The 113,020-nt window shown below is 38.1% G+C and overlaps 2 protein-coding genes across 2 annotated transcripts; both read right to left on the bottom strand.

Annotated features, from left to right (window-relative positions):
* Positions 1–12,877: 12,877 nt before the first annotated feature.
* KIAA0408 (KIAA0408 ortholog) lies at positions 12,878–41,275 on the bottom strand. Its single transcript, XM_004422301.3, has 6 exons — positions 29,415–41,275; positions 23,800–24,040; positions 19,442–19,804; positions 19,276–19,355; positions 16,153–17,485; positions 12,878–13,802 (listed from the first exon to the last, which is right to left on the bottom strand). The coding sequence occupies exons 1-6, from the start codon at positions 29,561–29,563 to the stop codon at positions 13,629–13,631; spliced, it is 2,340 nt and encodes a 779-aa protein (XP_004422358.3). The 5' UTR covers positions 29,564–41,275; the 3' UTR covers positions 12,878–13,628.
* A 124-nt stretch (positions 41,276–41,399) lies between these two features.
* Positions 41,400–84,897, bottom strand: MTCL3 (MTCL family member 3). The gene is made up of 7 exons (XM_014781208.2): positions 84,210–84,897; positions 81,126–82,327; positions 80,434–80,658; positions 78,455–78,613; positions 50,385–50,456; positions 43,406–44,581; positions 41,400–41,754 (listed from the first exon to the last, which is right to left on the bottom strand). The coding sequence occupies exons 2-7, from the start codon at positions 82,230–82,232 to the stop codon at positions 41,644–41,646; spliced, it is 2,850 nt and encodes a 949-aa protein (XP_014636694.1). The 5' UTR covers positions 82,233–82,327; positions 84,210–84,897; the 3' UTR covers positions 41,400–41,643.
* Positions 84,898–113,020: the final 28,123 nt, after the last annotated feature.

The raw sequence follows: 113,020 nt of genomic DNA on the forward strand, positions 1-113,020 counted from the left end.
TTCTACCAAACACTTAAAGAAAAATTAACATCAATCCTTCACAAACTTTTCAAAAAATAGAAGGGGGGAGGGAGAACACTTCACATCTCATTCTACGAGGCCAATATTAACCTCATACCAAAGCAATACAAAGACATCACAAAAAACTACAGACCAATATCCACTATGAATATAGATGCAAAAATTCTCAATGACAAAATACTAGCAAACTGAAACCAGCAACATATAAAAAGGATTGTACACCATGACCAAGTAGGACATATTACTGGAATTCAAGGTTGGTTTAACATATGAAATCAATCAATATAATACACCATATCAATAGAATAAAAGACAAAAATCACATGATTACCTCAATAGATGCAGAAAAAGCAAAACCTAACCCCCTTTCATGGTAAAAAACACTCAAAAAGGAATAAAAGGAAAATTTTTTCAAATTGATAAAGGAGATCTATGAGAAACCTACATCTAACATAATACTTAATGGTGAAAGACTGAATGCTTTTTCTCTAAGATTAGGAATAAGATAAGGACGTCCACTCCTGCCACTTCTATTCAACATTTTACTGGATGTTCTATCCATGTCAAGTAGTAAAGAAAAAGAAATAAAAGACATCCATATTAAAAAGGAGAAAATATGACTATGTCTATTTGCAGATGCTTTGATCTTGTATGTAGAAAAACCTAAGGAACCCTACACACAAAAATATTAGAACTAACAAATGAATTCAGCAAGACTGCAGATACAAGATTAATATACAAAAATAAAATGTACTTCTATACACTAGTAATGAACAATCTGAAAATAAAAAGAAAATAATTCCATGTACAATAGCATCAAAAAGAATAAAATACATAGAACTAATTTTAATTAAAGAAGTGTAAGACTTGTACACCAGAAACTATAAGACACTATCAAAAGAAATTATAGAAGATCTAAATAAATGAAAGAATATCATGTTTATGGATCAGAAAACAGTATTGTTAAGATGACAATAGTCTCAAATTGATCTACAGATTTAATAAAATCCCTGGCAAAAACCCAGCTGTGTTCTTCTTTTGCAGAAATTGATAAGCTGATACTAAAACTCATATGGAAATGTAAGGGGCCCAGAAACTTACTATAATGCTATAGCGATCAAAAGAGTTTGGTACTGGCATAAAGATAGACATACAGATCTGTGGAATAGAGTTGAGAGTCCAGAAATAAACCATCATTATATATATATGTATATCAATTAATTTTATCAGTGATGCTGGAGAAATTTTATATCCACATACAAAATAATGTAGTTAGACCCCTAACTCACACCATATACAAAAATTAACTAAAAATGGATCATAAACCTAAATGTAATAGCTAAAACAACAACATGCTTATAAGAAAATATAGAGGTAAATCTTTATGACCTTGCATTAGGCAATAGCTTTTTAGATATGATACCAAAAGTATAAATGACAAAAGAAAAAAATAGATAAATTGGACTTCATCAAAATTAAGAACTTTTTTACTTCGAAGGACACCATTAAGAAAATAAAAAGACAACACACAGAATAAGAGAAAATATTTGCAAATTATATATCTGATAAAGAACTTGTATCCCCTATATGTAAAGAATTCTTACAAGTCAACAATAAAAGACAACACAATTAAAAATTGAGAAAGTACTTGAACAGACGGCTCTCCAATGAAGACACACAAATAGCCAATAAACACATGAAGAGATGTTCAACATCAGTAGTCATTAGGGACACGCACATCAAAACCACAATGAGATACCACTTCACACCCAGTAGGATGGCTAAAATAAAAAAATCTGACAATAACAAGTGCTGACAAGGATGTGAAGAAATTGGAACCTTCATAAATTGCTAGTAAGATTGTAAAATGATGAAGCCACTTTGGGAAAATATTTGGCAGCTCCCCAAAATGTTAAACATAGACTTACCATATGACCCAGAAATTCCACTCCTAGATATATATTCAAGAGAAATGAAGCATATATTCTCACAAAAACTTGTATCCAAATGTTCTTAGCAGCATTATTCATAATAGTTCCAAAATGGTAACAACCCAAAAGCCTATCAACTAACCAATGGAAAAAAATGTGGTATATCCATACAATGGAATATTATTTGGCAATAAAAAGAAGTGAAGTACTGATACATGCTACAATGTGAGTGAACCTTGAAAACATTACGCTAAATAAAAGAAGCCCATTATAAAAAGCCATATATTATATGGTTCCATTTATATGAAATCTCCAGAATAGCCAAATTCATAAAGACAGAAAGTAGATTAGTAATTGCCAGGGGCTTGTAGGAGGACGGGATGGAGAGTAACTGCTATTAGCATAGGATTTCTTTTTGGGTTGTTGAAAAGGTTCTAAAATTAGGTAGTGATGATGGTTGTATAACTTTGTTAATAAACTAAGAAACACTGAATTGTACACTTTAAAATGATGAATTTTATGGTATATGAACTACATCTCAATAAAGCTGTTATAAAAAAGAAATAATTTGGAGATACTTTTTGTTCTGGCCAAGATGAAACAGCCCAATTCTTCCCAGGTCCTCCTTCCTTAAAAACCCTGGACATAACACAATAAACAAAGTCAGAAGACTCTGAAAGCTGGGATAAAGATGGAAGAGTGACCAGTTACCCCAGGATGTGAGGCACGACACAGGATTGAGTTCTCTGTTCTTTTTTTTTTTTTTTTTGCCTTCCATATATCCCAGACAGGGCACTGGGGAAGCTTTCAACCTGGACCACCAACAGGCACAGACAAAAATAATTCCAAGAGAAGCCTATTTGCCCTGATCAAAGGACCAGTAAAAGGTAGCATAACAGAACAAAAAGCTTTTTGACATTTACTGTACTCCAGAAAAATGCCAATATACTACAATACACTCTCCACCTCACTCACTGCACACACTTCATGGATTTTTGTTTGTTTGTTTGTTTGTTTTTTGGTGAGGAAGATTGTCCCTGAGCTAATATCTGTGCCAATCTTCTTCTATTTTGTATGTGGGGTGCTGCCACAGCATGGCCTGATTGAGCGGTGTGTGGGTCTGTGCCAGGATCCAAACCACAGAACCCAGGGCCGCCAAAGAAGCACGCAAACCTAACCACTACGCACCACCGGGCCAGCCTCCACACACTCCGTGGTTTTGGCAAAGATGAGTGGGGAGCCAATTCTACCTCCCACTCAGATGAGGCATGCAGCAATAGTCTGATATTCCTGTTAATGGGGTTCTGCTCAGAGCTAGTTCCACACCAACCTGGCATCAATGAAGTAGAATGAGGAGGTGCAAGATGGGCTAGTCTTTACTTGCATACCCACCCACCCTGCTGTCATCAGAGCCCAGCGGGGAGCTGAGCCTCCACCCTTGCCTGGCATCAAGGTGGGCCAAGGTGGGCCAAGGTGGTATGAGGTGGGCTGGGTGGTACTCTGGTTTCCTCCACTCTGTTGCATCAGGGGAATGTAAATTAAAACCACAATGAGATATCACTACACACCTATTAAAACTTCTAATATAAAAAATAATAATAACAAATATTGGTGAGGATGTGGAGAAACTGGATTTCTCATACATTGCTGTTGGGAATGTAAAATGGTACATCCACCCTAGAAAATAGTCTTCCAGATTTTACAAAACTAAATCTGCACTCACCATATGACCCAGCAATTATACTCTTCTGGGGCATTTACTACAGAGAAACGAAAACTTACATTCACACAAAAACCTGTATACGAATGTTCAGAGCAGTTTACATAGTAAAATGCTAAAAACTACTCAAATATCTTTAAGTGGATGGATGGTTGAACAAGCACTAGTATCCATACAATGGAATACTACTTGGCAATAAAAAGTAATGAACTAATGATACATGTAACAAACTGGATGGACCCCAGGGACATTATGTTTAGTGAAAAAAGTTAATTTCACAATGTTACATATCATTCATATAACATTCTCAAAATGATAAAACTAAAGAAATGAAGAATAGGTTAGTGGCTGCCAGGGCATAGGGACCAATGTAGTGGGGGAGGGGCATGCAAATACAAAGAGGTAGCCCGGCTGGGTTCTTTTACGATGATAGAACAAATCTGTATTTTGATTGCGGTGGTGATTATACAACTTTATATGTGGAAAAAAGTGCACAGAACTGCACACACAAACACACATATGGATGCAGGTTTTAAAACAGTAATGCGCCAAGGTCAATTTCCTGGCTATGACTTTATACTACAGCTTTATAAGATGTCATCATCAGGGGAGGCTGGGTAAAGGGTGCCTGGGCCTCTTTGTTCTGTTTTTCCAACTTCCCATGAGTCTGCTATTTCAAAATAAAGAAATGTGTTTGGTACATGCCAACTCAATGAAAATAAGAAAATCTGGTTTTCTTTGTTGGTGAATATTTTGTGGCTTTATGTAGGCTCAGAAAGCATAACATCTTTTGTGCAATTGTTGATTGGAAACTTTGGTGCTTCTGTGCTTGGGGAATTAAGTGGTGTCAACACTGGAGTCCCAGGAAAATTGATCTGAACACGATACTAGGAAAAGAACAGTGTGCTAAGGTTGCTCATGGCACTGGCTGCTGGAGTGGAAAGGCTGAAAAGTGTGATTTCATCATGTATCCCCACAGACCTGCATGGCTAGTCTTTTGAGAAATTATTTTGTTACTGCAGGAATCAGTGTTTTGTTTTTAAAATTTAGATTACACCCCACCAAAGTCATTGATTCAAAAATAGAGTTTAAGAATTTCTAACAATTACTCTCATTTTTATATTTCGTTTATAAGTGCTTGATTCCTTTTAGGTCTACTTCCTGCCAATCTGTACTATGTGTGATGTTACTATTTTTTTTTGAATTATACATTTAAAGTGTAATAATTTAAAAATTATATTTATAATAGGAAATGCATTAGGTGATTTAATATAGGAAGTTTGGATCAGAAGCTGGATATTGGGTAAAATAGAAAAGATGATTTAAAATTTTTAGTACATCCAGAAACCAGCGAAGGTGGGAGAGATGAGGCCTTACCAATGAAATTGATGGTATAAAAGATTATAGACTATTCTCTTTACTACTGAATTGGTCCCAGGTAGCTGCCATCTAAAGATAGTAGAATGTACTTAGAGGCATATTTAAAATATGAGCTATAATATTGTGGAACTGCCAAACATCTACTTCTTTATATCTTTCAGTGGTTAAAATCCTGAGAATAATTGCATAAAACATCATTGTTCTTGTGGGTAACATTAAAAATGAACTGTTCAAACAACCAGAAAATGTTGCACCAACAAAGGAAAAAAAATATTGGCTAGGAATGAAAAGCACAATTAAAAAGAGAAAATTGCTTGAGGATTAATTTAAAGAAAAAAAAAACTTGATAAAACTCCATGCTATAGTTATGGTCAAACCTGTTGGGGCTTAAAAAGAAACTGGCAAGGTGAAAAAGATACTCTTATTGAATGATGCTCCATAGTTCTAACGCTCCAGAAGGATATCCTAGAATGACTAGTTGAGAGCTGAATGCTAAGCTTACTCTTTATTTTAAATTGGAAAGCATGGACACTAATAATTTAGCAATTTAATTAGATACTGATCTTTGTTCATTAATTTTATAAGGATAATTTATAGTAAACTATTCAGTAACAATAATATTTTAAATATATATGAGATTTATTTTTAATGAATGGAAAAGCACATATTGATGGGTGCATGCAGGGAAATGAATCTATGATGCTGACATTGGCGGGAAAGTTCATCCTTTTGTATCCTGTATGGATCAGCAGCTCTGAAGCAGCCCATCAATATCTCCTCTCAAAGAGTTTGTCTCTTGTTTTCTTTGTGTATTAATGGGCTGGAAAGAAATGCTGAGTTTTGTTGAAAATTAGTAGACATAGTTATTTAGATACTTATCTTTACAGACAAATTTGTAAAGAAATGCGAAATGAGTGAAAACTTGCTCTTTGACATATATATGTGTTGGCTTAGGTAGAGAAAAACACTGATCAGATTTGCAATTAGTGGAATTCATCGTTTTTAAATGGATATTTAAAGACATAGTATAACAATTATTAACACATGGTTAAAAAGATGAATCATTGCGTTGCCTAACGGTAAACAATAGTTCTCAAAGTTGACATATTCAGCAAAAATATTTTAAGGGTGAATTCTTTGTGAAAGTGAAATTGTGTAAGTTTTCACCTGGTGTGATAAGATTGCAGCAGAATTAACGTGTGAGAGTTGTGAAGAGTTGACTTTATCGAGAAGGAAATTTTGGAAACTTTAATTCAATTACATGTGCTAAAATTTAGCCCATATAATCTGTTATTTTTTTTCCTTCAAAAAGGCCCTTCAACTATTTTTCCCCTGAAACAATAAAAGAGACAGCCTTATAATATTTCATATGACATAAGTCATTTGACTTTTCAGTTAAAAGACGCTTAATAAAATGTCCACCAGCAATTCTCTCAACATTCCAGTGTACTATCTCTTTGGTAGTGTTCTCATCATCTTGCCTTATATTTATAAAGTTTGCAAAAACAGTCAAAAAACTATTTCAGTTTGCATGCACATTTTTAAGTGAGTTCACGGTTTCAAAATATGGTGTCACTCTGACAAGAGAAATTACTATACAATGTAAATTCAGGTTGGCTCAATTTTATGAAATAAGTAAATTCACTCCAGCTGTGATTAAGTAAGGCCGAAGAGAGGAAAATTTGTTTTGTTTTTCCTGATAGCAAGTGATTAAAACATTTAAAATTTTTGTTAATTTAGTCAACAAATATTTATTGAGCCTACTATCTGCCGGCACTTTTCTAAGTTCTTGGAACAATCCCCGAACAAAGCAGACAAAATCTCTTTTGTTTTAAAAATTGTAAAAATGTTCCAGTTACAACTCCCCTAACTTGAAGAATTGTAGACACTATCATTGGCATTTGGATAGCGATTTCTTTTCTCTATTAGAGAACTTTCTGGAAACATTCAGGAAACACTAGTCTACATGCTCTCTTACTTCTCTAAATATCTAAGTAGTTAATTTGAGAGTCAGAAGGCTGCTTGAGTTAGTGTGCAAAAAGTGAGCTGATGGAATTGGATGACCTTGAGGGATATCTGTGGGGCACAGATCAGTCTGGGGGAACCTCCTGCTTCCACGACAGAATGGAATAGTCTTGTTGCCAGAAATTTAATGTTCTCAGACCCTGGCCTTTTCTGCTGGACAGCAGTGGATCAGCACTGGATATTCTTGCTCTTGAGGTACCTTTTCCTGGGCTCCATGCAGTCCATCTCGTTTCCATTCAAACAGAGATCAGAGCAGTCCATTAAGTTTCCCCTTTTTTAGTTATAATCACGTTTCATTTCTTTTTCTTTGAGACTATAGTCTATTCTCGGATGCAATCTGGGTGTTCCCTATGCTCACTCACTTCATATATACAGACAATTTTGTGTAATTTTCTAAATTCTTCTAAAAATGGTCTTACCCTTTGATTATGTACCTATCTTTAAACTTTTATTGCAGAAAAATATCACTTTCAATTTCCGGGGTATCTAATTTTGCTGTATGGTCTATTAAATGAAGGTATAGATGGCTTATTTTCTCAGCTTATCTAGATAAAAATTTTAGATTGTGGTGATAGAATCACAAGAAAATAACAATAAAGAGAAGGTGAAGAGAAGAGAGTTTTGGTCCACACTTCATCATCTTTACCTCTGATGGCCTCCTATCAATTTTAGTCTGTACAATATCCTAGATGAGAGCTCAAGCTGCACTGACCCTCCATTTATCTCAGCTTCATGATGGTTACACTCCTCGTTGCCTTCAAATGGGTGCTTCACTTGCTACCCAAGTCTTCTTGGCTCCCAACTTCAGTAAAGATCTGGTGTGTTGGTGAAGACCTCTCCATTCCTATTTCCAATGAAAACTTCCCTCCCTACCTCTAGCTTCATCTCTTAACTTTCCTACATGCTGATTCCCAGGACTGGGCTTCTTGATCCAGTATCTCGCTTTTGCCAATATCCTTTCCTGGACACTTCATTCCTCTCCTGGCCCTGGACTCGGTGTCGAGTGTCTGCTGTATTATGAAGAATCTCCTCGAGGATGACCACCTGCCTGACTCCTGAGCATGGTCCACCCTGGAGTCCTTGATGTTGTGTTTTTCCCAGGTTCTTGAACCGTCAGGGAAAGCCTAGTGCTTGCTTTTGCTGAGTTGGATACGTCATGAATTCTTTTAGCTTTAGGTCACTGGGCTACACCACCACCAGCTTCCTTTTTAACAAAGTGACGTGTCTGATTTCAACTCCCCTCTCCTTGCCTGGGATTTCCAAGGAAGAATCTTTATTCCCAGTGCTTCATCTCCTGAGTTTTAACGTATACAGACTATTGTCCCCCTTCACTCCTACATGTAACCCTCTTTTAAAAATATTGTTGGGGCCGGCCCAGTGGCACAAGCGGTTAAGTGCGCGCTCCACTGTGGCAGCCCGGGGTTCACCGGTTCGGATCCCGGGCGCGCACAGAAGCACCGCTTCTCAGGCCATGCTGTGGCGGTGTCCCATATAAAGTGGAGGAAGATGTGCACGGATGTTAGCCCAGGGCCAGTCTTCCTGAGCAAAAAGAGGAGGATTGGCAGATGTTAGCTCAGGGCCGATCTTCCTCACACAAAAAAAATGTTGTTAATGGTTCTCTGGCTTTTATTGCTAATTAACTATTTCATTCCAGATATCATTAACTCAGAGAATATTTTACTGAGTTAATTTTAACACAAAATTTCTTGCAAAGATTGACATGAAAATATATATAATTTAGGTTATGTAATTTGGCATTATTTTGAAGCCAAATAGCATTATCTAGGAAAAAATCTGCAGATCCCAAATACCTGGATTAAATTTAATGATTTTTATAAAATTGCATGAGTAAATAATTTAATTGGAGAATAAAGCCTCAAAAAGAAATTGGTGGGACACAATTAAGGTTGGATTGAGATTATACATTGAAAATAACTACATGCTTCAAGCAAGATGCTCTCATTTACTCTGGAGCACATTTAAGTCATATAGCACGAAAATTTTCTGTGATTCTTTAAGACTGAGGAGGTCAGGATTTAGTTGATGCTATAGATAAGGATTGCTTTGGCTGCTTATTGAAATACTTATTGGTTTTACCTTCAACATTTTGGCCTACATACAAAATTTATATAATATCAGAGTATAGGCATTAAAAATGAAAAATATTTTGATAAAGTGAACCTTCTTCATGATTTCTTGAATATGATCTCTTGAAACCATTGAAACCATATAAATTATGAATGATGACTTTCAGTTAAGGTCATTGAAAGACAAAATTAAGAGAAACTGTCAATGTCAGCAAAATAAACAACTTCATCATCATGCATAAAACACAACTGTTTGCTCTTTGCCTTTCTCTTCCTCTTCTTTGAGAAAAAAGCCTAACTAGGAGTCGGCAGAGCTACCTATTTCTTTCTAAATATTATCTGGGGAAACATTTATTCTATTATTTTGGCTGTTTAATTTTTTCTTCTGTAATTAGACATCACAACGGCTGCCTTGAAGTTTCGTTTTAAGAAGCAAACAAATCAAGGAGTATGAACCTGCTTTGCAAACCACCAAATCACAGACGCTGTATACATGGGTATACAGCAAGGCAGGACACTGGTGTTGGAACCTGGCTTAGTTCCCATCCCTGTAACCTTGGCAGCCATGCTGACCGCTCCGAGTTTCAGGTTTCTCACTTCTAACTGAGACTGTTCTCCGTGACTTATAAGGTCCTTCCTATTCTAGACTCTTTCCTCACTTCTAGATTCCATACTAGCTTTATATAAGCAGAACTTTTTTCAGAATTTGCCAATCTTACCTGTTGATTCATAAGATCACTGCAATATGTATCAGATTTTAAGCCTTATCATTTTTTCCCTAGTGAAATAAAAATTATTTCTTATGATAAGAAAAATTCCTACTGTAAAAAATGTGTAGATTCTTGCCTGAAAGGTCATCCTCCCAATCTTTCTTTTGTTTTGATTTTTACTTTATGAAGCCCATTTTTTGAAGGGGCATATTTTATGGGGTATGATAAAATAAATAAGTCATAGTTGCGAAGTCAGATAAAGCTACTTGCTACTTAGGAAGAAACGTGCAGAATTTGAAGCAAAATAGTACTATAATAGAAATCTGAATCTACCTAAAAATAATTTAATGAATTTTATCATGTAAAGGCAAATTTCAGAGGAGTATGCCTTTTTCAAACAAAATATAATCAGACTCCATAAGCAATTAAATAGGCACAGAGTGGATGTCAGTGTATAAGAAATTATAATGGGTTGTGCATGTGCAGGAATTCAGGCAGGCTTTGCTTTTAGATTCTACTACATAGAGATATTTTAGGGGAAGCTAGTACTTGAACTGTGTACATATTTAAATTTAGACTTTATAAAATTCTCAGCTTAATGGAGATCACTGTAGATAAGGAGGAAAATCAAAATGTTCTCAACGTATATAGATGCCACAGTAGGTGTTTCCACACCTATTTTATTTGATAGCCTCCAGTGGCTGAAGGAAATTTCAATACCAAGTGTTGTTTGTCAGCAAATGTGCCTAAAATAATTTTAAAAATCTTTGTAGGGAAGCAGATTCTCTTTTTGAGGTCCAGGTGTTTTCTCAGGATGACATGGAGTCTGGCTAAATCCTCCATGGAGAAGTAAATTGTGTTTGGTGCATGATAATATCTGGTCATCTTCATGGTCTATGTAAAAACAAATGAAAGTTGTGGATAATTCTTTATAAGGTGAATTATGCAAAAATTATTTATATTTTTATATTTGGCTTTGAACATAAGGCAATATAGAAAACTCATGCAAGGTTGTGCATGTGCGCACACACACACACACACACACACACAGAAACTCAAGTGCTCTTCTCTGCCTCACTCTTCTTCCTTTCTGAGATCAACCCATATCAGTAACCTTCTCTTTAAAGATTTTTCCCCCAAAAGTATGCTAGGGAAAACTTCTATTAACACACGTGCTTCTAATGAAATATTTCTGAAATATTTACAAATCCCTTATGTCCAGCAATGATAGCATAAGTATGTTGTTGGGAAGAAAATGCCCATCCAAAGTAGAAAAACTACAGGTTACAAATCACAATACATCAGAAAATATTTTTCAAGGATAATTTCCATTTACCTGATAGGTTGTTTTCACAAAAAAAAACTATAAAATATTTTAAGAGACAAAGCAGGACATTCAAATAATCTGTTTTAGTTTCTTCATCCTTACTATCAAGGAGTTGGACCAGATGCTTTTTTTTTCAGCTTTAATATTCTATGATTTTAGTCAACATAAAATGTTAAAATTGTGTCCCACTGTTTCATTCAAATGGTAATAGAAAAGGTGGCTTAAAATTGTGAAGCCTGACAATAGAACCCTTTTAATTTACAGACAACAAAGGCAAGTTCCAGGGAAGTAGCGTGACTACCCAACCGTACCCATCCATTAGGGTATCAATCAATGTCACTGCTTCTAAAGCTCCCTAATCGTCAAAGAGTTTGCTTTGTTTTATTAAAGATTCAAGATTCCCACTCCCTACCCTTGGAAATTTTGCTTTAGTAATTATGGGTTGAGGTTAGGAATCTAAGTTTTAAAAAGAGATCCTCAATATTCTGACAAGTAGTTGAAGGTGAGAACCACAGATCCACATCAGACTACCTGGGATACAGCAATGGAGAGGAACAGAGATGTCTCATGGTTCTTAGGCAGGCTCTCCAATATTACACAGCAGCATCTTGTTAACACGTCCATCACTTTATGCCACAGGCTACCACCTCCCCAGTGTTTTCTCCCTCTAGATGAAAAGCATATTATATGAGTGACATCGTTTGGCGTCTAGGTTACTTTTCTCTGATAGGCTTCCTATGGAAAAGGATATCCCTGAAAGAAATAAGAATTTAGAGTGGATCCATAGTCCTTACTTACCATGTGCATCTGCTCCAACCTCACGCTCTAGAAGTTTAATTCAGCTCAATTCCTGGAAACTCTTTATTGGAAAGTATGAATCTGTCCATCATTATGCAACAGTCTTGAGCCTTTTAAGGCAGTCTGGGATTGTAAAATTATTACTTTACGTGAAGTCATGGTGTACAATGAAGTGAATTTCTCTAAACTGTGAGAATATATCATAAGCAGAAGGCTCCTTGAATACTTTTGTCATAAGAATTCCTTAACCTTTTTTGTAGTAAAAGAAAAGCTTAAATAGAATTAATATTCTAATAACATCGTTGGTTTTATAAGAGACAATGGAGAGCAAAGTTGCTTCTAAGAGCTTCCATGTAGAATTCCAAGCACTTCAACATTCATTTTTCTGTCAGTTCTCAATACAGATTTTGTGTTCACTGTTCGCAAATTGTGGCCAAAAAAATCGTTTCTGTTTCTTATGCTACTCACGGATGCCAAAGTTTAGCTTAAGGCTTTTTTAATGTAGCACACTCTAAGAAATATATTATATTTCAGCTCTCAGTGAGATGTCATTCCTGATTTTCCTTATTAATAAAAAAAGTGAATTAGTCTTTTATCTACTAATTTTAGGGGAAACGTTAGAAAAAGGAAAAAGTAAAGGACTTACCTTTCAATATGTATGACTCCAAATAAAGTAGCTGAACTAAAAGTTTACAATAATTTTAACAAAAAGTAGAATTCAACATAATTGAATTTCTTTTCATATCCCATTTAAGGAATGTTTGTTACTGAAGTTGACAAAATAAATTCATTACTTAGTCATATCGTTTATAAGGCAGTCTCATGATACTAGCTCTAAGTATCGAGTATTCAGTAAAAGCCGTTAATAGACTACCAAATGATATAACAAAGATTTTATGAACATTTTATGTTTGCTTTAGAAGGCTGATCTGTTAAACCCGTGACAATTTTATATATTTAAAAGAGAAAACAAGGAGATCAATGGTATTAGTCTATCCTCATATGGGTTAAGAAACTATGAGTTGTATATAGAAATATACCAATGTTAGATACGTGTGTAATTATTTTTCAATGTAGTTGGGGCCAAGGAAGTGATTAGTTAATATATATATCTCAAATGCCTTAAGTGGATACCTATTAAAAGGTATACAAAATATAAATAATACTGTATATTTTAAAAAATTTTAAATAAACACAAAGAATATATAGGTATACATGTTATAATTTCAAAGTCAACACTAGCACATAAATTTTTCTTATCTAAATACATACTAAGATATTTCCTGTTTCAACACATGCACCTACAAACACATGGCATGCACATAAACTTGCTTTTTCTGCCACTCGCAAGAAAGTTAGAATATACAATATAGTACATTGTTTCAACTTAAATCATGTTGGCAAATCTCATGAAGATGGTATTAAAAAATTCTGATCTAATAAATCAAAATACAGGAAGATAATTATTCCATAGATTAAAAACACTGAAGACTGATGGGAAGTTAAGTTTTAAACTGTTTGTCCCAGTGATCTTGAAAGATACTGTAAGAGACAGGATTGGCTGTAAACACTCAGAATGCTCTGTTTGGCAATTGGGACTTCTGTAACCAAGCAATCCAGGCCAGAGACTCAGACCATCGATGCTTCAGATCGCAGAAAAATGGCATAACTGTGGGCAGTTCTCTGAAAGGCAGGGGGAGCCGATGGAGATCTGGATGCCCATCTGGACGGGAGACGGCGATTTGCTGGTCTAGCAGGTCGGGAAAATCCTTTTCCATGTGAGGACTTCACTGCCATGGATTCCTATGACACAAATGAAGACATTCATCTCACTATAAAGGCACCAACAATGGGCTCAATATATTATGCATCTCAACTATGGGATTAATGTAGTAGCTTATTTACAAGCAAGAAAAAGCATCAAAAACTGAAGAAGGTATTTGTATAGTATTTGTGGTCTTGAATGTCTTAATCAAAGCAATTCACTTTTAATACGAATATAGCATTTCATAATCTTGTAGATTTCTTCATGGTGACAAATTTTAACACAACTGATCTCTTTTCAGAACTAATGAGTTGAGGATTCAAAAGTTCATGTTAGATAACTTTGATATGATAAAACTATAGATGTTTCTTAGTGGGATATTAGGATATTTGAGCGTTATTTAAAAATAAAAAGATAACAAAAGAAACTGTGTACATTTATGTCAAGTTATTGACACTTTTAGAGGTCATAAGCAAAAGGCACACAAACCACTAAATGATTTATCTGATGCCATCTTTTTTTTCGTTAAGAACCACTTACTATCTCTAAACAGTTTCAACATTACCATTAAAAAACTTTAAATAAAACTTCATTCTAATTGCTAATAAAGGGTTACTATCTATATTGGGCGTCTTCTGATGAGTGAAAACCTTTTCCTTCTCTTTCCTTCCCTTTCTTTCATTTCTTCCTTCTTTTCTTTCTTTTTATTTTAATGGAAGAAAAGCATCCTTGGACCTTTGCAATTAAAAAAAATTAAAAGGCTTTCATGACACGTTTTATGCCTTCGGTTCTTATTGACCTTCTTAACAAAGCCTGTGCTCTGTCATCTGCGATGGACAGTGAGGTTGGTCTCTGTTTCTACGACAATAACATGCATTTGTTTTTATCTCTTTGGAATTTTATTTTTTTAGATTTGTTTCTGGGGAAGGGTGATGGAGAACTACTACTAAGGAACTACAATAGAGGACTCCTCCCTAACCCCCAATTAATGCAGAAATGGGAAATATTTAGTAATATTTCTTGTTAGCTAATGAGAATTTTGGCTAGTTATCGTATAAATGTTTCCATTTCCCATGTGAAGCTACAGAACCGTACAGGTATTTATGGGCTCAACTAAAAAACAGAGCAATACAGGGGCCGGCCCGGTGGCATAGCAGTTAAGGGTGCGCGCTCTGCTTCACTGACGCACCGCTTGTCAAGCCACGCTGTGGCAGTGTCCCATATAAAGTAAAGGAAGATGGGCACAGATGTTAGCCCGGGCCAATGTTCCTCAGCAAAAAAGAGGAGGATTGGCAGTGGATGTTAGCTCAGGGCTAATCGTCCTCACACACACACAAAAAAACAGAGAAATACAAACGCAGAATAATTATTTGTACCTTGTGCAAACAGGCAAGTTTTCTGATAAAACAGATGAAAACTGATATTTTCGTAGGGTTTGAAAGCCACATAAAAATAATATTTTTACATCAGGAGGCAACCTGCATAGCTTAAAACAATGCTGCATACACACTGCATTATGTAAAACTAGGATTTTCGAAGCATTGGCTAATTATAACAATTTGTCACCTTGTAACTTGCAGTAAATTATGCATAAAAAAGGACTGTTGGGTAGCTCTTCTTTGTAAATATCAATCTCTTCAACCCCTTTTTCTCCTGTTAACGAAGACTAGATTCTTTTGCAAACAGATTGGAACAAGAAAAGGATAACAGTCTATTTAAATATCCTCTTTTTTTTGGCAATTTCCACGCTAAGAATTTATACAAATAAGAACAATTTTAAACATTCTTAAGTTATCACATTAGTTTTTGTTTTCCTGTACTTGCCTTTTAGCTCTTAAAGTTTTTAAGAGAACCTTATAAGGCACTATTTTAAATGATGTGTTTTACCCATACTCACATTCGTGTGACTAATCCTATGAGAAAGAACGTAAATCAAACGCTGGGGATGACTGAACCAATCATACCTAACAACTGAAAAGTGCAAGTTATTTTAAAACTATTTCCCATATACTTCTTAAAATCTAAACACTTCAAAAGAATAAAATTCTATAAATCAACAAATGCACCTTTGGAATATTTTTTCAGGAAAGAAATTTACAAAAAACCTTTGACATGAGGTTCTTAAGCCCATTTATTATATTTATTTTGTCCCATTTCAGAATTTAAGAAAAAGTTATAATGTGCTATTCCCAGTCTTAAAAACTACCCTTTAAAAAGTTCATGTTGAGTTATAATTCTAAGGTCCATATTTATTCACAAATGACATGTCAAGAACTTGAGAAGATGCCAAAACATGTGCCTACGTTCCATTGCCGTGAACGGGCAATTGACTGAACTCGGAGTCAAACGTGGATGGAGTTCTACCAAATATATTCATTGCTTTCTCACCTCTGTTATCTTTTTCCAATCTACTCCTTGCTTCACTTGCTGTGCCCCACACATGGTTGTCTTTCGCTGAAGCTCTTGTTCTATTTGGAGCGTTTCTAAATGCTGACTTAATGTGGCCCCACCACTGACATCAGAATTCCATTTGGTCCAATTATCCTGGAAGCACTTAGAATTTTGTAAGGCAGACCCTGTTGCTGTCTCATAGGTTTTCATCAGCTTTTCCACAACACCATAATTTGACCTAGGATCAGCTGATCTTGGCCGGCCAGACAGATTACTTGGTCTCCAGTCATGCTCGTGGAGCATATTACGATAACTGCTAGGACTTACGTGTTCCTGCGTTTGTCTCACCAGACCTGTTGTGCATTTTTTGGTGGGATTATCAGCCACATTTTCCCTGGGCACAGGCATGTGGGCACTGGTTTTCAGAATACCAGACACACTGTCATTTTCTGATATGTTACCTGCATGAGTAATTAAGGTACCACAGGGCTTAAGATCTTCAGATGATTCCGAGTAGCTTTGATTTTGCTGTATTGCATGACAATGTCTATCTGTTCTAAACACAGTTCTGTTAAATTCATCAGTCTTTGCTGCTAGCTTTTCATTCCTCGTAGTCCTTTCAAAGCCACAACTGAAACTTCTAAGTGGGCCACTGCTCTGTGTCACTGAGGAGCTATAGTCATTGCCTATATGAAGGTCAGGATGAGATTTAGCAGGGTGATCTGGGATCACCTTTTCATATTTTGGCTTATTGGGAGTAGAGCAGGTTTTCTGAAACCACAATGTAGAGGGGCTATTTTTTGCACCTTTCCCAATGTCGAATGACCACATGCTAAGCCCAACATTTTCATCATATGGAGGCTTGTTATCTATTCTGGCTTCTGGTGCCAGAGGAGAAAACATGATACCATCTTTCAAAGTCTTCCCCTCACTTAGACACCGTGTAGCCATCTCATTGTGCCTCAAAAGGAAATGAGGATTGCAGGTCCTTTCACCTTGACCCTTTTGGGCTACCCAGCTGCTGTGATCTAAACTTTCCTTCAGACTTTCATGGGCTTGTTCAGAATATGAGCTGGGAAAATTTCGAGATGTGCTTCTTGGAGGAGGAACTGGTGGAGTTTCATTTCTTTGCAGATCAATGGTATCAATTCCACATTTTTTCACAGAATTGCTTTGGAGCACATTGGTACAGTTCAGTTTCTTTTTATTTTTCTGTTTTTCTTTCTCTAAATTGATTGGAAGAATGCACTGGCCATCACTGATCATGTAGTCTCCATGAGGCATATTAATTGCATTTGGCATTTCCTGGAGAAAAGAATCTGACTTCATCCTAAATAATTATAAAACATGGTATATATTAGTAATAATTTTATTTAGGATAAGTTCTTAAAAGAAACCATAGCTTAAGCAATGGATTTCTGCTTTAGGAAAAGGAGTCACAACTTCCTCAGACATCATTTTTATATAAATCCCCTAGTCAAAACCTCCGAGTCCCTTTTAAAGTAGGATAAAGCCCACCTCAGAGTGTTGCATTCAAGGCTCTACATACTCTGACCCGAACTATCTTTCCAACCTTGTCTTTCATTTTTTCTATTATCTTAAACTTCACCTACACTCAGACTAGACTGTGTGGGTGTCTGCTATTGGCTTTCTCATTTCTATAGGTTTTTTCTTGCCATTTCTTTACCTCAGCTCTGCCTACTGAATTCCTATTCATTATGTCATGTGAGTTCAAGTTCCACCCCTTGAATTTGAAATAACATTCTAAGTAGTATGACAGAAATATGAATAAGAGTGCAATGAGACATGAGTAATACCAAATGGAAGGTGTCATTTGGGCTTGAAAGAAAAGTAAGAATTTTTTGGATGAGTGGAGTAGAGGGCATATAGGCAAAGTGAGCTGTAATAAAAATTGAGTGGTTATTCAAGGAACAGTGAGTACTTTGGTGTGGGTGGATTATAAAGCAGGGTAGGGAGGATGATGGAAAATAAGAGAGAAACATTAGGTTAAATTGGAATGTCTTTGAATTACATATTAAGGATTTTGAACTTTTTTCTAAAGGTCATGGATTAACAAGGAGAACATTATACCAGGTGTGATTTGTAAGAGAAAATTGGCAAGTAAGTCTTTTCTGAGTTCAATCAAAATAAAAATCTAAATATAGCAACAATATGGATTCACAAATTAAAGTTAATTAATCATATTGATAAATATAAATCATATTTATATCTCTTCAATTTATAAAATATTCTGAGAAAGCTTACAATAAAGCATAAACGCATTAACAGAGAATAGTAGGCAAAAGCTAAATGGACAAGTAGAGGGTAAAATTATGTATAAAACACGGTTGGATGAGAAAATCTATTGTAAGTTAGTACAAATTCTCTCTGAGCTTCCTTAGACCTAAAGAAAAAGAAGGGTATACATTGCTATAGCTTTCAAAGAGAAAAGCATACTGTCTCACTGGGAGATAAATGTTGATTCTAGAACAATCCATCTTTACTTAACTTGTGGAAAATTCCAACTTATTTTTTAATTTAGCTAAAACTTACTTTTACAATTATATAGGTGTTTCTGAACTGAAACAGCATTTTTATAGCATTGTATATATGTGTGTACATACTTATAAATATGTTGCTCTGAAAATTATATATGCTTCCATTATATACATAATGAATGTAGAGAAATAAATAACTCTTAGGTATAAAATATTTCAGTAGAACATCATTGTATAATTAAAACACCACATTGTAAAATCTGACATAGTTTAAAGACGTATTTAACTGGATTCGCCCAGCTGTATACTTTTCCACTGGCCAAATACCCAAAATAAAAAAGAATTATATTAGAAGATACTTGTTAATTTATCATGGAGAGTACACCCTAACTAAACACCAAAAGGGTAAAGTCAAATTATAAAGAGAATTAGAAGATTTGCTTTAAGAATTAGTGAATGGAGAAATATACGATTAAAATTTTTATCTTCTAAGGTAACAGATTTTAATAACTCGTTAATTTTCACTAATAAAGTGTAAGGAGGAGGCAGTTTGGACTCATTAACTGAAAATAATATTTTTCTTGATTTTCCAAATAAAATAATCATAGATGTACCAGCCTACCTTCTGTGGTTAGACTGCCTTCGAATTTCCTCTTGAAAGCTGCATAATTCTTCACTAACTTTGGCAAGTTCCTCAAGAGCCTTTACACATAAGCAATAGCATGTTAGCACTTCGAAATGTAAATATTTCTTTAGCAACAGTTCTAGGCCAATTACATCTCACTTACTGTGGTGAGGGCGCCAGAACAGCTCTTGCTCTCTTCCTCAGAAGTCCGCAGGTCAGGCCAGGCCTCACATTCCGTTTGGCTGTCTGTGGCCAAAGGACCCATAAACCCGACTTTTGATTTTTTTGTTGCTTTTTGTTCCTTACACATTTGATTTCCTTCACTGAGTAAGCTCTGCTCTGTTTTATTTTCTTTTTCCAGACCATCCCTGTGATTCATCCCTGTAAATTCACATTGTCCTGAATTGGGGTAATTTGGAGAAGATTCTACCACTTTATCTTGATGGGCCTTCTCACGATCAAGATCAATGGTCTTAGCACGTTCATTCATGTTGATTTTCCTCCGAAGCTTTACTTCATGGCAAAGCTATAAGAGAAACAAAGAATTTTTTTTCCCCCTAATTCACTCTGTCAATATTTTTGATGCTAAGCACACTGTTTTGAGTTCTCTTTGCTATATTACTGTATACTACCCTGGAATATTAATGCTTATGCCTCCAAATAGTGCTTCTAAAATCTGGATTAGCTGTAACCGTTTGACGAACCAAAAAGACTAAGCATGGGTGGTAATTTCTATCTTCTGAGTAGAAATCAACTCTTTTAAAAATAAAATAAATGTGTATCTATATATAGATGTCATGATGATACAGAAGCACTGTCACAAAATTGGAATGACCTGAATCAATTACTGGCCATGCTTTCTAATTGCTTTCAGAGAGAAGCAAGAATTTAACTTGCTTCTGTAAAATATTACAGTCATGTTTTTGAAATGTATGATCCTACCGGTATGCCGACATTTAACTGTCTAAAAAGTTGAGAATCTCATATGTTAAGTCAGTTCATTCTGTTCTCTAAGTAGACATTTTGCAATCAAATGATGTTTCCTTTGGAAGTTACCTTGGTGAGGGCTAGATATTAACTGAGATTTTTTTTGGTGAGGAAGATTAGCCCTGATCTAACATCTGCTGCCAATCCTCCTCTTTTTGCTGAGGAAGATTGGCCCTCGGCTAACATCTGTGCCCATCCTCCTCTACTTTATATGGGACCCCACCACAGCATGGCTTGATAAGTGGTGTGTTGGTGCACGCCTGGGATCCGAACCTGTGAACCCCGGGCCACTGAAGTGGAGCATGCAAAGTTAACCACTACATCACAGGGCCAGCCCTGAGATTTTTTTTAATGCCAAGGCCATACACATTCTAAAAAAGTTTCTCCTAATTAAAACAAATGTGACCCTGTCCTATGTGATACAATAGAACTCTAAGGCTTTGACCATCTATTAGTCTACGTTAAAGCAGACCCCAAATTATTTCTAGACAAGGACTTAGTTTAACCTGCCGGCACTCATTCAGCTCACTCCTGAATAGAGGAAGGACTGGCTTTCTCTTCAGGCTTGAATTCTGGGAAAGCTTGTCAAATTTCAAAGGAGACAGTCAGACAACTATTAAAACACGTGACTCTACATTTTACGGCCATAACTTATGTCTGCACTACATCTATTATTCAAGGAATATAATACAGATTTGTTGCTGCTCAGTATTTACCCAAATCTCAGATGAGAGAAGCACTATACGTACTTGATGCCTGAAGGACACACAGTGCATTTATTTCCCTACATACTCAGAAATCTACCACAGGATGAAGTCAGAATAGCATCAAATTGCAGCCATGAATCAACTGTGTTGGCCGCTGTAAAATTATTTGTACTGAACTGTTGTGGGCATTATGATTTTGGCTGACCTTGAGGGATACTGTAAGAAGCAACCCTCAAAAGTACTATGTTAAATCTAAGGATGCTGTTGGGGACACTGTCTTCTCTTTGAAGAGCCATGGGTAAAAACAAAATTGCTTTAGTTTAAAATCAGGGACAAAAGTGCTATTCCTGGTAAATAGATTTGCTTTTGTGTTTTGAATATTGAGAAATATGCATCTGATAATTTTTGTGTTAGTTACTAGAAAGATAGACTTGCTGCATGCATTTCACATGCAATCCTTCCTCTTGTCTTCACCTCATCTTTCTCTTCTAGTTTCGGCATACTTTACCTTATATAGAATTTTATATGCCATCTTAAGTTCTCTTGGGGACTTAAGCCAGGTATGAATAAACAAGTAACAAAATGTTATTGATGGAAAACTACTTATTTTGTATAAGAGAATCTGTACCCAGCCCTTGTTGATGGTTATCTGATCATCTGAACACAGAAGACAAGCAGGAAACATTACAGCGTGAGTGAAAAAAATTCCGAGGCATGTATTAACTCTATCCAGGGATTCTATCTGGATTATATCAGGTTTCAAATGATCCAAGTATGTACATCTTGGATTTGCAAAGCAAATGCAATGGTTGTGGATAGAGGCTAAACAGAGAATCATTAGTGTCTTAATTACCCAACGCTGGATCCTCTTACTAGATGATATCATCACTTGGAATCACCAAAGTTATGTGTGTGCACTTAGGAATCTACAATTCTCTAATACACGGCTTAATAATTTGTGTCTGATTTAATACAAAGAACTTAGTGATAAATGTTAAACAAATATAGTTTATTATGCTTGTGGCATGTTATAATTTTTTCAAGTGTTGATTTTTTAATTTTAGTTTAAAAAATTGTCTTGATTCTCTGTGACATGTGTGGATACTTTCCTGCTGTCTTCCTCAATCTTTTCTACTACCAGCTTTGCAGCCTCTAAGAAGGGATGTACAAAAGGTACGTTCTTACAGGCTACAAAGCTGGGAGTAGAAAAGAAATATATATTAGTATGATAAGGGGAACATAATGCTAGTATTCAGGTATTGAAGAGCATCATCTATGGGTATTATGGGTAAGATCATTATCTAAACATATTCCCAGGTATGGAGCTGTATACTGCAGACAGCAAGACACAAATAGCACCACAGCTACTGTCCAAGATGAATAAAAAATTACAGCCATTCTGTCTCGATGCAGAAAGAGACAGTATTTCTATGGACTATGATCCTGTTTAAAGTATGTTTAATTCTTGCTAATTGATATGGCTAATATTTACCACAGATGGACTCTACAGAGATGTCAGAATAATTATTTGACGATAACAAAATTAACCAGATGCAGACTGTTTTAGCTACGTGGCTTAAACAATTGGCTAGACTAACCTGACTCCTTAAATTATTTTGCTTGGAAGCTAGAATTATCTGAGGTTGTTGCTATGTGGACCTTCCAAACCTTTGGGAGCCAATGACCCACGACTGCAGGTTTCTAACTGGAGTTTGGATTCTGATCTGACCTAGGCTCTCCTGGGGATCCAATCTGAGTCTCTGGGTGGAGGAGCTAAGAGAGTGAGCAAAACACATTTTCCAAACTCTAGAGAGACAAGAAGTGGATTCTCCTTTCAATCTCTAATCATACACTACACGCCTGCCATCTCAGCTCTATTTCAGAGGAATAGTTTAATATCTACTCTTTTTAATTTTTCCATTTAGCATGCCAATTTGTATTTTATTCACAACCAATTATATGGCTGTTAATAAGAAAAATATTTGCACTATAAACACATAAAGCGCCAGCTTTGATTGCCTGTGAATAAAGGCCAAGGAGTCTGTTAAAATAACGACTTTGGCAATGTGCACAAAACCATATAAGTCAATACCATGGATGTTATCAGAAGAAAGCAAGATAAGCATAAATAATTTCCAGTTGGAACAAGCTTGAATATACATCATTGTAAATACTTAAAGGAAATATTCCAGGCACAACAGGCTGAGGGATGGTTAATGGGGATAAAATAACCATTTGTAGCAGTCATGGCATGTCATTTTTCATAAGCCCTTTCCTAATAAATGTGCTAATAAATGTGGCACACCCTGCCAGAATAAATATCATGTCTACTGCCATTTTCTGTTTTCTATATGACACTCATTTTGATTACACTGAATTATCTAATATGTAATTTCCTTTAGTAGACATTATTCATAAATCGTCTTAGGAAAGATCTCTGTTTTAATGCCTAATTGTAATTTCGCTAATATATTTCCCACCAATTATGTCTTTTCTACGTTTTCCTCCTGGGCCCTATATTTGAAAACTCATGCAAAATACAGACCTCACTTTTGATAAGGCATTCTAGTCAGAAAATAATAAATTGATACACTTTAAAGTGACATTTCAAGTTCTTAATTTTCATGCAAGGCTATAAAATAAGCATAGTCCCTGTGATACCATTGGGTGAGGTTATGCTATTTTTGGTCTAGTAAATGTCATGGAGACATGCATCTCTTAGGTGGAATAAGGAAAATTAAAATGGTTTCCAACACAAACAAACTTCAACAGAATTTTCATTCTGAGCTTTAAGTTTACAATCCATTCAAAACAAATCCACTTGTACCTCTTCTATCTTCTTCTGCATGATCTTCCATTGACTTTCCCATTCCTTCCTTTCATTGTCAAACTGGTCCAGTAATTCCATCTTTTCCTTGTGCCAGTTCGTCTCTGTGTTCTCCCACTGCTTATGAAGGTCCATGGCAACTGCGTGAGTGTCAGTGAAGGGGTGTTCCTGCTCGTCTCTGCCTTCTCTTAACTGTTTCTTGGAAGCTTGGGGTTGTTTTATTTGAAGCTGTCTCACTTGCCTTTAAAATAAAGCCGAATATAAACATAACAAGAGAGAGTTCCAATCCACATGCTTCCTGGAAACATTTTATCATTTCGTCAAGAGCCATCGACATAAACTACAGGAAAATTGGACTCAAAAGAAGAGAAGAGATGACAACAATCTGCTTAAGAAGAAGAAACTAACAGTCAAAAAATAAGTATTGTGCAAAGTATTTTTTTCCCCTTTCTGAGACCAGACAGCAAAATTATAGTGGACAAGACGGTTAAATGCACATGTGAGATATAAGTATTCCTTTAACTAACCACCTAATCTAAAGATAGAACTCTTCATGAATGTCTAAGAGTGGAAGTAGGAAATTCAACTGTATGGTCATAGCTACACGACCGTGGTAGATTCTGCTGCAACAAATTTACTCCTTCTGTTCTGATGCAACCAGATTATATATTTCTGTGACTTAAGGTCCTGAGACAGTGCTGGACTACAGTCTCCATTTTATATTCAGAGTTCAAGGTCATGCCAAATGTGATTACTGTATTAATAAGACCCTAGAGTTGGTAGTCTGGGATTGATGTGTCAGCAAGAAACCAAACATTTTTTTAATCATAAAAAATGTTTTCATTATTTTTACTTCATCAAGTGTAAAAGCAGCAAAACTATCTGGGGAACAGTATGTTAAAACTTATCCCCGCTCTCTTTTCCTTCTGATAGACTATATATGAGAACCTATTTAGGATACTGAATACAAAGAACTAAAGAAAACATTTTGCTCCGTTTGCAAGGATATCCTCGATGACATAAAGCAGTGACTGAAATAACGCGATTTCTAGCACTTAGGGTTGGTGTATGTAGGGTTTGAAGATGCAATTTAAAACACCAGATTGGGGCCGGCCCCGTGGCTTAGCGGTTAAGTGCGCGCGCTCCCCTGCTGGCGGCCTGGGTTCGGATCCCAGGTGCGCACCAACACACTGCTTCTCCAGCCATGCTGAGGCCGCGTCCCACATACAGCAACTAGAAGGATGTGCAGCTATGACATACAACTATCTACTGGGGCTTTGGGGGGAAAATAAATAAAATCTTTAAAAAAATAAATAAAATAAAATACCAGATTGGTAACCCTGTTATAAAAGTCACCTAAAATTTCTGAGATTTTGTTTGTTTACATTAAAATGGGGGACAGTCGCAGGGTGGTTATAAAGATTGAATAACATATGGAATGCAAAGTAGAATCAGAAATTTAAAAAATCTTGCTCTAAAAATAATTTTTATTAATAAAGTCATGTACTTTTTTTAATGGGTAGAAAACATGTTTAAAATGTTTGAATCTCCATATAAGATAATCATGCCTATAAGAAGTCTAATTCTTCAGTTTTCTAGACTGTGACCAAAATGCCCTAACTTACCAGGTGGCAGCTTACGCTAACTATGAGCAAAGTTTCCGAGACTCAGTAGCTGCCTGGGTGCTGGTATTGTGGAAGAAAGCTGACGTAACCAGGCAAGCAAGCCCCATTTTGCAGTCCCAAAAGATGCAGAAGATGGCTGCATATTTCATTTACCAAATAAAAGATAAACATTGAAGACTAATTTTATTTTTGTCAGACTGTTCCGAACATGAATATGCGAGTGGCAAACTGTTTTGAACATATATTTTTTGAGCTGCAGTCTATCAGTGAATTAGACTAATAAGGATAAAAAATGTTAGTGCTATATGCAGGGCTCCACCTTCAAAAACACTCGAACATACTGGGATCCGTATTGTTATTCTTCTCTCAAACAATTTGCTACAGATACTTTGATCGTTTTTACCTATTTATTTGGCACTCACAATACTATGATTAATTCAATCAAGAAAAAGGAGTAATTTCGGATTTAGCCGTTAAAGATGCTGTCATGTCTCATTTTATCCACTTAGCCATGCTCTTTTCTAATCTCATTTTCTACCCTTTCTGTCATCCTTCCTTCTTTTCACTGCCCTCCACAACTATAAGCCAATGAGCACAGATACCTGCCGTAGCAAGCGCAAGTTGCCCGCAAATAAATACCTCAATGAAGACCCAACAAAATGAAGACAGTAAAGAATATACAGAATTCTGGTTTTTGTTTGTTTTGGTGAATCTGTCATTGATCTTGATTACCCAGCAATCTTTTAGGTTCATCTTATAACTATTCACAGGAAATGCAGACAGTGCTTATTTCAGAGACTTGCAGACTGCTTTAAAACTGTACATAATTAACTGTGAGCTGCAACTATCCATCTTGCTTACTAGCAGGTATGTAACATTGGAATTTCTTAGGAAGAGTGGAGCAGTTTAAGAACAAGAGATAGCTGCAGATCTAACCAAGGAAGTTATAGAAAGGGAGCAGACTAATTTTAAGCTACCTGGAAGAGGTGCTATGCTAGTCCATGTTTCATGCTAACTGTTGAACACTAGAAATGTCCAAAAATCACTATAAAGTTTCTCCTACAATTATGTAGCAAATGGCTACAACTTTTCTTTCTATTTCTAACTTTCCTTGAACCACTTCCAGACCAGGGTTAAAGGCATCAGACCCTTCTCTTTTTTTACCTACCTGAAGAGGTTCATCCAGGAAAACTCTAAATCAGGCTTGCTCCTGGTAACAAGACTATACATGAACCCAAGCAATGTTCCCGAAGCAGACAGAATCCTGCACTTAATTGCAAAGAGCCAAACTCATCACTTAATATGGAGAAGGGCCAATCTACAGAGCTTCCCCTTTCAGGGCCAGAGCAATATCTAGTGCCAGGAATTATAATGGTTATGGATCAAAAACAAGCTTTTGAAAGAAAATTCTTATAGAGCAATATCTGTGCCAAGTTTTGTGGGAGGATTTATTTCGCCTTCCTTGCATCTATGTCTTGTCATAAATGTCAAATGCAATATGGCTGAATATATGCTTTCTCCTCTAACAAAAATAAAGGGGGGCCATAGAGTTGTTGTGAGGCTTAAATGAGCAAGAGAGAGAATGCTTAATAAAAGTGCCTGACCCTGTTTTGGATCATAGTGGGTGCTCGATAAATGCCTGTTTCTTGATTTCTTCCTTCTGTCCTTCTCTCCGTGCACCTTTTTCTTGTCTTCTCCCTCCCTCCTTCCCTTCATCTATCTCTCTCTCTGTTTTCTTTCTCTGGCATAAAACTGATGATTTTGATCTTTATTTAATTAGAAAATTGATAAAAGCAAGTCTAATTGTATGAACTCACAAAAATTTTCAATGATTTTTCTTTGCTCTCAGTAGTTTTCAAGTAGCTTAAGGACACACGGCAAGGTAAATATTTAGGAAAATTTTTATTGTTAGTAAAAATTTGAATAAACAAATCTTATATAAAACTGCCTGTTATAATTCTCCTTAATTATTTTTTAAAAAATACAACTAATGGGGCAGCTTGGTAGGGACAGAATGCTCTGCAAGGAGAAGTTACGGGGTAATGTGGTTCAGCAGATTTAAAAACTCACTTTCAGTGACTCGACTGAGGCAAACATAAAAGTTCTCTTTGTTCTTAGCTGTCACTCTTTTTCACCCACAGATACTGGCATCTATGTGGGGGAGAAGGAAGGATTTCTGCTATCTGCACCCCTTCCCGTGTCCCTTTGACTCTCCATTTCATTTCACTCCTTCTAGAATTGCATTCAGAATAAAAATTTATTAGAGCAAATGTGAAAGGAGAGAGTGAGCTTTATTACTTAGTCCTGCACACGTTCTTCACCCAACAACTCCAAGTCAGCCTTCCCTAATCCATTTCAACCCATTTCCCCCTCCCCACGGCCGGAAGCCAGAACGGTAGAGTTGTGAGTGGGCTGCATAAGTGCGGTGAGGGGAAGAAAATAGTTCTGCCAACCTTCCAGCCCTACTAGTAAGCAGATTTAATGTGCCACAGGAGTCTCACAATAACTCATTTTCATTTCCCACATTAGCCTCAATTTGGTTACGATCACACTTCTTTGTGGGAGGGGTGTTCCATTCTTACTACACCTTGGTCGTTACCATTTCAAGATCCCACTCCCCCACTGAAAACTGGACTTCAGCCAGACAAATGAAACAGTGTTAGGGGAGCTGACTCCGATGTTACTTCTCTCTTCTGAGATTTTTGTTCAGAATACTTGTTTCTTGCTCTCCTACTTCCTTTTTCTAAACATATTAGTTTTCGGATAACTGGAGATTTTTCATTTGTAGGAGATTACATATTCCAATAGGAATGCCACACAGAGTAGGTGCTGTCAATCTCACAATTCCTGGAAGAATCATTGCCCTGGAGATGCTTTGCTTCCTCTGAACTTTGAGGAATTAGGATCCCCACACCCATACCCATCAGAGTTATGCACCATTTGCCTCCAAGTTTCTCTAGCCCTTTATCCAGGCTACTATGAGTCACCTGCATCATTTCAACTGATTAACAGACCTTATTCGTCCCTTATTGTTCTCTGGCAAATGCATCTTTCCAAAGACAACCATGATTTGATTTTGTTACAGGGCAAAAGGGAATATTTTTTATTATTTTATATAATATTTTATATATTATATAAATATATAAATATATTTATAAAATATTTTATTATTTTATACTATTTCTCGCTATTTCAGCATGTTCTTCATATTCCAATACTGCCACATGCAATTCCAAAGAAACCAACTTTGCATTCTCATTTTATTATCTTCTCCTTCCTTGTTTTCTCTCCACTTATACACTCAAACTAGAAAACATCCAAGATATAGGTGCACTGATTTTACTTCTCTTAACTTATAAAATAGAGGCTTTGAAAGAAATTTTCAGCTTGGGTAAACAAATATCTAAAATTAACCAGTTTAAACAGAAGATGTAGTGGTAAGGTTCTCTCCTAATTGCAGATGAACCCATTATGAATGGCATGCACTTAACTCAAATTACAGAAACACTCACCATGCAGGGAGCAAACCATCATCTTGGATGACTACATTTATTTTTCATTGCAATTTTCAAATATCAGCAATCTCAAGGGTTGTGAACTCTACTTTGCAAATGTTAAAAAGTCTTCATCCTAATGAAAGTAGCATTCTAATAAATATATTTAGAGAAATCCCACGGTAGGCAAAGTGCTGTTCAAAGTATTGAGAAGCCGTGTTTGAAAAACACTGTCTCAGAGAGCGGATGGCACCATCAGTCCAGAGCTGAGAAATCCACTCACAGCAGCTGAACCCTCTCTTCCCCGGGAGTCAGTAAAATCCATTACACACCCCGCCCCACCGTTTTCAAGCCCAGACACAGACACTGAAACAGACAGATGTTGAAATCATCCTCCACTTAAACAGTATCCACACTTTAAAACACGACAGCAGCAGTCCCTCCATATTTTGCCACAATTAGTCACTTGCATTCAAACTGCCCGAAAGAAACATACCTTTTTGCTCCAGCGAGAAATCCTATGGATGTTCGACCAGTGGTCAACCTAGCAATGGAAGGATAGCTAGTTGTTTTCAAGAGAAAAGTCTCAGCTTGGTGAATCTTGCTTCTTTGCAAGAAATGGGAATGCAAAATAAGTCCGACCATTCAACAGAGCGGTACTGACAAGTCCCTTTGGAACCTTCACCACTTTCACGAGTCACGAAGCTGCTCAATTCAGTATCACAGCGGCAGCTGAGACTACTGTGACGTCAGTGACTCGGAGGCGGCATTCCAGCCACCGCTTCCAACCAGAGCTCTGTAACTTTAGAGCAGCTCGTACTCTGGGTAAACAACTCCAGGTCCAGGACATTTTTAGCTTTTATCATGGAGCCGAGCATTTTCAAACTCTCCAAAAGAGCTGGTGTTAACAGCACACAAAGACAGGGGCCCATTTTAGATTTCTTTTATTTGGAAAAGTAAACTCCTTTTTTACAGGCAAGAATTATCTCCTTGCATCTCTCTCTTTCCCCTTCTCAGCTCGTGTCAGAATGCACTTTTCAGTGCCTTTAGAAGTTGGTGTCTGGATGTGGCAGAACAGCACATGTAGCAATTTTATAGATATATGATCTCAAAAGATTTGCGATCTCAAAAGATATATAGGATCTCAAAAAGATTTAAAAACTTCTGTCTTTAAATAAAATAGAAATGGGACGTATACAAACACCAACCTCCTAGCTCTTTGTGATTCTATGATAGCTTGCTTCCTATATCTACAGTGGTAGTAATGTCTTTCTGCTAGAAAAAACTGGAGCCCATGGGAAAGGATGATACTTATTAAGGGAAGGAAAAAACCAATGAGATACTCACATGCTTGTTTTCAACTGAGGTGTGCTGCAGCCCAAGTGCATGGAGAGGCTCCCTAAACCATAACCAGATCCATCTGTCCTGGAAATCCCCCCCAGCAACATTTCCAGGTTGTGTGTGAACTTGTACACACATGCATCTGCTCATGTTTGGTTTAATGGAGTTAAAGAAAGCATCTAGAGCAATTTGTGTCTAATTCTCAAAATAACCTAGATAAGAGTTTAAATAATAAGGCTTATCATCAAGTCTGAAGAACTTCCTCTGTGTGGTCGTTAAAGCATTACATCTTCACTTTCACATTATTTTTGCTTGCTTTCAGATAAATATTTCATGGGGAGCTAAAAAGTTTAAGAATAATAACCTGCTCATAGTAGGACATTAGTACATGTAGGACAATTGAATGAAATCATACTCTGTGTCTTGAAAGCCTGGCATCATAATCTCAAAATCAATAACAACAACAATAACAGTTATAGTACTAATAGTGATTACTCATGGAGGGATAGCTCTCTGCAAGTCTCTGTGCTAAGTACTCTGAATATATCTTTATCATAGTTCACCCTCAGAGCAACTATGTCTCTAAGTATTGTTAACCCAATCTTACTGATAAAACGGTGACTCAGAGAGGTAAGGTAGTTTGCGGAAGTGCACAGAAACGCACACCCATGCAGAGAAGTAGGGATTGGAACCAGTTTCTTGCAACTCTGAATTTTGTCACAGAGATCTTGGTTTCAATCCCACTGCCACCAATTATCTGTGTGAACTTTGAGTTTCTGTTTCTTCTATAAAGGGATAATCATATTTACTTCATGAAATTGTTGTAAGAGTATGAGTGCCGGGCACACAAGATATGTTAGCTCATTTCTGCCTCCATCCTTATGAGGACAGGAGGAAGATCCTGGGGGGATTGCCTCAAAGCATCTCTACAGAATTACCTAATAACAGTGTTCCCCCTACCCTCTCTTCCTCTCTAGATTTCTTAATTTCCACGTGTCCTTTGTAAAATTAAGACTGTTTCTAAATCCTATCAGAACTTCAGATAATATGTGGCTAAGTTATAGGAGAAATTATGTTAAGCTATACTCTATACTATCACTCAATAGTACCTATTTCACTGCCCTTTTTCATGGATGTCCCAGTAATTATTTACTGCAGGGGATTCATTTGTTTTTTATCATGGTAAAGTTGACACAAAATTATATATAGATTCAAAAACTAGGGAAAGACTTTGACAAGAATTTCACTCCAAGTCTACCACTTATTCTAGTATTTACAAACCCTTTCTGTTGAATTTTTAAAAATATATATTAGCTAAAATTTCCATGCTATATTTCATACCCAAAAGAAATAAAGTCACACAATTAGACGATGGCATACGAAGGCAATAAATATTCTGCACAGGTATTTTTGAACCTTTCCACTAAAAGCTTTTGTTTTAAGAAAAGTTCCTACTGTTATGTACATAAAATGAAGGGATTTAAAAGACTGATGCTGGTGTACTCAGCCATATAGTGATATTCAGACTTAAATAAAAGTGCCTGACATTTTCAAGCAGATGTCAGAATGCTGAAAATCTTATGGAAAAGATGCAATTTGTTACATAATCCAGGCTACTTTTAAACCATTTAAATATTTAAACCTTCAAATACTAAATTGACCCAAATGATTGCTCTATGTATTGGAGAGAATTTGGAAGAATCCGATGACACACTAATCCTATTTCAATCCATAACAAATATGTAAAAATAATGTGTATAATAAGACAGTGTAAAGTAAATGTAGAAACAACAGCTGCTGTCAAGAAACAAAAAAGAAAATCCTGGAGAGGATGTGAAAAGGTCTATATGAATAATGATATTAAGCCACAAACTAAAACATTTTGGAAAGAGTGAAAAAGGAGTACTGAGTGCATAAATGTCACTAGCAGGTGTTTCCAGACTTATAGAAATTTAGAGCCAGAAAGAACCTCTGAAATCATCTAGCCATCCTTCTCATTTTACAGCTGAGGAAAGAGGACCTGATGTTAAGTCATTTGCCCAAGGTCACAAAGCCACTTACTAGAAATGCCAGGAATAGAAGCCAGGTCTTCTCATTCCTCGTGGAGTGCCTTGAAGTTCAAAACTCCAAGGAGTTCAAGGGAAGGGGATAGAATAAAGGGATAAGAGTTTTGGTCATAAGAGGTTGATTTCTGGCTTTGTTAAATTTTAAATTCAGTTTTCTTCTAAGTTCAAATGAGGGAGATGATACTCCATCTTCCAAGTATAACATAGGAGTCATATAGCAGAGTATTTATCTTGATGACTATTTATCTAAAGAGGCTTGTGTCTTCAGCTATATAAATCCTGGGTCAAAATACGAAGACAAAAGGATTTTAACTTAGTGGTTGAAAAAAAATCCAGGGATAAATGCACCAACTTTGCCTTTAGCATGCTAGTACACATTTAATTTACAGTATCCTGTTGGCAGGAAAATCTTGAAGCATCACAAAGCAGTTATTTATTTAATCTCTTAATGCTATGACGACACTGGCTGTGCACGAGACTGGGTGGCTTCCGACTTCTTGCTTGTATAGTTTTTCAGTCCTTTCTTGCTTTACTCTTTAAAGATATTTACCAGTAAAGGGGTACTGTATTTCTACTTTCATTGGAAAGGAGATGGGAAAAATTGGAAAAAAGATGACTTTGAAAAACTCAACTCATTCTTATGCATATTAAAATTTAGAGGCTATTATAGGTGACATATTTTAAATAATCCTTCCTTCTAGAATAATGTTTGCTCTTTGCAGTTTTCAAAGCACTTTACGATATATGATATCAGTTGTTTAGTAGAACTCTCTTGAATCTTAAATTATCTTCCATTCCTAGGGAGAGGTCTTGGACACTCCAATTAACATTCCATTTAACAAATATTCATGAGCCAAGTCTGTGCCAGGTGTAGTGTTAGATCCGGAGGACTGGAAGAAGAATAAGACATGTCCTTGTCCTCAGCAAGCTAGGTCAACTCTGAAGATCCCTGAAATGTGACCTACAGCATGACTGCCCACATCCTGAATAGCTCACTACCTTGAAATAAATTTACAAACAAATGCGGAGAGCCCCTTCCATAGTCGCCACAGCATTACTTCAAGGGGACAGTATAGTGTTACTCTCAGCCCTTATTGTATAGCACAATCACTCAGAGAATTATTTAAAAAATTACTAATGTTGGAACTTTCCCCCAGACTTTCTGAATCAGACCATTCAGTGGTGTGGCTCAGGTTTCTTAATTTTTATAAAGTTGCACAACTGATTCTGTCAAATTTAATCCTGTGTTGAGTCCTAGAATGGCAGAGTTTGGACTCTGTGTTAGTAAAAGAAACATAATCTTGATATTTACAAGAATCTGTTTTGGGTTATAAAATTATGAGAGTCACACACAGAGTATTTATCACCCATGGAAGTTACATATTTAGATTGCTGTGTTTCAGCTAATGTGCTATTTTCCCAGGGCTGGATGTTTTCCCCCTAGAATCATGGGATGCTGGCTCTCTCTTCTATTCTGAGGGCTGGTAACATGTCAACAGATTTTTCAGCCAAGCAGATCTGTCATGGGGCTTATGTACAGGCATTTCCAGATGACAGAAATATTCAAAAGAAACAGTTTCAAGCTATTTGTTCTTTTTAAATACTGGTCTGTATGCTGAAGAAACAAAACAATAAAACATTTGAGAAATGTGGGATATTTATTAAAACTAGAGACAGATCTTGCTTGTTTTCAAATTTGTTTTTAGCATCTCATTATATTATTTCTAGATTCTTGAATTGGGAGATGTTGCTAATGATGACAACAAAATCTAAATAATAAAGGGACAGTTCTAGGGCTACCTCTCATTCCAGAAAAGGGCCTTGGGAACGTCTGTCCACCACAAGAGGGCACCCTGAGTCACTCCTCTCTGTTAGGTAGTTCTAGCAGTGAAGGAGGGCTAAGAGAGGCTATTTAGCAAGTACAATTTGAAGGACACAGTAATTAATCCCTACTCTTCCCGCCCCATGGAGTTGCTAGCCCACCTACATCATCTCCCAGAAATGTTAGATTTATCACTATTAGGCGATAGCATTATATTTTCAGTAACTGTCTAATAACGTGCCATTGGCAGAGGATGCAGTTACTAGCTAGTCACACCCTGGCACAGAAAAGAACGGCTAACACACAGAAAGGACTGGAAGGGACAAGTCAATATACGTAAGTTTTGATTGGAGCCCGCAAAACAAATCTGTTTTATTCATGGGGCATGGAGTATGGATAGGGAGGGAAGATCAGAATGAGGAACTGTATGAGCGTGTGCTAGATTTTGAGGAGTTCACATGAGAAGTCTTGGTGCTCAGGTGAAAAGACACATGGCATCATGACAGGAGATCCGGAGATGAGGGTACAGAAAGGGAGGCCCAAAGTCACACTTCAGTATAGCCTTGGGCCCACTCTGATCAGAGGACTTCTGCAGAGCCAGTCAGAACATTCGCCACACCAAGGTCTCCGGAAGTCCACACGAGACTGTAAACACAATACTTTGATGGCTGAGCCTGGCCCTTACACTCTATTCTTCTGTTGTTATTGTTGCCATTGAAATATTTTGCATGATCAGATGCCTATAATTTCATTCTTTCTTTTCCAACCATTTTGAATCCACCTTGCTATTTTGAATCCATCTACTTTCTACAAATATTAGTACTTCAAACAATTAGCTACTTATAAATAAATTACATTCCCTCTAAAGTGAGGAGTGTGACCATAGACCTGAGCTTCTCCTCCTAGAGAACATTGTCACCTCAAGATTTGTGGGGTCCAACGCCAGGGGATCCTGACTTTCCTTCAACTATCTTCTTTGGCTGCTTCACTGTGGCTTTTCCCACCCTGTGGAGTCTAAGCTGTCAGAGTAATGCTAAGACTCTCCACGCAGTGGCCATAGTCCCTCGGCAGACACACGTTTCCTTTCAGGTAACAGAGCTCAGATCCATAGGAGTCACCTAAAATCCAGAATAAATTAATTTTTCTGTACCCTCATCTCCAGATCTCACATCATGATGCCACAAGTCTTTTCACCTGGGCACCAACACTTCTCATGTGAACTCCTCAAAATCTAGCACCCACTCATACAGCATGTTAAACTCCCCTTCCAAAGTTCTAAATATCTGATTTAGGCTGACACATAGGATGTTCTGTTTTAAAGACCTAACTCTGTTTTATCTGTCCAGGAGGTAGTAGTACAGAGGAAATGACATGAATTGTGCAAAAACTTCACGTTAATGAAAAAGAAGAGAGAGAATGGTAAACTAGATGCTAAACCGAGTTTTCAGACTTTAAGAAATAAAAGACTATAAAGTATATATTTTTTTTAAAAAAAGCATACATTCTCTTCCCTTTCTAAATCATTTGAGGCAAGTGGGCAAACTGATGCACTTCTCTGTGTCCCTCACATCCTCTTAATTTTCAAAGGCATAGGTTAAGGGAGGTACTTTAAACATGAAATTAAAGAGCTGACTTGCTGACTTTAAAGGTACCTTATGTTGGATAACCTCAGAAAGGAACAAATGTTGTTTGCCAGTCTTTGATAACCACTTACACATCTTGTTTGTAAACACAGATTATATAAGCAGCTCAAGTCAAAACACTCAGAAAAGATTACAGAAAACAAACATGTAACATACACTTTTTCAGAATCAATAAATTCCAGAGCTCCATCTCTGGCATATGCAGTAGAATAAAGTTCCTGAAATAGTTGCACCATTCCTGAATACTTCAGGGTCATTTGCCATTTTGTGAAACGAGTCAGTGTTCTAAATTTTTCTGAAAGGTTCTAGTTTTTAAATAAGTGCAATCCTCCAATTTACTTTTTATTTAATATTTATTTTGGCACAAGACAAAAACTTTCAATTATTTATTTAATATATTTAAAAATGTACTGATAATTTAAAAGAAAAAGAATCAAAACAAAAGCAAAATATGAACTGAAATACCCTAAACAGAAATTTTGGTTTAGACAACATTCAAAGAAACATTCTAATACACAAGTCAATGAAGTTACATGAATTTTTTTGAAAAGTCTGAATAATTGCTAAAACCACTAATTATATATTCTTATGTCACAGTAAATTTTATGAATTTATAAAATCTTGCAATTTTATTTTCAGATGTTGGGTTTTGATGATACCTTATTTTGAAAAATAGCTATAGGAAAACTCATACATCTATGAGCTAAAAAACCTTTTATAATTGTAACAATGAAATTGTATAATCAGGAAATGTCACTACATTTAAGTTAATTAACCATACATATCTGAGACACAAGATAAGATGAGGCTCTTTAGGACAACACAGCCTGGCTTAACAGCGGGCAGTGAAAGGTGGAAGTTTCTGAAGTTTCTTCTTATTTTGAAGAGGCTGCTCCTATTCTCTGACCAAGTGAGGCCATAACACTACTCTGCTTGAAAGTTGTTCCTGGAAGCGATTTAAAAACTACCCACAATTTCCCTAGAACAGCCACAATGTTCTTTTAAAACTGCAAGTGAGTAGTTTAGAGTAAGTGAGTCCCTAAACAGAGAAGGCATGGACTAAAATGTATGTATTAAGTTACATGGAAAGGACTTGTAGAGATTCTACGATTTTACACACACTTTAGAATGGCCAACATTTAAAACAGCTAACACCATGTCCTCCTCTCCCAACTGATCAACACAAAAGTACTGTTTAGAAGCATTGAGTATGTTACCACATCTACTACTGTAACTACAAAAGTTTTCCTGCCATGGCCAGGCCATAAAGCCTTCTTACTCTGAATGAGTTTCCTTCTGCAATTCCACAAGCAGGCTGTTGAGAACCCAAGACCTACTCATGAAATGTTAATTTCATCAACATGTGTATGCAATCACTTCCCCTATCAAAAGCTAGATCAAAATTACAAAATAGAATTAAAACTATCTTTCATTAGACCTAACTGGTTTATAACCAGGGTTTAAGCAGCACTGTCTTCATGAACATTGTTTTTGAACTCTACTAAATCCCAGTAGATTAATAAACAGTCAACTTTTCTCACTTTCTGATACTATCCTCCACCACCTTTCTCTTCAATCCTTGAATTCAATTAGGGCATCTGACCCCAAGCACGACTCTACTGGATGAAAGTGGACTGTAATTCTCTAAGACCATAGCTATGAACCCTGCATGAATATTTGGAGTTAAGGTTTAGCTACCAAACTGACATTCCAAACTTCACTGGCGGCTGATTAAATAACTGTATCCCACTCTACCACACAAATTGAAGTGAAGGTTGGGGAACACAGGCCAATACACATTCCAGGCTCAGCACTGAATTTTCTTTTGTTTTATGAGTTTGAGTCAATTATGCTTAAAAATAGCCAACTGAATTCTTTTTTTCTCAAATCTAGGCCAAATTACCAAAGACATTTCTTCCTACACCCAAGAATGTGCATGTAAGGGAATTTTCTACAATAAGATTTATTTGTTTGAATTTATTTTTAGCATGATGTTTAAACAGCACAGCTTCAAGGTGCAAACAGGAGAAGATTCTTTGTCTCAATAACTGGAGGACTTTTTGTTCTCTTGATGAACAAAGCAGCCTGAGTGTTCTTTTAGAACTAGCTTTACACAACAAAGATCATGCGAGTAACAGGATCCAAGGGGAGGAGGGGAAAGACATGCTGGGGATTCTCTTTCTAAGCTCTTGGGCACCAGCCTTGTTAACTTCTCTCCCCAAGTCTACGTCCTGTGATGTAAAGGAAAGATGCACCCTAGCTCCTGATTGCCCACAGAACAGCTGAAGTTCCAGGGAGAAGAAGGCAAGGGACAAGGTCACTTGGTGCCTGCTGGCAGTTTGCTGAGACCACCTCCCAGCTACTGGCCCCCAGCAGTCCCCTGAGATAGAGGCAGGTCTGAATTCCCTGATGTTGAATGCATCTCTCATTGCACACCACAGTGTGGTAGAGGTGTGTGCATTCACGCAGGCACAAACTGGGAATTCGGCTATGCAGTGGGTAGGGCAGAGTTGGAAAGAGCCTCCCTGGAATTTGACTATACAGTTGCCTCACTAACTTCAGAGGAGCTGTCAGAACGACCCCAAATGCCCCAGAATCTGTGAGCAGTAGCCAAGTCAGTCCTGTTTCCTCTCCCCAATCTCTTACTGGGGTTCCATATATGGAGGGCCTGGAAGGAGCTTATGATTCTCACAAAATTCTTCTATAAAATCAATGCCTTAGGAGTTCATAGGTAAGATTAATACTCCTATTGCCAGCATGACTTTAATTCCTAACAAGAGATCTGAAGACGAGGCTGGTGTTTTGGGAGCGAGACCTCTCTTGGTTAGCCTCTCCTTTCTTATTCAGGTCACAAGATATCGTTGAGGTATATATACCACCCCTGTATTTATTTATGGCATCATTCCATCCAAGAATGCCTAGGAATTTTACTGTGTTTTCTTAGGGAAACCTTACACGCTATCAGGTGTCCAATAAACAATAAATTGCAACCACAAGCCTTTTTTTCGCACTTCAGTAAGAGTACATGTTAGCTGCTTACATGTCTGTCCTGGTTAATCAAGCAATCGAATGCTCTAAAAGAGTAGGAACTGAGCCTCACTTTCCTCTATACCTGACATAGCCAACACTTCACAATGTTTGCTAAGAGACAAAGGAGCCGTGCTCTATCTTTTTGCTCCATTCTCACATCTCTTGTCTATGCTTTCTCATCTTGGTTTGGAGGGTAGAGTCAGCGGGCATCCATCATTCCTGGTGGATTTGTGGCATACCATATCCTTTCTTTGGATTGACACAGGATAGCTTTGTGGCAGAGATAACTGTATAATGACAAAGTGGTGGCTTGTCAGGGGGGGTGTGTGGGATCATCTGGAGGCTTTAATTCAGTGTGCATGTGTGCCTGTATCTCCAGGCGTGTGTGTAACCTTGCACACACACAATATTCATCTTGGTTCTCCTTTCTGTCACGTATTATTCCTATTTGTCGTCTCTCATTTTGTTGGTTTCAAGAACCTGTATTAATGAAAGGAGAGTTTTCCAACACTATCACCAGTGTGAAAAATAGAACTGCTTTGTCATTGGGGTCTTCTGGCAAAGGCCATATGACCAAGGCGGAAATGCTCTAGAGAGGATGTGGACTCTACTGAATGGCTGGAACTTTAAAGTCTACTCAAACCTAGACAACTGATGGTTCTACATAGCTAGTACCATACAGTTTTTACTGCAACCTTGGTATAGGCTGTGTATACATATTTTAGATAATTCAAACTTCTAAAGCAGTGGTTCTTGGGAGTTTTAAAAAATATAAATGCCTCGATCTGTACATTCAGTTTCAATTAGTGTGAAGTAGGGTCTCAATTCTAAAAACACCCCAGGAATTCTAATGGGCACCTAGGGTTGAAAACCACTGATTCAGATATTTAGTTCTTGATTCTTATGATTAAGAAAGTCAAACTTCTGAAGCCAGTTTCTTAAAGCCACACAGGGTAGTGAATATCCATGATATTTCTGAAGTGAACAAGTGCACTGCACACCACACTTTCCCACAGGGACAATCTCAGCAATTTGAGTAGGACAGTTACTTGAAGTTCTGACCCCTTTCCTCTAAACGCCAATAGAGCTTCCTAGTCACTGTGACAACCCACAACGCCTCCGTAAACTACCAAATGCTTCAGAGATAGGTGAGAATCACTGCCTAGCTGGGTGTATCTGGCTCCAAAGGCAATAAACATTTCAGATAAATTTCAGCCTTCAAACATTTCCTTTCAGTTCTGTTGCCAAAACTTCCTCTGAGATGGTGGTCTAAAGGCTTATCAAGGATCTAACAGACAAATTTTGATTTTTAAAGTGGTTGCTTTCCCTGAGATGAATTTTTTTAAAAAGTAAACACTTGAATAATTGATTAAATATAGCACTTATGTTATTTCACTCCTTTTTGTCATGAAGTTCTACCTAGCCTTTTGAACCTCTAAGACGAAAAGCCAGAGGTACGTAGTGACAGATTCCAAATGCTGGGGGCCACGCCTCACTCCAGGTCTCTCCTCCCCGCAAAACGAAAAGAAATAAAAACCAAAAAGAAATTTAAAAACATGGAGATTAAGAGCAGCTATTTTAAACTGAATTTTCAACTACTGTGAATTTTTTTTAAATTAATACTCAAAGGGAAATGGATATACTAGGGCACCAGGATTCAAAAGATTGTTACTAGTACCAATTTTTGTAAGAGAGCAAAGATTTTCCACCTATTTTTTATCCTGAGGTGCAAGATACTTCACTTTACCACAGATTTTCATATCCACCAACTAACCTGCAAGTATTTCCAAGTATATGACTTAAATGAGTGCTGGCATCTCTGAATCTTGGTGGCAGTGGTGCATTCCAGCTTTCCACTGGGTAAAATGTCAACAAGACGGACAGAATAGGGCCTTTTGGGTACATGGAACCTATCCAGGCCACTTCAGGTAGGAGGAGAAAGGGGGATGTTCAGGTTCACCAAAGTAAGTTTATGTCTAGAGAGCAACTCCCACTGGAACTATGCTACTGGCCTCGGATTGTGATTTAATGAAATTCTAGAGAATGACTATATTTTTCCCTACTCAAAATATTTCACATACTATAGTTCTTGCATATTTCTTGCTCCGGAGGCAGTTCTTTGTGGTAATCTATTATAGAGGACAGAACTCCAAATTTAACAGGTAAATGCAGAAATTGCTGATTTGGTTGGAAGCTGGTCTAATGCAGTAGGATGGGGATAATTATCTTCTCAGTGAACTAAGGCTTAATCCACTCTCGTGGTTCCACACACATCTTTTTAGACAGAACACCATCAGCATTGCAACAAATTATGTGGTTTCCATGATGGTCACATTTCATTTGTTCATCATAATTTTCATTGATATTTATTGGATATAAACATTACCTTATCAGTCTGATGTAAGCTAGCTAAGGTACTTTACAAATCTCTATTTTTTTTTGAAATGTGACCAACTTGTCCAGCTTTTGAATTGTCATCAAAGTCAACAACTGAGAAATAACTGAGAGATTTAGTCAATTTTTACAGCCATTCTTACAATTATTTATCAAGAAGAGTACAAATCAAGATGTAAAAGAAATAAGCAACAATTAAAATGATTTATTAAAAAAAGGTTACACTTCCTTACCTGAAATATTTTAGTGCGTGGGCTTCACACTGAATTTGGTAGTGGTAAGAGGTGTCTTTTTAAAGAAATAAGCAGTCTTCAGTGTTTTTATAGCATTGGTTACTACAGAAATAATATTCCTTTTACTTCTTGTCTTGAAGAGTAAACAAAACAAACAAACTGAAAATACTACAATGAATGGTAAATGAGGAAAGGTTTACAGTACAAAAAACAGCGTAAAAAGGAAGACAAGTTTAAATATTGTTGTGTAAGAAAGTGATGAAAATAATACAAGAATGAGAATAAGTAAAATGATAGGCTGGAACATCTGGGAAGGTAAATGCAAAGACAAAGAGAAAAGTTAATTAATAATAATTTTAAAAACTTAAGTTTATATCAACTAATCTAAGCATTCGTTCAACTTAAAGAAGAACCCTCCTTATGCCTCTATTTACAAAATCTGAAACCTATTATACATAGTGCTTTTTCTCACTCTGATTTCTATTTTTTCCCCTGAGGATATAACTGAAAAACCACGTGCTCGAAATATTCAAAAATATTCAACAAGAAAACTAAAAACCAGTTATTTGATATAATAAAAAGAAAAAAGAATTAGCGCTAACATTTCAAAATCCAACAGGTTTTATCATAATTTTTTTTTTTCCAAAGCAAAGCAAAGCAACATGCAAGATAAATAAGCGATAGGGTTGCAATTTTTCTAGTTGTGACTAACAGGCAGTTAATCTAATGTCATGCTTCTGTGTATTAACTGATCTTTAAATTTAAACTTCTTGTGTGTCTCAAAAGCCATGCATGCTGTTGTACTTCTGTGTTTTCTCCAATAGAGACAGGACATCAGGCTTGTCAGAGGGGGTAGCACTGCCTGTTTTGTTTTACAAATTCTCTCTTATGTGGTTAACTGACAAAATGCGTTGGTCTTTGGCCACCATACCTGGCTACAGCAGCTCAGTCCAATTCATCAGGTGTGCCTCTACAAATCAGGATGAAGGAAAATGCTGGTTTCCCTGTTCGGGAATGGTCATTACTGTTTCTCTGAATTAGTGTTGCCTTAAAACTGAAGTATAACACTCCTTCCCCAGTCCTGAGATTCTCCACTACAGAGATGACAGTGACTTTTTCTAGAAATAATGATGATGTTACTTCCACTTGTGGTGAAGGAGCAGCTTCCAGCTGTTCCTTTTGGTAGGGTTTCAGACACAGGATCAGCTGTCTTTACCACAGGTTTCTACATTTACCAATAGCTATGCATCAATTCTGGTTATTTAGTAATTTTTTTGTTTTTTTGAGGAAGATTAGCCTTGAGCTAACATCTGTTGCCAATCTTCTTTTTTGCTGAGGAAGACTGGCCCTGGACTAACACCCGTGCCCATCTTCCTCTACTTTATACGGGACGCCGCCACAGCATGGCTTGATAAGCGGTGCGTCTGTCCACCACCGGGATCCGAACCGGCGAGCCCACGCGAACTTAACCGCTGCGCCACCGGGCTGGCCCCTATTTAGTAATTTTTAAAAAAATTACTTAAAACTCAGTTTGGATCTTGGCTCGAAAACCTCAAGTCAACAACTGAGGATTCCTATTCGGGATCTTCTTGCATCTCGATCTATTAGAATCAGTAGAATAATATTGAAAATGTTGACCTTCAATAATAATAATAATAATAATAATAATGTCTTTAAAACCCTTTCATCTTTACACAAAAACTGGAGGAGAGGAGGGTTGAATTTCCCTTTTAAACAGAACAGAGGGGCAACAGTTACCAAGCGACTGGGTTACGACAACCTCAGGCCTGAGGAAGGACGGTGTGAGCACAGGTGCGCCGCCCAAGCCCGGCGAGGCTCTGAGCTGGACTTCCCTAAAGCGGGGCGCGGGGGTCGGTGCGCGGAGACGCCCCGCCGGGGCGCGCGGCTCCGCGGACCAGCCTCGCCATCGCCGTGGCTCGCAATAGGCAGAACTGTACCTGACTCACGGATATGGGCTCCTCCGCGCCGCGCTCGTCCGCGCACTTGGGCACCTCGAGGCGGTCGATGAAGGTCTGCAGCTCCTTGCGGAAGGCCTTCATCTGCGCGTTGATGCGGTAGAGCAGCTCGTGCTCGCGGATGCGGCTGCCGTCGTCCTCCTCGTCCATCAGTCCGAACAGGTCCCCGTTGGCCACGTAGATGCGCGCCTCGGTGATGATGGTGCTCGTGTCGGCGATGAGCCGGTCGATGGTCTTGCCCAGGCGCTCGGCCTCCGAGCGGATGTCCTTCATCTGCTGCCGGTCGGAGAAGCTCTTGGGCCAGGGCCCGGGCGCGGGGTAGAAGGAGCGGGTGGGCGTGAGGCAGCGGATGTTGCGCACCTCCTCCGAGTCGCTCTCGCCGCCGATGGGCCCCTCGCGCTTGCGGTGCGGCGGCCGCGAGTCGTCGTCGCTCTCCTTCTTGCCCGCGTCGCTCTCGGCGTCGCTGTCGCGGGGGCTGCCGCGGATGCCCAGGTGCGAGGCCAGGTCGTAGCGCTGCATGTTGGACATGAGCACGCGGTTCTCGTACTGCAGCTGCATGACCTTGCCGCTGAGCTCGTTGATCTGCAGGCGCGCCGCCTTCAGCTCCTCCTGCAGGGCCTCGGTCTTGGCGCTGTCGTGGTGCCGCGCGCTCTCGTGGCCGCCCGACTTGTACTTGTACTTGTTGAGCTCCGCCGTGATGCGCTTGTTCTGCTCCTCCAGGTCGGCCACGTTCCTCCGCAGCAGCTCCGTCTCGTCCTCCACCAGCTGCAGGTGCTGCCGCAGCTCCGACAGGGACTCGCTCTGCTCCCTCATGAGGGGGTTGGCCGCGCCGTTGAAGTCGTCGCCCCTCAGGTCGTCCAGTTCCGCCTTCAGGCCCCGGTTCTCCACCTCCAGTTCGACGATCTTCCTGCCCAGGATGTTGGCCTCCTCCTCCACCAGCCTCAGCCGCAGCTTGAGTTCCGCCTCCCTGGTGCTGGGGGGGCCCCCGGCTTCTCCTTTGGGCAAGGGACTGTCCAGGTCCCCGTAAAAGGATCTGTACTTCTGCAGCTCGTGTTCGAATCTGTCCTTTTCCTTATCAATCTTGGCCATTTTCTTTCGCATCAAAGCAGCTTCTTCCTTCACGAACTGCAGCTGGCATTTCAGGTCTTCATTGTCCTCCTCATTTGGGAAAAAGGGGGGAAGAGGATAGAGATCATTTTTATGTACATCAAGAAAGCAACCAAAGGACACCTGCGAAGATAATTCCTTTTTCTTGTAATTAAGATTTAATGAGAGACCGAGAGAGAGAAGTAGATGCTGTATATTTTTTCCAAATCATTTAAATCCTTTGGCAAATAAAAGATTAAGACAATATTGCATCCTGGAAACAAAAAGAGAAACGAATACAAAGAGAAAAACTGTGGTCATCACTATTCAGAGATTATATGTTGTAACTGCACACAAGTGTTTGGCTGTCATTTCAACAATGTTCATCTTGTTTGTTTTGTTTTGTACATGGTTTGAATTCCCCTGACTGTGATAAATATGAAACCTATTCCCTGGAAAGAACACGTGGTTAATATGCACTCACTGCCATTTATTGAGCACTGACTCTCAGCCAGATTCCGTAAAGTTCTTTATAGATATGACATAATTTAATGTTCAGAGTAAACTTATGAGTAGGTATTAAAATAGCTGGTTTAAAGATGTCCAATAGCTCGCTCCAGGTCACACAGCTAATAAGTGGCAAAGGACAAAGGTGAAATTTGAATTCAGTTCTGTCTGACACTAAGGTTTAGGCTCATGAGCACCCTGCCATATGGAAAGCAATCTGTCCTCCACCTTTTTAAAGGCCTTTAAAGTAGGGAAAGTGTAACACTGGAACAGCCCATCCAAGAAGAAACAGTCAGGTGTTCATCTAGATCCCTTTTAAAATACGATGTACTCCCATCAGTCTGAAATGGATCGAGTTGATTCTGCCTGGTGAAAAGACGATGGAGTAGACCCTACAGAAGTTCTTCTCCCTTTCTAGGACAACCATCAAACTCTCATCATTAGCCGAATTGAAAAGTACAAACAGAAAAATGAAAAGCAACTCTCTTTCTGAAAGCTAATATAAAAGCACATTATTATTTTCAAGAACATATTTTCCCAAGGACAATTTCCCAAAATTCTAAGTATGTACTTTGGGCCAATCATGTAACTTCTGTGGACTTTGCTTTCCTGATTTTTTAAATGGAAATAAAAATGCCTTCCTTTCCCAGCACCGAGTCAGCTGTGTTTGAGATGAATTCTGGTAAAGAAGTAGCAACCACTGGTGGTGACGGTGAGGAGTATAGTGAGCTTCTGCCAGAGATGCTCAGTAAATATGGCCCAGAGCCTCTGAGATGGAAGAGATGGAGACCCGGGCACGGGGCTCCTGTGCTCCCATCTACTAATGAGAATTAGTATGAAGGTTTGAGGGCTGCTGAGTGTGCAGAGCCTGATCATCACATTCCTTATATCTTTACATCCTCACATCAGCCCGGTGAGGAAGGTGATACTATGTCTACTTTACAGATAAGGCAGTGGAGCTTCAGAGAGGTTTATTAACATGATAGAGCACAAGTTAGTAAGTGATAGAGCACATGTATATTCAGACTGATTCCAAAATTCATATTTTTTCCACTGCACATGTTGCCTCTAGAAAAGAAGCACAAGAGAAGAAAAGTAGGACAATGGGATAAAATAAAAAGAATCAGATGTGTTGGCTTGCATACTTTCCTCTAGAAGGGATTTAGAAGAAAGGAGAGAAGCACAGAGAGAAGAGGAGAGAGAACCTCAGGAGCAGAGAGAGAGAGAAGGGTAAGATGTATGTCACAGAAGGATTTGATGTGAGCATCCACTTCACAAGGGAAGCGCGAAGCTGACCTGCCAGAGACCCTGTGTTGGGGCCTCAAACTAATTCAGTGAGGATGACAGCAAGGACATGTTACAACGCTTAATTTCACATCAGCAGAAGAGTCAAAGATAACCCCAGTGTTTTGAACTTAAGTGTCTTGATGGATTGTGCTGCCAATAACAAGGATAGAGAATGAACAAAGAGGAGCAGGTTTTGTGTGAAGAATATGGATTTAAGTATACTAAAATGCTGTCTTTGAGGTGTGTCAGTGGAGGGATACTTAGAGGAAACATCTATCAACAGGTTTGTGGAATCTCAGGCCCAAGATTACAAAGATTACACGTCTGGACCTGTAGAGAGCTCAGGTCCAGAGGGGAGGACATGAGAATGAGATGCATAGAGGTGATGGCTGAAGTTATTGCGATGGTTTCACAGGCAACCAAAGAGGAGAAGAAAAGAAAGGGAGACAGATAAAAAATAGTTAAAGGTTGGGGCGGGTGGCCAGAAGAGTCAAAGGTCATATAAGCTAAGAATTAGAAACAATGTTTGAATAGAAAGGTGACTGATAATATGCATATCTAATATGCTCTTACATAGGCTAGGTTTTGCTGGGAAGTGACAGTAGGTGAGACTGGGAAGCTAGGTTGGGCACATGTAGGCAGAAGATCTTGACTGCAGAGCTAGGTCTTTATATGCCAGTAAACAAAACATGCTGGATAATGCTGCAGTTTGAATCTAAGCAAAACAGCAGTGGGTGTGATATAAGTCACAGATTGGAGCAGAATAACACTTCACTGGGCTGTGTTAAGCAAATATAAAAGAGGGGGAGATCTGATTTGTGTATATGAAAGCTCTCCTGCCCACAGGAATGAAAACATGAAAATTAGTTTAAAACTTTGACATATACTGCATGTAACAAAGTCATTATGAGGGAAGGAGAATGATGGGCACCATAATTATTTTATTTATTTAAAAAGAAATCTTTTCAAGATACAAAGTGTGATCGTTTCTGCAATGCCAAGAGGTTCAGAACCCTGTGTGCCAATGTGCCTCACATCCTCAGCCTGTAACCTAACTATTGTAGGCTGCATCTGGAACTGGGCATGGATAAACGTTGAAAACATTAGGTAAGAGATTGCATGGAAAGTGCCTGGTTGATAGTAACTGAGCAGTCAATGCTTGCTCCTATTTTCCACTGTGAAAGGTAGGCAAGAAACATCATAATGCTTGGAGATGTGAAGCAAATTGTCTCTTATTTTTGTGTATGTTAAAGACTCACTCTTAAGATACAGATGACATATGAAGAAGGAGAACATAAAGATGACGAAGGGTTGAAAGAAGTGAGTGAGCCTGGCTTTGACTTAGCCAGTACTAGAAGCTAAATTGCACTCTAAAAAATTACATATACTAACTCATTTAATCTGTACAATAACTCTCTATTACAATCCCCATTTTATAGATGAGGAAACAGAGGCACAGAAAGAATAAGTAAGGTGTCTAAGGCCATACAGCTGGCATATGGCAGAGGGTTCCGTCTAGAAAAACTGGCCCTAAGGTTACTGCTCTTAATTGCCATGCAATACCATTTCTCAGTGAATAAAGTCACTGTGCTGCTGGAGGAGCACGTAAGGAATACATCACAGAAGCTGAAGCAAATGAACACAATGAAATGCAAAGCTATACAAATAACAGTATGTTGAACCATACAAAATTGCCATTTCTATAAGTCAAAATCAATAGCACATTGGCAATTTCATATGGCTCAACCTAGCAAAGGGGGACATGGGAGTTTTCAAAAGTGCATATTAAGCATGTGCAGAGTGCCAGACACTAGGCGCCAACAAGTCAAAGCTGAATGAGATAGCCCCTGCCCACAATATGCCCTTGCTAAGTATGGAAGATGAATATGTAACTAGAATTACAACAGAATGGGATGCTTGCAGTAATGTTCAGTATGTGAATCAATGGTCCCTCAGCCTTGACTGAGCAATAGAATCATCTATGGACTCTTTTATAATTGAGATCTCCCATCTGAGGCAGTCCTGATCAATCTGCTGGGGTGGGTTTTTGAAAAAAGACAGGTAATAACCTCTAAAAATAAATGAATTGGAAATGATAGCAGGGACTTCAAAGGCCACAACAGCATACTTATAAATTTCCCAGGACATTTGTGCCCATGAAATAAAAACTGGCTGATTGCGATGTATCTTGACTGTTGTAAGATCCAGGCCCACTGAGAAACTGGTGAAAGCTGTGGATGTCTTTTGCAGAAAGGTGCCCATATGCACATGGAGTGGGGTCTGGAGAGCCAGGAACAAACAGTTTAGAATTCCTGGATTAGAGAATATTGTTGAAAAGAATAAATAAACTTTAACATGGGAAGTATAAGAATAAGACTACTGTGAATTTAAAAACAAATCAACTGCTGATTAAAGCCGACTTAAGATTTTAGAACAGGGAGCATATAGCATCTTCTCCCTAAATGAGGTGAGGAAGAGGATTTATGGCAACATGTGAAATGACTCCCAGCAAAATATTTAGAATGAGGTGGCTAAGGTTATGGCAGAGACAGAGTGAGGAAGCTGTGGTGACAGAACATATTTGAACTTATGAAGGGAATGGAGAGAAAAGCACAAAAACGAGTAATGATCTTAGTATGAGATAAATGGTAAAGTGCTAGGAATAAAATTAACCAAGAACAGAGCAAGGAGAGGGAGGAAAACGGAAAATAAACATTTAATATGTTATGCTTGTAAAAAAATGAGATCAACTTTTTCAAATTTTGAATATTTAAATATTGCTTTAGTGGAAATTATCTAATGAGAAAACACCTTGTAGGAATAAAAAAAAATGTATGCTATAGTACTATCGATTCCACCTTACACATGTAAAAGTCAATATTTAGCCAAATGTTTTTGGAGAGCCATAATGTCACTTCTGCCCCCAAATGTTTCCTCTTCTGTTTCAAAATCTCCTTCATTTCCTCCATCAGCAACTTCTGCTCTCCCTGAAAGCAGAGCTAGTTTTTACTGTGGCTCTGTCTCTAAGGATCTTAACAAGCCCATGCGGAGTACATCTTTTTTTCTTTTGAGGAAGATTGGCTCTGAGCTAACATCTGTTGCCAATCTTCCTCTTTTTCTCCCCAAAGCCCCAGTACATAGTTGTATATCCTAGTTGTAGGTCCTTCTAGTTCTTCTATGTGGGACGTTGCCTCAGCATGGCTTGATGAGCAGTGAGTAGCTCCACGCCCGGGATCTGAACTGGTGAATTCCGGGCCGCCAAAGCAGAATGTGCGAACTTAACCACTCTGTCACTGGGCCAGCCCTTCGAGTACATCTTTTTTTGTGTGTGTGTAAGGAAGACCAGCCCTGAGCTAACATTTATTGACAATCCTCCTCCTTTTTTTTTTCCTCCCCAAAGCCCCAGTAGATGGTTGTACGGCATAGCTGCACATCCTTCTAGTTGCTGTATGTGGGACGCCACCTCAGCATGGCCGGACCAGCGGTGCATTGGTGCGCACCCGGGATCCGAACCCGGGCAGCGAGTAGCGGAGCGCACGCACTTAACTGCTAAGCCACAGGGCCGGCCTCTCGAGTACATCTTTTAAGTTTTATTTTTATTCCTTCACTTCCTTGCTTTTGCTTCCCTGGTCACTGGTATAGAGAATTACTTCATTCTAGGACACTCTAAAGCCATCATGAGCCTCTCTCTCCCCTCCACCGTCCCTTCCTGCAACATTCCTTTCTTTACTCTCCCCAACACTATAGAAACAGCCATTCTATTGACCTTATTAATTACGAGTGAACAAGATTAGCACCAGGGGTACAGTTCTCAAATACAGCAACATATAAAGTACTAACGACATTTTTCTGTGTGCTTACAATGTAAAATCATTATAACAGGGATGTTAGTGCTAGCTTTATAAGCAAAGATACTGAATGCTTTACACTGACTGTAGCTACAGCTACATAATTGATACACATAATTTAACTTCGTTTCACATAATTGTGTTTGGCTATTATGTCTACTTATAGATGTAGCTTACTATTATCTACTCTAAGAGGTGCTTCATATATTAGTTGAAATTTTATTTCCACATACCTCTGTGGGAGTCTGTTGACCCTTTTTTTCAGATTTTGGCAAATCTTTGCTTCCTCTTCTTTTTAAGGATAGCTGAAACAGAGCATGAATATATTTAGTTTGGTAAACTGTAATTTTAATTCAATTTTATGTTTTTAAGTGTCCTAATCTCATATGATAAAAACAAGCCAAATGAAAAGTGTTAGTTCAATAATTGTAAAGGAGGAAAAGAACCCAAGCCAGATAGATTGAGATATGTTTTTACTTTGGAGTGGGACACACATCACAGTAGAAGAGTAGCTGGCAATTATCTACCTAATTTGAGAAATACAGAAAACATACTGTGAAAATGCAGAAAAATAACTTGGACAAAATTGAGATTGATGACCCAATATGCTATATATTCCAAATGAAAGCAAATCCTTCTTAGCATTCTACATCACTAAGGAAAAAAAAACAAAAATGGAATAAGCTATTATTTCCAGTGTTGGAGTCAAATTGCTATAAATTTGTAAAGATAAACTTTCAGTGGATTTATGTAGAATTTGAAGAACTTCATTCTTTCTTCACCACATATCCATGCAAATGAACACAATACTCATATATACATACACACACATGTAGTACAATAGGGGATATTAGGGTTTGTAGTGAAATGGAGAGGGTGTGCTCCATCTAAAGGAGCAGGCAGAGTGGGAATTAGCTTCAGCTGATTGGTTTAATACAGGAATGTGGGTTTTCTCCAGAGAAGCTGGAAATCTGGATTGTTATGTAAAATCTCCCAGGTTTTATTGTCTGGCCCTAACTAAAATTCAAACAAACAACGTTTTGTAGGTCCAAGAATACATATCTAATGCCAAATCTTTTAACAGACCAGCAGTATATGATCTCTGGTGCTCGGTTCCATTTCCAAGCACCAACATAATAAGGAGAGTCTCTCTGTATAAATAATAATCTATATATGTGAATAGCTATCATATACCAGATATTGAGCTGGAGACCCAAAGATCAATTAGATAGTGCACCTACCATTAGGAAGCTCACAATTAGCATGGGGGACAAAGAAGCAAACAATCATGGGACAAGTTGGTAAATGCCATGCTTTAGGTTCTGTGAAGCAGGGACTTTGTCTTAGGGGCATCACCACCATGGGAATAATACTTGTCATATGGCAGATGGTGAAAAAAATATGCTGAACTAATGCGTGAATATAAGATATGAGGTTCTGAGGTCAAAGAGGAGGATGGGGTATGGACTGACAGTAAAAGCTGGAAAGGCTTCTCAAACGAGGAGTCTTCATGAATTTGCAAAGAACTGCAAACTAAATTCTCTACATGTTAATTTCCAACCCATATCCAGCGTTACATGAAGGCCTGTGTTCAGGCACAGAAGGCAGGGGAATATAGTGCTGCCACTACTTTCATTGAGTGTGAAACTGAAACCACAGCATCAAATGAATAGTCCTTGAAGGACACTGAATAAAGTTTGGATTTTATCTCACTAAGGTCAAATTATTGTTCTATGGCCAATTAGGAGTATTAAAGGGTTTTAGCAAGGAGTGTCCATAATCAGACTGTCATAGAAGAAACACAAAGACACAAAGGTGGCAGTCCAAATGGCCATGAGATCAAGGGATTGTATGCAAGGGAAATGAGAGAAAGCATGCTCTAGTTCTGAAAACTTTTTTTTGGTCTTTGTTGTTCATTCATTTCATAGGTATCTGTTGAGTTCTGGCATATACAGGGTATTGTATGGTATCCAAATATGATTGAGAAATATTTTGTTCTCCTCCAAAGATCTCACTGTTTATGATGATAAAAGGATGCAGATAATTAGCTAAAACAGTAGACAGAATTTACTAAGGGCAATAAATGAAGAACAAACAAAGGACTGAAAGAACAAAGCAGCAGCTATGATTTCAGATCGGAGAAATCAGAGAAAATCATCCGAGGACTGATCTTTGAAGGATGTGGAAAATTTCAACAGGAATAAAACCGAGTAAAAAATAAGAGCAAAGACTTGGAGGAATGAGTGTGCCTTGTAGATTCCATGACTTCTGAAAAGAAGTAATGGAGGGAGAGCCACTATAGAGACGGGAAAGCACTTACAGGATTGAGGTCAGCTTGTGGAGCTGAGAAATTTAGACTTCATCCTGTAGGCCACGTTAAAATGAGCTCTCTAAATTAATATAGGAGAAATGCTGAAACTAGGCCATTCTTTCCTAAGAGGTATTTTCTATCTTACTTTTATTTAAATATCACTCAAGTAGGGTGTCAAACTCAAACAAAGCTCTGGAAAAAGGTTTTCCCTTGAATAAAGGCATATTACCTTTAAGGCACCTTGAGGACTACAAGTACCTTTAAGTATCACATTCAAATTTCCAATAAATATTTAACAATCTTTTCATATTCCAGTAAGTTTTTATTAACTTTCCGACTCCTATGAAACAAAGATGAGAGATTCATGCGGGTAGAGAAAGTTGGAGAAATAATGTAAGTCCAAACACTCTCTTTCCTGTGAGGATAAAATTTTGTCACCTCCCCTCCTGTCATCCTGCCCCACCTGCATCCACTAAATCTAGGAACCTCTATAAGGTGAGTGGTTAAGAAGGCTAGAACTAAACCCCATATTTTCATCTTTGTTTGCCAAGTAGGCACTTTAGATAGTTCTCTAGATAAATATATTGAAAACACGTCTTGTCCATGTCTTAATTCTTTACATTCCCAGCTTCAACGTGTCCAAAAGAGGCTGCTGTTCTTTTTATCCATGTGAAGGCCAGGAATTGGAGAGTTTTGCCAAAAATTATGTTTGCACAGCAATTACATAAAATGGCTTATTTGTGTTCTAAAAGTGTTTTGAGACTCCCTTTCTTCCTCAATTGAAATTTGGTGCACTTCTTAATAGGTAGCATCTTTATATTTTCAGCAATTAAACAACAGAGAGGAATAAATGCTACTGAATGTCTAAAATGCTACTGAAAGACATTTGGATAAGTCTCCTATGTTTTTGATAAAATTAAAGAGAGATCCATCCATATTGTGATTAAATGAAGAAGGAAAATGTAACTGTATTAATATCTAGGATTTAGTGAGTACTAGATGTGTGCCATGCACATTTCTAAGCACTTAATATGTATCCACTCATTTAATCTTACAACTGCCTTACGAGTTTGACACCATTATCTGAAGCACACAAAGGGTAATCACTCAGCGAGTAAGAGTTAGAAATGGGGTGTAAGTTACCCAGCTTCAGAGCTTTCACTCTCAACAAGTCCATTACACTGTTACCCCAAAGGAAGAAAAATGCAGGGTTGCATTATTTCCGAGCATATTCTTCTCTGTGCTATTATATCATGGCTGCATGGGTTTGAGGCACTAATACACGTATATTATACATGATCAATGTGTTTTTGTATTTTCAACATAAGAGTCAGCAGAAGTGACGTACACACTCATCAGTTCTCACAGTCATCCTCTAAATACTTGTGACTTCAGAGTAACATTGGGAGGGAGAGACAGGGATTTCTGACTGAAGGCTGGAGGGAAACTGAAGGAGGCAGGAACTGGGGCTCTGCTATGGTCCGAATGTTTGTGTCTCCCCAAATTCTATGTTGAAGTCCTAGTGCCCAATGGGATGGTATTAGGAGATGGGGACTTTGGGAGGTACTTAGGTCATGAGGGTGGAGCACTCATGAATGGGATTAGTGCCCTTATAAGAAGAGCCAGAGAGGTAGCTCACCCTCTTTCTGCCCTGTGAGGATGCAAAGAGAAGTTGGCAGTCTGCAACCCAGAAGAGGACTCTCACCAGAACCCAACCATGCTAGCAACCTGATGTTGGACTTCCAGCTTCCAGAACTGTGAGAAATAGTTTCTGTTGTTTATAAGCCACTCAGTCTGCGGTATTTTGTTATAGCAGCCTGAAAAGACTAAAACAGGCTCCAACCTGTTTTGGAAAGGAACAGAAGGGGTTCTTGTCCCTAGAAGTCCTCCTGTTTCCCTTCTATTACTGTGCATCCTGGACATTGACCAGAGAGCCTGGCAGAGGAGGGGCAGGTGAGGACACCCGAAATCTTGCTCATGATGGCGTTCTCAACTCTCTCCCCTCAAAGGGTGAGGCAGATCCCAAGTGCTACACTAAGGCATGATCTTGGGGCCAAGGGGCATGTGGGTGAAAGAGGCATGCCACGATGATCAGTTCGTGTCATTCTTCTGTGCAAAATATTCCAGCCATTTTCATCTCGCTCAGCGTCACGCTTAATAAGGTATAGGAGACTTCAACTACACACTGGATCTATCCTGGTCACGTTTTAAAAAGACTTGACCAGGGGTCTGCCCGGTGGCGCAAGCGGTTAAGTGCGCGCACTACGCTGCGGCGGCCCGGGTTTGCCAGTTCGGATTCCGGGCGCGCACTGATGCACCACTTGTCAGGACATGCTGTGGCGGCGTCCCATATAAAGCAGAGGAAGATGGGCATGGATGTTAGCCCAGGGCTGGTCTTTCTCACACAAAAAAAAGACTTGACCAGACTTCAACCCTGACCAATTAAAATAGATTCTGGGGTTGGGCGCAGGCATATCTTCAAAGCTACCAGGGTGAGTATAATGTGCAGCTGGCTCTGAGAACCACCACCCTGCTCTACGGGGTCAGCCCCACCCGCAACTCCAAGCAAACCCTCCAACCTCATCTCCCACCACACTCCTTCTCTGCTTTCCTTACTCTAGTGTCTCAAACATCCTTGTGGTTCCTCAAACATGCCAAGCACGCTCCAGATTTGGGGGCTTTCCTCTGCCTGCAACACTCTTCCTTTATCTGCTCTCATGACCCACTTCCACAGCCCTTTCAGGGTCCCTAGAGAGACCTTCCCAGACCACTTCATATAAAATAATAAATACCTCCATATAAAATACTTCCCCTACTCTGTGGCTCCACATACTCCTTGTCTTCCTAACCCTGTTTTATTTTTTTCCATAGCTTCTCTCACCATCTGACTTGTGTATTTGTTTCACGTCTGTCTCTCCTTCTGGAATGTGAGCACCACCCACACAGGAACTCCGTATTGTTCTCTATTAGAGCTCCAGGCTCTTAGAAATACACCTGGCACAAAGTAGTTGCTCAGACAATATCAGTTGAATGAGGAAATGGCTCCTTCAATCTTATTTCTTACATCGATTTGTTTTTGAAGGATCCTAACCCAAGAAGTTGGTAGAAGGTTAAAACAAACAAATAAATAAAAGCCCGTTTTGAAAGTTCCACTTAAAGCTGAAAAATAAAAATGTCTCCACCTTTTCAACAGAAAGACTGAACAGCAAAAAATGTATGAGCTGAAAAGTATTTAAAATGGAACACATGATACACCTTCTTCCTGTTCTAATACTTTTCTCGATTTTTACCCACCCATTTTCACCAGAGTCCGGGTCTCAAAATCATCTTGTAAAGAATATCTGGTGCTGACACTCTTTGATGGCCTATCTGCCTTTGTGGTTTCTACTTATCAGCCCCTCTCCCACAATTTCTCTTTTGTCATTGGCCCTCCAGGTGCTCAGAGCCTCTGCTTCTATCTTCCTGCCCTCAAGCCCAGGTCACAGGGAATCTTCTCCATCTTGCTTTCAAAAGTGCCCTCTTCTTTGCCCTCAGTCATGGGAGGAACCAAGTCAATGACTCTCCCAACTCTCACTTTCCCTAGCCTTGGGGAAACATCAATGTGATCATTCTAATGTGAACTAAGTTATTTTCCATGTAATATAATTCACCAAGAGTTTTCAAAAAATAATCTGGGCATAAAAGCATTTAACCTTTGGGCCCCAACCAATGTCTACATTTACACATTCGACTTAAGACTTTTATTACTGATTAAGCCTTTCTATGGTAAAACTGTTTATAAAACTGGCTGTATTTTTCCCCTCCCAGTAGGCGGTCCATTTGCAATGTGCCCATTAAATGGCAATCTTTTTCTGCACCTCTTCAAACTGGGCTGGCCTTGTGACTTGCTTTGATCAATAAAATGTGGTGTAAAATGTGACAGGAGAGGGGACATGCTAGTTCTGACTCTACCCTCAAGAGATCTTGCACAATTCTGCTCATTCTCTCTTGGAAACATGCTGCTCCATGTGACAAGTCTGGGATAGCCTGCTGGATGAAAAGAGTCTCATGGCCCAGTGGCTCCCATTGTGCTGGCCAATAGCCAGCCAACCCCTAGAAGCAGAGCCTCCCAACTGTCAGCTGACCACAAATATATGCGTGGAAGCAACTGAGACCAGAATAACACATATAGGGGACCACAGAATGATGTAAATAACTGATTGTTGTTTTAAGCCACTAAGTTTTGGGATGGTTTGTTACACAGCAAAGGCTGACACATTTACCAAATATTCTTCACCACTGGGATTAAAAAAGACATTAAGCTAATGAACTCAGATGATATTTATGAAACAATTCCCTTATTCCAATCCTAGAAAAGCAAAAGACATACATAAAAGGTCAAGAAAAAGAGTTGAAGGGGGTTATCAAACATAGGAAAAAAATAAAGCTCAATGTATTTTCTTTGTTTTCATTTTTTCCCTGCCTTTGCCAATATTTTGATTCCATAAAAGATTTCTGAATAAAACTGAGCTTTAAATAAATTATTTTAAAAGCTCACCTTTCAGTTCTAAACTGCAGATGCTTCTTTTAATAAAAGTAGGTGTTTAATTAGCACCAAAGTCGTGATGTGAGTTAGAAGCTAACAAAGTTCATCCTAACAGTCAGGCTGATTACAGCGTTGGGCTCAGCACATTTTTGAAGTACTGGTTCTATTTGAACTTAGCTTTTACTCTTCCTTTTCAGGAAGAAGTGATATAGACATCTTTACAGTTCTCCCCTGGATCTAGGTTTCTAATCTATATCTGTCAATTCCAACCCTACTTTTAGCAAATGTTGTTTGTCCTTCTGTTTCTGTAGTTTTCTTTGGCAGGAGAAGAAAAATAACTTTAACTTTACAAGATTCCCTGCTTAAGTCAATTTACAGAGTTGAAACACAAAGACAAATTCAAAGGAAGCTGTACCCAGAAAATTCTTAATTGTAACTGAAGGATTAGATTTTCCAAACTTCTATTGATTGTTTGTTAAGAAGGCCAGAATTTAGAAAAGAAGAGAATGGAGGAGAGAGGAAAAGAAAGTTGTCATTTATTCATTTACTCCAAGAAACAACATTGAAAGATATGGGAAAGGAAATTGATCAACAATTTAAATCTGGAATTTGCTCCCAGAAGATACTAATAAATAAAAACGCTGTGACCTTTTCATTTTTGGGGAAGATGGTGACCACCTTCTGGATTTCCTCATAGAGGTACATGTCACAAAGGTGAAGACGTGTGTCTAGCATACAGAAGTGTATGCCGCAGAGGTGGAGCCCCATATCCGCAAAATAAGTTAACCTTCTTCTTCTGATATCTCCTTCTTCTGTCCCATAAGCCCAGGCCCCATTCCTATATATATATATTTTTTTTTTAATATCTTTTTTTTGCTAGGAAAGATTTTCCCTGAGCTAACATCTGTTGCCAATTTTCCTCTCTTTTTTTCCCCTCCCCAAAGCTCCAGTACACAGTTGTATTGTAAGTCCTTCTAGTTCTTTTATGTGAGCCGCCACTGCACCATGGCTACTGACAGATGAGTGGTGTGGTTCTGCGCCTGGGAACTGAACCTGGACTGCTGAAGTGGAGCAAGCCAACTTTAACCACTAGGCCATCAGGGCTGGCTCCCCATTCTTATCTTATGAGGGCTTCTAAACTTATTTTTTTCTTATCTCCTGAATGCCTAAATAAACTTTCACAAAGTAGAAAAGCTACATCTTTGCTGTAAAAACCTCAAAGCAATGCCAAATTGAAATAGTTGGGATTTTGTTCTTTGATTTTTTTTTTTAAATAAAAGAATCCAATGAATTTCCCTTTCTTGGCTCCTCCATCCTTCTCCCTTTGTGCTGACGTAGATATCTATAGCATAGGTCAGACTGTCTATAGAGTTCTATGAATTCTTTATTGCTAAGGAATATTAATGAGTGAACTTTGTAGAACATGCTATCAAACCAGGCCACCAAAGAAAGAGAAAACTTTTGAATATTTGTCTATATGGGAATCAGGGTTTGTCTATATGGGAATCAGGGTTATCTCCTCAGGGCCAAATGACTTTGAGAGGCTCTAGAGTTGCATAGTTTCTTTCCTCTTTAAAAATCATTCTTTGGTGCCAATAATTACTTTAGAACACTTCTGTTCTTTTCCTAACATATTGCTTGCTAATAATGCTTAAATGTTTTTAGATTGGAACTCATTTTCCATGACTAGTACGGTGAAATTAAGGTAAGCCAGAAATTTGAAAGTAAAATATTGAACTTAACTCCAGAAAATCTAAGAGGTCTTAAGGACCATGGGTTATCAGAAGAAAATAAATGGAGGCTTCTCTTGTCAATGGGATGTGGTTGCTATGGAACCAGAGGAGGTGGGATTGGGAGGAAACTGGAGATGATCTTGTCATAGCTGGGGCTATGGACCCATAGCTTGAGGTTTGGACTCAATAACTGCCTGCCTTTCATGGTGTGCTTCATACAATGTGATCAAAACATCTCTAGATCCTTATGGAGAATCAGTCTCTGTATTCTTTAAGCTACTCTAGGACCCCCAAGGGGCTCAAGGCTACTGGTGAGAAAGTTTCTGATACAAAAAACTCTTAAATCATTGTAGAAACCCTCTTTTGGAGCAGGGTATAGGTTGTTAGAGGGTTTTCCAAATTACCAATAATGAACTTATCCCAATGCAAGATCATCTTGCTTTAGAAAAGCAAAGGCCTTTATTATGTTGAGGTAGTTTCCTCTATGGAAAACAGTATGGAGATTCCTCAAAAAATTAAAAATAGAAATACCATATGACCCCGCTATCTCACTACTGGGTATTTATCCAAAGAAATTGAGATCAACAATCCAGAGAGACTTATGCACCCTTATGTTCATTGCAGCATTATTCACTATAGCCAAGAAGTGGAAGCAACTCAAGTATCCATCGACTGCTGAATGGATAAAGAAGATGTGATATATATACAATGGAATACTACTCAGCCATAAAAAAGACAAAATTGTCCCATTCGCAACAACATGGATAGACCTTGAGGGTATTATGTTAAGTGAAATAAGCCAGACATAGAAAGACAAACACAGTATGATTTCACTCACACGTGGAAGATAAACTAACACATAGAGAGAACAGTTTGGTGGTTACCAGGGGGAAGGAGGTTGGGGGGTGGGCACAAGGGGCAAAGGGGTACATTTATATGGTGACTGACAAATAATAAGGTACAACTGAAATTTCACAATGTCATAAGCTATTATGACCTCAACAAAAAAGCAAAGGCAACATGATAATAAGTGCTTCTCTAATATTCATTTGATATACTACACTTGGACAGGTACAATGCAAAGGCCTCAGAAAGCCCCACACAAGCAAATGAATTTAGGACTGGAAGCTTTCTCAGCTGAGATTTTTTTTTTAATCTGAGAATCTTGTTAACGACTTTTGAAATAATAATTGTTAAAAAATTATTTTATGCCTTAGATACTTGACCCACAGTAAATGTATGCTTACTAAGCTATGAATGTCACCAGCAAAAGCAGAGATTTATATTTCCTTCTAGTTAATTTGCTCTAGTTAATGAATTTGGTTCTAAGCAACATTGCATTTAGCAATTACAATGCATTTAGAAATTATGGTTTGGCAGTGACAGAAGTTCCTCATGGCCTTTCTCTATAATGAGGTAAAGAAAAAAAAAAACTGAAGCCAGCATTTATAAGTTGAAATGATGATTTGTCCAGTCTTTTGTATATTGTGTCTCAACTAGCCTCTACCTTATTAACACAGTGATATTAACATCATTGTTGTATCAAGTTCAGAATCTCGTAAGAGATACGCTTCAAGTACCATTACAAGATGGCAGGTAGGTATTATTTATATAGGTGCTTTAAAATTATTCTTTATACAGTTACATATTTAAGATATTTTATGATAAAATTTTAAAGGTCAGAGTATTCAATAATTCCCAAAATGCACTGAAAGGGAAATTTTCCGGGGTAATTCCTAGACTATGTTAAAAAGTGATAGCCCACAATTGTGCTTTAAAAATTTTGGAATTAGTTGCCAAATTTTAAAATGTAAACAATCTACATTTTAAATATCAAGATTTCCAGTTTCACTTGAAAAACTGGAAGATCTGTTAAAGTTGGGTCTTGGTTATGGCCTGGCAACCTTGAGCTGGAACTGAATATTGAGACATACAATGTCCAGTGTGCCCCATCACTCTTACCACAGACAGCTTCACTCATTCATATAACCTGCTTGGCCCTTAGTAACAGTGGAGAGTTCAGACTCTGCCCTGGACTGCTAAGCTCATGCATGTGGAAGGGGCTCAAGAAATGCAGTCTTCCAGCCCGTACCTGACAGGAATCCTTTCCGCACCACCTAGACCCTGCCTGCTCTTTTCCAGGAGCTTGCTTCTATAGGAGGCAGGCAACGCAGTCCTTTACAGGTGACTCTAATGGATAAAACGTCCTTATTTTGATCTCAAATCTACTTATAGTTAGAAATCACTTAAAGTGATTCAAAGAATAAGTCTACTTTATCTTCTATATTAAATCCCTTCAAACACAGGAAGCGAGTGACCACATCTCAAGTATTTTCTTTTCCAGACTATATATTCTCCCCAGTTCTTTCAAGCATTCATCACATGACAGTTTCCTGTCTACCTTATGGTCAAGTAAACTCCCTAAGCCTTTTTTTGTGTAAATAGCTATGAATATATTTCTCTCCTTTTGTATTTGTGTAAAATTAAAAAAAAAAACTGTAGGATACCACATCTATTCATATTAAATGTCATATTATTAATTTGAGTTTGTCATTCCAGTATGTTGACATCATTCTGATTTTTTGTTCTGTCCTTGCCTGTATCTTTCTTGATTGCTACTAAGGAGGATTCTGCCTGGCTGTTCTTTTATTTACTAGAGACATAGTTGAAATAACTTGAAGACAAATGGCATAAGAAGAAAGACTGAGCTAACTTCTGATTCCAAATTTATGAAAACATGATAATATTTATGAATAAAGCATGACAAGCATAATTTCTGTAACCTCTACCCATGTTCCAAGTAAGTAAAAATCATGAATAAACTATGATTATAGAATATTTTCTCTGCAAATTTAAATGGATTAGAAAAAAATCTTGTTCCCATGGTTTTATTCAATGATATCAACTATTTCTGGGAAATTACCCCTTTCCCATTTTTAAAGACAAAAGAAGTAGAGAGAGAAATAATTGGCTTAATAAAAAATTCACAGAGTATATTTAAAAGGACAAATAAGCTTGCACCCAAGCTTTTAAAATAAAATAACATATCCACGGAGTGTGTTTTTGTTTGTATGTGTATGTGCACATTCCTAGAGCAAATGAGTTTGAGGGTCTGTGCATGTCTATGTGCATATGCGTATATGTGAATATGTGTGTGTATGTGTTGAAGCACGCATGTGTATGCGCATGTGTATGTATGTATGTGTTTTAGGTCCTGGAAGGAATTTCAGCACATCTTAAAAATTGCTCAGTGAATTCTAAAACACAAGAACAATCAGAAAATCTGTAACCTCTATCCATATACCAAACAGACAATTTGAAATCTATTACAGATATCAGAAAACAAGCTCACTGAAATAAGTTATAATCTGATTTTACTTATATTAAGGGGTATCTTGACACCCTTTAGAAGTGTATTGTATTTGATCAAATCAGCTCATTTCAAAGTTATTTTGGAATAAATAGACAATCACTAAATTTCTGAAATTTTAATTTGGACAAAAACAAGTACCATATTCTAGGCTAAGTAAATTTAGTTAGTCCTTTGAATAATGCTAAAGAATATACACATGCACACACATCTTCCAGACATGAGAGCAACTTAACAGCTACACATATAGTAATGCCTTAATCAATAATAAATAAGTACCTGGGGAATTCATACATGAACATAAGAGCATGAGATATCACTGAAATAGGAATAACATATTCCACATATTAAGGAAGTTATGAAAAGTAATCATAGATGAACAAGATTCATTTCCTAAAGTATTTTTTTAAGAAAATTCACCCTTTTCACATTGTTACTCAAATTGAAAGAATTTTGGGTTAATACGGCTTTAAACAATGACTTTCTTCCTATTAAAATATACTTAAAGGCAGAGATAAAAAAAAGTAGATGTAGTAACACCGGAAACTAAGGTTAATAGTCAAGCATTTGCCAGAATCTGAGAAAATTTTCCTTTAGCAATAGCATCAGTAGAATTCAACCAGGAAATATAAACTATCCTTTATGTAGACTTTACTGTCTGAAACAGAAGAATTGGAGATGCAGACCAATCAAAACTAGACATCCCTGTTTCTTAAAAGGTTAAACATAAATTTGCCATATAACTCAGCAATTCTACTCTTAGTTATATACCCAAGAGAAGTGAGAACTTGTATTCACAAAAGGACTTGCACAAGAATATTCTTAACAGCATTATTCATAATAGCCCCAAATTGTAAACAACCCAAATGTCCATCTAGCGGTGAATGGATAGACAAAATATGGTATCCATACAATAGAATATTATTCAGCAATAAAAAAGGAATGAACTACTGATACAAGAAATGACATGGATGAGCCTCAAAAACGTTATGTTAAGTGAAGGAAGTCAAACATAAGAGATCACATATTGTATGATTCCATTTATATGAAGTGTCTAGGAAAGGAAAATCAATAGATATAGGAAGTAGATTATGGTTACTTGGAGTAGTGAGAGGGAGGGAAGGAATGGGGATTAACAGTAAATGGGCATGAGGGATCTTACTGAGGTGATGAAAATGTTCTAAAATTGATTTACCATCATAATTGCACAGCTTGGAAAATTCACTAAAAAAATCACTGAATTGTACAGTTGAAATGGGTTAGTTATATAAGATGTAAAGCATGCCTTAATAAAGTTATTAAAACACAAACAATAGGCAGCCGGCACGTCTACATCCCAACTCTACTTTCCCCAATACACGCATAAATATTGCATAGACACTGCTTTATCGTGTATTTGGAGAAGTGGCCTAGCCCATTTGCAATCAGCAACTCTCTGGTTATTAAAACTCCAGTACAAGTAGGAACAAAACAGGGAAGGAGCTAGGTGATTAATTGTGCAATGAATTATGAGATATATTCTTTCCTTACTCAGGGTTTCCTGGGTAGAAGCATAGGGAGAAAAGCCTTGGGAGCACCACTGTCAGTGTTTATTGTTTCCCATATATGAAAGGTAGGCAAAGAACAACTACAAGCTGCTTCAAATTTTCCTCAGAGTCAATGTACTTGAGTGCTGCAGTAGTAGACTTTCCTATATTCCTTCAGAATAGGCCAGAATTACATGAATGTCTACCAGCGATCAGAAATTGGGGGAGAGTGTGCATATCAAGTTGCACTACAGCTTTGGATCTGAGAGCGGGCAGTGAGAGAGACTAAGAAAAAAGTTACCCAGTGAGTGTCTTGAGTCAACATTGTATTTAAAAAGAAAGTTTGACGTTCAATGATGATGTTTTCTAAAAAGAAAGAAAAAGTAGAAAAGGACATAAAAGTGCATTGGATGAAAGCATTTCGATGGGGAAAGGACAGTCTTTTCAACAAATGGTGCTGGACAATTGGAGATCCACACGCAAAAAGATGAGTTTAGATGCCTAACTCACACTATATACAAAAATTAACTCAAAATGGATCATAGACCTGAATGTAAGAGCTAAAACTAGAAAACTCTTAGATAAAAACAGTAGACTGAATTTTCCTGCAGGTTAGACAAAGATTTCTCAGATAAGATACCAAAAGCATAAGTGATAAAAGAAAAATAATTATAAATTGGACTTCGTCAAAATTAAAACCTTTTACACTTCAAAAGATACCATTAAGAAAGTGAAAAGATAAGCCACAGAAGAAAACATGGCAAATCATACCTCTGATAAAAGACTTGCATCCAGAATACAGAGCTTAAATTAGAACTCAAGAACAAGTAGAAAAACAGTCCAATTAAAAATGACCCAAAAATTTGGATAGATATTGCACAAAAGAAGACATATGAATGGAAAATAAGCACATGAAAAAATGTTCCACATCATTAGGGAAACACAAATTTAAACCACAATGATATACCACTTAATGCTCAATAGAATAACTATAATAAAAAGACAATAAGCGCTGGCAAGGATGTTGATAAATCGGAACACTCATGTCACTGCTGGTGACAATGTAAAATGGTGCAGCCACTTAGGAAAATGGTTTGGCATTTTCTCAAAAATGTTAAACATAAGTTTACCATATGACCCATAAATTATACTCTTAGATATCCACCCAAGAGAAATAAAAACACACATCCACACAAAAACTTGTATGTGAATGTTCATAGCAGCATTATTCAATAAAAATGGAAAAAACCCAATGTTTATTAACTGATGAATGGATAAACAAAATGTGGTATATCATACAATGGAACATTATTTGGAAATAAAAAGAAATGAAGTACTGATACATGCCACAACAAGGATGAACCTCAAAAATATTGGCAAAGTGAAAGAAGCCAGACACAAAAGGCCACATATTGTATGATTACACTTGTATGAAATAATCGTAAAATACAAAGCTATGGATTCAGAAAACAGACTACTGCTTGACTAGGGTTAGAGGTAAGAATAGAAGGTCATTGCAGATGGGCACTAGGGATCTTTTTGGAGTTACAGAAATATTCTAAAATTGTATTATGGAGATGGTTGAACAACTGTACATTTACTAAAAACCATTAAATCGTACACTTAAAACAAGTGAATTTATGGTATGTAAATTATACCTCAATAAAGCTGTTAAAATGTATAGAGTCAATAAAAAAAGCATTCAGCTGAAAAGAAAGGAAAAAAACAAAAATATATGTCTGAAAATTATTTAATCTGAAAAACAAAAGGCAACTTTAGAAAATATTGGATTCTTAATAAGATAACAACTACGGCTTCTATGAACTAAAAATAGAAGGTCATAAAGAGTATTAAGCTTTGAAGAGTAGGGAACTGTTGGGAATAAGAAAACTCACAGAGGATACTAAAATTCAACACAAGAATTAAATTTTGCACTGGAGTCTTCAAAAAGCCCAACTGGCATGGCAGAAAATTCACTTGATATTGAGAACAAACATTAGATATTGTCCTAGGATACAGGTGAAAAGGATAAAAGAAGGTTAAAGGATCAGAAGACAGTAGTAAAGAGTATGAAGTGAAGAAAATCCTAAGAAGAAAAAATAGAGTGCATGTGATTATCAAGCTTATAATTCAAGAAAGCTTCTCTGAGATAATTAATAAATAAATGCTAATTTTTAGAATAAAGGCTTTACATGTTCTAGACATGTTATAAACAAAGACCATCACCCAGATAAGCCCTGGCAATATATTTGAACTGGTTATTCTCCTTTAGCTACTGAGATTCATTCTTGCCCCTTCTCTGCCCTGCTCTGAGCTCCAGGAGGCTAACCTCTGCATACTCTTACCTGGGCTCCCTCCTCGACCAGTTGGGTTTGGCCGATAGAGGCACTGGTAGAAATGCTGAGGAATGGAGTGTGGGAGGAGAGACAGTTCAGGGTATTTCTCCTCGCTCCCTCACTTTTTCAACCCCACATCTGAGCAGTAGCTAAGACCCCTCCAGAGGACAGCTCCCATTGAGTGGACCCTCCTCCACAGTTCCAGCTTTCACTGGCCCCTGTGCCAATATTTCCTCAGCAGCATCTTCATCTCTAGAGATGTTGATGGTTTCCAAGTGTTGCTGGTCTTCTCTGAATGCCTCACCAGCCCAAATTAAGAATATGTTCCCTTAATCCTGCCCTCACCACTGTGAGTAATCCTACTTATTTGATCCAACTAGGGTGAATTTTATTCCCTACTGGAGGACCCTGATTGATATAAAGGGTAAAGAAAAATATTCATAAATATGTAGAGAGAAAATAATTTAATCTACAAAGGAATCAAAGTCAGACAGATCTCACACTTCTCCACTGCAAAACAAATGCCAGAAGCTAATGGAACAGAGTAGACAATGTGAGAAGAAAAATTTTTGACTCAATAATTCCATTCTGCCATTCCTGTGTGAAGTCAACCAAATGCTATTTTCAAAAGTACAAAGGCTCAAAAAATATATCTACAAACTTTTCCTAAAAAAGAAAATCAAGAGCATTATCTAATCAATTAAAGATTATTTAAAATTGAGGTCTCAGAAATGTTGAAGTTGTGATTTAAAATCATTGCCAGTAAGTATTGAAATTGTTTGGATATGTAGAATTGTTGATATAACAATATAATTACATGTGAAGTAAAAAATATCCTTTAAATTGAAACTATGTACTATATTAGTGAATAATTTAATAGTAACCATCTTAGTCTATAATCCCATATTAAATTAACAAAGGCCAGACAATAATCCAAGGGGTTGGACTAACTGAAAGAATTCTTAATTCCTTATTTCATTCTTGATTTTGGTAGTTGGAAAAATTGAGACTCATACATGTGTCACCAAAAAAACTTAGTTAACACTCGTAGAATTAAAAATAGGATAGCTACCTTCTGAATCATTGCAGAACATAATTATTCTAATTTAAATCTAGCCATACCTCTAAATAAATGAATTCAATAGCTGCAGTTTATCCTTGAAAGACAATACTTCCCATATAACAGATCCTCCTAAATATACACAGATGGCTACCATTTGATAAAGTTCTATGAAAACCTCTTCTTCCATAGGCAAGGAGGCAGTGCATACAACCACATACCAACACATTAGTCGCTCATTACACACTTGACTATAATAATCAATTTGTCTGTCTAATTATTTCTACTATTATTCAAGGTTCTTGGCCAATGTAATGATAAGAATGCTTACTTTGTGAAGGAAAGAAAAAATAATGCAGTTTATCTTATTAACCACTCACCACTACAATTAATTGGCTAGACAAATTGGAAATTAGGGAGGTAGGCAGCAGATGAATATAGAATACTGTGAATTTTTAACTTTAAGCACTTCTGAGTTGAATCATGCTGAATATAAATGACCCCATTAAGTGAAATATATAGGCATAAAATGGAAAATGTCAAGAGAGAAGCTAAATGACATCTTTAAATGTCATCTTCAAATGTCATTTACCATCCGGATAAAGATCAGTTTAACTGACCCTGAAACGTAAAAATGGAATTAGAACAGACATATCAAATAAGTGATTGTATTTCCATTAAAATGCAATCAAGTCTAAAATCTTCATGATATAACTGAATTTTCAATTGGGAAAATACTTCCTAATATACAGTGAAATTGCATGTTATACTTACTCAAATGTAACACAAGTACTGGAAATAACAGGAACTGAGTAAATTCTAATTTAAGGACTAAAGACGAGCTCCTCTGACAGCAATCATATTTTCTTAAACACCTCTTCTCTTGTCCAAGCATTTATTGATACTTTTTGTATGTACAAGAGTCTTTGTGTGTGAATTAAATAGAAATATGGCTCTTAAATTCAAAGAGCATAGAATTTAGCTGTGGAGTCAGTAAAAGCTACAAAACAACCTAAAGTAGCTTGTGCTTGAATACACTAGCCCTTCTCTCTCTGTTAAGGTGTTTCTCTTTAAGAGGAATATTTATAGAGCAGCAAACGTAGGAGAGAGACATTTATCCAGACACACCAGCATTGTTAGCCCCGTGGAATGCAGGGACAAATAGTGCAGCCGCATTATCTGCACGTCCCCCTGAACTTTGCAAATGTGAGCTAATGGATGGTGAAGCAGTAAGGACTAAGGACATGCCCGGTGGAAGAGGAAACGGGACAGGAAGAGGAAGCTAGAATGGCTTTAAAGTGAAGTGAGATGTAAAGGGGAGCTTCAGAGAGTGGTAGACATTCATGGGAAAAGAGAAGGCACAAGTGTTTCAAAGGTGTGTATAAATGAATCGGAATCCTAGATAGATCTAAAATTCAATCTCATGGACTTAAAAATTCTTTCTAGGATTTAAGTCTTAATCAGTTAATCTAGAGCTAGCGATAACAACAACATCTGATGTCCATACTGTATCTTACAGTTTATAAAGCACTTTCACACATATTATCTCCCGTTATCCTTGTGAATAGACTAGCTAGGGGAAATATTTATTTTCCTTTAAGAGGTGATTAAATTGAGAGTCAGCTATTAAGGGACTTATCTGAAATAACACAGGTGTTAAGTCTGTAAAAAGAAGAGACACAATCAACAGACCTGAAAACATTTTTTTATCCCTATGTTCCTAGTTTTTTTTTCTCCAAAGATTCTCTTTCTGTGAGATAAAATAGATTTTTCCTGTAGACACCTTGGAAGCCTTTTCTCAATGTTTGCTCAGAGCATTTCCTAAATTGGGCTAGAGGTACAGAACTTGGAGATTCTGGTATTGAGGTCCCTAAAGGGGGCAGGTCATTTGCGGGGCAAGAAGGTGGAAGTGGCTGTGGAAGGGACAGCCTGAGTCCCTGTAGAGAGGCCGTGCAGCATTGGCCAGTGGAGGCCATGGGCTTGGAGGCAGACAGACCGGTGTGGACCCAGCCTGCTGACTAGTGATATTCACCTTTCTGAGCCTGGAGTATTCATCTCTAAAATGAACCTATTGGGCCGGCCCCGTGGCTTAGCGGTTAAGTGCGCACGCTCCGCTGCTGGCGGCCCGGGTTCGGATCCCGGGTGCGTACAGGCTCACCACTTCTCCGGCCATGCTGGGGCCGTGTCCCACATACAGCAACTAGAGAGACGTGCAGCTATGACATGCAACTGTCTACCGGGGCTTTGGGGGAAAAAATAAATAAATAAAATGAACCTATTAACAGCATAATTATTCATAAAGTATCTGGCACAGTGACTGGCTTATAATTAGCACCCAACACTGGTGGCTATTGAGCAACTGCAGCCCTGGAGTAATTTTCCATCTCTCTCCAGTCAAATTAACTGCTGAACTGACTGTCCCAAATCTTGATGATTTAAAGCTAATTTAGTTGGATAGTCTCTGGAAGTGCCAAGATCTGCAGTCTTCTCTCATTCTCTAAAACTGCATTTCACATTTACTCCTCAAAGCACAGAGAAGTTCAACTGCAGAGCTGACATCCAGGGTATCAGAGCTGTCCTCCTGTTTTTGAGCTCCTGTTCTCACTTGTCCTCCAAGAAGCCTATGAGACCTTGTTTCAGGGAAGACTTGTTGATTCTGGGGAATAACTGGGGTTTGAGAGAAGCAAGTTAAAGGACTATTAGTTTCTAGGAGGTAACAACGTCTCAAGAAGCCTCTAATTCTGGAAGTGGGGTGAGGCTGCAGTTACTCATCTGCTTCCTTCTCATCTTGTTTGTATGGCACTAAGCACCGTGGAAAGAGCCCTAGTTCTGAGTCACATTTCACGTTCTCTCTGCAAAATAGGGCCTGAAACACCTCTCCTAATTTCCATTCATCATCTCATTCAACAGTATTTATTGCTTATCCACTTTGTATCAATAACTTCCGGTTGTGGTGGACACATTGATGAATAAGACAGACTCAGTCCTTACTCGCAGGGAGCTTACAGTCTAGTGCAGGAAAAAGATACATACAAATTAAATATGAAATAACGGTTGTTATAATGTTACAGAAGAATGTGGTCTGACTGACTAAACGCAGGCACTGAACTGGATGCTGAGAATCCTACAGCGATCAAAACACGTATCAGGCCTGTCCTCATAGAGCTCACCGTCCTGAGATAATCACCATCAAAGTATTCAGTATAGTAAAGCATGTGGGTAACTACTGTCAAAGTACAGCCTCTACAAGGCTATCTTTTCTATCAGAAAATAGTTAACTTGAGGTCAGGGACTACTCTCATGGTGACACTAACTGTTAACCCCCTTACAGATTATATATATACTCAATCAAAGGTTGCTAAAAAATGTTTCCTAAATTAAAGTCAGATCAAAGTTTTTTGGTTTTTAGCCTTGAGGAAAGGGCTGAGATAGAGAGTATATGCTATTTTCTGCCACCGAGGCAGCCAAGGGTGGTCATGGTAGAGGGGAGTGGTAGAGATTAGTGTCATTAATTACTGCCCAAAAGCCTGAAGGCACCACAGGGACTAGTTAGGTCACAGCTACACCCCTCAGAGACCATTAAGGAAGGGACTAAGTTGTTTAATGGGAGTTGGTTCTACATGAGGTTTTTGTCCATCATACTCACAAAGGCCAAGTGACCTCAAGAGATTCTCATTATGCTCTCGGAAACATAAAGACTTTCACCTTCAAAAAACATCAGAGAAGTCATAGGGGGATGAAAATAAATTTCAATAACAGCAAAAAACAAATGTTTGGATGTTTAACTGAGACCAGCCCGGGCTAACTCAAGGGTCACACCTCCTATGGTGAGAACCTGGCAGTCTTCCAGGGGCAGATTCCACCCCAGAGTCTGTAGTTAAAGAACCCTCCTCAGAGATGTTCCGCACAACTTAGCATGTCTAGGTACCATCACTCAATATTCTGGTTTATTTCTTATTGGAAAAGGTTGGGGAATTCTTTGCTTACCACGAGACCTTTGTGGCCTCCTGGGGTGGAAAGCTAAGGCTACATCCAAAGTGTGGCTCAGATTATTTGGATGGCTCCACTTGTCCTGAGCCCGACGCATCAGGTCTTCAGTTCTGATTTCTACCCTAAACCAGGGCCTGAATGCTGAGTAGAAACAACAACCAGAGAGAACATTATAGGTCTTAGTCTTTGTGGTTAAAAACCCTTCAGTAGAACTCTCACCGAGTGCAAACTCTGAGTTTAATGCAATGCTTTGATATCTGTATCTTTGTATCCTCTGTGGTATCTATACGGCCACACTACTGCAGGTCTATAAATTGTCGTTCAATAAATAGATGTTGATTGAATAAATGAAAAAGATAATTACAGTAATAAAATAATAATAATGAAATGGAATGGCATACCTGACTATGAATAAAACTTCCAGGGAGAACAGAGATGTAGAAACAGAGACAAAGTAGAATGTGCCATTTTTATAGGAACCTTTAAGAGCACTCCATTTAACTTCTGCATTTAGGAATAAAGAAACAGAGGCCTATAAATTTTGAGTTATTTACGCAAGGTCACAGGGAATGAGAGGTGAGCCCTCGAAGCTAATTTCCAGCCTCCAGGACACAGGCACTTTCTAATAAACCACACTCAAATTTCTAGCTAATGACAAAATGTCTTAATTTTATTTTCTGCAAAACTTCAATTCCTATATTTATTGACTGTATAGATGAGAACTTGACAACTGTTTAGAAGGCTCATCCATTCATTGGTTGCCATGTAAAATCTGTTTATAATTGTCAACATTTTGTTGTACCATAATTGATTTTCTTCATGCTTGTTCTGTAGGCTTAATGTGAAATTCGATGTTGCCTCCACATCTGGTTATAGCAAGGAAAGAATTTCTTTCAATATTTCTCTCCCTGCCTTGATTGCTATTAAACTCAGAGCTGCTTCATAACAATGTACATCTCTTGGATTAAGTTTTCCTTCATCTTCTCAGAATTCTAACTTGATCAAATTTTTAAACGCTGATTTCAATGGTTACAATTCACTGTGAACCATTTCAAATCCCCTTTTAAGGTAGGTTGGTTATAGAAGTCAGAGAAGTAAACAACTCTTCAATAACTATGTAGGTAACATACTTCCATGGAGATATTTAAACACTGATAAGCTGCTCATCTCTCAGGGGCAGATCATTCAAAGTTCAGCCTAGAGCCCCAGACCTCTGTTAAACTGGCAGAGTCCAGTGCTGAAAACTTAGTTCTCATGGATATGGTTTACCGCAAATGCAACAAACATTTCAACATACATTTATTCAACAATTTCTATGAAGCCATGACAGTGCAAACATCAAAATCAACAGATATTTTAAATGGGAACTGCATATATACTCAACTGGAGATGCTTAATCAGGTAAAATCCATAGTTGTACAGTGTCTTACTGTTTCAAGAATATAAAGTTCAGCATTCCAGCCAAGAAAGGAACTGGAATCTAATTAACTATGTAGGGTGTGTGATGCTGATGTGTATTTTCATGTAGAAAACCAGAAATTTGAAGTTTATAATAAAAGTTCAATATCTTCCACAAAATAATCCACCAACAGAGATTTTCTCATCTGTGTACTACTTTGCTTTTGCTGGAGGCTTGGCATCTGGGTGAAAGAAAGAGCCACTTAGCCAAGACTGCATCTTGGGAATCACCTCAGAATGCATGCAACTGCATATGTAATTTCATGAAAAAATCCAATAAAGTTTATAATTACTAAATAAATACATCTTTAAAAATGCATTCACAACATATGGTGACCCAGAAAACAAGCCTTCCTATGCTTACCTGGCATGTTCTTCTTTGTTTTTAATTTAGTCTCTATTATTCCTGCCTACATGGTTCAACAAACTGCTGCCTCTGAGAACACGTGACTAAAGTCACGGTGTTCAATTGATGCATTTCAAAATATTTATGGCAATTTCATTAAAAAATATCAATGACTGCTGTTCCATTTTTTTTCAAATTATAAGTTAACTACCAGAACCAGGGGAAAATATTCAAATGCCAAAGAAATTCTCCATTAAAACTGTCTCTTGACACTTCTCCAAAGAAGATATACAGATGGCCAATAGGCACATGAAAAGATGTTCAACATCACTAATCACCAGGGAAATGCAAATCAAAACAACACTAAGATATCACCTCACACCCGTCAGAATGGCTATAATCACCAAGACAAAAAACAACAAATGTTGGAGAGGATGTGGAGAAACAGGAACCCTCATACACAGCTGGTGGGAATGCAAACTGGTGCAGCCTCTATGGAAAACGGTATGGAGATTCCTCAAAGAATTAAAAATAGAAATACCCTATGATCCAGCCATCCCACTACTGGGAATCTATCCAATGAACCTGAAATCAACAATCCAAAGAGGCTTATGCACCCCTATGTTCATTGCAGCATTATTCACTATAGCCAAGAAGTGGAAGCAATCTAAGTGTCCCTCGACTGATGACTGGATCAAGAAGATGTGGTATATATATATAATGGGATACTACTCAACCATAAAAAAAGACAAAATCGTCCCATTTGCAACAACATGGATGGGCCTGGAGGGTATTATGTTAAGTGAAGTAAGCCAGAAAGAGAAAGACAAACACTGTATGATCTCACTCATATGTGGAATATAAACCAACACGTGGACAGGGAAAACTGTACTGTGGTTACCAGGGGCAATGGGGGTGGGGGGTGGGCACAAGGGGTGAAGGGAGACTTATATATGGTCATGGACAAACAAAAATGTACAACCCAAAATTTCACAATGTTATAAACTATTAAAACATCAGTAAAAAAAACTGTCTCTTGAGCCGCTTCTTTGCTGATTTACCACTCAATATTTCTTTTTTGCACTTTAAAACTTAGATAAACATGCCTTATCAAAACCAAATATAGCTAGAATAGTTATTTATTTTACATAAGAAAATAAACAGGTAATTGTAAACAGGCAGGACAAGCATTTGTTTATTAAAGTGTTTTATCTTGTAAAGAGAGTCTGAGTAAACAGACGTATTCCCCATGTATTCTTAAAAAAAAAAAAACCGAAAAAACAGAGGCACTACTGTTGAAATTTATAGTATTAATTATTTTTGTGCTCTAGAATGAAAGTTCATTGTAATGGATAGGATATATTAACCAAGTGCACAGAAAACTAAAGTCCCAAGACAGATGGTACTATTGCAGTAGGCCAGTTAAGAGCCCTCTAGAGCAAAGACCAGGAAAAGTTAAGGAAATCATTTTCTTTTAAGTCCCTTGTGTGAGGGTGAGGGATGAGATAACACAGAGTACAGATTCTGAAATGAAAAAGATCTGTCAAACAGTTCTCATCATCATCACCATCTCAGTTACTCTTTCTCCCTTTTCCATCTTCAAAGGTCCTCTGCTGATTCTTTCTTTCCCAAACATCTATCATCAGTGCTTCTCCAAGCATCAGACCTTTAATGGTGACATGAGAAGACCCCCCACCTCGTGCACAGCAAAGGGGTTTTGAAATAGAGCTTTGAAAATAAATAAAGTCCTGAAAAACAGGACTTCATGGAGGGCAGTGACCCTCAACTAACTGTAGCAGAGAGTCACCCCGCACAGAGCCTCCTCCCTATTATACGAGCTTCCTCCATGTCCTCGCTTTATGCTATATATGCATTAACTCACCCTGGCATTCAAAGAGCTAGTCGTAGTTTCCATGAAATAACTTTTACAAAAACCTCTGTCTCTCTAGTTGTTTGTGATGCTGAAAGATAGACCATCATTTTTCCCAGGTTACATAAAGGTAAAGGCATTTTCTACTGCAAGAAAGCATACTGCTAGTGGCAATCAATGTTTTATAATCAGGAAGAGAATGCCATTAAGATTCTAAGGCAGCATCCTAAGAGGTCCCTCTAGTTTGCAGTTGGCAGAATATCAGCTGTTTTGATACAAGCAATGAGTTGCAGTAGACTCAGTAATTACCTCTGTCCTACCTCTACTCAACTCTTCTTACCTCGAGGTGCCTACTCCATAATCTTAGGGAGAGAAGATAAGCAGATGGATGTGAGCAGGTGCATAAGACCTTGTGCAGCCACTAGCCTTGAGAGCAATGGATCAACACCCTCAAAGCCAGTTAAACTCTTAGTAAATGGTTTCCAAACTTCAGCAGATGGCTTATTGGTCCCAGTTGTGCTGTTCAGCATCCATACGACTCCATATAAGAAACTAAAAACTGGGAATTGGAGGATTGCTTCTCTCTAGTATATTCTATTTCACATTTTATGATTTTACTCCATAACTAGTGTCTTTTCTTCATAATGGAAAGGTTGGGCTGGCTCTATTTTCTCCACTGGTAGAATGCCACAAAGGGATGACAGTTGTGTGGTTAAAACCCACCAAGGACTTGAATATGCTTTCATTTTACAACCCAGAAGCCAATGATTAACTAGAGCTGTTGCAGTGATACAAGGACAATTCAGGCTTCAAACTTACAGCTCCTACCCAGCAAAATGAGCCAGTTATTACTGCAGCTCGGTCTCTTCTTGGAGGATAATGAAATTACCATTACAAAAATCTCTTTTTAATGGACCATTTCTGATTTCTAAACAATAATTTTAAACTACTTTTTCTACTTCTGACACTTTTCTGAACACTGTGAAGGTCAACCTCAAATGAATGATTATAAAACTTCCTGCCAGAATATTTTCACTTTCCCTGTATAACATTTAGAACCCCTCAGATCTTCATCTTGCACTCACTCACCCTTCCTCTCTATTTCTATTTCTTTTCCCCACCACCACCCATATTCCAACCTGTAAATGCTATTTTAGAGCTCATCTTTTTAATAAAAGGTTACTTTAAAAGCTGATGTTCTGCATACCTGCTCCTAAATTCCTTACACTTTTACTGTTGTAGTCCCTAATGAGGGATTGGCATTCGGCTTTTATAACTCCAAGGAGAATGTGAATTGCCTCATTGGCATGAACATATTTACCCAAACTGCTTGGTATTGCAAGTGTTTTCCCAATCCAGAGTTAGAGCCCTGAAGGAGGAAATAGTCACAGGTAAGGGTGTGGGGAACCGAATCAAGGAAATGCAGGTTCACAATGATTCCCCTTGAGGACATTCCCAGGTTTCAGCCCTTCTTTCTGGTAGCCAGATTATTTTGGCTTTTATGTGAAGATGGGAGAGATCCCATCTGTCTGGCTAATGGACAGCCAGCCTACAGGCATTTTCCCCTTTCCTGGAACAGGATGAAAATCAGAAAGCTCTTATGCCATTCTTAAATTCAACTTTCCAGATACCCACTTGAAACACATTCATATGATACCAAATCACAAGGTATTTCTCTTTCATCCCTGTTAATCAAGTGAAGTTTTTTAACTTGAATGTTTTTAATTGTATAAACACAGAATATGGAAGAAGTCAAGAGAGGTATGAAACTGGAATGAAGCCTAATGGAACTGACAATGAACTTTCTCTTGGCCCGTAACAAGGTATTTAATAGCTACTGTTAGAGGTTGAATTGCGTCCCTTGGATTCATATGTTGAAGTCCTAACCCCAAGTACCTTAGAATGTGATCTTACTTGGAGATACAGTCTTTACAGAGGCAATCAAGCTACATTGAGGTCATTTGTGTGGGCCCTAATCTAATAAGACCAGTGTCCTTACAAGAAGGGGAAATTTGGACACAGACAGCTACAGAGAGAATGCCATGTGAATGTGAAGATGGCCATCTATAAGCCAAGGAGAGAGGCCTGGAACAGATCCTTCCCTCACAGCCCTCAGAAGAAGTCAACCCTACCAACACCTGAATTTTGGACTTCTGGCCTCCAGAATTGTAAGAAAGTAGATTTCTATTGTTTAAGCCATCCAATTTGTGGTATTTGGTTAAGGCAGCCCTAGCAAACTAATACACCTGCCTACTCAGTTTGTTTCTTGGAACTCAAACTTTCCATATTTGACAAGTATTGCTGAGGAAACATATATTTAAATCTATATTATTTTCATATGTGATCTCCTAACTTTAGAAAAAAATCTATGCTGCTCTTTAATGGTAATGTCTTGGGTTTCACGATAAAAGTCATGATGGCCGCAGGAGATGTTGAGAATCATGGAAAACAGCATTTTACAACTGAATAAACAGAGGCAAGTAGAAGTTAGAGGCCTTTTAAGTCACCCAGTTAGTTACTGGTGAAGACAGTCACATGGATCCCAGTCTCCATGTTTTTCTACTGCAACACACAGCCACCTTTAGGTATTAGCCAACAATTACATATCACTAAAATGATTTTGCCCTAATTTGTCATGTTAAAAAATGTTTCAAGTCAGGATAATATAAGAATAAGTAGAAACTTAGATCACAATAGTTCATTCCACTGAAACGGTTTTCTACAAATTCTTGCCACTAAATATTATTAATCAGACTATTGATATTTTCACCGTTACATGGTAGATATATTTTTATTCCATTTTGAGATAAGCACAGCAATGGAAGGTGCGATTTCTGTTAGTTCACAGAAAGATTAGGATTTTCATTTAAATTCTGCATATTTAAGCAGAGGAAAATGTTCCAAGTACCACGTATGCATTTGCTAATTCTCTTTAGCTTTCACAAGTTCCACTGTACATTCTCAGGCAGTTTTCAAAGAAGAATATTATTTTAATTCAAATTGTAACTTATCACAAAGCTAATTATTTCTTGTTAGATCTTTTCAGTTTCTTTTCTCCTCCAATTATTTTCTTTGACACTGATTTTGTTCTTTGAGAAGAACAGGGGAAACATGGTAGGAATCTTCAAATAGCTGATGTGGAAGAGAACTCTGACCCTTCTCCCCTAAAGGGTAGAACCCAGATGAACTGGCGAAAGTTATAATTAAATAGATTTCAACTAAAGAAAGCCTTTAAACAGCTATGCTGTGATAGCACTGGCTTCTGCAGAAGATCTTAAGGGTTTATCCCTGGTGATGCTCTCAGCATTAGATTATTTGGGGGATCTGTTACAACAAGGATTCAAGCAATGATTAGATTAGATTAAATGACCTTTTTCATCCTAAAAGTCTGTGGTTCTACGAACTCAGTAGTAATCTCACAGGACTAGCTCTTTACCTCCACTAATACAAGGCATATTTCTTCATACTCTTGACACACTTTGTGTTTGGTTTAGCTGTGTAATTTATTTAATTAACATACACATTTAGATGACACAGGATCAAACATCAGTCACAGCTCATATATGTCAAATTAGAGGCAGGGCTAAGGCCAAAATTTTTCCTTTGCTATTTATTTATTAGTATGAAATCATATATCTGTTACTATACTGGGTAAGAACAACTAACTTTCCTATAATCATAAAAAAACTGAATTATTTTAATAGTCCTATTAGTCCTTGGGAATCTTTTCTAAAGAGCTAAAAATACATAGCACATTATGAGATAATCGAACACTAACCTCCTTCATTTTTTCCAGTTCATTCTGTAAAGCCTGCTTTGCAATCTCAACTTCGATAAGCTGTTGCCTCAGTTTCTCATTTTCATCTTCTGTTGTTGTTCTCTTTTCTTCCACATTTTCCAGTTCATGGTGAAGTCTCACAGATACATCCTTTGCAACCTAAATGAAAGCGTTTGTAACAATAGAATATAATTAAAGACAACAAAATAAATGACCTAAAGTGATATTCATATTAAAAGTAGTAAGAGCCAATACTTATATAGTGTTCACCATACGCCAGGCATCCTTCCAGAGGCTTTACATATAAGCCATTCACACATATAAACCATTTAATCCTCACAACAATCCCATGAAATAGGTACTGTTATTATTCCTATATTTTATAGATGAGGAAACTGAGTCTCAGAGATTTGAAGTAAAATGCTCAAAGTCATACAGCTAACAAATGACCAGGTAGTCTGGCTCTCAACTCTGCTCCCTTAACCTTTACATGACACCATGATAATAAATGTTCAACTGTGTTTTATTATGTGTAGAGAAATTTCACATATCTCCTCTAATTCTACAAAAAAACTATGAGGTAGATGCTTCTATTAATACTCATTTTGAAGACTAGAAAACAAAGTTTTCACAAGTGGGGTATGGGGCTTGAATTTTGACCCTGTATCTCCACATGCTTAGTTTTAGGAAGCATTTCAGTCCTTGAGATTAAGTTTTTTTAAAAAAATGACAGTGTGCATTTTTGCCTCCAGTTTTGAAGTTATCTTGAAAATTTTAGGGCTTGGAAGAAAGTAGAGCAGTCTGGTGTAGTGGCTCAGGACAGGCTGTGGGGTTAGACTGAGTGGAGAGCCAGCCTAGCCACCTACTAGTTGAGTTCCAGGTCTGGAAGCTAGGCACTTCACCTCTGGAAAAGGTTCAGCTTGGGCACCTGTTAAATGATGCCATTAATAATCTCTACCTTATAGTTTTTTTTTTTCCTTGAAAACTAAATGAGATAATAATATGTGTAACAATACTTGTCACAGTGCCTGGTGCATAGTGAGCACTTGACAAACGTCAGGAAAAGAAAAAAAAGAGAAATACTACAATGACTTGGATAAAATATTTTCTCATAGTTTTCAATAAAACAAATATAGGATAATTACACTTGATTTTTTATATCTTGCTGAAGTTAATACAATCAAAATTATATTTGTTTCTTTGTCCATGGCTATGAAGATAACATCTGATTTGCATTGTCAGTGAATCTGCCTACAGTCAAACTGAACTGAACGGCCCACACCGGCCTAAAAACTGCATTTCAAGGTTAAAATTTCTCCACTGGGGGAGATTCTGAAGGAGCAACTTCACACTAAGAATGAGGTTCTTTCATTTAGTTCCCTCTCCCCTCACTTCTCCAAGAAGGGCCGCAAGCGGACAGGTTTCCTTTCCGGAAGTTATTGTAGTGCTAAGCACAGAAAGGAAGGAGTCCCAGAAGAAGGGGGCCGGGGATCTTGCAGAGAGAAATCTTAGCTCTAATATCTTCCCAGTGTTGTTCCTATTCTGGGCTTCAACTCCTCCAGAGAAGTCTTCATCGCGCTGTTCTTGAGTGCCTGGTTCCACCCGGCCTTCACTTGGAAGGCAGCCTCCGGAGGCCAGATCAAGGCCGGATCCTGCGCCCTGCCACGCCCTTGTTTCCGCTAGGGACGGAGGCGCCCTCCTCCCACCTCTGGAAGAGTCACTCTTACTCCCAGGAGAGCCCCCAGGCCTCGCTCGCGTCAAGACCTTCCACACATACTCGAGTCTTCAGACCCACCTGTCTGTTCTCCCTCTTCCCCTTCCCGGATCCCGATATTCTGTGGTCAGCGCTGCGAAGCTCCGTGTCGCTAAAGCTCTTTGCCAGTCACCACTGAAGCCCTTCAGCACAGAAGCCCTTGACCAGAGCCCCCCCCGCCCCGCCGCCGCCGTTGCCGCGCGCCCCCGAGCCCCGCGCCGCAGACCTTGAGGTCCTGCTCCAGGCTGCGCAGCAGCTCCCCGTCGATCTCCCCGGTCTGCGCGTAGCGGAGCCTTTTGCGCTCGGCTTTGCGGAGGCGGTACTGCAGGATCCGGCAGTTTTTGTTGGCTCTCTCCAACTCGTGGCGCATTTCCTGCAGTTGGCAGGCATCCTCCTCGAAGAAAGTGTCCCTCATCTCGTCCATCTCGGTCCTCAGCTCATCGATCTCGTTCTGAGGCGGTGACAGGCCGTGGGTCAAAATTAGCCTCGCCCTCCACCCCTCCGACATACTCCGCGTACACCCCATCCCAACTCCAAATTCTCAGCTTTATTGCCTCCTCTCCATGAGACAGGAGTAACATGGAGCTGAATGAAAGAGAAGAAACTAAAAAAATGGGCCCTCTTTAGGCCTTCTCTCTCTCTCCTACTCTAGCTTTCTCCATGAAAAAGTGGGACAAGCCATGATAATTAGAGAAACAAAGGCCTAGATTTGGATTTAAATTAAAACCAGACGCTACTAATCTCAGGCTGTTTTAAATCCAGAAAAGGCCGAGGAACCCCCTCCCCTCATTTCCTGTTCCCCTCCCTCTTTAAGGCTCCCTGACAGGTTAGCAGCCTCTCACCCCCGCCCGGACACGCCCTAATCCTCCGAGGCCCACACCACCCCTCCCCCACCAGGTTCCCCCCCACCCTCCTCACCTTGAGAGTCTCGTTTTCCTCTCGCAGCTTCTCCATCTCCTCCTGCATTTCTTCCTGCTCCTGGAGCTGCTGCGGGTGCGGCTGCGACGAAGGGGGCGCCGCCGCCTGCATGCCCCCACCGCTCGCGCTGCCCTCCGCGCTCTGCTGGGGGCCTTCTGCTGCCGCCGCCATTGGGGAGGAGGAAGGGACTGCGAGGGACTCGCAAATGGCAGGGGCGCCAGCGACCGGGGAGCTGCGGCTGCTGCTGCTGCCACCGCCGTTCTTAGTGTGCATCTGAGCCGCGGCCGCCGCCGCTGCCGCCCGCTCTTTCTTGAGATGGAACTGGATGAGCTCAGACTGCAGACATCCTTCCTTCCAGTAGCTCCCTCCGCCACCGCTGCCGCCCCCCACCACGCCGCTTCCGGAGTTTCTGCTGCCAGGGCCTGGGGTTTTGCCCGCAGAGGAGGAGGATGGCGAAGGGGAGCCCCCCTCCCCGCCGCTGCCGCCCCTCTGCTGGGCGCGTACGCCTTTCCCTCGCCAGCCCCTGGGCGGCGGCGGCGGCGGCGGCTGCGGAGCGCCCCCCTCCCTTTCCCCGGAGCCGCCGCCGGCTCCTCCTCCTTCCCCACCCCCTCCTCCTCCTTCCCCGAGCGGAGGGGGTTCCCCGAGTTTAGAGGACACGGGTTCTAGCTCCCGGGGCGGCTCCTCCGACGGGCCAGGCCTCCTGCCTCCCACCGGGGCCAGGGTCGCCGCGGGGGCCGCTTCAGCACCAGGCGCGGGCTGGACAGCTCCCGGCGCGGCCCCTTTGGGCGCCAGGGGCGCTGCCTTCTCCGCCCCGCCTCCGCCGCCTCGGGCGCTGGCCGGAGGCGCCGCGCGGCTCCCGGTCTTGTTGCCTTGCTGCTGCTGCAGCTGCTGCTGTCGAACAGAATTGACCTTAGTGCCGGCCCCCGCCGGGGACCGAGTGGCCGCGGTTGTCTGTCGGACGGAATTGTCCCTCAGTCTAGCGGGTGACTGAGCACGCTGCTGCTTTCTGCTGCTGCCCTCCGGGTGCAGGCGAGCTTCTGTGGCAGCGGTGGCGGCAGAAGCTGCGGTGGTGGCAGGGGCAGCGCCCCCCGTCGGTGGCTGACTCATGGCAGTCTAGGAGAAATCTACCGGATGCGATTTAGAATGGTCCATCACCGGATCATTCTCTTTCCTCCTCACCGCCACCAACCGTTCTTTCTAGTCTGGGACAGAAACAAAAGAAGGGAAGCGCACAGCATGTCTGAATTGTTACAGAGCAAAGAGTGATTTTCTTAAGCAAGAGAGGCCCTAGAAAATGAGATTTGGAAGGCGCTTAATATAACCCTTGACTTTAGGAATAGGATGCACAATTGTCAATTCTCACTTCGCCCAGGGAGGCGCGATCTCCATCTCACTCCACTTCAGCAGAATGATGACGATCGGAAAGCAGCTAAACCTAACATTTTCACGGGAGCAGGTTTTGGCAAGGGCGAGATATAGAGTCAGAAAGGATTGCTAAGAAGAGAGATTAAAAAAAAAAAAAAAAAAAGAGGATAAGCTCAAGAAAACGCTTCAGAAGGAAAAGGAGATGTCTACATGTCAATGCCCTGCTTTTTCAACTTTGCTTTTCCTCACTATCAAACCTGCATTTTAAAGCCTAGTTTAGTGGAGATGGTTTTATTTAATTAATATTCCCAAGGGTCAGTTAGAGGAAAAGAGTTATGATGTAGGTTCCTAGAGAAAATTTGCTACGGATAAATGGCACTTCTCTCAAACAGTTCTAACGCTTAATGTTGTTCTTGGTTAGAGAAATGCATCCAATTTCCTTTAGAGTAGAACTAAAAAAAATATAAATAATGAATGACTTTAAATCAACTTCAGTTTCAAGAAAATAATGGCATTAGGAATCATCTATATGGTCTAGTCATTAGCAACCCTAAAGGGATTTTTTTCGGCTTGGGGAAATAATTTTTAAAATGCTTTTGGAAAAGTTTATTCGAGGCTCTGCACAATTTCTTAAATTACAGGTGATGACTTTTTCTAAACTTATCCAAATTCCATAGTTTTTGTGAATCATTTTAGTTTTAAGTGTAATTGTTAGATATAAAATATTTTCATTCTTAAGCATCTTCTTACATGGCATATCATAAGCAAAGTTGTACTTTTAAAGTGCCCAGTCCCTCCTATGGAACCAAATTCTGAGGCAGAATGACCCTGCACCCAAGACAGCTGGTGCAGCCTCACTCATGGTGATAAGGTCAATTTGTATTGTGCATTTTTTCTAAGATAAATCCATCACTGGCTTTTAAAATCCGGAAAATAGCAAGCCATTGCCTCCTGGGTTCTTCTCCCTAGTGATCCAGCTAGCTAGTCAGCTAGTCAATCAGGTGCCTTTTCATTAAAACTATAATTTCTCTCTAAAGTACTGAAAAGGGCATGACTAGGCAGAAAGTTCTACTTAGAAAAAAACTCCTTTTAGGAGAGGAGATGCCTGTTGGTTACTTTACTCCCATTATTCCTGTTATTTGTCAATGTGCGGTAATGCCTCATTTTATAAAGGAATATTACTGGAAGCATCCTTGTCCACCTCCCTTTCTCTTTCCAGCATCTCCTTCCAACTAGGTTTGGAAAACAACAGTGAACAAAGAAGACATTAGAGAAAAAAAAAAAAGTTGCCGGTCAACTTATTTTCTACATGTTCTCCTGGAGCCACATGCTCCTGGAAGAGCCCAGTTCATCAGCACAGGTCATAGTAATGTGGACCAAACAAGTCATATTGCCAACACAACCTTATTTTTGTTCTGAATTAGGCAGAATTACTCTGGAACTGAGTGCCACCAGAGAACGCTTCAACTCGGCCCCCATACAGCTCTAACCCAGGAGAAAGCTCGGGTTCCAGGAACCCAGCTCCCACAATCTGGCTTCTGTCACGTGGTTCTTACAAAGTGACAAGCTGTGTCTCTTCAAAGCTTCACCCGTGGAAATCACCAACCAAGCAACCCCCGAGCGGCCCAAACCAGCATTTTTAAAATACAGTTTTATCTGCCCACTGACCCACCCCGTCTCTCATCCCCATCCCTTTAGAAATCCAGAGGAACTGCTCACTTCTCAGCAGAGGCGATGTTTCGAAGTTGATGCAAATCAACAGCCTTTCCTTTTGATCTTCCAGGGATCTCAGGGTTTATTATTGTGGCTTTCAGAGACGAGGAAAGTTTAACTTCGTAGTATATTATGCGACTTTCTGGCTGAGCACGACTTTGGGCCCGCTCGCTCCAATTCCACACCCACTCGATTTCTCCAAACAATGGCGTTAACGTGCAGACTCAGCAGCCCCAGAGCGAGTTCCTTTCGGGCAGTCCGCGGCTGGGCTGGAGCTGCGGCTCAGAGGAGGCGAACACGCGAGGTACCAAGCCGTGCCAGACGCTCCCCAGGAAGTGCACAGATATTCATGAGCTGACCTCACCGGACCCCGCAGGGGAGGGGGCAGAATTGCAAGGGAGGACAGGGTAGAAGTCACCAAAGAGAGGCTACTTTCAAGAGGAAAGAGAAGAAGGCAGGGACGGGGGCGAGGAGGCGTGGGTGGGCAAGAAGACAAAAAGGCCAGAGCCACGCCCAGGATGGAAGACCAGTGGTCGCGCTCAAAGTCCCATATCCTGTACTTGGTAGAAGATTCCCAAACCTCTCGAAATCGGAAGCACTGGTTTTCTGTAAAGCTTTGTCCTGGGCTGGATCAATCTCCATCAATTATTTACTCGAGCTCTTTTCTCAGGGAGGCGGATTCCAACAGCGTCCTGGGCGTGACTGACGTCTCATGATGCTGCTGCGAGGCGCTGGCGGGCGGCTGCTGGGAGTTCTCTTTGTTCGCTCACTTTAATTCTCAGTGGAGCTCTCCACGCGGTGCACTTTCCCCACCCCCAGCCCGGGCGGAGTCAGCAGACGTCGTTTCCACGAGGAGATAATGGTTGCCAGACCCACCGTCCCGCGGACAAAGGGTTATTGTGCAATTTAGTGCAACGACTAATTTAGTGCAAACCGAATAAATATCGGTTTACAGAGATCGTTTAAAGACTGGTTTGCCTTCGGTACATTTTCTTCTCCCCTTTATGAAGTTCTAGTTTCCACTGTGAATCCAAGGAACAATTGCTAGGATCCGTAATCTTTATAGTGGTGCATGAGGATAACAGGAATCATCAGGAGTGTATTTATAAGATATGAGCTTAAAGAGAATTCAGGGGAAAAAAGGGAATTCAGAATATATGCCTTTACAATGCACACTAAACCATAGCATTCCACAGTAATAATATTTTTAAAATCCGACTGGAAAATTCTCTTTTCTCTTCCAGTTTCGTTTTTTTCTTTTTGGGAGGGGGGAGCATGAAGGTCTCCCTCCTACCTCTAAGAATTCCTTGGCGAATTTGAAGATGAGAATAAAAGTAAGGACTGCTTTAGAAAGGGGATATTTTGTAATTAAATTTCTTTTACATCAGTATCGTGGTTTTGTAGGTAAAAGGAGATCAGTATCTTGAAAAACTAATTGTTTATGCCAGCATGAATATTAGTGTAAGAGATTTTATTTTCTAAGTGTAACATCTTGCATTAAAAATAAAATAAAAACAATTTGGGAGTAGTTTGCATACAAGCAACACCATTACAGCAAAATAAAAAAGATATCCAAGTCCTGGTGATTAGTATCTCCAGCTTTATATAAGACAACTATAGTATCAGGACAAAATCATTCATGTATTCGTCTGCTCCAAAATAGATAGTAAGTGCTTAGTTTACGCTCGGCACTGTCCAAGGTGCTGGGTATGCAAAGCTAAATTAAATAGTTCTATTCTGGGGAAGTTCAAGCATATTAATGAGAATTGGAATAATTTCCGTATAATTCTATGAATACTTTTGGAAAGTGGAATTGTGATATCTATGGACATCTATAATGAATAGCTCTGACCTTGACTAGCATACCAAAAATAAAGGAAAATAAGAAAGTAAAATGTAATCACAATTTATTTGGAACTTATATTAGGCAATTTGTCATTATGTACCCACACTTGAGTTGTGATTTCCTTAAGAAATACCAAGATCCACAGATCTCATCCAACCAAAAATATTTTTTCAGATTAGTTGTTAAAAATAAAATAATGAGGGGCCAGCCTGGTGGTGTACTTGTTAAGTTTGGGCACTCTGCTTCAGCAGCCCGGGGTTTGTGGGTTTAGATCCCAGGCTCAAACCTACACACTGCTCATCAAGCCATGCTGTAGCAGCGTCCCACATACAAAATAGAGGAAGATGGGCACAGATGTTAGCCCAGGGCCAATCTTCCTCAAGCAAAAAAAGGAAGATTGGCAACAAATGTTAGCCCAGGGCCAATCTTCCTCACCAAAAAAAAAAGAATAAATAAATAATTAAAAAAATAAAATATTGATATTATAAACATACTCTAAGGACACAAAACCTACCTGGTCCCTCCTCTCTAAGAGCTTGTACTCTGTTCAGGCATCTATGTTTCAAATTTTTCCTAAGGTAGTATTATTTGTTTCAATGCAATAGTAACTTTAAAAAGTCTAGGGACCAGCCCAGTGGCATAGTGGTTAAGTTCATGCGCTCCTGCTTCAGAGGCCCAGGGTTTACAGGTTCAGATCCCAGGCCTGGACTTATGCACCACTCATCAAGTCATGCTGTGGTGGCATCCCATGTACAAAGTACAGGAAGACTGGCACAGATGTTGGCTCAGGGCCAATCTTCTTCACCAAAAAAAAAAAAAGTCTAATAAAATCAATGAATTGGTTATCTTGCATGCTCAATGTGCTGAAATGTGTCAATTTATAATTTAGTATTAGACAATTTCAGAGTTGAAAACTAATAATAAAGGATAAATATAAGTGATATTTAGGATGCTTCTTTACTTATGTAAATATGCCATAAAAATAATTTTTGAACTGGAAATTTATCTGGCTTATTCCTTTTTTTGCTAGTTAAAATTATATTTCTCTAATTAAGCAATCCCCAAAGATGATTATTCAAAGATTTTGTCAGAATTTAGAAAGTCTTTGGTATTATTTTTACTGTGCTTTGGAAGCAGACAGGCCAACTGACCTTTTAATGTCTGTAGTAATGACTCATCTGCTCTCTAACACAGTAAGAAGTGGAACTTCAGCCAAGGAAGGGAGGCTGAAGTCTCAACTTCAAAGTCTTTAAGAAATACGTAGCTTAAAATAGCTACTCTTCCATTTTCATGACCTTAACCATATAAAGCATCTTTATCTACACAGCTTTAGAGCTTGCAGAGCCCTTTCTCTTTGCATGCTCGGAATACTGTGAAATAACTACTATCTTCTCCACTTAAAAAGTAACTGTGTTTCAGAGATATTAAGCGACTTAACTCAAGATCAATTTCACAGTCAGAACTTGAACTTGGGTCCTCTCTTCCATCAAGTCTGCTTTTTATATTCTTCCCATGTGCCTCTTTTTCCTATCATGACTTAAAAATCTGTCTCCCTAAGCCTATTTTTGTCCCTGTATCTTAATCTGATCTTTTCACCTAAGCACAGACTATCTACATTTGGAGGTAACACTATCCCCTTAAACTCAATATTAAATTTTTCTCTCTCCTTCAACTGATGTCGATTTCTTTTTCTTTTTTCTTTTAGGGAGGAAAGACAATATATTCTATGTCTATTTTTCTTTTAGTGAAATCATCATTTGATATACTTGCCCACTAAACACTGGTTTCTTCCTTGCTTAATCTTTTTCTTTCTCTTCTATATCCGTTTTTTTCTTTCAAAATATTTCTTAGGCTTTTCTTTTTTATTTCCTGTGCGATCACTACCAAAATCCAGACCTTCATAATTCTATGTTTAGATTACTGCAAATTCTTCCTATATTGGATAGGTTCTTTCTGTCAAATCCACACTATTCAATGCAGCCTGTTTACACCTTTATTAAACAAAAATTTCCTCACGTCTCTCTGCTTACAGTCACTGCATCATGTTCAAACTCTTCTTCCTAGACTTCAAGGAAATGTATTGTTCCCATCCTATACCAAAATGTACTCCCTATTACTTCACCACACAAATCCCTGTCTAATCTCTCTATTAGACGTAATCTTTCTTATTCTCATAAGCATGTGGAGTTCATTCTGCTTGTGTACCCTTTCCTCTTGCCGTTTCCCATATTTGGCATCTCCCCTTTCCTTTCCTGTCCAAAAGCTACTCGTATTTTAAGGCTCAGCTTAAGTTTCAAATCCTTCTGTCATATGAATTTAGGCAAGTTATTTAAACTTTCTGAGCCTCAGGTTTTTTCTACTCACTCATCCATTCATTTGTCTATACATTTAACATATATTGTTGAATTCATGTCATCAATAGTACCCAATTTATGTGATTACTATTATAAAATGGTGAAAGTAGTTCTTATCACAGTGCATAGGACATACAATAATCATAACTAATGATAGGTGATGATTACTATGTGCTTGGCAATGTAAGGTGGCAATAAATATTAGCTATTATTGTCATTATTCATATTTTAGGAATATTATTAGATTTATTTACACCAAATTCTACCATTTCTGAATTTCCATAGAACTAATAAATAATGTCACATTGTTAGAAACACTTGGTTAGTCTTGGATTATTTTATAGTTGTCCACCCAGATGGTAAATATCTTAAAATAAGACTCTTGTTTCCCTCATTATCTCTGGCAGGGAGTCGGGCACATAGAATCTGGTCAGTGTAGGGGCTGGATTGATTGGTAGACTTCTAGTGTCAGAGAAAAGCTGATGTTTTCAGATCCATCCTCTGTTTTTGGAGAGTAATTTAGCTTGCATATATATGCCACTTTCTTAAACTTTACTGACATATGTATGCAGTCACAAGCCAAATTTTCTTTCTAGATTACATTTTAGATAATAATTTATGAATCATAGACTCCTTGGGCTGTAAACACCATGATTCATCTTTTTATCTCTAAGCAGGCTACCCAAACCATATGATACTTTGGGTTTAGCCAAATTTCAGGCATCTCAATAAAGTATACTCTACAATCTCTCAGAGTAAATGTTCACATGTTATAACTTGACATTATGACCAAAAACTAATGGTTTAACTCATATATTGAGTTAAGGCTGCTTTGTGAATGGCAGAAATTGCTACTCCACATGGATGCTTTAGTTATACTTTTGCTGTTGTCTAAGTTTGAGTTGGATATTGTATAGTCAAACTTCTATGGCATTATTTATATAAATGCTTATGAATATTCACCCTTGGTAATTCAAGGTAATATCTAGTCACTTATTATAGCCAAAATACTGTGGGATTTCTGATTTCAACCCCACTCCATTTTCAATCTTATCTTAATCTTAGTGGAGATTTTTTAACAAATCAGGTAGTTATTATGTAAATGCTATACACATTTAAGATTACCATTAAATTTCCCCTGATATCACTAGTTTAATAACTCAAAATTGTCAAATTTTCTATAGCAGTGCTTTAATAATCACTTATCTCACTTACTCTAAATCCTCCTTCTTCAATAATTAAACTGGCCTAATATGAGTACAGTAGGCTAATTCTCATTATCCCAGACCAACAAGGATGGCATCCTAAGTTACTCTGTATTTCACGGGGAAATTTTAGTACAAGTTTTTCATTTCTACTTCCTACCTTCCTCCATGCTGTCTGAAAAAAACGTCTAAGGGTCCTCTGCATAGACATAATCAAACAAGGATCCTACTAACTGTAAATAGATCTGGTAGGGGTTTTTTTGCATTATTATATGCTCAATATTTGTTAAGTAAACTGGAAAAGTAATATTTTAATATTCAACTGGTCTACTTATAGAAAAGATAAGCAAAATGCCACCTATATTTTATATTTTAATATCTTGTTTTCCTTGTTGTTCTTAAATATCAGTGAGGTTTTTATTCAATGTCTAGTCACTAAAGTTTTGTGTAATACAATATGTCATGTCAAGACTGAGGTACTCTTTTATCTGACAGGATGCTAGATTACTTAGACTTGATTTCTTCACTCAATGATATTTATTGTACATAGGTGTTCATTCAAGCACACTTAATTTAAGATAATTTGAAGAGCATTTATTTACAATGGAACAATTTACGAGATGTGGATCAGATGTAGGAGAAACCACAATGGATACTTCAATAACCTGTGGTTAAGTAACAGGTAGGAGCTATCATCACACTTGGACATCATTGGCAATAGTACTAAAAAGATGAGGAGACAGAGTGGTCACTGGAACCAGAAAAAAGAGATTTGTGAGGAGCGTGCCACCTTGAGGAGAACAGTGATTTTCTACTAGGTGACAGTCAGCCCAAGATGATATCATTCTCCTCCCTGCCTCTGGTCTCCTGCTGAAACTCTCCATTGGTTGATCCAATTAAATCCAGAGGGCTATGGAGCCATTTGATGTGATCCATTCTGGCCAGCCTCCTGGTTGGAAAGGAGATCTCAACGAGTCAAATGCAAGATATTCAGCACAATAAGCAACAATAGTATCAGTAACTCAGACTTTAACATTACTAGGTCCCTCACAATCTCATATCTTTTATATAAGGTGGTGATCTTAAAGTTTCTACTTTCAGAAAAAACATATGTTTGGAATTCTTTCTTCCAATACCAGTAATGAATTTTCTCTGTGGGTATTTTTATTGGAATTGCATATTAATCAATTGAAGGGATTATCATTTTTATGATACTAATATTACCTCCACTTTAACATGATATATCTTTTTATTTAATTAATAATAATTTTATTTAATTCAGATTGTCTTTCTGAATCTCAATAACTTTATTTTTTGTTTTTGAGATCTTATACGTTCTTTGTTAGATTTATTCCTAAGTATTCTATATTTTATGCTATTGTCAAAGGTGTCTTCTTTTTAAGCACATTTTCTAATTGCTTGTTGTTAGTGTATAGAATGGCCATGGTCTTCTGTGTAATGATCTTACATGCACACACCTTGCTATATTCTTCTATAATTTCCAAAAATTTTTCTGTAGAAGAATTTTTTAAGTAGATAATTATATCACATTAAAATAATGATATTAATTTCCTTCTTTCCAATGCTTTTGCTAAAACATATTTTTCTTATCTTATGGTACTAGCCAGGACCTCTGATTCATATTGAATAAAAATAGTGATAATCGGCTATTGCCAAATTAGGAATAAATGAGAAATTTCTCATCTTGATATAGTATATCCACAAAATTATTCATAGCAAGCAGCATTCTTAATGATGCTTAATTAAAAATATTTCATTTAAAATTAGAGCCATGACATAGAAGAACTATCACTACTTTACTTTAATATTGTACTGAAGGTTCTACAGTGAACAATAGAAGAAAAAATACGTTTAAGTGTTGCAATGGAAGCAAAAATGGTCATCATTTTAGATGATATGATTATTGATATGATTGTCTACCCCCAAAATCCTAAAGAATGCAGATAAATTACTAACATTAGAGTTAGGAAATATTGCTGTATAATAAAAGGATCATTTTACAATGCATGTCATTACAACAGTAACAAATAGATAGTATGATTTAAAGAGATACATATTATTGTAACTAAAAAATATTTAACGTATCTATCAATAAATGTAACAAGAAATGTATAATATTTTTTGAAGAAAATGATAAACTCTTATTCAGAAAACTTAAATAAGGTCTAAGTCAATTAATAGATTGGAATGTTGATAAGAGGACTCACTATCCTAAACATGTCAATTTTTTCCTTGTTGATTAAGTTCAAAGAATACCAATCAAAATGCCCCAGGTTTATTTTTTGAACTTCAGCGCTTTGATTCTGAGTTTTATATGCTAAGTGTCAGGACCAAGAATAGCCATGACACAAAGTGAGTTATCATACCCTATGATATATTGATATTTAAACTATAACACTTAGTATGCTATTGGCTCAGGGATGAAACTGAGGGAACAGACTTGGGAAGTAACAGAGGTGGCATTAAAATCAGCAAGGAAATGATGGATTATTTTATAAATGATACTAAGACAAATGGTTAAATCTGTGGAAACAAAAGAAATTGGACCACTATATTTCCTCATGAAGAAAAACCACTTAACAATGGATTTACAATGAAAATGTGAAAGGCAAAACCCTAACATTTTTAAAAGAAAGATTAGGAGACTATATATTTTTTTGTCTGGGATAAGGAAGGATTTTTTAAAAATAAGATTCAAAAAGTGTATAACACAAATGGGAAGATTAGTACATTAGACTTTATTAAACATAGGAATTTCTATTTATCAAAGATAATATGAAAATAAGAATGAAAAGACAAGTCACAAACTGGGAGGAGCTGCTTAAAATTTATAATAACAAAAGATTAGTATTCAGAGTGTCTCCAAGTGTTCCTATAAATTAGTAAGAAAAAGATTAACAGCTTAATAGAAAAAAATGGTCAAAAGACACAAATAAGCATTCACAGAAGAGCAAACACGAATGGCCCATAAATATAGAAAATATATTCAATCTTATTTGTAAAAGAGAAAATATAAATAAACATGACTACTGTATTGTAACCACCATATTTTAAAAATATTAAAAAGTCTGATAAAACTAAATATTGAAATGGATATGGAGCAACAGGAAGTCATAAATTAGTGTAAGATTAAATAAGATTATAAATTGGTGCAGTCACTTTGAGAAACAGTGTAATGTTATGCAGAAATGTTGAAGGAATACAGTTTCTACAATCTGGCACCACCCATCATAGGAATAGAATTTCTTGTATGTTTACCAGGATGTGTGTTCATAGAGACATTTGTAATGTCAAAAACCTAGAAATTAAACAACTAAAATTGTGATATATTTATTCAATGGATTACTGTAGAGCAGTGAATGCATAAACTATATCTACAAACAACAACATAGATGGTTCTCAAGAATACAGAGCTAAGAAAAAGAAGCAAATCACAAAATACATCCACAAAAAATTTTACACATGTAAGTTTAAAACTTATGAAACTAAGCAATGTATTATCTAGGGACGCATGCATAGAAATGAAGCTAGAATGAAAAGCAAGGAAATGAGAACAAAATTCAGGACAGTAGTTAACTCTGAGTGTTAGTAGATTAGGGGCAGAACCAGCTTCAGGAACAGTTGATATACCTGGATTCTAGTGCTCAAAACATATGTCCCATTTGTCTTTTTCCTCTCGTGTCTCTGCTTTCCCTTGTGTTGGCTTCCATCTCAAGCAGGCTCTCCATTTATGGGGACTACCAGCAACTCCAGGTTTAGCAATCTTTGAAGAATAAAGACATCTGTTTTCTAGTAGCTCCAACGAAATTCCAGGCATGACTCTCATTTTTCTACATTGGGTCTTGCGTCCACTCTTGCATTGGTGGTGGGGTTGTGCAATTAACACTACTAGGTCCGCGCCATGTGTTAGCTGCTTAAGCTTAAGTGTTAGGGTCAATCCCACCAGTCCACATGGACAGAATGGAGGATTCATGGTCTTCTGAAGGAAAGTTAAGGCACTGTTACCCAAAGAATGGGATATTATTGATGCTGAGATGCCAAAACAACAGATGTGTACTTCAGTCTTAAGGCAAAAAATGACTCTGTCTCTGAATCAAATACCTGACAATCTTTAAATGGTGGTTGATAATAGAGTCTCTAAGATGCTTAGATGCTTAGTTGAATTCTGATCAGAAATTAGTAAGTGGGAGGAAAGACTACCATCTATGTATGACAAGATACCACGGCACTATGCGATACACTTTAAAAAATCTGACTCGGAGTAAATGATGGAACAACTGACTCCACATCATTACTGGTCCATGTAATTACAAATTCATTAAAAATCCATAGGACCCCCAGAATTCATATCATTTATGAAGCTTCTACTACAAATAGAAAGGAGACAAAATTGTCTGCTCTGAGGTAACAGAACTAAATTCTAAGGATGGACTTGAGGTATCAATTTAGATTTGGAGAGCTGGAGTTAATACAGCCACTACAAGTTGAATTTCTGATAAGCAGGGCCCTGGGAGTGGGTAAAGCATGCCGCTAATCAGAAGGGGCGAGTGGAGGCTTTCAGAATGAAGGTCCTGGGACCACCCAAGACGGCTGGGACTTCTAGCTTCCTTGCACTCTCTAGTCTATATAGGTCAGGGATAGAAAAAAAAAGTTTTTGAAACGTGAAGTTTAAATTCTAAAATATAAAACCCAGGAATTTGATCAGCGGAAATACCACCCACCTATTTATTTTGGTTGTGTTGATGAATATATTAGTTAGAATATTTTTATCTGCAGATTTCCGGAGTTAGTCAGTCTCAGTAATAGTTAATTTCATAACTCAACAGTGGTAAGGTTTTGGTCCACCTTCTCTAACATTCCCTCGGCTTTCCCTCTTGTGGTAGCAGGATCCTTGTTCTGGCTTAAGGCACCGCGTCCACATGGCACAATGTGTAAAGGGAAAGAAAGCTGGTGGAGGGTTCTCAAGAGAGCAGATTAGTCTATTATAAACTTGCCATAATTTTATTCGTACCAAGACACTCTCAGAGTAGTTATGAAACACTTCAACTATATGCTTAAGAGAGGGATTATACCACAACTCTGTTCACATTTCTATACACTGGATTTGAGGTACAAAATGGGGCAGAGTTAAATTGTTCTACATTATAGTTGGGGAAGGGGTTGAAGTTCCTTGCGTGGCGGAAAATCTTAGATGGAGAAAGAGAAATCAGTGAGACTGGGCATTCTGTGGGGCAGCAAAAATATCATAAAGCTGGCTGAAAAGGAGACTTGTAGAATGGGAAGGTCTACTATGGATTATCTATTTATTCTATTTACATATAAATGATGCCTAAATATATTATTGTAAAACATTTTTTTAAATATACAAATACATAGACTAAAAACTGAAAGTCTACCTTCATATCCCACTCCCCCTTGTTCTATTTCCCAACACAAAGGTGATAATTGCTGGCAGTTTACTGTGTATGCTTGCTGGCCTTTCTTATGAATTTTTATTACAAATATATGGATCAAAAAAATAAAATGTGGTCACATTATGCATATAGTTCTGCCAAATGGTTTATTTTGACTTAACAATATGAGTTGAATACCTTTCCCTTCCAAGTTGATGCTTAGTACATCAGGCCATGAATATTCCAACATATGACATTTATATTGTCTAACTTTTTATTACAAATAATAATGTAAAAAAACCCACTTTGTACATATGCCCCCGTGCACCTGTTTTTTCTGCAGAATAGATATCCAGAAGTGAATTACTGATTAAAGTAAATGTTCCTTTAATATTTTAAAGATTTGCCCTTTTACTTCCTAAAATGTCATTACTAGTATGTTTTCCTACTAACAGTGCATGAGAAGAATTATTTTTCCCCTTTTTGTCAAAACCAGATATTTTTTTAATTTTTTCCATTATATTACATAAAAAAACTATATTTCATTTTTATTTAATATACATTTCTCTGATTATTAGTAATATTGAGCATCTTTTTATGTATCATTTGTATTTGAATTGCCTCTTTATCTTCACTTATTTTTTTATTGGATTCAATATTACTTATTGATTTTTAGGAGTTTTTTAATATTCTGGTTAATAAATTTTTCTATATTTTATTCATAAATATTTTCTCCAGACTGTCTTTTGCCCTTTGATCTTATGGTGTTTGGCACAAAATTTTTAATTAGTATGCAGATGTATTTTTTAATCATTATTTTGTAGCTGTTGGGCTTTGCATCTAGCTTAGAAAGGTCTTTCCATTACAAAATTATAATTGTACTCTCATGCATACTTTTAATTTCAAATATAATTTTGTTTTTATTTTGAATGATTAGTTGTTTCAAATACATCTTGAAGTTATTTTTGTGAATGACATGATATAGTGATTTCAGTACGTTTTAAGCAAATGAATAACAAGGTATCCTTTCTGCACTGGCCTGATAATAGTAATCATTGCTCTTCTTACTATGATGATGATGATGATGATTACTATAAATAACATCTTTTTGTTGCTGATTAGGATAGTCTAGCCTTTCATTAGTTATATGAATTAACTAATTTAATCCTAAAAGTAGGTAGGTACTCATTATTATCCCCATTTTTACACATTAGGAAATCAACGTTCAGTGAGATTAAATAATTTTCCCAAGGCGACACAGCCAATTAGCGTCAGAATCAGATCTGAACCCAGCCGCTCTGGCTCTAGAATGCATACTGTTAACTATCACGCTATTTTTAAAATATTCTAAATTTCAATATTAGTGGATGTCTTTTTTGTACTATCCACTCTGTTCATTGATCAATTTCTACGCTAATATATGCTATTTTAATTACAATGAATTCATAGGCCATGTTGATATATGGTAAGGCATGTCCCGTCTTATTTGTTTAAATCTTTTCTTGTCCATTTATTTCCTTTTTCTCTTTTGTGTGAACTTCAGAATTAGCCTCTCAAGTTTTATGAAAATCCTGCTATGATTATCTGACTCTACACATTTATTTGGGAAAATTAATGTCTTTATAACATTAGAATATTTTTGTATAGGAACATAATCTATTCGTTGATTTTGATTTTTTAAACTGGTCCTTAACAATGTTTCTTTTGTGGTTGTTGTTGTTATAGTTTTGCAATTTTCTTTTGGTTTTATTTTCATGTATTCTAAAATATTTGTTTCAATTGTAAACAGCATATTTTTAACTATATTTTCCAATTATTTATTGCTATGCATGAAAACTATAATTAGTTGATTTTTGTCTCTGCCATGTAGATGAATGATCTTATAAATTATCATTGCTTTTTCCTTTACTACTTTACATTTCTTTTCTAAATGAAGACTATGAAGAGCCTTTTGGATTTTCCTTTAGAAATGAAGAATATAAAATTGTTGCCTAAATGAATGAATAGAAAAAAGAAGGAAAAGAGAAGAAGTGTAACATGCACTGAATCAACCCATTAAAGTAACTAAATTTTATGAGCCAGTCCATGTGGATGTGAACCAATTTTCTTCATTTGAATGATTTTTTTCTTTGCTGTGTTTTTTGGTTTTTTTTGGCTTTTTCTTTCCTTTAACATAATAAAGCCTAAGGAAAAAATGACATGTCAATTTACATTATTATGATAATCTTGATTCTTGCTCAAGCAACTAGCGTGTGCCTGACTGAAAGTGAAAATATCAGCTTTGTGCAGTGATTTCTCCCATTATGTTTTGTCAATCTCAGCAACTTTCAAAGTCAGACTTCATACTATGAATGCCTGAGAAAATCTAAAGTATATTTGTTTAAAATACACACACACACACACACACACACACACACACATAAACGTATACCTCTAAAGTGTGAAAAGCAAAATCAGCAAAGCAAAAAACTGGTGTCAGCCATTGTAGATGAAATGCCCCATCTTGACCAAGAGCATCTTCCCAGGAGAAGACAGAACTTGCATAAGAGCAGGTTTTAGTGGTTTATAAAAGTATGCTACCTTTACAGAATGCCTGAAACTTGACAGTGTTTCCATATATTGTTATTTTTTTATCTTTATCACAAAGTGATAGTAGTTTAAATCAGACTTATTTCAGAGGAAACTAAAACAAGCAGTGCCAGATTCAAGAAATTTTATATCACACATCTCAAGATTGATAGAAATTGTACAGAATATGTGGAAATAGCACAATTGCTTGATTTAAAGTCCAAGAACTAAAGAACTAGGGGCCAAGTACTGAACTAATTCTCTTGAATATTTAGTCGATTCTTATTTTGAGCTGCAAAATATACATATATTCCAAAAGAGGGAAGTTTTCTGGACTTTTGGGAAGCCTCCTTTACCCTCTCACATTCCTTTTCCGAAAGCATTTTAAAGTAATGTAAGAGATTTTATAATATTCAGGTATATTTTATAACTTTTTCACAATCTTTATTTAGTATTTATAAAGTTCAAAGGAAATTAAATAAGATGAAGCTCCTGCTTTCAAGTTTACATCCTAGGGTATAACTAATGTATACTTCTAAGAAAACATAAACCGAGTGCAAATCAGACTAGTGCTGATTTTATGTAGGTGTTGAGGAAACTCATTGGAGGGGCGTTCAGTTAGGGAAAACATATAGAATAGTAAAGCTGAAGTTGGCCTTGAAAGAACTGCAGGTTTGACCCATTTATTGGATTCCCTGGCTGACAGTGATCTCTTTCCACTTAAATTCTGATGTTTCATTCTTTTCATTTAGTGCTTAGTGGAAAACTCTTACATCCCAACCCTGGCATGGTACTTCCACCTGTCACACTTTGAGCATCAGTTATGAGCCTCTTGAGAACAGGGGCTGTGTCTTGATCATAGTTATTTCCCTACATGCCTCTGTACCTATGCACTGTCTGCTCACAAAAGGCTATTTATCCATAAAAATTTGCATATTTGTGGTATATTGTTATATTATCACAAATATATATATTATTTTTCTTAGATAGATTGTTAGGAAAGTGTGGGGCCACGTCTTACATATTTTTACATTCCTTCCCAGTTTCCAGCACAGGGCTTTGCAAATTGTGAATGCTTCATGGATTTTCTCAATTGAATGAGAGTGTTGTGGATGAGAGGATGAATTTAAGTAAAGGAAATGAGAGATACAGATGAAGGCAAGGAAGGAGGCCAAACTGAAAGATGCAGAATCTTTCTGTTAAGGGGTAGCTGGGTATCTTCAGCAGTTTTCCAACATCGGTTAGTAGAAACTCCATCTTTCCAGTTGTTTAATTCAAAATTCTTGAATCCTCCCTTTCTCCTGACACACTGCCTCAAGCAATCAGGTAGTCTTGTCAGCCCAAAACACAAAATAAATCCCAAATACATCCATTTCTCACTGCTTCTGCTGCTACCACTGCATTCCAAAGGAAAGCCATCACTTACCCCTGAAAGGGCCTCCTGGCTTCCACCCTTGCACTCTTCCTTGTGTAGGTAATGTCCACACACCGACAAGAGCGATCTTTTCAACGATAAGCCAGAACATATGTCACTCCTCTGCCCAACCCTTGAAATGGTGTGGCACCTCTCCCAGACAAAACCCAAGGCGCAGATCTGGCTCACAAAGTCCTACATGATCTGGCTCCTTCACTCTCTCTGCCTGCTCTCGTCCCATGCTCCCCCTTCACCATGGCCTCCATCCTGTTCCTCCAACACTGCAAGCACCCCCTTGACTCATGACTTTTGAAGCATTGTTTCCCTCTGTTAAGAAGGCTTTTCCTCCAAATCATTGCTTGCCTCATCTGTACATCTCCTCTGGTCTTTTTTCAAATGTCACCTTCTCTGACTGCCCCAGTCTTCTGACTTCTTGATATACATTTGCGCCCATTCAACAATCTCCATCCTCTCTGCTGTGCTTTATTCTTTTCTTCATAGCACTTAGCTCCATCTAACATATTCTGTATTAATTGATTTGTTTCCTGTCTTCCTCCTTGCTCTAGAATGGGAGCTTTGAGATGGTAGAGCATTTTTTTTTTCCAGTCCTCTATCCCTAGGACCCAGGACAAAGGAGCCTAGAAAGCACTCAAAAATGTTTGAGTTTTGCTTTGAGATGAAAGGCAACAGAGATACACTATGGATACTTGAGGAAAGGAGTCAGGTTACCCGCAGTCAGAGACAGGGTAAATCTGAGGAAGGTAAAGAGAGTAAGGAAGGGACTGCTGTAATCCAATCTGAGCTCATGGGGATCTGGTTTAGGAAAATAGCTGTGGAAATGGAGAAAAAGTAATGAATTCAAAAGGGACAAAAAATGAATTGGCTGAATTAACGATAGTGGGTGGAGGGAAGTGGTATTTCATAGACAGTCCTAATACTGTGATCTTGGAGAGCTGGAAACTGTTGGGCCACTCCTAACAAGGGCAAAGGTGGGAAGTTCAGCTTGTTTGGAAGAGGTGATTTTGCTGTTAATTCACCTTATTTTGCCTTTTGCCCTCTTTGCATTTTTCCTCTTTTGGTATTAAACGCAATGGGATTTAGGCTTGAACAGACTGTGGGGTACGGACTTAAACTGCTTGGTCACACTTTTGAATGGATAAAATGAGTGGCCACCTGGATTAGTAAGCATTCCTTTGGTTAAAGTGCTGGTGACCTAAATCAAACTAGCTGGAGCCAAGAGGGATATCTACTGGAGGGACACCTTGTTGTCATATGTGACTGAAGAAGTGTGACTAATCAGCCTCTGGGAGGCCAGGGCCGTCTCGGGGGTCCGGGAATAGCTGGAACAGGGGACGTGAACACTGCCAGGACTCTCTGTATCGGCCTCTTGTCTCTGCCTCTCTGCTTTTCAGCTTCATTTTTCCCTGCTCAAGGCCAGCTGCCTGCCCTGTTTCTCCTCACCTGCATCCTACATCTCGGTGCTCCCACGGCCAGGGAGACACTGGCTGGCTTTTGCTAATTCTAGCTTGAAGAAACCCCAGGGAAGGATTCTGAGTCAGTCCTCTTAGGTCATAGGCTCACCCTTGGTATATTCAGCCAAGACCATGAGGCCGTGATGTGAAGTCCTGCATGAGGACCAAAGATCTGCTCATTTTGTCAATGAGGAAACTGAGGCACAGGGAGAATAATCGATTTGTCCAAGGCCACTCATCTAGTGCAATACTATTTGATCAGTGTCTATACTTATAATTGGACTTGCAATCATTAAAAAGTCATCTGAGAGGGGCCTGAAACAGACAGCAGCAAAAACAGGGGGTCTAGACTATATTTACTAGGTTACATAGTACCATCTAGTGATGATCTAGAGAATTTCATCATTATTCCTATTTCACTCCATGTAATAACCGAGGAAGTTTTATTTTGCTTAATGTAATCTTTAAAAAGGTGTCATAAATTGGAAATATATTTATAATAACAAATTTACATATTTCATGGGCCTATGAAGAGAACATCACCCTTTAAAGCATCATTCCAATTAATATTCAATAAACCAGCTTTGTAGTGCTGATGTTGACAACAACTTTGAAATTTAAAAAATTGGGGATAAATTCTTTTGCAGAAAATAGCCATTTGTTTTCATATCCTGTATAAAATGAGCCAGATTTCAAGGTTTGCAACAAACAGTCTGGTAAGACAGACAGTCGTCTTTCTGGGAAACAAATAGTTGCTACTATGAATGCAATAAAATGTAGGTATGCACTAGGGGCCTTTTCTGAGCACCTGCTTGCTCCTCCAGAGGCCAGCAGTGGAGCTGCTCTCTGCTTCCTGCTAGGAGAGGAAAGAGGGAGCCACAGGGCGCAGACTGGCCAGTCAGCCTGGTTCTGAATTCCCATGTCCACTCTGGTCCCACCAACAATTTTGATACAATGTAGCCATGCTCTTCCCTTTTATAAATGTGTGATTTAAAATAATATGATTCTAGTATTTATTATTTCTACATACTACAGCACAATTTTTAAGGTAAGGGAAACCTAATTTCCTTATATAAATATAACAACCACTTGACTGAATATTTTTAAGATTATATGTAGTTCAACATCATTTGATGATTTTTAGTATAAACTTACATTTCTATTGCAGAAATATTTCATAGTGCATGTGAGCAATAAATTTATTCCTGGAGCACTAGATGTGTAACAAGAGATTTACATATCTTTAGAGAATTCGCCATACCATGCTGTATGAGACTGGAATCAGGCTAATATTGATGACTCTCCAGTTATTTGATGAGATCATTCAAATCTTGATATGATCCACAAGGGGCAAAAATCATGAGAAAGTAGGTAACTTGAATATGATGTTTTCTTCCCTTGAGGTAACAAGATTTCATTATGTGTGGAAATATTGTTCTGTCCTTCCCTCAGGTGAAAAAGAGTTGCTACTCTAGCTTGTTAATTAGTTTCATTTTCAATTCCTATATCAACTGCCAGCATCAGAACAGGTTTTAGTGGCATTGGTAAACTAAGGGCTGATGAATGCAGTTGATTGAGTGGTAAGATTTAAAATTAGATACATTTTGAATGTAAATCTCATTTGTGTGGAAGCTGAAGTTTTTTTGTAATGGAGCCTTAAAATATATACATGTAATCATTAATATATTTAATTTGGTATAAATGTGTGGGTGATATATTTTACTAAGTATATCTGGGATATTTATCGAAACCATCTGGCTTCCTAGAAGTTATTTAAAAATGCGTCACATAACCACAATTTTAAAATGTTTCACAAGGAATATAGAAAGCAGCAGCCCTGAAATATTTCCCCCTCTACCCCATCCCGTCCTTCTAGAGAAATTTGGAGGTGACACAGAAATCTCCTGGGATGCATCAGGAATCAATATTCATACATATACACTCGGAGGTCAAGATCTTGGGGAGCCTGAAAAAGTGGCATTTGGTTGTATTTTCCTGATTGGGAAAGTGTATGGAGAGCCCTTCTGTACCCAAGCAGGATGTAGGATTCCTGGCCATCCTAGAGGCAAGTTCTACAGCCTTGAAAAGTAAAAGGGAATAATACTATTATTTACCAAATTCTTCATGGCAAGACATAACTTAGCCTGCTCTTTGCAGTGATCAGGAACAGTTTCACAAATTATTCAGTGACACTAACAGGTAAGTCAGCTAAGGTACGGCTAGAGCTAGATCCAAGTAGGTGTGTTTAAGGGATGGGGGGTGTCTGCTCATCTTCACCACGCTGTCGGGGGTCCTCCTCTAGTAGAATGGAATATTCCCTGCCTGGGTCAGCTGTGCCTGGCCCTGTATCTCACCTCAGCTGAAGATTTAGAAGCACTGCTGCCTCCATGACTCTAACTGAGGCCAGTCTTTAAAAGGAGAGGTTGATTGGGCCCATCACTAATGCTGACAGGACCCCAGCCCTTAGCTGAGTTGGGTTTATGACGAAAACTAAACGAAACGAGAATAGGCCTCTTTCTCCAGAGACTCTGTAGGATAATTCAAAGAAGGGGGATGAGGCTGGGAAGAAGGTATGCTTTAATCCATTTTGTGAACCAAGTCTCTGGTTCCAGGCAGTCTTTATATCCCCTCCACGGAGCACCATCCCAAGTGAGTGGACTCTCCAAATGGGTTCCTTCTGATGGGGGCCTTAATACTGATGAAATCCTCCCCACTTTCCCCCTGTGGACCTAGCATGAGAATCAACTTCAAATTGCTATGTTCTCTACGTACATCTCCCAGATTTTCCTCAACCCTCAGTTTCCTGCTGGAAACGCACAGGACCAACTTCTCCACGAGAACGTACAACTATACTTTTGCATATATCTGCCCGTGCTTCCTGCAGACACACAGATTTTCATTCCACCCTACTACTCTCTTCTCCTCTTCTCACACATTAGGCACTGGATTTCTTTCTCAGTGTGCCATTTACCAGGAGGTGGAAGACTTTCCTCACCAGAGAGTGCGCAGTGGAGAGACCAGCCTCTCTACTAAACCATTGTTCTCACTTCCTGAGCCTGAGATTGTGGCTTTTACAACCATTGGTGACCGTGTTTTCTACATCTATCCTTTCTAGGATCAAGTATAGGGCAAATCTTGGATAAGAAGTCAGCTTTTGGAAATACAATGTAAAGCAGGGAGGAGGAGGTGACAAATTTGGCATAATAACCCCAAGGAGACTTGCAAGAAGAAGCCCTCCTTATTTCCCACTTGCTTCCTACTGCTCCACCCATAACTCCAGGTCCTAGGAAGTTGATGGAGTGGAACACTTGACAACATGTACCAGGGCAGGCTGAGGAGAAGAGGCATGAACCCGGGGCTAGAAGCCGAGAAATCAGGGGACACATGGAGTTGAGAGCAGAGGAGAGAAGACACAGTAGGCCCAGAGAGGAAATTTTCTTCTTCTCTGCTGACAACAGAGATAGTGGCCATATTGTGTATCCCTAAGACCCTAGGTGAAAGGCCCCAGGACCCTTGATGATTTGGGTATAATTTGTATGTGGCAGAAAAAACTTCTGATATTCCACCATTTGTAAAATGTGTATACGTTGGAAGATATGATTAAAGCCTGAATCAAAGGATTGTTTTACAAATTCTTTTGGATTCTTAGTGAATGTGATGAGGAAACAGATTGTTCAGTATGGGACCCCATCACCTTCTCTTCCACAGTGCCTACTACCGGGTTATACATATACATACGTGCAACAATATATCAATCATGTGCCATCCATCTCCTCTTGGGCTCTTCCAATGCATGTCATGAAGAAGAAAATTGAACAATACATTTCCAGCAGGTTTTCTTCAGCCTTAACGCTGTGCCATGAGAGACTGCTACTAATTTTCAACACTCCTCTTCTAGACCAGCTCTTGGATGCTCTGATCTTCATCAAGCCAGACCTCTGGGGAACATATAAATATATTAATATCCACGAGATAAATGAATAGAAACATACTTATAGAAATTCCTGAAAAACACAAGTTCCTAGTGATACCTTTGTATCACTGATTTATTACTGATTATTACTGATTTGTAAACAAATCAGCTCAGCCAACCAACTTGAAATGGTTAATGGTTCTTTTAAAAAGAAAAATCTATCATTTTTAATTCTCAAATGTCAAAACATAAGTGAAGCCTCCCTTAAGTAATAAACACTGATGAAAATGATAAACTAAAACTCAGCTCCTACCACACATCAGTGATGGTAGCTCTCTTAGAAATGTTATTCTACCGGGACCGGCCCAGTGGCATAGTGGTTAAGTTCATGTGCTCCACTTCAGGGGGCCAGAGTTTGCGAGTTCAGATCCCGGGCTTGGACCTACACACCGCTCATCGAGCCACGCTGTGGCAGTGTCCCATACACAAAAAATAGAGGAAGATTCGCACAGATGTTAGCTCAGGGCCAAAATGTTATCTTGCTTAATTAATTAACACTGGATTAAGAGAGTGGTTCCAAAGTGAAAATATAAATATGAATAAGTTGTCTTTTCCCAAAAGAAGTGAAAATTAAGCACGTCTTGAAAGAGTTTTTTATTCAAATTATTCTATGAATTATTTTTCTTTTTTTATGTTAGCAAAGAACCTTCCTAAGAAACAATGTTGAGTTTTAGATCAACACTGCATACTAATTAGGGGGAAAAAAAACTTCTCTAATTATTCTCTCTGAATAACAAATATTTTTGCAATAGGACCACTGTAGGTTTGTGTGTACCAGTGACTGACATTTCAAAAGATTTACTACTCTGATGAATGTTTGGCAGCACCAGGTCTCATTGTGTCTTTCCCAGTGAAATGTCGTCATTGTTGGAATCACATTTTTGGCAGGATGGCGTTCTGTTACATTTCGTGGGAATCATGGAGGCTGAGAGAGAAGAGAGACAGCTCTTCTTACCTATGAAGCTTATGCTTGAATTTTTGTTTTGGCTTCTAGGAAACTTGCCCCTGTGCATGTGGTGGGTGTAAAAATCTCTGTAATGCTTGATCAAACTAGATTAGTTTCTCACATTAGAAGTATACCGCAGAGCACTGAGAAACTCTTTTCTTGGTAGTTTATATGCTTTTAAACTTAGTGCAAAATTCAAAATGAATTTTAATGCAGCCTCCAATCTTCATCACTGCACACCACCTTTGTTCTCACACCCAGACATCTTCAGACACCTTAAATCCTCATTTCATTCCTGCAGTGGAAAACAGCAGTTTGGTCCCTAACTCAAACCTATTCTCTCTGTCAGCATCCCATGCTCAGAATCTCTCCTGTTTTTCCTTTATTTCACTCAATTAGTTCTCTGATTTCTGTGACCCAATTCCCTGATTTCCAAAGTAAAAGTTGGCTGACCTGTCAAACTAACTCTAAATATATCCATAGTCTTCTTTTTGTCTATGCTATCATCTCACATTGTGTGTGACTCTATGTTAAAGACATGATAGTATGAAGGGCCTGTGTTATTTTTCAGGGACTGAAAACTTGGCTTGATACGTCTCTGCCCTAAACAGCCAGGACATTTGCACTGACTTCCACACTTTCAATCATGTTGAAGCTGATACATAACTAAGGTGTTATTAAAAAAAAAAGTCTACAAATGTCATCTCCCCCCCTCTATACTGAAGAGGGAGATTTCAGTGTAGTATAGTCAAACTGAAGTAACTTAACATCTCAAAATTCTGCAAAGTCCCAAAACAAGTGGTCTTCAATGACACAGATCATAGTTAAGATTTACCATCCTGGTAACTTCTCAGGCTGACAGAAATTTTTTTCAAGGCAGCTGTGTGCCCCCTGCTGGCACGCTGCCTCACTGGCTTGGCCGCTCTGCTGGTGGAAAGGCCCACCTGTTCCCTAGAACTGTTTCTTCTTCCATATGGCCAGACTATCTCCAGCTCACTCTCCTGATTGGTCCACTGCCAAAGCCTTGTAAATGTAGGGCATGTCTCTTACAGATGAAAGAACTGTAATACCTGGGTTCTAGACCTGGTTCTATTCCTGACCCAGTATGTGATTTTGGGCAAATCAATGTCTCTGGACTGGACCTCAGCTTCTTAGGAAGTGAAATGAGTGTTTTGGATTTTATGATATTTCAGGTCACTTCCTGTTCTAAAGTTTAAATCTCTTACTCATCTCAAGGTTCCTTCTCTGTTTGTTTGTAACTTACTATCATGGTCCATTGGCTGCTGGGAGGGGGAATAAGGCAGGCAGAGTATCTGTCAACTCAAGATTGCTAGGAAATTAAGTCCTAGCTCATATATGTGTTATGTTTTTCTCCTCTAGATCATGTAGCTTATCCCTACCTGGTAGTTAAGAGTTAAAAGAGTGACCCGTACTTTCTTTAAGAGCATTTTATTAATCAAATCTAAATGATAAATTTCCTTAGGAGAAATGATACACAGTCTAGGCTATGTTTCGTGACATCAAATTCCAGATGGTGGCTGGCATGTTCAGACCATAAGATGATCCTCCTCTTATTGATCCTACATGGGAACAACAGGCTTGGGGTTACCAGAAATTCAGACAGGCCAGGAAGTCAGAAAAGAAATTGGTGTGAAGACTTTATACCTTAGGTGACTAGGAATTTCTGGTGTGCCTCAGTTTTTACAGTTCCTCTGAGTAAGGGGATTTGAAGACATGTAATCCCTGAATATTTATACAGCATCAGAGATGAAAAAGTATCATCGGATTGAGGTTAAACCCAGGCAGGGCAAAGTTTATTTATTTATTTTTAAAGTATGGAATGTGTGTGCCAAAGGAACTAGAATTCCTGGTTGTCTGGAACTCACCCCACTGGAGCCCTAGAGTTTCTAATTTTTTTCCCTTCTTTTCATTTGCCCAGGCTACCCCTGTGGAGCACTGAACAAGTAGGTTAGTTACAGAACTACTGGGAACTTCAGGAGCCTAGGTTCATAAAAGGAATGCAGTAGCATAAAATAAGGCTGTAAGAAGCTGAGGCCCACTGCTCAGATTATCGAAGCAAAAATACATTTTATTATAATAATAGAGCTTAGAATTCTCGTGAGGGGTGGGGGTATAGAAGTGGAGTAGCGATCTTTGCCATTACTCAGAGTCATCTTGTTTGAGCTTACCTGATGCTATTAGGCCACTTTAAATAAAATCAATTTATTTAGAAACCAAAAGCTAAAATTCAGTTCAGCAGTTTTGAAATTACTTAAATTCCATACAATGCATCTCAATTAAAAATTTAAGGCAGAGCTACAACATTTTTCACTCAAGTTATTGCACGAAAGGTCCTTTAAAAAGATATTGACAGTGCTGGGAATTTACCCTTTTATTTTGTCTTGGTCAACCTTGCCAGAGTTTTATGCATTTATTTATCTTTTCTAAAAACTACCTTTTGTTATTGCTTATTTTCAATATTGTTTTCCCATTTACATCTGTTTAAATTTATGCTCTCATTTTTATTATTTCTTTACTTCTACTTTCTTCAATTTGCTTTACTCATCTTCCTCTAGTTTTCTAAAGTGGAATTATAAGTTGTTAATTTTAGCTCTTTTCTAATTTCTTCTTTTGTAGTATATGCATTTGTAGCTATAATTTCCCTTCTAAGCACCACTTTTACTCTATCTTATTAATTTTCATTAGCTATATTTTTATTTTAATTTCATTCAAAATATATTTTAATTTCTTTTGAGACTTTCTCTTTGACCTCCATGTTATTTAGAAGCGTGTTGTTTAGTCTCCAAATATTCGGGAGGTTTTCCAGTCAACTTTCTGTTTTCACTTCTAGTTTAATTCCATTGTTGTCTGAGAACATATTTTGTCTGAAATCTATTATTTTAAATTTGCTATGTAAGGAAATAATAAAAATGGAAGCAGAAATTTGAAAGCAGAAAATAAACAAAAACAAAAGCTAGTTCTTTGAAAAGATCAATAAAATGGATAAACCTCTAGCAAGGCTAACCAAGACAAAAAAAAGAGAGAGAGAGAAAGATAGAGAGAAAGAAGACAAGAATTATCATATCACAACTGAAAGAAGGATCATCACCACTGGTCCGATGGACATTCAAAGGATGAAGAGGGACTAGTATGAATAACTGTGCCCCCAGATTTGATAACTAAATGAAATGGACCAATTTCTTGAAAGACACAAACTACCAAAACTCACTCGAGGAGAAAAGAATAACCTTAATATATCTGTATCTATTAAAGAAATTAACTTAATAATTTAAAACTTTCAGAAAAGAAAGCGCTAGGCCCAGATGGTTTCACAGGTGAATTCTATCCAACAATTAGTAAAGAAATAATAACAATTCTCCACAATCTCTTACCAAAAATAGTAGCAGAGGGAACACTTCCCAATTCATCTTATGATGTCAGAATTACTCTAATACCAAAACCAGATAAAGATATTACAAGGAAAACAATCCTACAGATGTATATTTCCTAGAAACATACACACAAAAATACTTAACAAAATATTAACAAATGGACCCAGCAATATATAAAAAGAATAGTATATCACTACCAAGTGTGTTCATTCCAGAAACACAAAGCTGGTTCAACATTCTAAAATCAATTAAGGTAATTGTCACATCAACAAATCATATGATCATATCAATAGATGCAGAAAAAGCATTTGACGAAATTCAGTACTCATTCATGATAAAAACTCTCAGAAAACTAAGAACACAGGGGAACTTCCTCAACTTGATAAAGGATATCTACAAAAAATCTATAGCTGACGATAAACTTAATACTGAGAAACTGGACATTGTCTTCCTAAGATAAGGAAGAAGGTAAGGATGTCCTCTTTCACTATTCCTGCTCAACATCTTACAGGAAGGCCTAGCTAGTGCAATAAAACAAGGAAAAGAAATAAAATGTACACAGATTGCAAGGGAAAAAATAAAACTATCTTTATCTGCAGATGACATGATTCTGCATGTAGAAAATTCAAAAGAAACAAACAAAACCCCCTAGAAGAAATGAATATATCAAGGTTGCACAATACAAAGTCAATATATAAAAGTCAATTGCTTTCCTATATTCCATTAATAAACCATTGGAATCATAAATATAAATAGCAATGCCATTTGCAATAGCACCAAAAAACTGAAATGTTGGATACAAATCTAACAAAATACGTGTGGATGTGTATGTGGAAAACTACATAAGACTCATGAAAGGAATCAAAGTAAATGGAGAGATAGTCCATGTTAATTGATTGGAAGATTCATTACTGTTGAGATGTCAGTTCTTCCCAGCTTAACTATAGACTGGAAGCAATCACAATCAAAATCTCAGTAAGCTTTTTGTAGATGTTGACAATTTGTGATATTAATAAATTAATTTAAATTATTAATAACTGAAAGGAATCAGTCTGAAGAGGCTACATATCATATGATTCCATTTATGTGACATTCTTGAAAAGGCAAAACCACAGAGATGGTAAACAGATCAGTGAATACCATAGGTTTGAGGAGTTGGGAGAATTGGATAGATGAAACAGAGGATATCTTAGGGTGGTGGAACTATTCTGTACGATCATGTAATGGTGGATACATTATACTATGCATTGAACTTTATATCGCAGAGAATGAACCTTAATGTATTCAAATAAAAAAAATCACTTAGGAGTTTGGGGGAATTCCAGTATGGGATGCAAACTGTGATATTACAAAACTATGATATAATCTCACTAAAGGGTATGAGGACAAAAGATGCTAACCTATGTAACTGTGGAAATGAGTGGAGTATGTAAAGGCAAAAGGAACTATATAAACACTATACTACAGTTGGTAACATTGTTTCCCAAGGGGGTATGGGTTAAGAATTCTGAGATTGCTATACGTACACTTAAATTGAATAATTAAGTAAATGAACAATAGATAGTGGGAGTTAGGCTTCTCACTTTTGTAGTTGAAGGTTACAGACAAACAAAGGAAGAAGACTAGAATAGTCCATATTGTAATAGATTAGAGTTGGATACATCATTATGAACTCATGTTTAGTTTAATATAGATACAGATGGTTACTTATAGAAATATTTACAGAAACATCAATTAGTATCTACACATATATTTCCTTAATCTGTCAGCTGAGAGGGCCTAGAAGCAAGGACACCTTAGCAGGAACTAGCATGCGCAGTGCCCAGATCTTGGTTTCTAAGACTATTCCTCCAATACAAAGAACTGGGGTTTCTGGAGAAATGGTTGATTCTAAGACTGAGGCAAGGAACATACATGCTGAGCCTGGAGCATCGTACAGTGCCAGAAAGCAAGGAAGTGTTCTAACCTGTCTCCCCACCACCAAAACAAAACAAATATAAAACAAAATCAAAAATCAAAAACCCACATAAAACATAAAACACAATGATGTGGGTATGTCAAAGAGGCATAGGAGCCAACTGGAAGACCTCCATTTGGTCAAAGCTGGAATGATTTGAGTAACAAAATGAATAGCATAGTATTAGATTAAATCCAAAATATGAAACAAATATTCATGAGTCCATACTGCTATAAACAAAGATTGAATAAATAACTCCACCCACTATAAGTGTGGGCTGCATATGGTGACTTCTTCCAAAGAGAACAATATGGAAAGGGAGAAAAAGAGTAATTTTACAATGGAGAAACCTGACAAATACAATCTCAGCCAGATGATCAGGGTTAACGTCAATGGTGATGTCATGTTGATAGCATGTACACTTGATATGATGTCATGAGATTGACACTTTACCTATGTGGACTTCCTCCCCAAAACCCATAATCCCAGTCCAACCATGAGAAAAAAAAATCATACAAACCTCAGTTGAAGAGCATTCTACCAAATACCTGACCAGTATTCCTCAAAACTCTCAAGGTCTTCAAAAGCAATGAAAGTCTGTGAAACCATTACAGCCAAGAAGATCTTAAGGAGACATGACAAGTAAATGTAATTTTAAATTGAGTCTTGGAAGAGAAAAAGAGTATGGGATGAACATTAAGGAAAGCTGAATAAAATATGGATTTTAGTTAATAATGATGTATCAATGTTGGTTCATAATTGTGACAAATGTATCATACTAACATAAGATATTAACGAGGGGGTAAGCTGGGTGTGGGCTAATATGTTGTCTTCTCTACTTTTCTGTAAAGCTAAAACTATTCCAAAATAAAAGGTTCTTAAAAAAAAACTAGAAGCTGTGTTTAACCACAATGGGCTCTAATCATCTAAAGCTGATGAACAAATTTATTGATGCATCAATCAAAGATGATCAGCAACTATAAACTAGAGCATACTGGAGTCCAGTGACATACTAGGTCTTCACTGGACTTAATGGGAGATTCTTTCATGACCAATCAACAACGGGATGGGTTTTAACCAATTACGTACGGATATATGTACTAATCCTACCCTTTGCAGAGTCCAACGTTCAATCCTTTAATTAGTCTAACCACAATAAACTTTCTATTTCTATCATATAAAGATTTCTTCTCCTCTTTGGAGAGCCGCTGAAAGAAGTTCTTCACTGGGCTACTTTGTCTTGCCTGAGCAAGCAAAGAAACTCAGTTCATTTTATTGATGGAGAGTGTCTGACATTCTTTTAGTAAGAGATCCTACTGAGTGAACCTGTTAGCTTTCCTTCATCCAGACCAGGGTTTCTTAACCTTGGCATTATTGACATTTGGGGCCCCACAATTCTTTATTGTGGGGGCTGTCAAGTGCATTCTAGGATACCTAGCAGCATTTCTGGCCTCTGCCCACTAGATGTCAGTAGCATGCTCTCTTCCAGGTATGAAAAACCTAAAACGTTTCCAGACAGTGCCAAACGTCCCTGGATTGCCAAAGTCACCCCAGTGGTTGCGAACCACTGGTTGAGATCAACACAGGGCCTGAGGTGTTCAGGATAGGGCCTCTTGAGTCCATGTTCCTGGGGTCTGCTGTTTGTAGTGGTGAGTAACTCAATAGCAACAGAGCATTTACTGTTCTCACTGATTTTTGGCTTGTTTCCTAGCCAGAAATCTTCTGAGAGTGGCACACAACGCCACTATGCTGTGACTTGAGAGCTTGTCCATGGTGCTCCCATCCTTGGTTTTGTCCGTTAAATTGCTACAGGGAGAGGTGTTTGTCAGCAGGATTTGGAATACATCGTTAGTGGGCTCCTCACTCAATCTGTACCTTCTCTGTTTGTCATCTGTATCTTCTTTTTCCTTTCTCCTTTGCTGTATAGATCATCATTGGCCAAAACATTGGCCAAAACTCTGTTGCTCTGTGTCTTCCTTGTATATTACCTTTGTTATATTTTGCTAATGTTCCTCTTGATCCTGTGTTAAACAGGGGGGCCCTGAATTCAAAAGAGTCAATAATATCCTTAAGGAATCCCAATTTCTAACAGGCATACTCATAATTTTAATTTCTGTGCTGATTGGTTTACAATGACTAATATATTGCTGAAATCATTTTGAAAAAAGAGCTACAGAAGGATTTCTAGAGAAAATATTACTCCCAATTTTTAAAATAGTTTGAGTCCTTAAGAAAAAGCCTTTCTGCTAAAGTATATTACAAATAAAAGGACTTTG

This window comes from Ceratotherium simum, chromosome 19, assembly GCF_057802395.1.
Source record: "Ceratotherium simum simum isolate JZ-2026a chromosome 19, ASM5780239v1, whole genome shotgun sequence".
In the NCBI taxonomy this organism is placed as follows: Eukaryota; Metazoa; Chordata; class Mammalia; order Perissodactyla; family Rhinocerotidae; genus Ceratotherium; species Ceratotherium simum.

What these genes read in the sequence shown, in the direction of transcription:
- KIAA0408 (XM_004422301.3), bottom strand. Translation starts at nt 29,563, where the DNA reads ATGGTCGGACTTATTTTGCATTCCCATTTCTTGCAAAGAAGCAAGATT. An exon ending in GTTCTGGCGCCCTCACCACA is followed by an intron (nt 19,356 to 19,441) that starts GTAAGTGAGATG and finishes TTATGTGTAAAG; the next exon opens with GCTCTTGAGGAACTTGCCAA. An exon ending in ATTGGAAAAAGATAACAGAG is followed by an intron (nt 13,803 to 16,152) that starts GTGAGAAAGCAA and finishes TTTGTGTCATAG; the next exon opens with GAATCCATGGCAGTGAAGTC.
- MTCL3 (XM_014781208.2), bottom strand. Translation starts at nt 82,232, where the DNA reads ATGAGTCAGCCACCGACGGGGGGCGCTGCCCCTGCCACCACCGCAGCT. An exon ending in AGGAAAACGAGACTCTCAAG is followed by an intron (nt 80,659 to 81,125) that starts GTGAGGAGGGTG and finishes TCACCGCCTCAG; the next exon opens with AACGAGATCGATGAGCTGAG. An exon ending in AGCCCATATCCGTGAGTCAG is followed by an intron (nt 41,755 to 43,405) that starts GTACAGTTCTGC and finishes TTACCTTCCCAG; the next exon opens with ATGTTCCAGCCTATCATTTT.